The sequence below is a fragment of the Lipophrys pholis genome, assembly GCF_963383615.2.
Source record: "Lipophrys pholis genome assembly, chromosome: 17".
In the NCBI taxonomy this organism is placed as follows: Eukaryota; Metazoa; Chordata; class Actinopteri; order Blenniiformes; family Blenniidae; genus Lipophrys; species Lipophrys pholis.
In genome coordinates, this window is record NC_137643.1 from 19580220 (window position 1) to 19724398 (window position 144179).

Consider the following 144179-nt stretch of genomic DNA (forward strand, 5'->3'; position numbering starts at 1 on the left):
GTGTTGGCCCTCCGATACGTTTCCATTCCCACCAAGTGCTGCCATTGTCAAAGGAACAACTAATAAAATCTTTTTTTCCCCCCGGAGATCACTGATAGTTGTCCCCGATATGCTTTATGTTCCCGTGGTACTGGAGAGGGACACCTCCGCGCTCGCCGCTGAACTCTACATGATGACGATGTTGGAACACGACAGTTGATGAGTTCCTCGGCTCTAACGGCTCTGGAAGTGAAATGGCAGTCCTCCGCCGTCTCTGTTGAGCCGAAGCCTCGGACCAATCCACTGCACGGATGGAAAATCGATACTCAATCACACAGCTGAGGCATGAATGGGCGTAGTTATGTACTTAACCCTCGAGGACAAATGTTTCCAATCAGGTTAAAATCACAAAATACCACCCGTATCGTGCAGCGCTTCTTTTATTATTATTTTTTTTTTTTTTATCATCTGTGCGTGGGTGTGTATTGTCCTGCACGTTTTCAAAGAAAGTGCAGTGCCCATGAGACGGACCCGAGGCGGCGGCGGCAGTGGAAAATCGCAGGGCTCCGTGAACACAGGACCATGATCAATGGTTTCTTTTACTTTTATGTCAGCTGTACGAAAGCGCGGGCCTCCTTATTGCTGTCGGCCTCTCTTTGAAAGACTTAGGTTAGTGCAGGCAGACAAGTCGGGGAGAAAACCAAAACAAAAAGGCGAGCTGGTAACTATTGATACACGCCCCCAGCCCGACTCATCCTGTGCTGAGCAGTTTTCCCCCCATTTTTCTAGATATGGTTTGTATAATTCTAGTCCTGAAATTGAATCTTTAAAATAAAAGAAGTATAAAATGCCAAGAAATTAGATTTATGGAGTCCTATGTTTGGTCCTATGTGAAGTAATCCTGGGGAACTTTCATTATTACACAAGTTTCTGTTCAATAGATTCTCATTACAGCAAACACCCACAATTCTTAGCGTTCGTTTGGATTTCCTTTTCAAGCGATTGTTAAAGCTGTTCTTTCACTGCTTCAGAAGAAAAACAAACATATATAGCAAACATATATATTTGTAGATATGAAATGGTCTCGTTGACCATGTCATCGGTTCATCCGGGAAAAGGGTGAGGAGGCGTCAGACGAGCTCATGACAAAGGCTGAAGGTCGCCAGTGAGAACAAACACCAGGGGAACGTAAACCTCACACACTAATAGGTTGTTTGTATGTCAAATGTATGTTTTTGGTCCAAGAGAAGAAACCAGAGTCCATCAGTCTTTCTTGTGTATATATATCTAATATAGGGACACTAGTTCATGTCAAAAACAATAGGCGAAGGGAGGAGGCTCATTCAAGAGTTGCGTGAGGACAATTTTATCAGGAATAATTATGTATACATAAAGTTTTATTGTAGAGAAATGGCCTTATTACAGAGCTACTGTAAAGTGTGACTTGTGCATGCTGGTGGAGAGTCGTGTATATTCATGTTTGCACGTGCAAATGCATGTTTTAGACTGAAGGACCAGAGTATCGCGGGAGAACCTACACACGGGAGAACATGCAAAATGCACACGGAATGGAACTCTTCTTCTTCTTCTTCTTTTGGGTTTAACGACAGTTTGCATCCATGACGTTGCACTACCGCCATCTGTTGGTTCTGCCTCTCTACATTGTTTCCCACTGCTCCCTTCGTCCCTCATGACTGTTTCCTTTTCTCTTTTAAGAGTAGCTTTTTTGTCCATGATGACTGTTTCCCTTCTTTTTCTTCTTATTCTTCACTTGGGTTCAACGGCAGTTGGCATTCGTGATGTTGCGCTTCCGCCATCTGCTGGTTCCAGTTAGTCCATACTATTCCCACCAAAGCCCCTAACCCCCCCCAAAGAAAGAAAAAGAAAGAAACTCTCTCACTAGAACACTTCCGCTGAAAGCATGTAAATGTCCATCATTTGTGAATGCTACTTGGTCGAATCCTCTTTGGACTCATTCAGAACAACTTGCTAATAATCAACAAAACCAAAAGTTTTAAACTGGATGTGGCGGAGAAAAAGCTGAAGTTGGAGGCACGGAGCCGCAGAGTTAATCAGGTAACCTGAGATGTTTGCTCTTTCATGCATACAAACAGAGTCTCTGGCAAACCTGCGATTACTCGGTCAGCACACCTTGCTGCTGCTTTAATCAGAATTAAAGCCAATTGTAGCTTTCGAGCACTTTGTCCACTATGAAAGCAGAAAAGCCAAGAAACAAAAATAAGAGCTTTCTCCGCGGTGAGTTCAGCTCGAGGGCGGCCACATCATGTCGTCAGCTCAGGATGAGCTCCAATTTTGTCATGACACACACACACACACACACACACACACACACACACACACACACACACACACACACACACACACACACACACACACACACACACACACACACACACACACACACAAAAGAATTAGACCTGGGAGTTTCCAACAAAATGTACTTTTTAACATTTTATTACAGAATCTTTACTCTGTACGCGTATCTTAGAGAGTAACGGTCTTTTGCAACCTCATGATTATGAGGTAAACATACAAATTAATGTCAATCATTCAAGAGTTTTGGTGGAACGTCTGCAGGACTCCTTGTTCTTCTTTCACTACCTTTTGTTTGGCACTGAGGCTTCAAATAATAGAGATTCAGACAGGAAATGAAGTAAGAGTGTGAGAGAATCTGGATGACCGTGTGCTTCTGTGGATGTTCTGTTCCTCTCGTGGCTAAAAGTGATGACACTGCAACTTGTTGTGCGTTTCAGTTTGTTTACTATGCGCGGAGATTTTGGGACGAGTGAGAGTCTGATTTGTACGACAAAGTTTTGCGTGAAGACGTTTAGTTTTAGTGTTTCCGTTTCAGGAAAAAAAAAAATGCGTGTAGCAAAAGGCAACAAAAGTTTCAAATGCTGGTTCTTGTTTGCAGTGGTCACATCGAGGATCAATATCTTTCTTAATCTGGGTTTATCGTTCTTTGGTCCAGTGACGCTTATTGTATACCGAACCGCAGGAGGAGTAAATTCTTTGTATAATTTAAAGGATTTTTTTTCCCATCTGCGTCGTTCCTTGTCCAACGAAAGACAATGATTTATTCATGCCTTATCCAATCGCTCCCAGAAAGTCCTGACAAATACGATTTGCCACCAAATCAGAGTTTTACGCGATTCAGGTATTTCAGTGTCGTAAATAATGCAGTACTGCACAGATATGACCACTTTGAAATCTCCTATCAAGACCCACCTGGTTTTTTATTGATTGATAAAATATATTTTCAGGCCTTACAGGAGCCAATGGGATTTTTCTGTTAGTTTTGTCGTATTTTGTAGCTTTAACTAAACATAAACCGTGTCATTTTTGAAGATGTTGATCTTTGTAGATACTTAAACCGAAGACATGACGACAACATTGAATGCATTGAAAGGCAATACACATAGAAATGCATTCAGATATCATTTTCCAGGAAACATAACAGTTTACCCAAAATAAAGGAATGGATTATAACTGTGCATGGCGAAAAAAGGAATGGACATTAAATTGTCAACGAGTGATTAACGTTGCGTGAGAAAACACTGGGAACCCTTGTTATAAAGGAGTAAATCCACCCTTTTAATATTGCTCTTTTATTAAATCTAAACGGCAATGCTGGAGGAGCTGAGGGCAAATAAATGCCAATCACTGACACATTTCCTCATCATGCATGAGAATACAGCCACTCTGGGACGGGGTTATTTACACTGTTGAAGATGTTTTATGTTACGAGGCACCGACGGACAAGTTGAATGTTGGAGCTTGGATTAACTGCTTCAAGAATGAATTGGACCTCTTTGAAATACTTAGCAGTTAAAAAAAACGACTGTCATTAGTGAAACCGTCAGGTGGACGTACTGTAGAAGAAGAGGAAAAAGAATGATTTCTCACTCAATAGTTAAAGCAACCAAGAAAATGCTGGATTAAAGTGACTACCGTAATTTCCAGACTATAGAGTGTAGCTGAATATAAGCCACACCCACCAAATAAAAAAATTAGATTGTACATTTATAGACTGCAGGTGTCGTCGTAACAGGGCATGAATTTCACTGCGGGATTGTGCATATTCTCATCAATTCCCGCAAATCTCTTTCATCGTCTCGTCATTTTAACCATCATTTGCTGCTTTTAAACTGCAGGAGCTGAAAGCCCTGGGTGATGCGTTCAGGTGCATCACGTAATCCCGACCTGCCCTCCGTGGTGAACCAGTCATCCTCCTCAGATTCACAATTGGCAAATAACTAATAAAATACTTTATCAACAGAGATGGAACCCTCAGAATGTGTTTTATTTTACTGTTGCTGGCTGTTTGTAGTCTGGGTTTTGTTAAATCATCGCTGTTAGTGGATACAATGTGCTTAGAACACTCGTCAATTTATTATAATCCACTGAAATCGTTCAAGCACTTGCAACCAAAAGTAACTTTTTCCATCTCAGCATGTTTTAAAAGATGCTCGGCAGCCATGCCAACTTCTGACGGAGAAGGCAACAGGAGGAGACTCCAGGTCTCTCCCTGTTGCAAGACCAAAAACTGTTCTGACTCCGAAGGCTCTCAATCACATCATATTGTTGGCCCAAGCTGCCGAACAGGACAAGGGCAAAAAGAAAAAAAAGAAAAAAAAAATAAAAAAAAAAAAAAATAAAAAAGATGCTCAGTGTAAGTCTACAGATGGTCCAGTCATTTGTAGTCGTGGGTTATTCAGGAATTGATGTAAAGGTTTGGTTAAAATTGCCTTTTTTCTTAATGTTATATATTTAAAACTACAAAATGCACCAATTTAAAAAATGAGGAAAACTCAGTTTGGAGGTGAATCAGATAGCGTAAGAAATGGAGCAAAGCCGCTTGAGCTGATCTCAGGTGGAGTCACTGCGCCCTGCCTGTCGTCCATCGTTGACCGCCGCTTTCGGGAGCCGTCATGTGGTTCAGCGGCAACGCCTGGAGTGTCGCCGAGTGCAGGCCAGTGTATTTATTTTTGGTTTGTCTACGACTGCTTCAGTTGGTCATCGGCTTTGACACTTTTTTGGAGGAATTTGCCACTTTCACCCCCCAGAAACACACAGAGCTCCGTCAGGAAGCCACAGGCTGCATTACCAGAAGTGTCGAGCTCAGAGTCTTTCTCCTCCCTGCAGAGGAACAGATGGATTGAAAAGGCAGATAAGACAGACCCCGAACAGGGGAGAGTTGGAGATTAAGGGTTTTATCACAGAGGGGGGGGGGGGGGGTTGTGCGTCTTCACCTAAAACACTGGTAGATCCCAGAATGCCTTTCTAGTTGAGCCAGCCTCCAGGACTCCTCTTCAACACGGGGCGGCCGGATGCTCTAATTCAACGGGATCGGGCTTTTTGGTGTTGAGCCTTGAATGAAAGGAAACTCTCGCTCCGTCAGTCAGGCCACATTTTATTAGGGTCATGTGAGGCAAATATAAAAGTTTATTTCTCAGGACAGAAGCCTGGGAGAATACTGAATTAAACTGAAAGATAATTGAAGGTGTTGAGGGCCTTTAAAGTGACGATAAATCCACCTCCATGATAATCAACCACTTCCTGGAGGTCCAAAAGCATTAAATTTCATATAATAGAAAATAAAAAAAATTCTGAACTGGGCTTAATCAACATTTTAACCCAGAGGAAGAGGTAAGAGGGTTTTTTTTTTTTGGTTTTTTTTTTGTTATTAATAAAATAGTCCTGCTCCTATCTGAAGTTTTTCTTTTTTTTAATAGTAAGTAATACGATTTATACTGTCTGACTTTTGTCGTTCTCATTAATATTGAAGAATCTCTCCTCTTGTCTACCTGTTGCAGACGGATGACGTCACGACACTCGCCGGGTTATATCGCAGAGCTTTTTGGCGACTGCTTAGTATATACCCTATACTGGTATCACTTCATCCCTAACAGAAACTTAAACTATAGCTGGGAGAATATATACCAACTACAGAAGCGCCTCAATTTTGGAAAAAAAAAAAGAAAAACTGTCAATTTCCACTCAAATGGTCGATACTGGCGAGACTAAAACTAAAAAAGTAAAGGACAGAGTTCCATAACAAAGTTCTCCTGAATGACCGTTAATTAGCAGCAGCCTCAGTTGACCAGTGAACTTAATTCTTATATGCCGACAGAAAGTAAATCCCCACCATGGAAGCAGTTTCAGCTCCGACGGACTGAAAGCAGGGAATAATACGGCCTCCACTTGAGGTGCTCTCGGTTACTTGATTGCCTATTCTTTGTACAATCACAGCTTGAAGAAGAGGAGGTGCAGCTTAGTGTAAAGAATGGAAAAAAAAAAAGAAGAAAAAAACGGGGCAAAGATTGATTTATTAGATTTTCTCAGATAAGGAGTCGATAATTATGATCTTTCATTGAAACATTTGAGGGTACATTTAAGTAAAGTGATTCCATGATATTTCTTATTTTTGCGTTTGCCCAAGTCTTTATGTAAATTCCAGCACTTTCAAACTTTAAAGTCACTTTGAATGATTCAAGCTTCTTTTGGGGTGAATGAGGTTAACAGCAATTTTAACTAAGAAAGGAGAGTTTTCGTCGAATTCTTTTTACACTCGACTTTCCCTTCATGGGACTTATTGTCCACCAATCCAAGTCGAGCCACATCGGCTTGAAACGGTAATTTTAAGACTAAATAAGTCTTAACCTTTCAAACTGAATTTGAACTTGCATATTGTTTCGGAGTTTCTATTCGTAATATACATGTAACAAGTCTGATCATTCATGCGTACGTAGAAATGTCTTTTTCATGATGAAACGTTGAGCTGAGAATCAAAATCTGGGTCATTACAGGGAAAGTGGCCGAACACAGATGCACAATTAAGTCAATTTTATCTAAAGCACCAAATACCAGACTCTGAGCCCGTTTCTGCAGAAACTCTCCACCTCTGCCAGTGAAAGTGGATCGAAAGCATCCTTTGTCTAATATCTATTAAACTTTGAGTTTAAAGTTTGACCTCACGTGAACCTCCACCTACATTTAACTTTCTTCTGCTCATCCTTAGAAATGAATAAGTCATCAACATACAGTTTTTGTGATAATACTAACATGAGCTAGAATAAAAATGAAAAGCGAGAATAAAGTGCTCCAAGTATAACCCCGATGTTGGAAACAACTCGTGTTGCTAATCGGGAACCCAAGTCCTTATTGGCTTTCCTATTAGCAGGTTGCTAATTGACGTTCTCATCCAATTGTGTCGTTGGTCACATTCATGTAATTGCATTGGATCGTGCAGGAGAGTGGAGTAATATTGTGGTGGAGAGTCGATTACACCGGATATGTTTAGAAGTCCTACTACTAAAGGTACCAGCAGCCGAGAGGGAGTGCTGATCGAGGACACTGCTGTGTATGGCGCCGTTTCCATGACGTTTCAGAGAGAATTCCAGTTTCCATGGCAACGTTTAAAAAAAGATGTCTGGCAGAAACGATGAAAAAGAAAAAAAAGAATTAGTGACCATGCCAGGCCACTAGTGGGTGCTGTTGGTTGTTTTTGCAAAGAAACCACAAAGTCATGCTCGCAGAGAACAATACGCAACAGACACATGGGACATTCTAGTGGACAGACGACAAATTGAATGTCACTATACTGACTGTAAACTATAAAAAAAATGAAAGTCCCTGGAGAGTGTGGACACGGAGTCATGACACAATTATTTTCCACCCACTCATGCGTGTGCAGAACAACTGCTTCCTACTGTTTCCAGTGGCTCCGTGAACTGTAAAGTGACAAGTCAAAAACATGCCTTCAGGCCAAGGGCTCTGAAAGTTGTTGACGCACAACTTGACGTGCAACTTTTTGAAAATGGCTCTCCAGGGGGCACTTTTTGAAAATGCTCTGCCTCTGTGTAAATGAAGAAAAACGCTAGTAAATAGTTCTTTTGCACATGCGTGAGTAAATGGACAACAACAATGTTATCCTCCAGAGTGTCATGACTCTCAGTCCATATTCTCCTGGGACTTAATAGTTTTATTTTGACAGTCACCGTAATAAGAATCCAACTTGCTCGTCTGTCCACTAGAATGTCTATGTACTTTGTTGATAGCATATTTTTCTTAATAGCATATTGCATGTGTGTGTGTGTGTGTGTGTGTGTGGTTTCATCACAAAAACAAACAGCCCCCACTAGTGGCTCAACATGAAAACTACATTTCTTTTCAACACTTCTGCTGCTTCCGGACATCTTTTAAACAAATCATAAAAACTGCATTTTGAAAAGTTGTGTAAATGGGGTCTTGGATATGGTTGCAGAAGAAATTTTGCCTGTGAAACCGCTCAGCCACACATTTTGGAAATACAAAACACTTTAGTCTTACATTTCGGTGTTATCCAAGTGTGAACAGTGAGATCATTTTTTTTGGGGGGGTGATTGGAGTGGAAGTGTCAGTCCAGAGAGACTTCCATTTTTGTTCCACCGCTCCTTTGCGATCGCACTCGGCACGGAATAATTTCCAAATCATGATTTCACCTAGTTCCCATTGGCTTTGTTGACAGACGGGAGCATTTCCCCAAAATGTGTTTGCTTTGACTCGTCATGCACACCGACGTCGTCGTTGTCAATTCCATCAACGTTAAAGAGACTGACCCAGTGACATTTAACTAGAGGACATTTTCTGGCCTGTCCGGAAATGAGGTTTGCGGATTGGGGAGGAAAAAAATCAATGTCGGCGTGTTCAATCTGAAGTAATATCCAGTCTACCATGGTTTCTTGGTGGGATCAAAGCTCTGCTGCTGTTCCTTGGCAGTCGCTGCAGCAACCGCTGACAGAATGTTGACGTGGGAACCCGCTGATGACTGCGGAGCAAATAGCTCTGGGACATGCACCAGCACAGCATGATAAAAGATAACCGTCAGAGGTGGGGTATATGTAGCCGATGGATAATGCCTCAATATTTCCTAAACCTCTTTCAAGTGTTTTCTTGCCATAAATCCTTTTAAAGGGTGCATCATTATTTGGTTACCCTGAGCGGTGGCGGTATTTGAAGAGAAAGTTGGCTTTTGATTTTGCAGTCTCCTTTGGATGTTTTCACCTTAACCTGAACTAAAACTTCTCTGCCTCCTCTCACCTTTTTAAAGATACCGATTCTCTTAAAAAAAGAAAAAAAAAAAAAAAAAAAAGCTAAAGTGCCACCGGAAAGCACTCGCCAGCTTTTCACCCCGACTCTTGGGGACCCAGCTTGTCAGACTATAAAGCAGACTAATGCACCGGGGCGCCGGGTCATTGTCCTGCACTCCAAATCATGCACCGCGCCGGTTCGTTAAAACTAAACTTAATGAGTCATACGCGACGGACATGCCCTCGGAAACACCAATTAGTTTGTGCTTTGGTGCCAGTCTCTGGCTGGTTAAAGTCGTCCTGAAGGAGCCAAACATGTGAAGCTTTGAGCTCACGGAGGAACAATAAGCAGGAGTTCTGCACTCTGCAACGCTCTTTGTTCCACTATCCCCATTTCATAAATATATTCAAATTCTACTTTTTTTTTTTTTTTACTAATGTGACACATATGACAGCACAGTGTCGGTCAGTGTAATGTAGAGGTGTCAAACATAAGACCTGTAGGCTAAAACTGGCCACCAGGGGGCTCTAGTCTCTAGCCTAGTCCAAACCGCCAAGCAAATAGTAAAAATGTACACTTTTCAAAGAAAAAAATTATTTTCTGAAGAGTTGCAGTTGCAACACTGAGACTTAAGCTGAGATCGGCGGTGCTGCCATGAAAGCTTGATAACTCATTACTGTCAAAACTGGCCTCGACGCTGTGCTGTCAGGATGAGTGTGTAAAGACATGCACAATGCAACCACTAGAGGAAGAGGTTTTTATTTTTATTTTGTTATTTCATTTTATTTTGCACCAGAAGGTTTTCTGTGGTGGTAGTTTGTCTATATTTTCACAAAACCATTCTCATCACTTACACTCTGTATTGTTTTATACATTTAAACGTTTGAATTCAAAGGTTATTATAACACTATTTTACCACTCTCAGGATGAAATGGAGCTTTATGTAGCCCCTGGACTGAAATTTGTTTGACACCACTGGTCTGTTCGGTTTATTCAGCAAGGTACATAGTTCAATTGAAGGAAGATGCTCTAAAATCAGGTTGCAAGTCATTCTTAAAGAGACACCTCAGCTAATCCATTGTCATATTACCTCTGTCTAAATTTTCTGAAAAAAACCCCACAATTCACTTGCGAGGAATACAGCTTCTGGGAGAGGGAGCTCATGTCTATAACTGCAAATGTTCAGTTTAGGATTTCTGGATACCAATTGATGATTTATGTTTCGTATTGTGGGAGCTTCTATATGTTTCTCCTCAGCTCCCCACATGTCATCTTGTTGGACCAGAAGATATTCCAGATTATGAACGACATTAACTTTTCTCACATCTCCTTTTGTTCCTCTCCAGCTCTCAGAGCCAAAAGAACACCTGTGGTTTTAAGGTGGGCCCTGATGTCTTTATGCACACTTTTGTCACTTATAAGGCTTCTTGGACTCCTGTTCCTCTCCATCGACGATGATTGGGGCGGTTGGGGGCGATGATGATAAATCACCAGTCTTTTTCTGGTTGATTCACTTTGCGGAATTGCTTAGCCGGTCGCATTAACGAAGAAAGTAACTGTTAATATAATAGCGCTGCAGTTAATGGTTGGCACAGTGAGACATCAGATGTACCACTGTTTCGGTCGTTTTATAATCATTAATGACATTAGTTGTGCGTCTTTCCAAGAGCGGCAGTGTTTACAGTGACGTCCAACATTGTCGTGAGCGTCTCACTACACAGGAAGTGACGTTTGTCACAACAGCCTTTTCCATATAGTGCAGATCTTTGTTCTGTACAACTGAATGCCTCTGAGTTACTGCCACTACTTTGACTTCTTAGTACACCTGACTTTCTCCGAGCGGCTTCTCCACTGATGAAATGTCACAGCACTAATCCTACACGAGCGTCGAACCCAGTATTTTTCTGGGAAATTCAAAAAAAAAAAAAAAAGCTCAGTTCCTGTATATAGTCTGGATCCTGTAGCCAATAAAAATGGCCATTTGATCTTGATCAAATTCAGTTCAAGTCAATTAGATTTTTGGTGTTAAAGCATCAAATAGTCATTTCAAGACTCTTTTTCCAGAGATAAACCAAAACTTCCACTGGAGCAAGCAGAGGAAAAAACTGGAATAACAGGAGGAAGCCTGAAGAACGAGACACAGAGGTGGAGACTTTCTGCTTCCCCGGGTGAGGTTGTGGGATAGAGGGAGAGAAAAGGAAAGGACAGAGATGGAAAGCAACCCGCAGACGAAACCGTGACCTCTTTTCTTCCTCTGCTGTGGTCTGAATCAGAGAAAACCCACTACTGCAACTATAGACCTGCTATACCACCACACTCATACCTCTATGTGCGCTGAGCCCACTTCAATATCCTAGTGACGTTAATAACCAGGGCTACACAAAGTATTATAGTTGCATTAATACGCAGAATAAAATCCACCACAAGTTGTAGTTGTGATACAGAACTATCAGAGTGTATTCCTTCCATGTCCAACGCGCATGAGAAACACGCAGTATTCCACATTAAGGCGTTCATCCACATTTTTTGTTTGTTTGTCATTAAGATATTTCCCAAAAGTGACACTAAATGCCCCGCAGGTTTAATCTGGCACTCTGAGAAAAGTAGTACGAGCGTTTGTCTATTTTTCAGCTGCAGCGAATTCACTGTATATTCACAGTTCAGCCGTGAGCGACTCCGCACTCCCACTCCAAACGGCTTCACAGTCGGCAGAAAACAGCTTCCAGGAACGACGTCGATACTTATTACATTTCACCAAGCGTGCACAGTAGTATCCTGCTGGAAAACCACTGTTATTTCAATGGCATACCAACGAGGGGGGTAAAGCTGGTGTTTTCAAAAATATTTATGTTTGTGTTGCGTAATTGAGCCAGCCGAAATTATAAAAAAGAAAAAGAAAAAAAGTTGTTTACGACCATGCAGGCTTGAAGCCCGGCAAGTGTGAATAACCGCAGTAGAATAGCAGCAGAAAACATTTCTAATTAATATTCCATCGGCGTAAGAATCCAGTTATGCCATACAGGGACTGTTGTTTTGTAAATATAGACATCTTCCATCTCTGCAGCGAAAGTGCCTGTCGCCGAGCTCACCGTGCGTTTTAAATTAGAACCTGCGAGGCTGCGCTCATTATATCTGCTCCAGATTCTCTGTAAACAGACAAATCTATTTTAAAGTAAACGGTACTTTCCAAATATCGTCACGTTAGAAAGGAAAATATTGATCAGGCCTTTGTGCTCACGGCGAGAAGGAAGCGTCTCATCGGCGGGGGCTCCAGAAATGCAAAAGTTGCGTGAGCCAGGGAAAGTTATTTTTAATGTCGGGAAGTATTTGGGTGAGCGGGTGAAAGCCAGGAAACGGAAGACGTGGAACCACTAAAGCCCCGTTTCCACAGTGCCCCTTGGTGCCGGTACGGGTCAGGTCGGAACCGGTTGTTGTGCGTTTCCACCGACTCAGAACCGTTACCAACCGGTACCATTGGTAACCATTTCTCGCTACCCCTCCACTTGGGGTACCAGGCACAATGTGCCGGATATGAGGGGGAGGAGCTTCAACACTGCCGTCTGCTCATTGGTCCGTGACAACCGCTGTTCTCCCAGCAAGCAGCCATTTCCAATCAGTTCTTCTGCAGCAATCAAGTAACTTTTTTGAAAATGTCCTCCCGTTATGGCGTCACATCCTGCATGATTACGCAACCGTTCATAACCCCGCCGACATTTCAAACCGAACCCCGCGTAATGGAAACGCGGCACTGATATGGGTCTGGTTACGGATAGCCGACCCCACCCGACCGGCACCGGCACCAAGGGGCACTGTGGAAACGAGGCTTTAGTCCGTGTCGATGACTGGCCTTGATGGCCAGATCAGCAGGAGAAAGTCAGAGATGAAGAGTGACTGGATAGAGTCCAATGAAGGTCATTAGGGTCCCGTTTATCCCCGACAAGGTTTTCAAGAGAAAACGCAAAATGTTTGTTGTTTTTTCGGGCGTCCATTAACACGACGAGGACGCTCGGAGCCACTGAAAAAGCAACTTTTTGAAAACTCCTCGACCCTGTAAACACGAGTTTTCTGAAATGCTGCCCCTACGCATGAGCGCCACGGTCGCGGTAAATAGCTCTTCTGCAGATGCGCGAAGTAGATGGAAAATAACAACCATGGCTGCTTCGAGAGTGTCCCGACCCGTCGTCCATACTCTCCTGGGACTGGGTATTTTTTTTCAAGTCGACAGTCGCCCGTTTAAACAATCCAACTTCTCTGTCCGTCCATACAAATGTCATAACATACAGTATTGTTCTCTGCTGCATGTGTGTGTGTGGTTTTATTCTAAAATACAAACAACAGCACCCACTAGTGGCCCAACATGAAAACTACACTTTTGGCCGTTTTTCCATGGAAACGGCGTAAATGGAAAACTTTTCTGAAACAGAAATGCACAAACCACGTACTTTTAAACAAAATCGTGTACATTAGGAAGTAGAGAAAGCACATGGGTTGATGGTCAAACTGCTGTAAATAACTAAAAGATCAACTCCACCAACTCCTCCATCCCTCTCATCTTTTCTGACTTGGACAATTTTTACAAAAAAGTGTAACGCAGTTGTGTGGGTTGATTTTTTTTTTTTTTTTTTTTATACTTTCACTGCCTGAGTTTGTTTCCTCTTTTGACTCGAGCTTAAAAAGGGGAGGAGGCGACAGAGGAGAGAAGGGAAGTAGCAGGAGCCGCCATCCACCTCACCATCCTCCATCTCACATACCATAATGCAAAACTGTGCAATATCTAATTGTCTATTCACTGCGAATGATCAATAATTCTTTCTGTAACCACAGTGCAATTTAACGTTCGGCCACTTTCACTCCTATATTTTGTCAGGAGTCTTACTCTTTTTTGCCGTTTCTATATTTAATTAAGTTAAGGTTAGTTAAGAGTCTATATTATTTTCTGTACTAAATTTGAGTTTTATTTACTCTTTTTGCCATTTCTATATCTAGCTAAGTTAAGGTTGGTTAAGAGTTTATATTATTTTATATTTTTTGTACTATATTTTGCTAGGAGTCTCATTCTTTTTGCCACTTCTATATTTAGTTAAGTTAAGGTGAATTACCTTTTTTTTTTTTTTTTTCTGTAACTCATCTTTGTTATCCTCTGTGTGCTGCTCCTCTTCGATTAAGCTGCCGGAACTCAAATTTCCCTGACGGAGTCATCCCAAGGGATTAATAAAGCAAAGTCTAAAGTCTGAAAAAAAAAACCAATCCAAACACATGTTCGTGTGGACATTGTCTTCCTGTGATGGCCTGTCGACGGTGAAGGGTGTGGTACACCCAGCTCTGGTTGTGTTTTTCCAGTGTTCACATTGTTTCTATAATGAATGTAAACCTCGTTACACAAATCTTTCGGAATTCATTGGCATGTAGAACTTCTCACACTACTTTCCCGTGACTGTCGGTTTTTGTTGCTCGAAGCGTTCTCAGCCGCTGAAGTTGAAAATGTATTTTCTTCCAGCGTATCGATGGCCGCAGCATATGAAAACGGGTCTTTGTCTTTAAATCAAGACGGATTTGACCTATTCGTGCCCATGGCGCAAAGCCATTCAATTAATTATGAATTATTACTCGCGTTGTGACAGTGATGCAGTGGATCACGGCAACAAAGTGGAGGATTGAATCGGGGCTGGAGCCGTTGTGCCGGGAGTTTTCTTTGAGACTTTACCAGCTCGCGAGGGAGTTCGTTAGAAAAAAAGAAAACACAAAAAAACCCCCAGGAGGAATTCACTGAAATAGACCGTACCTGAGAAAACACTCAAGATCGGACATAATTGAAATTAAACAATCAACTTAAAGGAACCTTAGTTTCAAATGAGAAAATCCAAAGACGACTGAAATAAAATATACTAAACCCCAGAAAGAGAATCACTTTTGTGGTTAATGTGTTTTTATATTTTTTATTTTGGGCTAAATTAAAACTGTACACATAAATTGATGTTTTTTCTGCCCACCGTTCCAGATTTATAAAGAAAGCCGGTGATTGATTGATGTTTCATTTCGATTGGTCTGTTATCTTTATTACTTTTTGCTGCTCATCATGGATCGAGTACCGAGTCCTGGTCCCTAAGTGGCTGCTCGCACATAGAGCGCCGCACATTCCTTTTAAGAAAACTAATCCTGTTTCTTTCTTTTTTTTTTTAAGTCAAATCATTTTCACAAACGAGATGCGGAAACGTGACAATTTTGAAGTCGGCAGCGTTCTCGCCGACTCGGGCTTTGACCAGACAAATATAATGCGTGGTCGCTGCGATTATTGTCACGAGGCAGTGGCTTTTATTCTCTCGAATCCCATTCTGCTTCATATCCCATCTTTTAAACGTTTCAATTGCCTCACAGAACAACTTGAAGTGGAACCAAAACACGTCACAGACTTCTCACTCTCAAAACAAACAAAGAAATGAAAATAATGACTGTGAGTCATCGTTTGAGGGTGAACTGTCTCACACGCCTGTCTTTGCTTCTGCGTGTTGTTTTGACACATGTTTTATTATCAGTGATGCTCTTTAGATTTTGGGGCTTCCCAAAGTACTTGGCCAAGTTGTCTTCTAATATAGTCAGTTTGAAAATGTGATTCCAGACGCTGGAACGTTGGAACGTCCCCTACTTTTGGTGCGAGGGATCCCTTTACGTCTTGATGTAATGTGGACATTGACAATAAAATGGTGACGGGGGACACCTGCAGTTATGTGAAGCTCAGTGTTGTGAGGAACATTTTCTGTATTATTGGAATCGAACTGTAGGTTCTTATCTGGAACTGTTAATGATTAATAACGCTGACTATCGGCCCCATTCGACTGGACTCGCCTCGCCTGTGACACTTTTCCGCTCTTGTTTGTCATGTTAAGGTGATATAAAGGACCCTTGTCAGCGTTTTTTTGTTCTTTTGTCAAGATATTTCATTAATTCAGAATGCTAAGTACTCATTTTCTAAAAAAAAGGGATGAAACGATTCACCTCCAGTTTCTTTTTCCTTTCCACGATTGCTTATGCTTGCTCAAATGGAATTCTTGGGTTTTCTATGTAAAACTGCCTTGAGATGACTGCGTTGTGTTTGGCGCCTTCTAAATAGAGTTGAATCGTATAGAATTTTACCAAAACAAAACACCTAAAAAAAAAAATAAAAAATACTGCAAATGCATAGCAACATAAAGGCCCAGTATAGGTCCGTCTGAAGGTGTGTGAAGTCCTCAGTTAGTTTGAGAAGAACAATTTATCATCGCTCAACAGTTTAAGGAAGAAATTCAATTGTGTTTAAATTGACGAACGAAACACTTCTCACTCAAAAAAAAAAATAATAAAATCCATTTATTGATGGGTAATCCAACAGTGGCCATAAAACCAGCTCGCCCTGCTCATGCCGCCACAGCAGTTAATCATCGTTCAACACGCCCGTAATTATCTGTCAAACAGATTGAGTTCAAAGAGCGTATTTGCTCGGATTAATAATTCTGACAAATGATGGAGATGGTTCGTTAGTGTCTCACTGCGGCGGCGCGCCGTCGGTGTCCACCACGTTCAAACACCCAATTTCCAGCTTTCGAGAGATCGCTTCGGTTCGCCGAGGGATTGCTTGAACTTTACCCCACGTGATTCTGATAAGATAATGCAAACGATTCGCTGAAGGCGTCCGTTCTGGGATAAATCGTGCCGCTGCTGCATTTATTAGTCATCTTTTGGAGACGTGTGTGGCACTGCTGGAGTCAAACGTGTTGGAATCACATTGGAACCGTGAGGCACTCCGTCAGGAGCGCCACCTTTCAAAGCGGCGGTCCCCGACCTCCCTTCAGAATTAGAACCGAAAGTGTTCAGTCTGTTAAAAAAGCAACAGAACTTTTCTTGTCCTCAGAACCTCCTCCTTTCAGTTTGTCAGTCACAGTTTGATTCACAGGTGGAGGAAAAAAAACAACAACCCCCGACTAAATTCCCATGTGACACATTGTGAAAGTCCAGAAACGGCAGATTTCTGTGGTTTCAGCAGCTGTTACTTGAAAAAGGGCCACAAAAAAAAAGTGCAAAAAAGGAATGTGGTTAACAAATAACAAAAGTACGGCTCGTGGAAGATGAAGAAGTTTTCTCCTTTCTGTCTTTAGTGGTTCCCTCTAATGTGTCTCAGGCTTTGGAGATACTTCAAATGCTTCAGGCTTTATGATTACTCATTGTCGCTCTGAGAAGAAAAGTATTTTGGCCTCGGGATGTTGTGTGAATGATGCCTTAGATCCCGGAATTCAAGCGTCCCTTGGCGTAAATGTGATGGAGACAATATGAGTCGTCGGCTCCGGCTGAGACGTAATCGAGTCCAAATTACATCAAGCTGTTTTCACGGCGGAACGACGAGCGCTGTAATTAGCTCCTTGTCCAGCGGGTACTTATGCAACACCTTGTTGATCGTGAGTTTTGGTGACGGCGACCAGCAACCTGACCTCAGATTGTACAATGTTCTCCCATTGTTAATGTTTATTAGAGCATCATTTTCTGCACGCATCTTTGTGGTTTCAATTTCAAAACAAACAGCCCCCACTAGTGGCCCTACCTGATAATTACATCGTTTCTCACCCGAACCACCGGAGATCTCGCCTCCAATCTGAGGAAAGAATCAGCCCTGAAAGAGCAGGAAGTGAGACGGTCAGTGCCTCTGCCTCTCTGTAGGGGGCAGCACTGAGCACAGGAGTTTACGCTTGTTGTGCTGGTGCGTTTCTTCTAAAAGGAAACCAGATGGATTCGTTTTGAGTAGAAACAAAAAACAACTATTTAGTCAGAATTTTTTCCTTATCTTTGTAAAAGTATGAAAGACTTGCCTATAATAAACTTGATTTTGGTGAAAAGACCCGATTCAACTTTATTTTCTAATGTGTAAATGAAGGAATGTGGCACACTTTGGTCACAGTAGAATCAAATAAATAAAAATATGGATGATAGGCGTTGTGCCAGAGCCACAAACATTTGGATGATAATCACCATAAATCACTTCTATAAATAAATCTTTAAATCCAGTGCGTTCATAAATCATATTACAACAATCTTGCCTTTTTTTTGGGATTGAGAGAGTCTCCAGCAATGAAAATGATTGTTCTTTTAAACAGCTAGAGACTAGAGAGCACTTATTAAGACTCTTTTATTAACATACTTGTAAAGAAATACAAGCAGACGCTTCATTAGCCCCTTTTAGAAAATGTCTTTGCTTTGGGGCCGGTCTACTGGAAATGACAGTTCGTCTGAGTTTAGGGAAAACGGAGTGAATATCAGGTTTATTTTCAAACAACAAATCAATTCATCTTTTAAAGAATTTTAGATTTGGCATTTTAGACACCTCAAACAAAAAAGAAATTGCAAAATATACCGCGTGCCTTTTGAAGCGCTTAGATTTTCAGTCGTTAATAAATATGAGCACATCTAAACATTTATAATCATTAACGAACCTGGACACGTTCGCTAAATCCTGAACCCATTTCGGGGGGGGGGGGCTCTATTGACCGGCTGCCACTGCATTTAATCAGCATATTCCGCCGAGTGTATACTTTACTGTAGTGCGAGGAGAATACTGAAACATGTGCAAACTGGCAATTAAATGACAAATTGAAGCTTTTGTCTATTGGGTTCATGTTTCTGTAAATCGGAGTCTGCGCCTCACCTGCCACGAAGCTCGTCACACCTCACTGACACACACCTCGCATTCCGTGCGACAAGTTACAGCTGCTTCTCCAGCCATGGACCCTGAATTAAACAGATGTTCCCTCAGCGAGTCACTTGAACGCTGCAGGTAGAAGCGGCGCTATACCGACGTGGGAGTCATCAGTATGCGCTGTGGTTTAGCGAGCCTCCCTGCACACCTGGTGCCGGCTATTGTTAGACTCAAAGGTTTGTTTGAGGGAACATCTGTAAATTGTAGCAGCCACCATTATATCCAATAATCCCTGGCATCTGTCCAATCAGCCACCATAATGCAGCGATCTCCCCAGAGCAACTTCCCCTTCAAGTTACTAGTAGATTCTCGCACCAAAGGCAAACAACACAAACGATTTTTGGCTCTAGAGGAGTGACATAAGGTGCTTTAATGTGAGATCGACTACAGATTAAGGAATGCTGCTCGGTATGTTGTGCGGGATTTAGACGACGCGACAAATCAGAACGCTGCTGAGCACGAACCAGTTTTATTACGCTGATTTTTCACTAACTTCTGCTTTGACACTTTGCAGAATTCTTTGCTGGGAGGCTCTAAGATGCTGAGGTCGGCGTTATTTTCTCTCCGTTGTTTGTGTCTCCTGCTGGAAACACACTGCGGGCACTGTCGAGGGCGTACATTAATGATATGCTGCCCGTCCAGCTTTTTTGGGCAACGTGTTTACATTGGGGATTGTGAAGATAATAACGATAACAATAATAAAAATGATGATTATACTAATGCATTTAATTTGTATTTGTAAATCTCACAATGCTAATAAAACAACATGGGCTAAAGCCACAATGTAAAAACACTTAAAATATCAGCAATAACAATCAATAGTAGGAAATATAAGACACTTAAAAAACAGCAATAAACGTTCCAGTCGACTAGTAGTTATTGGTTAAATGCTGGACGGCCTGATATTTTTTTTGCATAATAAGATATTTTCCTTACCGGCTGTTGGGTTGGTTCTATTTGAATCACAATGTGTTTCACCTGTTGCCGTCGCTCCACTTCTGCTTAGTTTAAGTTTCTGCTTGTGATCGCTTTTAAAATATTTCAAGAAAGAAATCACGCAGGGGAAAAGCCTCCCCCCGACCCCTGAGATTTCTCCTTTTGCCGTACCTCCGCTAAAGCGTTCATGCAATTTACACGGAAACGACAGAAGCCATGGGAAGGAAGAAGTTAACGCGCCCGGCCACAAGTTGGTCTTTCCATGCGAATGTCCATGTACTCACCGTTTATATATTTAGGGCATATTTTTGCTCTGCATGTATGCGTGCGGTTTTATTACACGTACAAACAACAGCTCCACCTAGTGGCCTGGCATGCTCGCTACCCCATTTTCAGTGTCTCTGCCATATCCATATAAATGGACATTGCTTTCATAACATTTCCATGGAAACAAGAAACAGAAATGCAAAATCAATGTGTTTTCACTTGAAATGTCGTCGTCTAAATGGGGATAAAATAATCCCTGTTTGAGAGAAAGAAACCGGACCAACTGAGTGGCTGTTTACGAGATTTTCAGCCATCGAAGCAGGATCAAAATGATATTTTCTTGAAATATATCATAAACACGGAAAAACATTTGTTGTGATTGTGTTTTTTATTTGCAGTAGTGAAGACAGTAAATTTGCATGTGGGCTGCACGATATCATTTTTGTGGAATAAATCGTGATTAGTCTGAATTTTCTTTCATGTTAATAAAAGGAAAAAAAAAAAGGATTTCACATTTAAAGGTCAGTATAAGCAATCATTCATTTAGAATCTAATGTAAAATAGTGAAGTACGCCAATGATTGTTACCTCTCGAAAATACTCAAATATTTTTATTGAGCCGACTTCATTTGGCGTCCGTTTGAACTCAAATGACTGCGTTCATGTCTAAAGTCCACTTTACGACCTTCTTCTGATGTTCTGACTGAGGCAAAATGATTCAAAGTCAAACGCATTATTTCTACCATTTTCACACTGGAACCGAGCCTTGAAGCTGATTTCTGAAATGAGTCGGACTCTGCGATGCGTTGGCCTTTGATAAGTTTGACCTTATCCGCTGAATCGCAGACGCACGCCTGTGGCAGAAGGACGAGCATCATCAGCATCAAAAGATCAATACTTTCCGTAGTATGTCTGTCGACTGGGTTGGTTCTCATGTTAAAACCAGTCAGTACTTGAGCTGAGAGTTCAGTTGAGTTCATTATCTCTTCAACTTGTTTCTAAGTATTTTCTCTTTCTACCCTTCAGACCTTTGACATGTTTGATTGAATTCTCAGATGAGAAAATACTAATGGTGAAATGTCGGACTTCACACTATGCCGCAGCTGTGGTTCTATTTGCTATAGAATTAAAAAAGAAACTTTTACACATAACTAGGAAAGATAGACTCGACTGCACCCAGTTGGCATCTCGATTGTCAAACAATGTCACATATTACGATCTATTATAGCTTATTACAGCACTAATGTTTACTGAGGCCACATAAAGCCCGTTTCATCTTGAGTGGGCGGGAATGGGGAAAAAGTGGCATAATAACCTTTAAATTTAAAATGTAAAGATTTTTGTTGTGGTGCAGAATATACGCAAAAAAAATGTTCTCACAAAATCAAACAATTTCGCCAGAAAATGATTACACGTTCAACATAAAGTCGATTTTAATGAAAAAAACACAGTGAACTATCCAAAACACATCTTCTATAGCTGTTGCACTGTGCTGGTTTTTTCACCCCGACAGCTTGGCTTTGGGGCTAGTTTGACGGTTTCGAGGTGCAGGAGCCTTTTAATCCAGTTTTCATGGTGGCATCACCGATATCTCAGCTCAGGTCTCAGTGCTATGTTGTGTCCGCGACTCTTAACTTTATTTATTTATTTTTTTTAAATCCATATTTTAACAATTAGCTTGTGTTGGTGGTCCAGATTGGAGCCTCATGCTGACCGGTTTTGGCCCATGAGCCTTATGTTTGACACTCCCTTATGATAAACTTATGATACTTTATCGAAATCCCTTTTGACTAATCCTTTTTCAGGGATGTGCCGGGAATCAAACCCGGGAACTCCCAATCCCAAGTCGATACCGTCCGTCAGGTGATGCCGCAGGACCGACTTCCCTCAAGCCTTTTCATCACGTCTTTGTTATTCCCGTTGTTCCCATTAATTCCTTCACAATCTGATCTACAAGCTCTGCCGACTTGTGGGCCGGAGGATTTGCCGGCTTCGCCCTCTTTCCAAATTGCAGGAGTCCCTCACCCCGCCTCGCTTTCTTTCCACCCCGAGACTCGGAGCTCTCCGAACCCGACAGGATCACCCCTCTTGATTGTAAAACCAAGAGTCCGTGCAGAAAACCGGCTCCCGACTTTTTAAAAAAACTTTTTTCTAAAGCTAATTGGGGAATATTGAGCCGCCCTCTCTCGCTCTCCCCGTCCTGTGATCTCCCCACACGACCTCTCTTTTCCCCGTGGAGCCACCAAGTGAAAGGAAGTGGAGGAGAGTGGAGGCCCGGGTGTCTGTGAGTTTAAAAAAAAAAAAGAAAAGAAAAGAAAAAAATCCTTTTCTCTGTCTTTCCAGCCGTATGTCATCTCTCGATGGCGCTATAGGCAACTCTCCAGCCTCATTCTGTCAAACAGCGTTTGGCAATTTGGTCACACTGGCATGATGGAGGAAAGTGAATCTTCTTTCCCCCACAAACACCAGCGCTTGTTTGGTCTGGTGGAGAGCGATGGAGGCTCATATCGGCTTCAGCGAGAGATGAGCTCGGTCCGCAAAGATGGTAGATAAACGCTCCGCTTGTTTCCGTGGAAACGGAACGATTGTGGCGCAATTTTCAGCGAGTCACCCGCAGCGGACTAGTTTTTCATCTTCTTGGTACAAAAAATAAATAAATAAATAAATAAATACGTCGAAGCCGAACAAACCTTCCTTCGTCACCGTCTGGTGAACCGATGTGATCTTTTACCTTCGATATTCATCAAGGCTGCATGAGCGCCGTCCACAGACAAACCCCCCCCCCCCCCCCCCTCCATCCACCCTCCACGCTCTGCATCGCTCCATCAAAGCGCCGGAGCTGCTGGCAGGACCGAGAGCATGAAACGCTCGCCTCGGGGCGCCATTCTGGACTCGTCTCGCCGGGCGAGTGTTTGTTGGGAGCCTGCAGCGAAGGCGAGGCACATCTGTGAAAAACGCCGGGGCTTCGGGTTGCGTCTTGACTTTTGTCGGGTGGCGCGGTCGATGCAACTTGGAGTATTTACTCACACCGATCGTGAGGGACAATTCGCAGTGTTCCACTTTGGCAGATAGACTCTGATTGCGTGACGTGAAATTCACCAATATTTGCCGCAGTAACAAAAACAAAGGACTGTTGTCAGTGTTTCTGCCATCGCCGTGTAAACTGACGGCATTTTTAAAACATTGCCTTGTAAAAACGGAACTTTGCTGAAACAATAACGACGCATTTTCACGTAAGTCGCCACGTAAACTCGGCCATCTTTAAGAGAGGACGCTGCAATTTATTGACGTTACTGGCCTCCAATGCAACTCTAATGCCTTCCACGTTGCTCCTTCATATACAGATCGACAGACAAGCCAACCTTCCCGAGGGAATTCTTTAATTTATAGATACCTAAATTATCATTGATGCTGTGATCTATAGATGTTCCCTAAACACAAGCCGAAGCAGGACATTGATCCATTGCTGTGATGTTTGGATATATTCCCTGAGCGCCTCGGCCGCGTTTTCGCTCTTTTAATGCTTCACATGAAGATTATCAGCCGATTCTTCGATTTACAGATGTTTTATTGTTCCACTGATCCGCTCTCCACTTCATTTCCCTCCTTCTGACAGTTTTTCATGCTTCCCGTCTCTGGGCTGGCTCTGTATTGTGTGTATAAATATGCAGATTTTTTTTTTAATCTCTGAAAGTGTTTTCTCTGGTTCAGAACTATCTCAGTGTATACCTAATTAAGTCAGTTAAACCTTAAATTATTTTAATGGAACAAGAAAAATACCGTGTAGCGATTTGATCTACTAAACCAAGAGATTTGCTATTAAAGCACCTTTGAGGTTAGATACTTTATTGATCTGCTTTAGGAAATTGTAGTAGATTGAAGTAATTCTCTGTTTAACTGCACATGCTGGAGGGCTGCAAATCACTGTACACGTTTACAATCTTGGCCTCCACATGTTTAATAAATAGTAGTTCAATCTACTTTCATACGCACATTTACAACACAATTTGACTATGTATTGAGTTTAAAAGGAATTAAAAATGTGGCATTTTTGTATAAAAGGGGTCAATTTATGGGCATGGAATCAAAAGAATCAAGTTCGCACATGTTTCAAAAAGTAATTGAAACCAGTATTATTCAGATATAAAGAAATGAAGTAGCAGAATGGTTTCATCAGGGTAGAAAAACTCTGATATAAGTCAGAGTGGCTGTGGAGGCATTTGGTCTGTTTGTATGTTTCTATTTGCTTGTAGGATTTAAAGGGGCAGATTATATAAGTTCATACTTCCATCTGCTCCCCGTAGTTTATGACTTTGGAAACTTTTGTTTTATGTATTATTTTTTTTTCTTTTCTCTTGTCGATGAATGAAATATACAGAATGAAACAGAAACTAAAATATTTAGTTCTTTATATTCCATCAATAAAATTTTAGATATTCATTTTGCTGTTTTCATAAAGTTTCGAAAGTTTTCTTCCTTACCTTTTTGTAAATTGGCAATAATTTTCAACAGAGAAATGATTGTCCTTAAAGGCCATGTGTATTGCATGTGTCTGACTGAACCGTTTTATTAAGAAAAAAACAACACAGATGATGCAGAAGTCTCAGAAATGTAATGATCTAAATTCATATTCATATTCATGACGTGGACGCTTTCAGGCCCCGTTCACACGACAACGTTTCAGGTGAAAGTGCATCGTGCAGAACTATTTACTACGGCTGTGGTGTGCAGTAGCAGCCATTCAGAAAAGTCGCGTTTTCGCCCATTTTCCCATGGAGTCGGCGCCGGAGTGTTTTCATTGAAAAACTTCTACCTTTGGAGCCATTTTCAAAAAGTTGTGTTTTCAGCGACACTGAGTAACGCCGTCAAGTAAACAGGGCTTCAGACTTCTCTTATTTGTTAGTTTTTTTTTTTTTTTAATATAACCATGTTTGCCGATTTTCCCAAAAGGTCTAACATGCAGGATATAGATCTGTAGAATCTAGAATTTGGCGGCGTTTCCTACCTCGCTCTTTTCAACAGTCCGTGTGTTTGTCTGTGTTTGATGTCGGTCTGTATTGGTAGCCCTTTCAGTCCACAGATGCTCTCTCACGTTGAACCGAGCTGAACTCGTACCTTCAATATTTATCAGCCTGCAGACGTCCCCGGGCGGCGCGTCGCTCCATCAAAGCGCTCGGTCGGAGCAGCCGGCAGTCATCTGGCGAGGGCAGGTTTGAGTTAGCACATGAAAAGCTCGCCCGGAGGCGCGAGTCTGGACTCGCCGGCCCGTCGCCGTCCTCGCCGGGGCACATTGTTTGTCGGAGGCCGCGGCGACGGTGAGGCATCTCGGCGGAGAACGCCGGCGTTCGTGACGCGAGCCCGCCAGTAGCCAGTAGTTTGACTCCCGAGAGCGAAGCCGAGGCCGACTGCCAGCCGATGAAGGGAGGGTGTAAAATTGCAGTGAAACATTAGGACTGAGAGTGACCGAGGAGTGAATTAGGCTGCGGTGAATCATTTTCTGCCTCCTCCAGCTCAGACCCACTCATCTGTCCCTTATCATTTCATTCTGCTGAGGGTGCCTTGTGTTGTTCCGAACAGTTCGAAAAAAGGAGAAAAAGAGAATTTCCTGGGGCGTATCAACATGTATTTCATGTGCTTCCATCAGCACTTCTTTTTCAACTTGTAAGCGCAACGTGAATGGATTTGATAGTGTGACACCGAGGCTCCAAAATACTAAATATGTGCTTTTTGCACTTTTGTTTTTTTTTGTGTCGTCACACTGTGCCCACGTTATTAGTCAGGTAAGAAGCACTGGGCACGATCCTAGAGGGTTGTTATTGTTGTAGAAAAATACTTGGCAACAAGCCTCAAACTGCTATGTATTTCATAATGATGTTACGTAATTTAAAGAGTTAATTGCAGATCCTGGGACTAAATCACACCACAAGTTACACAGATGACTGAAGCTATACTATGTTAATGGAACACTTATAGTGCCAGCACTATTATTTCTGATATATTGTTGTGCTACTATTTAAGCCCCTTGAGATGCTGCCATTTAACTAAAGAGTCGCATTAAAAACCCAAGAATGCAACACCTCGACAAGCTGATCTTCACCCGGAATACGTGATGTTTCATGCGAACAGGCGAAGTCACTGCCTTCATGAGACGGTTTAACCTGAGGCCTCGTTTACCAGACATGGGACCAAGTCACACGTGACTGGTGTCAAACCAATGATATGATTGATATCAATATCACTTCTAACCTGTCTCGTATTGTTTTTTTATGTGAAAGACGCCTGTAAATAAAAGTTATTATTATTATTATTATTATTATTATTATTATTATTATTATTATTATCATTATGTAGTCAGGATAGGGACTTGAAAACCGAACATTTTGGCCCTTGTTTGACATCAGTCGGATTAAAACTGGCCGCGTTGTGATAGAAATACATTTTTGACCGTTCTGTGACCTTTGACCAAATCGCTGTCAAAACTTAATGGAATCATCCTTGTATATTTACAATTCAAGTGAATTGTCTTTATTGGTTTGTATGTATATGTTTTACAAACTTTTTGTAAATAAATACACGCAGACAAAAACGTTCTCCCCAAACTTTCGTTGGCAAAGGTTATAACTATATGTTAAAAATGAAAATAAGTTGACTTGACCTGACTTGCCAGAGGATAAAAAAGACTTCAGACTTGCAGGTGTGACTTGGTCTCATGTTTTCTGTTGTTTTTAATTTAAAACTTTGGGGGTTCCATTTACATGACAATGATGCAAAATGCCCAAAATGCAACTTTGTGAAAGTTCCACCTTGGAAGACCAACCGGGCGACGTAGCTCACGTGAGTAGATATAACCACAGGATGACATTGGGACTCAATTTTGTCTTACTCTGATTAGGATTTCAGGTTATATGATTAGAATTAATATAAATGAATACTGGAAGAATAATTCTCGTAACTTGTCCGATGGCAGTGAGTCAACAGAATATCGAGGGTGACCTCTACGGACTCCATACTGTCGTCCTTGCATGACTTTGCGGAGTAGTGAATCCAGTTTGTGTGTGCAGCCGGCGTTTCTCCCCAACGGTTGCTTCCCGTGTTTCCTGATCCATAAACAGAGACGGACCGAGGCGCCGTTGAGAGACGACAAAATAAAGTTTAACTGTTGTCCTCCGATGACGCCACGGGGTTGGTTTGAAGTCGGCCTGCCAGAAGCGATTGCGGGAGAAACGGCGAATGAGTCAGTTGGGAAGACGTCATTCGGCGGCGCCGACCTCCCCTGAGAGGTGCGGTGACTCACTTTGGGTTAAAACTTCGCGGTGGGACGGCGCATGTTGGATAACAAAAGATCAATCCCTGACCGGGGTCTGACGGCGGAAACAGCTGAAAGTCCTGCTGATAAAAAACCCGATCAGCTGGTTGCTATGTCGCTGTTGAAATCCTTGTGTCCAGATCATCAGTAGTTTGTGATATAAGAGTGAAGGAATCTGCCACATCATGTAATTTGCATAGGACTCCTTTCACCTGTACGATTCTTTGCTGATTCCTGCCACCGACGCAAATAATAGAGATTTGGGATGATGCTGAGTCACACCTGGAGCCAGAAACGGTGAAGAGAAGCAGCCGGGAACAAATTCAGGAGATTCTAAACGGTGTTCCGCTTTTTCGAGCAGGGCCTCAAGAAGCCTGCAGGGATTAAGAAGAATGTCACTTCTAAAGCCGCTTTAGGGAAGATTTTCATGAAGAGGCACACAAGTCTAATGTCTAACTCTCTTTGGACCGCGGAGTCTTTCTTAGCCAGCTATCAGTGTGAGGCCAACATCAGCGGAGGCCATTTTTTTTCTAATCTCACGTTTCCTGATAACAGTGTTGGTCAAGTGACTTGGAAATCGTATTTCGTAACTGATTACTTCCCTGAGAAAGTAATCCAGTTACTTCACTGATTACTTTATTTTAGTTACTTTTAGATTTCTTTTCAAAAACAGGATGCTCAGCCCGAATACACTACGAAGCAATAGACTTTTCAGCTGCATTCTATTGGTTCTGCAGATTCCATCATATGAAACGGAATCAAGTGAAACTGTCTTTTATTTTGAAATAAACCCTGCTTTGTTCGTTTGAATCTTTGAACTTCCTGCATGTCGCATCAAGCAGAAGTTACACTGACTACAACAGTCACTCACTTTAAGGAAATCGTTGAACATCCAAACTGAGTTTCAGTTTTTTGCCCGCTCAGATTTGAGGTGGAATTTTTTCGCTGTAGATAAAAGTTTTCTTCTCATTTTGCATCTACAGGTTTCGAAATCAATGTCCGTTTACACAGAAATGGCAGGAATATCTAAAACAATGTAGTTTTCATGTGTGGCCACTAGTGGGCATGCAGTTTCCCTCCATTTCCATGGAGATGGACATTTTTCGAAAAGTTGCACAGACTCCGAGTGTCAAAATGTTCCGCCTGAGGGGCGGTTTTCAAAAAGTTGCATTTTCAGTGTGTGTGTGTGTGTGTGTGTGTGTGTGTGTGTGTGTGTGTGTGTGTGTGTACACACCAAATCAAGCTTCTTCTTTTTTTTTAATGCAGCATCAAAGACTTACAATCCTTAAAAATGCACAAACGAATTCCACCTTCAATTATGACTCGTTTTATTTTCCTAAAGTAAAAGACAAAGTGATTTCAGAGCAGCAATAAAGCGAGAGAAAGGCAAACCAACCAACCTTAGCATTATACCTACCTCCCCCTGACATTTCATTTCAGAGTAATTCAGCTAAAAGCTTTGGGTTTATTCTTGCCATCATGTGAGACAAACATCCACTCTGTCGCAACGGAGCAAAACAAGAAAAACATCCACCTAGGTCAAGAGTGCTGGAGACGGTATCCAAGGAGACTTTCGAATCCGCCGGCGAAGCCGAGACAGACGCTTTGGGCGAAGGAAATTGGACAATTTGCCTCTCTTTCAGCAATATTTTGCATTTTGTTCTCCGCTTTTCTGAAGTGCTGCTCGTGTTTGAAACCTGCCATCGAAGCTCTCTATTTGCTTCCTGCTGGTGTTGTCGTGAACCCCGAAATTCTACCCAAACACTCCTGACACAATGGCTTTGTATTTGCTTTGACTGCCTCTCGGGTGCATGTGAAACCTCATCGCGTCACGTAACGTCATTCTAAAAGGAAATCAAATACTTAGAGCTGATCTGACTCAAAGTTTGCAAATTGTCATAACGAGTTTCGGAGCGTCGCAAACTTTTCGCCTGGATTGTGAACGCAATAAAACTTTTTTCTCACTTCTGGTGTGAAGCCCCCCCCCCCTTCCCGCCCCCTGATGCATCAGCAGCCGTGACTGACTAGGCACAGTGGCAGATGTGCAGTTTGGCCGGTACACCTGTCGAACAAATGCAGATGTCCTGAGGTGAGGTCAGGGAGGAGAGAAGCCTCCCGCAGAGCAGAAGGGCAAACGCTCGCTTCATCTTGATTCTTCGGTCCGAATGGAGACCATGCAAGCGAGGAATGGGCGTCTTTCTGACTTCAGCGGGAGGCGTCTGATAACCGGCAAAGAATTCATAGCAGTGTTGCTTTATGATCCTTCGTTGTTGGTCTTATTCGTATCTCGATTCTGTGTTCAACCCTTTGAATTAATTATGGCATTGTGTTCTTTATGACCTTTTTCGTTCTTTTTGGTGCTGGTTTTGTTTTGGGGTTTTGTTTGTAGGTTGTATATATTCCAAGTTATTCCTTAAAATCTATAGTATAGCCATGAATAAGCCACTTCTTGGTCATTTAAAGTGATGTGACTTTGTCAAGCCATGACCAGAAATAAACAATTCGTTCAAAATCTTGAGTGATTATCAGCTGAAAGTCACGCAGTCACTATGACATGCAGGGAAACGACAGACGCTTTTTGACCCGAGTTGTCTTGGGAGGTTCACTAATGCCACATTCATGTAACATGTGGAAAATGGATTTTCAAAGTGATTCCAAGAGCAAAATATCCTTAATATGTGAATTTAGCATGTTGCCAGGTACCAACTGTGATTTAGCATAATTAGCGTTTTTGGGACCACCATTTGATTTCTGACTCTGGAGATTGTTATATCAATATTTTGCAACTCGAAGTCATTGTCTGTATATCATTTATAATCTACACTATTGCATTGTACTCCTTTATGTTTATGTCTGTTCTCATTCGTCCAGGTCAGAGGCATCTCCAATCAAAGGACTCAGGTCAACTGGACTTGAATATTTAATTCAGTCTTATTTCTATGACGCAAACTACAACACAGTCATTTCGAGGTACTTTTTCAGAGAAACACCCAACAATTTCACACGAGCAAGCAGAGGAGACTGTGGAAAAGAAAACAAGAGGAGAATTTCTGCTGTTCCGGTTTAGGTTAGAAAAGCAAAGGAGAAAAAGATGGACAGGGATTCAAACCCTGGTTCGGGTAGGGAGGTAGGCATTGGAAGAAGTTTTGCCCCAAGTTACTTCATCAGTTGAAGCCGTTCCTTTGACTCGTCTGCCTTTACGCACTTCTGATGTCTGTCCAGGATAAATCTTTGTGTAAGTCTCTGTGGCGGCTTCAGAACAAAACCATTATCATTTTCCTGTCTGGTGCTCGTGCTGCTCAAATAGCTTGTCTGAGCACATATTGGTTTCTCGTTCTTAATGCGAGATGTGATCAAATGCAATACCATCTTGAGACGAGCGAAAGTGGTTCGGCAAGTGTTCCACAAAAATACAGATCTCAAGTATGTTTCCTACCTGTTGAGGTGAGTTCGGTTCCTGCTCTTTGCGCTCCGTGTCTCTAAACAGATCGTACATACACACATGCACAGGCCTCGCTTTTTTTTTTTTTTTTTGCTTTTGCTTCAGAAAAGTTTCAAATTCAAAAGAACTATTTACCCCGGCCCTGGTGCACATGGGTGGGGACAGCGTTTTCGCAGTCTACAAGGAAACGGAACCCCCGAATGTTTTCCAGAAAGTCTCACTTTCACCCGTTGGCATGGCGACGGTCCCCGAGCATTTTCGAAGAGTTTCACCTCTTGAGCAATTTGCTAGCGGTTGAGTTGTAACACAGATGTGGTGATATGATCCACACAGCAGTGCAGAAGTTCTGCCTCAATATATATTCTTACTATAAGCAAGGCAATATATTTAGATCAGTCTTACAGCAAAATAAACATATGCATGATTATTGGTGCAAATTAAATTGCGAAATCTGCTTTTTATTTCCCAATAATGCTCAAATATCCAAAATTAAATTAACACTTTTGCGCAATTATATATATATATTTTTTTCAATTTTGACAAGCTGTTCCCCTTTTTGTCCACTAGTTGGCAGCATAATATTCCGTCTATGTCCATTTCTTCCATAGTAAAAGTCAGTGAGAGTAGAATGCATGCAGAGACGACTTGTCTGGAGTTAGTATTCATGACTCCCAATTGATGATCATCATAAATCCAGGAATCCAGTTGAAATCTATTGCTATACTGCTGTAAACAAAACAAGAAGCATAGAAGAAGAAAGTAGCTGGATGCTCATCAGTGGTGCACTTCCTGCCTGTGGTTTAGTAACAGCATTTATACCCACGTGGGACTTGGCGATCACCTCACCCAGAATCAATAAATCCCACAAATAATGATTCATTCACAAAGGAAAAATTCCTGTTTCCTCCACATTAGGATTCCATTACTCGAATGAAACACAGTCGAGTGCTGTCCCGTCATGTGCTGCGGCGCATGATGTAAAGCCCATGTGACAATGCATGGCAAACATTTGCCCAGAATAAATGGGGGAGAATGAGCAATGAAGGGATCCCACATTTTCAGCGGGCGGATAATTGCATTCAGCCTTCCCCTGTTTGGCAGAGAACAAATGTTTGTATATTTGCGTGGCTTTAGGACACACACACACAAAAAAAGAAAAAAAAAAAGAACATACTGTCACGCCAACCTCCAGCAACACGACTGGAGACAGGCCCATGCAAATGAATGCTATCAGAGACAAAGTGTGATAAATGTGCTGTCAATAGAGATAGCGCGCCGCCACATCACGCTCCCCATCGCCTGCACTGCCGAGCCAGAGGGAAATCTGCGAGGCGCTCATCAGCCAAAGCAGCGCATGAAATGCCGCGCTGCTGCTGCAGCTTCCTGATAAACTGCATCATTTGTACGTTTTGCCTGTTATACTCCGCAATGGGTTTTTCCATGCCTCCGAGATTTCGCAGGTCAATCCGCTGTCGTGCCGAGCTTTCAAGACTCGCTTTTAAACCTCGCTCCCGGTCTTAAATACACGGCGTTGCTCAGGCATCTGCTCTAAAATCACAAAGTACAAAAGGCCCCGCGGCAGACTCCTAAATTATCAGTGAAATAGTCTGTCATCTTTTCTGAATAGGGCCGTGATGGCAGACAATGGCGTACCTACCGCTCAAGTGCTGCAATGTGCTATTAATTTTCGTGCCAAATCGATCCCACTTAAACCGGCATAATGTCCCATTCTGAGCCACGGACCAGGGAGAGGGAGGGAAAATGAGACGGCAGCTGCACAGGCACGCTTCTCCGTGCTTCATCGTCATGCTGGATGCACCAAATCCAGCAAATGCTCCAGACGTGCAGAGCTGCGAAGATCCCCCGATGACCAGGATTTTTCTTTTGTTTCACTTTCATGACGCAGAGTGTGATTCGTGGCTTGTTTGACAGTCGATTGGCAGTTTAGGGTGTTATTGTTTGTTCTCAAGAAATACACAGCCCCCTGTAGGATGGACACAGTATTACACTGTGCAGACCATACCGCACAGGGGTGTAGTTGGTGAACACTCCAGACTCGAAACAATAAGGAAGGGTTCATTTTCAGGCCAGCCCTTCCTATGCTGACTTTGCATGTACCTCCCTGTGCAGGTGTAATAATAATAATAACTTCATTTATATAGCACTTTTCAGAACACATGTTGCACAAAGTGCTTTACAGAAAAATCACAAGGAAAAAAGTCAGGCGAGACAGAGGAGGCGAGCAGTCAAACAGATGGACAAGCAGTCATCAAACAGATGGAAAATTATAGACTAAAATTATTATTATTATTGGCGACAAAACACCACTGGCCCAGGTGGCATAAAGAGAGAGCATATAAAAAGACAAAAGGGGCAGAATTTTAATAAAAATGGAGGTTTCAATTAAACGCGAGCCTATAAAAGTGGGTCGGTGTCGGGTTTCTCCTCATGATCTGATCTAAGGACAGTCCAAAAACATGAATGTCTGGTCAATTTGTTGGCCGTAGACATGGCTGGGTCTATTCCCGCCGTCATCCGGCAGTGGTCGGCGCCACTTCTTGAAAATGGCTTCCCACCGTGGAGCTTTCTGAGAACGTTCTGATGCCGAAAATGCAACTTTCAGAAATCGCTCAGTTGTCGGTGTGGAAACAAAGTCGCTGCGCATGCGCACCATAGCATTATCAAATAGTTCTTCTGCTCCTGCGCAAGTAAATGGACAAGAACAACAATGGCGGCTCCAGAGTGTCATGACTCCCATATTCTCCTGGGGCTGAGTCGTTTTAGAGTTCAGTCACGGTAAAAAAAACAAAACAATCCAACTCGGTCGTCTGTCCAAATGAATCTCTGTGTACTCGTCACTGTTAATGCTTATAGTGTATCGTTCTCTTCATACTTGTGTGTGTAGATTGGACAAAGTTATATAGAAGATGGATGCCTGGATGTTATAAAGTTCAGATCAGGCACCGATAGTTATCTAGTTTTTGGTAGGATGCCTTGTTTAATGCAAACATACAAAATTTTTCAAACTGAAAATGAGTTGCAGATTAGAACTAGTCTCTTTGATGAAGATCCTCTCCTCCCGTCTGCTCCACGTTCCTCCTCTTGGCTCACTTATATGCTTCTCGAATGTCTTCGACTTTCTTTCTTTGTAAGTTGATTGTGCAGACAGATTTCAGAACCTTGTCACTTAGTTGAACCACAGGACGTAAATCTCCACCAAATCAGAGGTCATTGCAGTCAGTTCTGAAGAGACATGTCGTCATTCCAGATCAAAAGACAGGAAGAAGAAGCAACCGTATAATCAGACAATTGGTTCTTGTCGTATTTAATGCACGGTGAATGTTAAAGCAGTCTCATGTTTAGCAATCCGACTATTTACTTTGGCCATGGTGTTCAACCTGTTCGCAGGTTTATTTTGTATTTTTGATAACCTTTTGTTTCACGCTGCATTTCTCGGCATGCTAACTGTAGAACGGTAGGACGTTTTTAAAAAAAAAAAAAAAATCTTGAATTTCCTTTGTTTGAATTGTGAGAAAGACTATCCAGATACACACTTTATTGCACCCCCAGTGTTCAAAAACTCCACAGGAATGTCTTTCAGCCTTTGTTTGCTTCCTCTGGAGCCAACAATATTAAAGACAGCGCTTTCACTTTGGGAAAAAAAAAAAAAAAAAAAAGACTTCCAGTAGAACTTTAATGTTGTCATTTCAGGGTGCAATCTATTTATTCAAAAGCTGTTTGTGTCTCTTTTAAGATAATTGAAAAAGCCTCTGAAGCTGAATTGGTAGCACTCGTGGAGTCCGGTCATAAGTCACGATTACACACCGGTAAGACAAACAAAACAAATAGCGAGTTCAAAGAGAAGAAGACAAAAAAGTGTGAAAGACGCGATTGGCGAACGATTAAAGGATCTGCCGCGTCTTTGTACCTCACGAAATGAGCCCCTCGATTAGACTTTAGCATTGGATTCCTCACTCGCTCTGACAACAGACGAGCGACGCCGAAAGTATTGCAATCTATAAACATAACGGCGCATCTTCTCGCTCTGCATATTGAGGCCGAGGGTTTAATGAAAGGCGCACAAAGGCTGGGGGGAAAGAACGCGCCGAAGGAAACTTTAGCGGAAGAGATTTTAGCTTGAAAATGTGCTAAACCTTAAGTCCAAATAAAGCCTGGCTAAACAATCAAATGTACATCAACGGTATCGTTTACAGCGACAGTAATGGATGCTATTGTGAGTCAGGACTTTACTGCAAAACATTCTTCAGTGAAAAATATCGTGAATTGGACATTTCAAGGTTATATTTAGCCGCTAGTGGTTGTAGATTGCAAGGTTGTTTTCTTTTTTTTTTTTTTTTTTTGCATCTATAGTGGCTGCACAACTCGCAATGATTCATTCGTAAATTAGCAGGAGCTCTGTGGCGTCTGCACGAGCGTGTGACCTGGAGCCAATCCGACCTGTAGGTTGGCTCCGTAAATTACACTGAGAAGTCTTTTAAAAGCTGCTTAAGAAGATTTAAAATGGAATAAAAAGGGCTAAAGGGTTTACAAGTCCAGTAACGTCGCCAAGGAAATGACAGGACTCACAAAGGCTGCAGGTTCATTGGAATTTAGAGGTGGCCTGAAAAAAAGAAGAAGAAAAAAAACACAAGAATAAATGTTATTTCATTCTAAAATGTTAGTTAAAGGGGTCATATTATGCTAAATTTCTCCCCTGTTCTCCCATTATTAATGTCTATAGTGTACTGTTCTCTCCGTGTGTGTGTTGGGTTTTTCGTTTTCAGCTTGTTCGCTCCCACAGAAACGGACATCCTTTTCAAAACATCGGCGCGCAAGCGCAAAACTTTTCGAAAGCGAGAATGCAAAAATGATGTGCTTTTCAATTGAAATGTGGCGTGGCGTTAGTGTGCTTTTGTTACCTTATTACTTTACTTATCAATTAATATTAAAGAATAAATGAGGAGGCGACAACAACACACCCAGCTGCCTTTAGCTGTGAGTTAGCGACTCGTGTCTGAATTTTATAGAGATCTCAAGAGTAAATGCTTTGACGACTTCACTTATTAGATTAAATCTGTAATTTAGCAATGAAAAAAGTCCACCCAACACTACATCAGGTTCTTCTTCTTCAGGTCGTAGACTTAAATCAGCTTGGAGGCTAAACTCCTTCGGCTTATTGACGGAATTTTTCATTGAACTGTGAATATTTTGTGATTCCTGGCTGGAGTCACTCATTCTCCCTGTCTTTTCAGCGACTGATTTCTCGAGGAGAGTCGTAGTCGCTGACCTTGTTCGCGTTCCGAATGAAAAGTACGACTAAAAGCAGCTTGGTATGTTTCTGCTATTGACTAGTAAGTAATGGAACAAAATAATCTCGCTCCACAACAATAACAGGGAGGTCCAAACTATTATTAACCGACGGCGACAAACAGAAAGGGCATGGACGCTCACTCAATTCCCACAGAAATATTTGGAAATATTCTGCACTCGCTTGCAATCTTTCATTTTGTTTGGCGCTGCCATTTTAATTAGCTCGCGGCAACATTTTTGTTTCAGTTTGTTTTGTTGAGAAGTTAACTTGTTAAAGTCCCATCCATTCGTCCGATGCGTCAAACCATCCCAGGGGCAAACCGAAATAGAGACAACCAAACACACTCTTGGAAAAAATCGAGTCACCAAACGCATCTTTTTTGTACTTGTCGGGCGGAATACGTGTACAAAAACCCACACGTGTACCTGGAAGAACATGCAAACATGAAGACGGGGATTTAAACCCACAGCCTTCTTGTCATGGGGCAGGAGTGCTAACCACCGCAGCACAACAAAGTACTGAAGTACAGATATCTGAAGTGTAGATGTCAATATTCCATTTTATTTGTATATAGATTCAAGAGTGAACACACCGCCAAAAGGCAGGGCAACGGATTTCTGGTTGCAATATGGCCGACACCGCGCAGGAGGCCGGCTCGTAGCACGGCTCGTAGCACGCCGCTACAGTCTGCTGACTTGCACCCGAAGCTATAAAATTCTCAGCATCACAGACGATCTTTCTGCCAAATTGCCCTTTAGGACCGGAAAATAAACACTCCTGAGTTTCATGCGGTTTCACAACTGATCCTACTGCACCCCCTAGAGTTAAGGCGGCGAACATACAACCCCGACGCAGACCTTCCAGGGACTGTGTAGAGTCACCTGAAAGTCCATACAGTACTGACTTTACCAGCCTGAGGATACGGCTCTAAACTCTAAATTGGCTAAAAATAAAAGTAACTTCATATGTTAGGTGATATATATGTTGCCTTTTAATATTAGTCACTTGTATGTATCTGTAAGTGTATAAAAGTACTTTATGTCTCGATAGGCATGTGTACATTGGGTATGTTTTTTTAATATATTCAAGTGAATGTGTGCGTAGTACATTATTTTGCGTGTATGTGTTAGTATTTTGTTTCATACTAGGGTTTTGACATATCTGGAAACCAATAATCATGTGTCTCCGGGGTTCTTTTCGAAGGTCACCAATATTATCTCTGACACGAAGAAACCCCTTGCTCAGTAAATATGTGCAGCTGATCTGTCCAAGTAGGTTCGGCATGACTTGTTTGACTTATCAGGCTCTTTTGAACACTGCAACGTCTCGACCAAAATACCAAATGAGGTTGCCAGTGACAACAACCTCGTGGCCTCGCAAGGCGCATTAGTATCGACAGCCTCAGCAGTTGGTCTTGGTGGGGTTGAAGAGTTTAAAGCAGCTTCACTTTAAAAAAAGAAAAAAAAAACCCAATGAGCCTTCTTTTAGCAAACAGAACCTTCCTCGGAGGGAATTTAAACCAAAGTGACGCCATCAGGACTCAGCGGGATGGAAGCAGGTGCTCTCGAAACCCCCCCCCCCCCCCCCCCCGTCTGAAACTGCTTCTATAAAGTAAGACCCTTTCCAAAAGTATTAAAAAAACAGATTCTTTAAGAGAGTTTCACATGATAAAGAGCATTTGTGCTTTTACGAGCAATTTGCCGAAAACACACAGCCCTTAAATGTAGATATACAGAGAACATAAAGGCGACATATGCTGGAGTTTATTACCCCAATCCTTTACTAGGTCGGATCTTTAAAGCTTGGAGAGTTTTAAGGTTTACCTCCGAGGAATAAAACGAGCCATTTCTGTAAAATACACAGCCGAGTTGGAAGGAAACACTGATGGCCACTCGCTGAGTAAAAGGTGCACAGCTATGAGAGCTATGAATTATAGAACCGCGCAGTGACAAATTCAATATGTGTGGGGAAATGGAAGTCTGCTTGATAATTAAGTGCTGGTAAATTATTCACTCAAAAAAAAGGGGGGAAAAAAACTGCAGACATCTGTGCCTGGGTTGATCCAGAAGTTTGTGTTGTTGTTTGGATGCTGGATTGCTTGAGCGCAGAGTCATCCCTACCCAATATGGCGCCTTAGATGAGGTTTGGTGCCCCAATTTATGTGTGATTTCCATCCGCTGACAAAAGAAATCGATTGTTTTACCGTTGTCTTTCATTTATGGGATAAGTCACCCAATTTGCATGATTAACTAATTGCAAATGAATACAAAAAAAATCTGAAATACACTATACAGGTCAAGATCTGTCATGTATGGAACGCCCCAAAAATCAAAGTGTCCCTGGAGACAGGAGTCTCCTCTTCAGAGGTCATGAGGACAAATTGTAGGACCAGTTGATATGGAATGAACCAAAGACCAAATATGTTATGGAAGAAACACACAACTGAACCAAAACAAAGAAATGTATACAAAATAAAATACATTTGAACAATGATATATTAAAAAATTATACAAGCCAATTATAACAGTAAATCCAAACAGTTGTCTAATTTATTGACAGGATTGATCATACACAAGATAATGGGCAGTGATCTTGAATGCATTTATGGTGGATTTGCACATATTCAAAGTTATCATGGTATCAAGTAATATTAGCCCCAGTATGCATGATCTATTGAGGATTGATATTCAGTTGCCTCAGTAGAATCGGCAGTAGTATCCTCGATACTGTATTTTGCTACAGAAATAAAAAAATTGTGAACAACGATGTACTGGAATCAGATTCAACACTTTCTGTATTTGTTCAGTAATTGTGTATTGGGCAAAAAACAAAACAAGTATCTGATTGCTCCCTGCATGCAGTTGACAGCCAGGCAGAGAAATCCAAGATGGCGGACACCAGGAAGACGTACATTGAAACTTGTATTTTGTTTGACTGCTTTCGTGTCTGTTCAGCTTGAAATTTGCCAGGAAAGCCTGTCCGTTGTCCGTGTCTGGCATGCTGTCCGCTCGTTTAGGTGTTAACCGTTAGAACCGTCTGTGGAGGCCAAGTCGTCTGCTCAGCACTCGTCAGAGATTGTGCTGAAAATATCGTGACCACAAAATAAAATTCCTGCAAATAAGTGAATAATAGTAATAAATTATAGCTGCAACAATTTGCATTGAACAATTTAAATAAGCACACAGTTTGTACACAATAACTCTATGCATAAGCTACATTTACAATATGCAATAATTACTTTAAAAAACGAATAAAAAAATATTGAAAAACTATTCAGAGAAAATGTAAATGTGAACTTTTCAACTTTATGAGTTAAAAGTAATTATTTTTAATAAAATTATAATGAAGGTGAATTTTGTATTCTTTCATTTATTTGTGGCGCCCCCTGGAGTCCACAGCACCACTCACAGTTGCCTATATTGCCCGATAGGCCAGCCGGCTATCATCAGGATGTATTTGCACAAATTTGCACATGCAGCAGTGCTTAAAACTTCGTGCCAATATGGAGACCGTCTCATGGCAGCTATCTCGCAAGGTAGCTGCGAGATAATGAGGTGATGAAACAACTTCTGATGATGAAACATTACTGTGAAGTCAAATGCTGGTGGACACACTCACCGTCGCCAACACACAAAATCATAGAAAGTGTCTCATCCTGCTTTTCTTTGACGTGTGCAAATGTGTTCTTTAACAACCTTTTGAGAAGGTGTTGCCTCAGGCTCGCCTTTTGTGATCTCTGGTGCCCCCAGGTGATCCAGGACCCGGGTTTAAGGATCACAGGTGTATCACCATGGAATTCACTTTATCACGAATCAAGTCGAAGCCCGTGACCTTTGTAGATTCTGTCCCTGCCATGATTGGATTTCCCCCCCAATAAATGAGAGAAGGCTGTGATGGGATTTCCCCCTTTAGTTGAGACGAGGAGGTTGGTGATTTTTCATGGATTTTTGCTGCTGCCACCATCTGCAGGGCCGAGGCGCAGCGGAAGATGACTCATCGGCCAAAAATTGTTTATCTGACCACTGGAAAAAAATGCAACGGTATTTAAACCAAACTCCTCTTCGTTCAGGGGCCACATGGAGCCTGGTTTCGTCTTGAATCTGCCGGACCGGTATAATAGTGCAGTCAAAAACCTCAACGTTTTTCTTTGTTGTGGCGCCGAATATATGTGATGAAAATGCCAAAAAAAAAGACATTCACTCAAAAAAATGGAAAACCCTTTTAAATCATATATCATCAGGAAGCATAAGAAAGAAAAGCAACAATTTGACCTACAGCAATAATATATAATATGTATATAATGTCATGAAAGATATTAATACTTTGTAAACATAATAAAAAGCATATATTGTGACAGAGAATATTATTAATTGAAATATTGCGTCTTTAAAATGTAACTGACATTTAAATAGTACATTAGCATTATTTTTTGTAAATGTTCTTGTTCAATGTTATTAATGTTATGTACATTCATGTACGTATATGTGTGTATGTATGTATGTATGTATGTATGTATGTATGTATGTATGTATGTATGTATGTATGTATGTATGTATGTATGTATGTATGTTTGATGTGCATGTATAAACTGTATATATAAAACTTGCGTATAGTATATATTGAATGTGTATTGTAAAAATAGTAATATTAGTTCAAATCAAAAAGGAAGCCCGTCAAAGGCACGTTGATAAAACCTACTTGCCGGAAGAGAAGAAAACCAAAATACCAAGCCCAATGAGTGGCAGCTGCCGTTTTCCCTTTAATGAAATGGGGTGTTTTAAGATGAGTATTATGCAATCGGAGGCATCAAGGAAAGAACTATCCTTTTTAGTGGCAGCTCTTCACTTCTGTCTGCACTCACTGATTTTTTTTTAAAAACGTTTCTCAAATATATATCCCGTACTTTGGGCTGGACTGTTAATCCAGCCCACCATTCATCAGATTGAAGGTCTGCTCCCGCAGATCTCGGTTCGACTGATGAGATCAGTGTTGACTATCTATTACAATCTGCGATGAACACTTTTCACAATTCTTGTTCTGATGCGATGAGATTTATTGTGTTTATTGAAAGTAACTTTTATCCATAAATCCCAGCGTTGTCCACTTGGCCTTTACAGTTGTGAAACTTTTACTGAATGAATTCTCTGTTGTTATTTTGTCTTGCAGGTGGAAGTTGGGGAAAATAGCCGGGGGGTGGAGGGGGGGCGTGGGCGCGGGGAGTTAAACATTGCAGTCGGTTGCATATGACGTCTTGGCTGACCACAGCTTGAAGGCTGAGAGTTATGACTGAGCTGGAGGTGAGTCTCGGTAGCTCGGATGGTGGAGCTGGATTTTTTTTTGGGGGTGGGTGTTCACAGAATAATTCTTTATTTAAGTGAGAGGACAGCCGTCTTAAAATACTGAGAATACTTAAGAATTCCATGTCTGGGACTGGGGGACCTGATGAAAGAGCTCACTGCTGGCCAGTCGAGGTGAGAGAGGCCGGTCAGGAGTGTGTGTGGGCTTAGTGGATTCATTCAGTCTGTAGAGGGTTTTTTTCAGGACACGAGATGGAGACGACTTATAACCTACAAGATGGTGATTAAATGGGACTCCGATTTAAAATTATGTGTAACACGGCGAGGGCGCTCGAGCAATCAGGCCGATCCCGAATAGCCAAAACCTGGCACACAGTTCAAAGTGATTATCCAGAGAGAAAACACAAGTTATCCAAGGCCTGTTTTGGGGGTGGGGGGGTGGGGTGCTAAAATGGCCTGGGAAAGTTTTTTTTTGAAAATACTCTGACTTTCTCTCTATGTACAGCAAATGGCAGAAAATGTAACTTTTCGAAAACGCTGAGGCTCTGTGTAGATGGCAAAAAACGTATTCTGATTGGACAACAACAACAAAGTTTCCTCTGTGGTTTCATGACTCCCAGTCCATATTCTCCCGGGTTTTATTTTGACAGTCACCGTAATAACAATCCAACTTGGTCGCCCGTCCACCAGAATGTACGTGTAGTCCCATCGTTAAGGTCGACAGCGTGTTTTTCTCTGTGTGCATGTGTGTGTGTGTGGTTTGATTACAAAAACAACCAACAGCACCAACTAGTGGATGAAAACAACATTGTTTTCAGCGTTTCTGCTGTTTCCGTGTAAACGGACATCATTTTCAGAACATTGCTGTGAAAATGTGATGTTTTGTTGAAGCGAAAGCCCCAAAACAACGCGTTTTCCTTGAAATACTTCCGTGTGTGCAGCGTCTGAAAGACGAGCGGCAAAATTAGTAAATGCAGTGAAATCAAAATAATAAAATGGACATTAATTAAATATGTTGGTCTTGAGCCTGTTTCTAACTCTCTCCGTGGCCCTCAGCTCCTCTGGCAGGCTGTTCCATGGACGTGGGGCACAATGCTGGAACGCTGCCACAACATGGGCTTTTTCTCTGAACTTGTAGAATAACTACCGGTGCCAGAGGACCTCGGGGGCTCGTGAGCGGTCATAAGATAAAAGCAGGTCTGACGGATGAGAAGGCATAAGACCATTAAGACATTTAAAAATGATTAAAAAGACCTTGACATCAATCCTGAAACACGCGAGGAGACAAACGGTTGTAATAGAAAAAAACCCTTCCTCTGGTTCTCATCGGGGCATGTGCAGCTGAATTCTGGGGTAATTGAAGGTGAGATACTGGCTTCCAGACATACATTTCCTCCCAGACTTCTGGCCTCCAGAGCCGGCTGGTCTTCCCACTCCCACATCAAATCCCTGTTCTTTCTCTCGACCAGAAAATGTAATTCACCTGCCAATTCAGTTCAGAACGGGTTCAACATTTTCAAGTAAACCTTAACTAATTCAATTGAAGTATCTCTTCCTTACGCATCAATACAGATAACTCACTATTGAAGAAATAAAATACCATTTGTGTTGGTAATTCAAATAAAGAAATGATAAAAAAAAAGAAGTACTTAATGTTGAGAGATAGGGGCAGCTGGTAGGGAGCGAGTGCTTCCTAACAAACACACATATTTGTTATCAACAGTATAAATCTCTTTGTGCCGGCATTATGTCATTTTTCTTCCGGGGCCACACTCCTTGTTTTCATAAAAGTTCACGCGTCTGGATAGTGTATATTATATTTAGTAAACGACGACCAAATTAGATTAATCCAGAAATGTCAAGGAGTCGATAAGGCAGATGGAGTTTTCTTCTCTGAATATAGAAGAAAACTCCTGGTCACCAGTGAAGCTGCCTCACGTATTCACGCCGCTTCAGAACGGTGGTTTTCTAAAACAGCCGCATCAGTTTCCTACCGCCATTCGATCTGCAACGCGGAGAGCGCCCCGCCATTCACCTTCGGTTTGGATTGCCGAGTGGCCTTGACGGATGGCTAACCCCGCCTTTTCTTTCTCTTTTATTCCATTTGTGATCACTTTACCGATAGCTGCGAGAGCCGCCACTTTAGCGGCCCCGCAATGTTATTGTTATAGATAGTTCGCCATGTGTTTTCCTTCTTCCTCTTTCACCACGACATTTCACTTTGCTCCAAATGGTGATAAAGCCGGGGGATTGCCAGAAACAGTGAATGTGGGGTGTGTGGGTGTGTGTGTGTGTGTGTGGGGGGGGGGTATTGAAGCCCTGAAGCCGCATGCCACAAAATGAAAATGTCACAGTGAAGAGAAAAATGGCTCAGAGTGTTGTAAAGCCGGGAGTCCGAGTGAAAATGGCTTCAAATGCAAGTGTGAGCGTGTCTGTGAGTGTGTGTGTGTGTGTGTGTGTGTGTGTGTGTGTGTGTCTGTGTGTGTGTGTGTGTGCGCACTCAGCTGCAGCATCCATGGGGAGTCTTTACTCATCTAATCACTCCACTCCCCTGAGTCGTCATGCTAATTAGGTCTAAAATATACATCATAGTTTCCCTCGTCTCTTTAATTAAAACTTGATGGTAGTTATTCAGCTATCATGCGCCGTGACACTTTTTTCACGCTTGGAAAAAGTGTCCAAAACAATCTCAGCCGAAAGTGCCAGAATGAAGGTGAGAAATATCCGGGTTTTTTTTTGGTTTGTTTGTTTGTTTTTGTTTTTTTTTAACGGGAAAATAGGACGCTGCTCGCTTCTTTATGTCCCCCATAAATGGGCACCGATGCCTTTTCAACTGTGCATATGAATAAGGAGGAGTCGTTAGAAAACCTCAAATCATTCGGAGAAGAAAAGTAGTCCTGGCACGGGTGGGGGGGTAATTATCTCCAGCACTGAAATACATGTTTCTGTATTCCGCTGTGCATTCAAATAGGGAAGGTGGGGAGCTTCTTATCTCCTCTCGCCTATACGGGTAAACCAGGTGACGGGAGCGATGTGAGGACGCGCTGGGGAGGATGTTTCCGAGGCGTTCAGCCGCTCCCGACGTGACGGATGAAACAGGTGGGTGAGCGGAGTTAGTATTCATCAGCATCCTCTTAAGCTGAGGATCATTTTTCAGCTCGTGCAACAAAAAAAAGACTCCAGATCTCACTTCCTCTCCGCCTGAACTCCAACATAAATGAGCTTCCAATCAGAGCTTGATATGGGTGCAAAGTTTCCTTTTCAGTTGCTCTGATGGTTTTGACTTAATCGAAAAATCCGTGTGAACCTTCTGAGGTGTTCATCCGAGCAATGGCTCTTTCACAGATCGCAATTTTAGATTCTTGGGGAAAGTCAATGGCGGGCCTGCATGTTGGCGCCGAGCACGCCGAGGGTTCAGTGCAGGTTCTTTCTCGTGCCGAGTTGGCGTGTTCTCACACGGGCGCGAGCGGCCGAAAACTTGTGTGGCGTTTTGGGTTTCAGAGTCAGGGAAAACGCAGTCAGGGAAAACGCAGTCAGGGAAAACACAACTGTTCAGCGTTTTTGCCGTTTTTGTGGAAACGGACGTTCTGAAATGCCAAACCGATGTATTTTCACTTAAAAAGGTTTTTTTGTGTGTAAACCGAGCCTTTGACTAACATTTCCAGCAGATTGACATTTTTTTTTGGCCAAAGAGTTAAAAAAAAAAAACTAACATTGCGATTTAATTTTCAGTGTTTCATCGAAACTTCGATCCAAAATGACACCTGCATCATAGTTATTGGTGTTGTTGCGTTGCTGGTGCCGTGCGTCCGCCGCAGGTTTGGGTCATGCGAGGTTTGCTGACCGGTCGAGAAACAGAGGAGCCACGATCAGTAAGTCGGAACGTTTCGAAAACGTTTTCACTTTGTTGTGGAAATGTGAGGAATTGGAACGGTGGAGTTTTTCTCAAAGCAGAACTTTTTTGCCGACTTTTGTCACTTACTAAAGAAATGATTCAACTCTAACCCTCATAAAATGTGTTTTATTTTGAACTCTTTGGCAGCTTTCATTCAATTGTCATCGCTCTAAACTTGGAGCCCTTTCAAAGTATGGGTATCACAGACGGAGAAACATCTTCTCGTGGTGTGGCTGTAAAGTATTTTTTTCAACCACACAAACAGTACACTGTTAAAAAAATACACATATTTATCCTCCGGATGGTTCAACCCAGTAGGGAGTTGTCATGCTTTGGAGAAGAAGACGAGCCTCTGCAGGGTGGAAGTCTGGATCGAAATATCAAGCTGAAGATGCTGATGTTTGATCTTGGGATCTGAGTAAAAAAAAACAAAAAACAAAAAAAAACAATCACCACTTATTAACATATCAGCATCCCGGCAATTACACCATCTGCTCCGCGGCTGTCGGCGACACATTTCAGGGAAATATGAGTCGGACTCCCTCGCTTTCGACAGATGTACGTTCATCTGCATTTCAGATGGAACAGCACTGTGAGAAAGATGGGCCTTGATCGCACCACGTAATGAGACGACAATCATTCAGCATGTGCATAAGACGTACATGTTATTTATTCTTTAACGTTGATATTTTACTTGAGTAAAATACGTATTAACCCGATGCTGCAAATCCGAGGGCTACTTCTTTACGCATGTATTTACAACCTGGCTCCACTACAAGTGTGTTTGTAGGGGGTAACAATAACCAGTTCATAAACGCTCCTTGACAGTTCGTTTTGCAGCATTGCATAGCCTCCACGTATGCGTTTGCAGTATAAATTAGGCTTAATGGCATTTAATAAGTACTCGTATCAGTACTCTGTATCGGCAAGTAGCTAAAGGGTAGAACGTGTACTCATCTTTAAAAAAGGCAGTATCTGTGCAGCCCTAATTACTTCTCTCAAGTCATTCCCAACAAGAGCAAACCTTTTACATCTTAATTAATGAAAATATTCAGAAGTGTGTTAGAAGGTATGTTTCTGGTGATTTAATGCTTTGGATTGGACTGAATGCATCTGTCTATCTGATGAGAAATCAATTTTTTTGGCATTGCAGTTTTCATCCAATCTCCCAGAGGATCACCTTCTTTTCCCTGGTTTTTTTCCCCCCTCCATGTTTGGGGATGTTTTGCGAGCAGACTGGAGAAACAACACAGTTGTTAGCTCAGGCTGTGAGGTCGAATGCAGACGCTGCTCGTCGCGCCCGCGGCGACAGCAGCTTGGAAGGGTGGAGGAGGCCCTCGCTGCGCTCCATCCGCCCGGATTCCATCAGGGCCTCGCCTGCTTCGCATTAACACTCCCGGAGGCCCTCTTCGCGCTCGCACTCGGCAACCCCGAACACTTGACCCAGCCGTGATTGATGGGACTACAGCGGCGCGGGGGCGGCCAATCACTTTACACTTCATCAGATGGATGCACAGGCAATACGGGGATTACAGTGAGGACGGCTGACGCATGGTTGTCGCATGCACACGCGCCCGCGCTCCCTGGCCCGGCACGCGTTTCTGATCGCGATCAATTCATTACCCGCCGTCATTCATCACGGCCGGGACAGTTCCAATCAACTCTAAATCACTTAGAGGTACTTGAAGTGTTTGTCCCGCGTGGATCTATGGAGCTCGCATGCAGGCAATTTAAAAACTCATTTGCTGCATGCTGTTCATCCACAACTTCTTCGCTCGTTTGTCCTGGGCGCGTTGGCCCCGCTCAATCCGGGATTCGAAGCAAAATGCGGGGAAATGCGGCACGTACTGGTGTGGCGCGGCGTAATCTTGTCCACTGGGCTAAGGAATTAAGTGGCACCGATTGCTTGCTTGCAACTATAATTTTCTGCGGTTCTGCCTTGCAGATATGATTAAAAAACAATCCTGGACGGACGAGGACTGTAGCCTTATGTTTCGAAATGGACTGGCTGGATAGCATGAGGAAATGTCTCCCCCGATGGCAACAGGGTGGTCCTGCATTGACCCTCTGAAGAGTCTAAGGAGATTTGACATTATAGATTGGCAGGTCGTTTAAATTTAGACGTTGAGGACTTTGATTTATTTCTTTGGTTGAGTCTCGGTTATTCTACAAGACAGTGGGCTCATTCCCTTAGGGTTCTGCGTCACATCACGTTGGTAGATCCACGGATCTCTTGTTCTACCGCTTCCTAAAGCGGTTTCATTGACTCTGGCGTCCACTGAAATCACTGTCTTGTTCCTGGAGCCAGTACTACTTTGTCTCCTGATGCATTGTCCTCTTGGAAGTTGTCATGGTTTGTCCATCCATCTCCTGCACCTGATTCTTCCGGACCGGAGTCGAGTGCAGCTGGAGGCACTTCCAGCTAACGCAGAGATAGCGGAGGGGTGAACCCTGATATGAGCTTCGCCATTAGTAAATGGTAATCTCCTTTCAGTAACAATCCAGTGGTGCTTTGGTGTGTTGATGCTCGGTCAGATAGAGGCATTGATTTATGTTCTTGATTAGAGCAAGGAATTAAAAATATGAGTGTATTTAATCGTGTTTTATTTTGAAACTTCATGGCAAAACATTTTGCATTACATATGAGATAACCAGTTCCAGGTGCCAGCATAGCGATCATAATGATAATAACACCCGGTGGGGGTTTTGTGTGTGTGTGTGTGTGTGTGAGTGACTGAAAACGCATTCATTATACAAGCCTAATTGTCTACCCCACTGAGCCAAAACTGGACAAAAATTCACAATTCAAGTTTTTTGTCAATGTCAATAAAAAAACAACAAACAAACAGGGAATCAAATCCACATTAACATGCACAAAATAACCTCTGAAATGCGTTAACACGCATCAACAAACCCATAATTGACACCAAACATGCATGACCATCAGAATTGGAAAAGAAATGGTCCAGACTACAAGAGATCCAGTCCTCAGCAACATCATATAAAACACAATATTGAATAACAATAATACAGTTTATGGACATTACCTTCAGACAGACGCCTCCACAGACCTGGATCAGCTTCCTGTTGCTGCTCCTCACAGTCCCCCAGCTTATTTTTCAGAGGAAATCCCAAATGTACGAGGTTTCCTTGTTTGAAATTGAGCGGCTTTCTGATTTAAAGTGATGTTTAAGACTAGCGCCCCCACACTTCAATGGCGAGGACAAGAACTGCATGCAGGCCGGCAACTTAAATAAAGCGAAAGAGTGATGAGTCACCTTCATGCACGAATAAAAATAAATACAAATAGCCTAATTTTACACATGATCATGACAAAACTGAAAAAAAGGAAATGGATAGGAAAAAACAGAATTTTACCAATATTTTAAAGACACCCCCCCCCAAAATTTCCCAAATCATGTTTTAAGGGGGGCTCCTGTCTCATTAAAGGGAGGACAATCATCATTCAGGATGTACGATTCCCAGTTCAGAACTCGCTGATTGACCGTAGACGTATTCCATTCCCAATAGGGCTCATCTTATTACCTTTACTGCTCAGCCCTGGTAGCTGTATATTGGTCATTCTTTGAACACAGTTTGAACCCTTGTCTTTGTTGGTAGCTCCCTCTCCATTTTTGTGTTTGTTTGCTTATTAGCGAGGGAGTGTCTGTTTACGTGACACCGGCGCTTGAAGCCTGTCGACGACTGTCACCTCACAGATTTGTATGATTGAACCAACTGGCTGCGAGACTGACGTTTTGTGTGAAAATTTCACTGTCGCCTCTACCTGAGTTTTCTTCAAGTACTGTGTTTTGGAATAGATTCCATCCCACCTCATCTGTATTAGTTGAGTAGAAAAGATGAATGGACTTGTTTCAGACACCCTGACTGACTGCAGAAGAATCACTTCTAACCTTGTCTACGAGAAATCCTTCCTCAGTAAACGTAACACTTTATTGTTTAATCCCGTTTGTTCAATCCAATATTATTTCTATAGCCCCAGATACAACACAGTCATGTCAGAGCATTTTTTTATAGAGAAAAACCAACAACTCCACATGAGGAAGAAGAGGAGACGATAGGAAGGAAAAGTTCCCTTTCAGCAGGAAGTAACCGGCAGAACCAGTTGGGGGTGAGGGAACCGAAGAAGAGAAAAAGATGTGATTTGAAGTGTTTGAAGCCCTCCCAACAATCTCTCCCCTAAAGTTCATTTCTATTTGGGGGAACTGCAAGATCATGGGCAGTTGCAGAAGAAACATCCATCTTCAGTAGAAAAGTATTGCCACCACTGTATGAAAAAACTTAATCTGCCTGGAGGCCTCCCCTGATAATTAACTGAAGCCAGCAATCTATAAAGAGAAAATCCTCTTCTGATTGAACTCCACCATTATGCATGCCTCGATGGGACTTTGCGGAGAAAAAAAAAAAAAAGAAAAAGCATTGCTTCATTTAGGGAGTTCACAAGCCATAAAGTTTGTGAAGCACTGCCTTATGCTGCCGCAATCATTTCACAATAAACTCAAATTGTCATCCAGGGCTGTGATGCTCGCCGTCAGACGACTTGTACGACGTTCCCACCTCGTCTCGTACCACCCCGAGTGTTGAGACGCCCGAGCACACCGAGGTAGTAGGCATCGCGTTAACTCAAAGACTGATTTGAGGGTGTAGACGGTGTAATCAGCCGGAGAGGCAGGAGATTAAGCTTTTCATTTAGACAAGTGGGGGGGGTTTTTTAAGAGGAGAAAATGAGATGCTGAGGAGCATCGAGAAGAATTTTCTAAGACTTTGATGAACATGGACAGATATTCATCTCTAACTTTTAAGAAAGATGGGCAGACCAATCAGAAAACCTCTGACATGAGAGAGACCATGTTAATATTTATCATGGTGAGAAGACATTTGTTGCCGGTAGACGGAATAGCTCGTCGTCTGATACTCTGAATTGACAAATGTGACTAATTTTTCTCTCCTGAACAGCGGCTGGGAGAGTCGCAGGAATATTGTTGTTAATTTAGCAGAGGTGGTTTTGGGATGCGCCCCCTTGTCGGCACTTCTGGTTTGCACAATCTCCAGATTTTCCAGCAAGTTTCAACTGAGGTCCAAAACAAAAGAGTTTTAATTTCCGGGTGACGGTTTTAATTTCCGGGTGACGGCTCCTTTAATTGATCCTTGATGACTAGTTTTAAAGAAAGAAAATCCTCCGTCGGGACCTCGAGTTAGAGGCTTGGAGGTCCCCTTTATTCGACAATGAAAACGAGTCCACTCCGTCTCTGTGAAGACGGTGGAAACGCTGCTACTGCGCAGCCGCACCACAGCCGCAGGAAATAGTTATAGACAATTTACACCCTTTTCTTGGGTTGCAGCTGCATTTTCTGTCTTTACTTGATTGGCTCACTTTTTTTCTCTCTTTTTTAAAATGTTTTCATCGTCTTAGGCAGAAAATAATCAAGTTTCTTTCTCGCCTCTTGGAGTTATATTAATACATCAACTCCAAAGTTTGAAATTGTCTTCAGAACTCTTTTGTGCATGGTTGGTATCTTGTACGTGTCAGTCATTTCTTCTGCATTTTATAAACCACATTCCTGTGCCCACAGGCGTAAATGGCAAAAACGACGCTGCATTGTGTTGCAGCGGAGGAAAAAAATAAAAACCCTCTGAAAGGATTACCGAGTGAAAGGCTTTTCATTGGTTGCCAGTTTCCTGAATACAGTCAATGTCAACCAGCTTTTTCAGGTAGAAGGGTCCAGACTGTAAAACCACATGAAAAGTAATAACAAAACAACACAAAGGCATTCTCTGAATGCTCAAATTCGAAAGGTCAGCGAGGACAGTCGGCATCTTCAGCATCGGGTGCTGAGGGAAACGTATTGCTCGCATACGCCGGTGCTCCGCCCATGTGCTTCCAAACTGGTTGGCAGGAATGTTTAATGTGACCAAAGACTCTCTTTTGAAAGAAAGACAAGAACAACATCTCAATGATGTATGGTTCTACGTTTTTTTTTTTTTTTTAAATCTAATCAGAGCCACAGGGACATGTTTGCTTTCTCCACTGAGATACCATCCCAAGGAGAAGCAATATTAAATCTGCAAGGATAAACTCTACCTGAACCCAGATGGGAGTAGCTGTTCAGCGGAGGCCCATAATGTTAAGGCTGGGCTATGCTCTTGAGACGGCTTAATGAGAAAATATGCATCCAGTGCAGGGCAGGTCCCTCGGGGTTGTCCAGAAAATGAAGCTCTGTGTTGTTTGTGATTGCATTATAGATGTTCCTCCGCCCGGCTCTTTATTGTTCCGTCTCCTCCCCTTCCTGGCTCGCCGGTGCTGCCGGGCCCGCAGGATGGAAGTGTCAATTTAGCCCGTTATTATATTCTTGTGAATATTCCCTGAAATATTCATAGATGCCTGTCCAGGTCATTATATATGAAGTTGTGCCGCCATTCCGACGTCGGGAAGACGCGGCGTTAGGATAGGGCATCGGAGGGCGTTGGAGTTGTTGATGATGACTTTTGAGGCTTTTACAAACTTCTGATTGCCTCATTTTCCCTTTTATGTCCGTCTATTTTTCACTTAGTGACTCTTGGTGGTTGCCCTGGTCCTTTGTGGACCCGTCCAGCCATCGTCTATACTGCCGTATCCTGTTCAGGGTTGCGGGAGACAATCCCAGCTGACTTGTGTTCGAGGTTCGCCAGTCCATCACATGGTAAACACAGACGCTCGTAGACTGCGGCAGAAAACCTGCTCCCACACGGAGAGAACATACCAACTCCACACTGAAAGGCCTGTCGGCACTTGAACCCAGACGTCCTCGCTGTGAGGCACTTATCGCAGCTCTGCTGTGCCTCCCGTTACGGAGAGAAATCTTTTGACAATAGCGGCATAAATATGAGTTTCTGTCTGTTCAATACACAACATCATTGGTTGGGATCAATGCTATGGATGTCCAGCAGATTAAAAAACATTTTCACATAATTTTGTACTGATTCCAATATGCATTTTATATAAAATTCCCCCACAGGGATTGCGGACGTCACAATACTGGACTTTCTCACATGCTAGATCAGCATCTGACCTAATAGAATGCAATTCTTCTGCAGTCCTGACATTTCTCCAACACTACCAACACCATGTGTGACAATGTTGAGTGTTATGAAGCTCTGACTAATTTCACAGGGTCTGTTCACACCTGGCGTCTCCGGTGCTCCAGTCACGAGTGGACGCCTGAAGCACAAACGCTCCCGCCTGCTGCTGGAAAAGCTTCTCCCACATATGTTACAAGTGGCCACTTGTCCTTCTGCTTTAGGCGCAAGCAAACATGTAAATAAACAAGGAAATGAAAGTCTAGCGGTGCATGGGGAGAGCCGCGTAAAAGCAATGGGAATTCTGAGAGTCACTCGAGGCTGTTTTCTAAAGTGAAGAGAAAATAATTCAGGAAGACAAAATTCTGACTTTGGTGTTTTTAACTCCTGCAATGACAGGCTCCGTCATGGATCCAAACATTCTTATTAAACAAACAATGAGGCAAACTGTATTCTTTGTCAATCTTTATCTCAGCTCCCCTCACATTCACCTGAAGAAATATTAGCCTTTGTCATGCTCGTCCTGAGCTGCAGCATGGACTGGGCATTTCTGGGTTTAAAGCATCATTAATCAGTAGCAGAAGATATGGTAAGGGCAACTAGCACTTCATAGGACATAAATAGCATATTAATTATTCAAGCACACATTTTAAATGTTATTTTAGTTTGCGAATCAATCCAAAAACAGACCTAGATGGTGGTATTGCACCTTATATATATAGAGCTTGTGTTTGACACCTCAGCTCCAGACACTTTGCCAATGTTGCATCGCCACGACTACTTAGCATTGGATGGAACACAAGCAGGAGCCCTACCTGAAAGACACTTTACTAATAGAAGCACCTGAAAATGTTCGTATTTCTTCGGCTTTAAGAGCATATTGTCAATGGTTTTTCATGTACAGTGAATAAGATAACTCCACCATGTGTGGTTTATCAGAGCAAGTCATTGAGTGACTTGGGTTAACATTTCCAACTGACTTGATGATTCGTTCACATTTCCTGCCATGAAAAAAAAGTACAAAAACTGATGGGATTTCTGGGAGAATTCGGTCCAAACTTACAGGTCTTTTGGTCATTTCTGTGTAAATGGAGCTAATTTTCAAAATGTTGCTGCGTCTGGTGTCTCACATTTCCTTGATCCACGATCCATGAATCCGGTGTTTGGAAATTTTGCAGTGTGGGCATGCCACGTGTCCTGCTGTAAAATGAAATCTGCTTTTCATTCAAGCTGGTCAGCAGAAGAAAACAATGTAGTGAACGTCCTTGTAGACGGTCGGACTGCACGCTATTATCAGTCGGCGAAGCGGTTAAACGTCCACCCACTAACTAGAAATATTAACGAGTCATTTACTGTTTTATCAACATACAAGGTGCTGCATAACCGTCATGCACAAGCCTTTAATTGGAATTAAAGTGCCATCAGACGGCAGTCTGCCTTCCCACATCAGTGCTCAGGTAAACAGCAAAGGAATAATATTCATTTAGAGTATGAAAACAAAATAGCTGTGTCATTAAGAAAACAACACCCTCCATAGGAGCGCTGCACATCCGCATTCACATCAGAATCTGTAGAGTAACCTTCACTAAACGAAAGACTGCTGCCGGCTCTCCATGCTCATGCTAATTTGATATCGTTTACATTCTTATTTCACCCAATCCGACAATGACCCTGCGAGTTCTGCTTCTGCTTCGTTGATGGAATTTGATCAGATAATAAATAAATTGAGCTGAGATGCTAAATGCTAAGATCCAGAGGGCTACATAAAGCAACGCGTCTTGTGATTTAGCAGCATTTAAAATCAAATATAATTATTGCGGATTGGGATTGACGTCTTCAAATAACTCTTACTAAACATGAAAAAAAAGTGTTTTAAATCATATATCATTAGTAAGTATAAGAAAGAAAAGCAACAATTTTACCTAGGACAGCAATAATATATATGTATAAAATGGTATACAATATATTAATACTTAATAAACATAATAATATATTGTGATATAGAATATTATTAATTATATATATTGACACCCTATATTTTGTATTTAAAATATAATTGATGAAATTTAAATCGTATTTTATTATTATTATTATGTACATGTCATGTACAAACATGTGTAAGTATGTATATATGTTTGATGTGCATGCATAAACTGTATATATAAAACTTGTTTATAGTATATATTGAATGTGTATTGTAAAAATAGTAATAGTATTTCAAAAAATAAATCAATTTGTGTGACATTATCTAGAGAGTCTTGTTTATCTGTGATGGGGCAGGTGTGAAAAGCTTTTGCTTCAACCAACACTCTTCCGGCAGATTAGTTGGACAACTGAATGTTGTTTGTTCTGTTTTGTTTTCTGAAGAAGAAAAAAAAATCGAATTATGTAAAGCCACTGCTCTATGATTGGCCCGACAGCTCGAGAGTGTTCAGGTCTTTCACTTTGGCCCGCTCCACATTTACGCAGAAGAAGCGAATGGGGTGGATGTGACCCACGAGCGGATCCCTGCGTGTCGTTGGTGCGATCTTACTCATCGTCTCATTGGACGAGACACGTTTTGATACCAGCTGCTAAAAGGCTTTGATGATGGTTTCACGCTGCACGACTTCCCGCTACTTTGGAGTCAAAATCCTCCCAAAAAGCCCTTTAGCGCCACTTCTGCTCTCAGCCCTTGGTAATGATGATGCCGTGAGCTTGTCATCGCTCAGCGGGCGCGACGCCTCGCGTTTCTAAACGTTTGAAGCGTATTTAAATTCAGAGCAAGCCGTGTGACAGCCGGGTAAACAGAGCAATGGTAAACAATTACCATTTATTAACTCTCTTGAAGGTGTCCTGGGTGACAGCTGAGAAGACAGAGAGGAGATGGGAGGTGCTCGCCGACCGCTGGTATTCTGAGGACGCCGACAGCACACATGGAGCATCCTGTCATCGACGATGGCAACCGCTTAAAAAAATACAATTTAAAAAAATACAATTATGGGAAAAGTGAGATTTGGAGGGCAGATTTCAGCACTTTGCATGTATGCCTGTCCCGACTTTGCCTCCTGTCTGTATTTTTCTGTACAAGGACATCAAAGAATATCCCTCGAGAGGAAGAAACAAAAAATTGCATATCATTGTAGGCAAAAAAAAATAAAATAAAGGTTTGCAAAACAAACCACCGGGTGAGTGAAACAGAGAGCTCTCAAAATGTCAGAACAAAGTCACTCCTTTGACATTTATTCAAACGGCAAATCCACTTGCTTTCATGGGATTTCGGGGGAACAGCATGAAGTGAAGTGGCCTCACAAGCTGGTTCACACCGACTGCGCTGTCCTGGACTGCTGTCGACACGGAAACACAACAACAACAAAAAAGACCCTCTGTTCTCCATTCCAATTGTGCTTATTGGATCAATTGAATGAAATAAATACAATTGGTATTGGTGAATGGAAGATCACCTGAGTGTAGTGGCTGCGGTATAAAGGTACATTTTGGTTTGAGGGTCCCTTTAGCTGCCGTCGAATCGTCGCACTAGTGTTCTCTATGCTTGTGTGTGTGGTTTCATTACAAACATAAACAGCAGCACCTACTAGTGGCCCAACATGGAAATAAACTTCAAAGTTTCATAAACTTCAAAGTTTCATAAACTTTGTTGAAAGGTTCTTGAAAAGCAAAATGTCATGCAATGGATTCAAACTTTTCTTCTCTTAGTGTTTTGTTAAATCCATCATTGAACTGTGGAAAGACATAAGGTCAATCAAGAGCAACCAAGCAAGAAGACATGAGGTCTACTCAATAAATCATCTCTGTATTGGGAAGGAGTCCAAAGCTTCTGCAGACAGTAACTGTTGCTCAGGTTCTTGATTGAGACAGATGCAGCAGAGTGACCAGGACAAAGTTGGGATTAAATTAGGATTAGAGTTTGTACAATGGCATTTGTGAGCCTAACTGGTAATTAGAACCAGGCACGGCAGTGTGGTAGTTTTGGATTACTAGCGTCACAGAAACAGCGATTACTTAAAGGAGTCGTATTATCCAGCTTTTCAACTCTTCCACATGGTTTTGTTGGTCCAAAAACCTTATGTTCAAAGTTTATTGCTTTTCCTTGATTTCCCGATCATAGGAGCTGCATTCAGAATCTGCTGTGTCTGTGTGAGCTGGACTGGCTCCGCCCACACATGCCAATCTTGGGAAGAAGAGGAAGTACTTCCTCTCGTGGTGCCATGTGCCAGAGAAGGGGTAAATCTGAATAGTCCCGCCTATCTCCTTTCCTATCCACATTTCCTTCAACCCCCAGAAGCGTTTAAGTGTCAGCCATGATAAGGAACGTTCAAATCCTCAAGAAGCATTGGAAAGGAGGCTCAATGCTTCCGTTACCAAAGGAGAACAGATCATGCTACCTCACAATTCCTTGGGGCGACAACATTTAAAGGGACCCGCTCATCTGAGCGTTGAGGGAAACTCATGATGACTGAAAAGGGAGCAGATCATGTAAGTTACCAAAGCAATAATCTGCCTTGAACAACTTTAAATAATCTAAAACCCCTGATCCCAACTGGGAATGTTATGCAGATGTTGTAAAAAGAACACAGTAAAGGAAAGGAAAGGAAAGGTGGATAGGCAAGGAGAGACTATTTGGCTGTACACCAGAGCTGCTAAATTGTGGAAGAGTCAAAGGGAGGGCCTACCTTGATTGGGATTGGCTGAACCCCCGATGACACTATATAGGGTTTGATTTCTGATTGGCTCGTTGGCGCAACACACTTTTTAAAAACTGAAACAAGCGAGGGAGAGAGAGGACAGACTTTCTTCACTTCTGGGGCGTCATTCCCGGTATGGGGACGATTATTACTGTTGGAAAACAATTCTAAAGTGAATTTTGCATAATATGACCAGTCTAAAACCATTGTATTTTTGTGCCTTTGATTTCTGTCCTCATGCCACCTCGTATGACACGGCTGATGAAGTTTATTATAGTTTCTCATCAGCAAAACACAAATTTGAGGGCTTTCTATCGGGATCAATCCCCTCTATATAGCAACCTGCTGCACGCTGCCTGGTGCTGCTAATGGGCTGCAACTGAAATGCTGCTTGATTGAAATTTGAGGCTATTCCAGGATTGCTGCGGTTCACCATGAGAACCATATTAGCACTGCAGCTTGATGCTCAACCCTTCAATTAACTTCATTATAGCTTTGGTGTGTTTCAAAGTATTGTCTCTTTATTGTCGTCAGGCGAGGAGGTTATAACAACATATTCATGCCATCAGTTCCACAGCCTTAAATCTAAGTCTGTGTATCTGCAGGAATCGGAACAATCCGCTTTTCAGTTTCACGTTTCAGTTCCGTGTTACATCACCAACTCTTCCTAAAGCTTTCATTCTCGTTTAACACCATGTCGAGGCTGATTTTTGGACCGTGAGACAAATGATTTCCACCCCTGGTCAACAGGATAAATGCATATCAACACATATAAACGCCATACCCAGCATGAAGCATGGTGGTTGCAGCATCATGCTACGTGGATGCCCATCTGATCCTCAAGAGAAATGCCATTCTCTGGCTCACAAGTCTCGACTTTGAATCAATGGAGAATTTGTGGCTGTGCATGAAGAAGGTAGATATTTTTTCCCCATCTCTGTGCAACCTGGGAAGAACAGAGGAAAACTTTGTGTTTAAAGACTCTGCTGTAAGTACTGGCTTCAAGGGGTGACTATTTATGCTCACTATTGTTTCACATACAAATCTTCCACTTGTTTGCATTACTTAAGTGAAATCGGCCTTATTCTGACAGTAACAAGCTTACCCCCCCCCCACACACACACACAAATTCATGTGATAAAAACACATCTTCCATTGATAAAAGCAGACTTACATCTTCGGGGGTGAATACTTTTAACCGGTTGACATTAAATGGTATAAACTGAATGAAGATCACACATGTTCAGACAAAGAAGAACAAAACAGGAAATTCTATTTTCTGTGAGCTGCAAAGCTCTTTGTTTTTCTTCCTTTTAGATTGTTGCACAATGTCAGCGGGAGCAGCTGAAATCATTTTCCACGCGCACGCTCGGTTAACACGCCAACCCACACGTGCATGCATCTCCAGTATAAAGCGGAGATAACAATGCAGTGCCGCGTTTTCCTGGCAGCCATAGCAAAAATATCAATTTCCCACTATGTGTTTTCTTCAGATTAATTTAATAACCGTTGGTGTTAGAAGAGGAGCACCACGTACGTTCTAATGCCGAGGTCGGCAGTTCACCGTTAAGACTCTCGCTGCACCGCGGTTCATAATTGCGAGTGTTTTCATTAGTGGTTTTGCAGTAGCTGCTGCTTGTGTCGACCGGTGTTTGATGGATGTCCCCCGTGTTAATTGAGACATTGGGACTCGGGGTGATGGTGCCCCTGAGGCTCTGCGGGTCAAAAGTTGAACTTTATTTTCAGGCTGGGGGAAAAAAAAACAAAACAAAAAAAAAAACCTAATAGCTCTTGCAAATGATCTCTTGGACTTTCTCTGCTACCAAATGTTAATTAAAGAGAACGCGGCTCTACGACGTCTCCTCTCAGAAAGGACCCGATGTGTGCCCAGCGAGGAGGCGGCGAGTCGATGCCAGACGGAGGCGCTTCCATCGACCTCAGCGCCGTGTTTAATATTCACTCCCGACTTTGTTGTACAGATTCTGTGTGTCGTCGGCGTATATTTCATGGCTGCACGCTCTGCGACCACGACTCGGATATACGACCTTCATACATATTCATCCTCCTCCTGAGCGTGGGGGTACAGAAGGGAAAATATTCATATGAAAAAGGATCCAGACAAAAAATAAATAAATCTTTATCGTAACCCCTGTACATACTGATGAAGTGATCAAAGCAGAGAGCAGCATAACAATCACATTTACTGGACTTTCATAGCAGCTTTTGTATCGCAGCCGTTTATAAAGAGCCTTTCAAACATCCAGACTATGAACGGAAATAATAAATACTAGTTGAACAAAGGTAATTGAAAATAACATGCTGGATTTTGCTCCTTTATAAATTAATCCAACAAACTTTTTTAACTTTTTTTTTTTTTAAAAGAACTATGCTTGGGATATTCAAACTGAAATGTACTAACTTTGCGAAGTGTTGGGGCTGCATCCTTGCAGGGGCGCCAGACAGCTGTCATCAGGAAGCCTTTACCAAGCATGAAAAAAGAAATAGGTGCAGGGATGAATTATTAAATATCAGAACAAACTGTTTAAGAACTGACTTTATTACTAGTCAGCTCTTTGTATAGCTTTTATATTGTGTTTTGTATTCGTTTATAGATTGTGTTGATTGTGTGACCTGCCTCAGGACTACAGATGTACTATAAGTTAGCAGTTTTTCTATAATCTGGCACATCTACAATTTGTGTACAATTTGTATATGATTGTTCATTAATGTGCGCTGTCCTGATGAAATAAAATAAATAAATGAAATAAATAAATAAGTGCAACAGAGACGAATCAGGCTGTAATGCAAAACCAGAAGTATAACGGTTACTTTGAAGACTAAACAGGAAGTTTTTCCAGATATTTAAAATTTCAAAAGATGTACCTTTTTTTCTTCTTCTGTTGTCCTGACTCAGTTTTTTGTTTATTTTGTTTTGGCCTCTTCAGAAATGATGACTTACCCATGTCCCGGGAGTCGTCGTGATGTCGGTTTCACGGAGGGCGGGTTTGGCCGGTGGATGAATGAGCAAAGCCAACTCCTTGTATAAAGCAAAGCCCACTACTTGTAATCGTATACACTGAGCAAAAATATAAACACGACACTTTTGTTTTTGCTCCCATTTTTCATGAGCTGAACTCAAAGACCCAAGACTTTTTCTATGTATGCAAAGGGCCTAGTTCTCTCAAATGTCGTTGACAGATTTGTCTAAATCTCTGTTAGTCAGCACTTCTCCTTTGCCGAGATAATCCATCCCACCTCACAGGTGTGGCATATCAAGTTGCTGATTAGACAGCATGACTATTGCACAGGTGTGCTTTAGGCCACAATAAAAGGCCACTCTGAAATGTGCAGTTTTGCTTTATTGGGGGGGTCGGGGGGTCTGCCCATACCACAACCCCACCGCGGGCCACAAGTTTTGAGGGAGCGTGAAATTGGCATGCTGGCGTATGTTATGGACAACGAACACAGGTGCATTTTATTGATGGCATTTTGAATGCACGGAGATACCGTGACGAGATCCCGAGGCCCATCGTTGTACCATTCACCCACGACCATCACCTCATGTTGCAGCATGATGATGCACGGCCCCTCGTTGCAAGGATCTGTACACAATTCCTGGAAGCTGAAAACATCTCAGTTCTTGCATGGCCAGCGTACTCACCGGACACGTCACCCAATTGAGCATGTTTGGGATGCTCTAGATCGGCGTATACGACAGCGCGTTCCACTCCCTTGCCAATATCCACTCAACTTGGCACAGCCGTTGAAGAGGAGTGAACCAACATTCCACAGGCCACAATCAACAACCTGATCAACTCTATGCGAAGGTGATGTGTTGCACTGTTCCAAATATGATGGTATTTTTGTGTTGTTGTTTTGTTTAGGTATGTGTTTTAATTTATATATCAATAAAATAGTTGAAATAGCTGAAATTTCAAAAGAAGAGTAAGGCGTTGTTTACACATCATTTTGAAAAGTTTCACGTTTACACAGCAACGTTATACTGTGCAATTTAAAAAAAAAAAAAAAAAAAAAAAAAAAAAAAGTGCTCGCTTGAATACTTTCAACTGGATGAAGTGTTATGGTGATCAATGTTCTTCTCACTGTATGAATGAATTGAGTACTACCAAACAAACGTCTCTTCTCGTTTTCCAACGTAACACCGGATTTCGACTGAAGATGTGTACTTTAAGTTTGTGCGGATCAAAACATAATAACTTATGTCAGATCTGACCATGTGAAGCTTCCAGCCGCCAGCAGAGTCACTCATCCATCAGAGACACAGTGCCGCGGCGCTCTGACAACTTCTCCACTTTTACTCAGGCAGGTGCAGTAATTAATAACTGATGTATTTGTCAGATCATCTATAATTCAGGTTCCAACACCCGAAACGAAATGAGGAGTTAGCGACGCCTTTGAAATTGCATCACAAAATCATTTAACTGTGACACATTTTGAGGCATCGCCTGAAAAATACCTGTCAAAGCGCTGGAGGTGCTGGAGCTAGAAGAGCTCCATCTGTAGAGGAAATAATATGAATAGTTTAGACCAGGCCTACGGCATCCCGCGTTCCGTTTTGTTAACCCTCCTCACTGAAGCAGGGGGCTTCCACAAAAATATACCACTCTGAATGATCCTGAGCGTGGCAACCTTTTGCCAGTTTGACCCTGTTTGACCCATTTCCTGTCCAGCTCCGTTTCCTCTTCCAAGAATTTCAAGTTAATTCTCAGATAAAGAAGGATCAAAGCACATTTGTGTTGAACATGAAGGTTTAACTTGAAATGGAAAGGGTAACAGTTACAATTAAATACGAATTACTGATAGTGTTGATACAGTAAACCAGATATGTACATTAGGGAATCTTAAATATGAACCAAACCAAGTCAGCAACAGGTTTGAGTGGAAACTTCTTCAGCAGATTTAAAGGGGTCATAGTATCCAGCTTTTTAACTCTTCCACATGGTCTCGTTGGTCAAAAAACCTTGTATTCAAAATGTCTTGTTTTTCCTTGATTTTCCCACACTTGAATATTGGATCATCGCAGCTGCATTCAGAATCTGCTGTGTCTGTGTGAGCTGGACTGGCTCCGCCCACACATGCCCATCTTGAGAAGAGGAGGAAGTACTTCCTCTCGTGGTGCCATGTGCCAGAGCAGAGCTGCCTAATTGTGGGAGGAGTCAAAGGGAGGGCCTACCTTGATTGGGATTGGCTAAACCCCCAATGACACTATATAGGGTTTGATTTCTGATTGGCTCTTTGGAGCAACACACTTTTTAAAAACTAAAACAAGCCAGGGAGAGAGAGGACAGACGGGGGATGGGATGATTATTACTGTTGGAAAATCTTTAGAAACTGAACTTTGCACAATATGACCCCTTTTATGTTAAGCCAATGAAGAAATACACACACACAAAGACATAACCTTCGCCCAAACTATCATTGGCGAAGGTAAAAAGTGACTGCATGACTTTAACTCGTCTCAGGTTCAAGCTTCTTCCCCCACAAACTCCACCTGCCGCTCAGGTAAAGGTGGCCCGAGCCTCTTGTGGCTTTAATTACAGAGAAACTCTGCTGCAGTCGATGTACATAAAACTGCTGTTGACTTTTGGCGTGGGGTCTGTTGCAGTCTGCAGTCTCCTGCGCCGAAGTCAAACGCTTTGCACAGTCATCCATCACCGCCAGTCCGTTCTGAAAACACTCCTGCAGCTTTGAAACGATTCCACTCTCCTCGGGTCTCTGCTTATTTTAGTTCAGCATTTCAACTGATGCATCACACTGTTGGTTTATTTTACCTTTTATTTGCTCTTCTGGAGAGGCGGGAGTATGTTCTACTCGTCTCCTTTGTACACTAATCTTCCCTGCTTTTTCATCCCGAAACAAGACAAACAACATCATGTGTTTGCGGAGAGTTTATTATCATTTTTTATTATCTCCTGATAAGATATGAAAATGCGTTTCTTGATGTGTTGCTGCAGGCTCTGGCGACTCCCCCCGCCCTGCCGTTCCTCGTTTGGCTCGCTTTCGCTGACGGATTCCAATTTTCTTTTTCGGTTGTATCGCACGTCTGTGAAGCTGCTCCAGCACAAGTTCTCAGCACAATTAACGACTGATAAGCGATAATTAATGTTGCCACTGTTTGTGCAAAACATCGCCAGGCTGCGAACAAAATATCCATGTCTCTTCATTTATCTTCCACCAACAGTTGATTACATTTTGTTAGTGTTGTTGGTGTTTGGGATGTATAACTAATTCACAAGCGGTGATAAAATAGAGTTCGTCCTTTTGTTTTCTGCAGTATGTGTGGAACGCAACAGTATGGAGCTCCTGAAGCCACAACTTGGGAGTTGTTCTGAAAAGTTGGCAACATTTTGAAAACGCTCCGACTCCGTCATCATGTCAATGGACAAAAACGCAACTTTCTGGAAACGCTGCTATAACACATATATAACAACCACGGCCATAGTAAATAGTTCTCCTGCACATGCTCAGTGGAATGGTGTGTGGTGTCACGAATCCCAGTCCATATTCTCCTCGGACTTGGTAGTTTTATTTTGACAGCCACCGTAACACCGTAATAACAATTCCAACTGTTGGTGGTCTGTCCACTAGAATGTCCGTGTACAAAGAGCAATTTGTCCTTCAGAAATGCAAAAGTTTTGTGCTGTAAACTTGGGTTCAATGACTTGAAAGGATGCACCATTTGTTTAGGTATTGGGACTAAATTAGTCTGGGTAGGCAGTAGCTTGGGGATCTCAAGCTGCTGACATTGGACCAATGTCAATGAAAATGTGATGGAAACACCTGGAATGAGGCCTCAATTCATCGTATGACTAGAAAGTTGGACGGACATGTTGAAAGATTAAGCATACCTCTCCAATCGGGGCACGTGAAAGCACAAAAATAACGAATAAATAAAAAGTAAAACAAAATAAAAGTAGTAATGTTACCTTGTCTTGAGTGGAAATTAATATTTGTTTCAGAAAAAGTTTTCATATTCGGCCACTAGTCGGTGCTGTTGTTAATTTTTGCAATGAAACCACACACACGTGGGCAGAGAACAATAGGCTCGAAACATGAATGAGAGTACACGGATATTCGTATGGAAAGACGACTACGTTGGATTGTTATTACGAAAACTGTCAACAATAATACGATCAAGTCCCAGGAGAATACTGACTGGGAGTCATGACACCACGGAGGAAAGATTGTTCTGATTGGCAATCCAAAAGTGTTAGTTTTTACAATTAGGGCAGTTTATATTCAGTTTTTCTTGCTTGGAATGGTGGGCAACGAGATAATTGACTGTTTCACGGAGGGTAAACGGGTTAATGTGCTCACCGGAGTCAGTAAGGCGTTTCGAAAGTTTCTTCCCCTCCGCAGACAAACAAATCAAATGAAGCAAACCGTGAGTTTGTGTTGGTAAACTTGGATCCGAAGGCTTGGAGCAATATACGGTTTATTCCTGCTCAATATTTAATTTGGAGGCACTTTTGGGACGGAGGTTGGGACAAACAAGCGCTGGAAAAGGTGGCGCTGCATTTTAACAGAGTGCCTCCTTAATTTATGCTCGAGTGAAGGAACTGATGAGGGACGTGTTATTCAGCGGCGATGCTGCGCCATCGATTCAAGTCCACGGAAGGATTGAAAGGGAGGACGACTCCGTCACCAGCTCACAGTGGCGACTTCATAAAACCTCATCTGTTCCTTCATGAACAGAAGTCATCCGATGTTATTTATACGGATATTTCCCACAGTAACGGCCCACATATTGGCCTTCTTATTAGTTTATCTCGGATTCAGTAATGAACCAGCAAAGATTCCCATCATGAGTTCATCAACACGCCAGCGAGGCACACCATTCTAGATAAGTCTTCGTTCCGTCTTTGGAGAACAACGCCGTATTGATCTAAGGCAAATAAAGGCAGACGGTCTTTCAAGGCTTTCTGCAGAAACAAATTCCTGCGACCATTGTGAGGTTTCTGCAAAACACTACGAGTGAAATTGCAGTCCAAAGTGGGAAAATAAAACTTGTTTTTCTTTTCTTGTGAATACTCTGCACAAATAGTTTTCTACAAATTAGCGGCTTCCTTGCGGGACACTGCCTTGAGAATCTGTTCAATGGCTTTTGACAGACTTAGTGTGCTTCACCTGAAATCACACGTCTAGTGGTGTATGTATTCAACAGAAACACCAAATACACTCTCACTTACTTTTTGCTGGAAAAGTGAACTAACTAAACAAAACAGCTCACAAATTGTTTTGCTGCACTGCTTTGCTTTGTTAAATACTGTGCTAAATCTTATCCTTTGTGATTCATGTTTATTATCTATACGTCTAATTCCATATTTTCTGAGGCGCCATATATTCATTATTTTCCAATTGTCTTCTGGATTCAAAGTCGACCACATCCACCTTTAAATGATTTTTTATCAGAACAGACTTTTAAAGCTTGGATTACCACCCTGACAGATAGTGCTCACCTGGAGAGGATTCACTACATCCTAATGGTAGATTTGTGGAATTTGAGAGGATTTGAGGAGCTCTGATATCCTTTTTATAAAAGATGGACAGCAGAGATTTACCCAGCAGGAAGTGGTTCTCATCATTCCAAAGTAGCACGGAATCACAATAAGAAGGATCAGGTTTTTCACTCATTCTTGTGTTTGTATTTTCTGTGATTTGCTTCATTCTTTGTGAGAAATAATTCATCATGAAAAAAACCTTTTTGAGACTTTTTCATCAGTCATCTGTTGATCTCTGTTCTTATCTAATCACCAGCTGGATGTTGTGGCTGTTTTTCTGAGTGTTGTGATCAGAAAATATAGATTTTTACAAACCGTTTGAAAGAAACAAAAGTTCTTTTTTTTTTGTATTTCTATGCCAAAAACTCTGTGAGTGATAGTTTATCAGGGGAAAAAGATCTGACTTGATGAGAAACTGGATGTTAAAAATGAGTCATACCATAAAAAAACAGTTTTTGTCTTTTCTCTCTGAGAACCAGCATAGCTGCAGTTTAATACAATCTAAAGCAGAGGCATCAAATATAAGATCCTGCCTAGAGGCTCCAATCCAACCTGTCAACTCACCAAGCAAATTGTAAAAATTTCGAAGAAAACATAAGTTATGTTTTAAACAAATGTCTTAAGCGTAGTTGACACAACACTACACTGAGAGACATGAGGCAAAACTTTTTCTCGTTGTAGTTCTTATATAATTTCCCGTCCACACGACATCAGTGCAGGAACCATCACAATGAAAATGACTTTAAACAATGCTGTACTTTTGCCAGGCCTTTAGGTGGGGCTACAACTGCCACAGATATACAATTGAAGTAAAGAAGAAGAAACAGAGCCTGTAAAAAGGCAGAAATGGAATCGACAAATCCGGCGTATCGGATTATTAAACTCAATAGCATCAGTAGCTTCTGCAGCACAGTCTGGAGCATGTAGTACGCCATTGTGGTTGACAACGCATAGCTTTCATTTATCATTTGGTGATGGAGGTTAAATTAGACTTAAGGCGTAAAGCCTTAGATGCAGATTCTATAAACGAGCACCGACTGGACACCAGTATAAAATACTTTTCTCACATTTCAGTTCAAAATGTTGTCAAATAAAGTTTTCAAACTTGACACATTAAAGAAAACCAGCCACATCTTTGGGCTTTGTACCTGTTTTATTCATTATGTAAACACAAAATTAGACTTCCAGATTGTTTTTTGTTTTTTTTTAGGAAATAATATTTCATCTGTGTAATTATGCAAGAAGACATTGACACTTTGTGAAGCTGCTCTCCTGCAGTGCTGTGAAGCCTTGTTTATATATTTACGTCATTAATGTGGAACTTAACCTCCTTAATTCAAAACCTGGCAGATAAAATTGTTGTTTTATGTTGATTAAACGAGTGCCTGAAAAAAAAAAGCAGTTCAATAATTCAGTTTCTCATTGCTGATGGTGTCAGACTAACTCCAGCTGAACAAAAACATCCCGGCTTGCTCATTGTGACTCGACTCAATTATAAAGGTAGGGTTTGAATTGAGCACAAACATTCACCATGCTTTAAATCGTTGTCATTACTCTGAAAACAAACAATCAGGAGCCGACAGGAAATACAGGTAAACAAGCAAGACTGTAACTCATTGGAAACCCAATTTGTTTGTGCTAGCCGTTCATTACAACAACCAACAATTTGCCATTTTTTCCACTTTACTTTGCTTTTTTTTGTTCTTCGGTAATGTCTTTTGCTTAACATTATTAAGGCAGACTAAAATTAAGCTCAGTAGGTGTTTATGTGTTATTCAGTGTAAAAAAAAAACGATTTTTTAAAAAAATTCAACAAGGTCCTTTATGCCAAACACAAGCTCAATCGATTGTGTCTTTGTTGTGTTTCCACTTGAGTTATTGTCATCACGAGCAATTATTTCAGCAATTTCATTTTTTTTTTTTGTGCCTAATCCGCCTAATAATTCTGCACACCTTGACATAAGGTGTTGATCTCCTGAGGATACACTCTCTCTCATGCTATGATATGCTTAAGTAAGCACTCAGCTTGGAGTTCGAAAATATGCAAGAAAATTATGATCTGGTCAAAATACTGTTTCCAGCATTTCTGCACACAGTGTAAAAGTAGCTGCTATTTTGGGGTCATTTTCTTGTAACTTTAGTTTTTTGAGGGCGGCAGAGATCGAGTGTCTGCGGAAGCATCCGGCTGAAAAGAAAAATAGTCACAGAAAAGAATGCGGTTCCTTTTGTAGATTTCAAAATCCTAAAACCAACAGATGTGTGTCATTTGTTCCACTTTCTTTGCAACACAGAAGTAATACTTAATAGAAGAGAGGGTTTATTGACATCTAGACCGGGAGGCGTTGTTAAGATGGGATTCTATTGAAATTGATTATACTTGTCTTGTAAAAATATATAAAAAACAAAAGTTCATGCGCTCATACTTCTTTGCACTGAAAAAAAAAGGGAAACTTTTTGTGTTGTGGTTTGTGCTGGAGCTGCTTGTGGCTCTGACAATAAAGAACAAAAAAAAAAATTACATTTTTTTTACTGCATGTTCTTTCTTTCTAATGACTATAAACAGAGAGCTCAGACATCTTTATGGTCACTGGGCTCCAAGCAAGTGTCGGTTGTGTGCGCAATACTGTAGTTCTCTTTAATTGTATCGTCATCAAATATTCATACGGACAAAAGTTACTGAAACGCGCACGCTTTCACTCTCTGCGTTTGTTGACAAGAGGCAGATGATGCCATTTCCAAGGAGAGCAAGTCTTTAATATAATGTCCAGCAGCCTCAACGCATCAGCAAACCCGGAGATGTGTGTGTTGGGGTGGGGGTGGGGGGGGGGGGGGGGGGGAGTAGAGGACAGAAAGTCAGAAAAACAGAGAGAAAAGAGAGACGGAGGGAGCATCTCAGCATTCAGGGCTGGCTGTCACCACCATTAGACTGAGACCGACCGAACTTGCCTTCCCTGCAGTGCGGCATTGAAGGTTGCAGTCACCGACATGCTCTCGCAACTTTTCCCCTCAAACCTCATCCCCCCACCCCGAAAATGACAAAAAAAGAACGAAAAAAGCTCCCACAGGCCGTATCCTAATACTATGTTGTGCCTTTTACCCCCCCCCCCGCCCCTCTCCCCACCCCCTACCCCCAATTGCTGTTCCCATTCCGTCGACTGCGACCTCCTCGCTCCTCCGCCTGCGTTTTACTGTGAAATGGAGCCCTTCTCAATCACACAGCACTGTTGGCCCACTCTTTATTTCACTCCTCTTTTTTTTTTTTTTCCCCCACTGTTGTTGTTGCTCCCTCTCTTTCGCTCTGGCTTGAAGCTTATCTGAGAGGCTCAGCTGCTGGTCGACTGTCCACAGAGAACCCGGGGCCACAACAACAACAACAGCAGCTCCTAAAAAAAAATATATAATAATAATAATACTCGTACCAAATATAGCTGCTCTTTGCTGTGGCTTTATTCATGTTAAATATGCAGACACTTCAACTGTTTACCGTAACCTCAACTTGAAATGTGGAAAACGATAAGCTCCAGTGTATTCTTCTGCATCACTGAGTGGAGTAAGAGGTGAAAGCTGCTTGGCTAGAGGAAGAAAACAATGCATCTGTGTGGCCTCATGAACACAACCCATTCACATGAAGTCACTTGTTCAACCCAAAGGATGAGAAACTATTGAAACCAAAATGATGAATAAGCACTAACATTATGACCGTTAACACTGATTACCTTGTAATCATCGGGGTGGGATGTGATCGGCAGCAAGTGAACATTTAGTCCTCGAGGTCGATGAGTTAGGAGCAGAAAGATGTGGTATATGGCGAATACACATGTATTTCTCAGTTAGCATTGCATACACCCTGTAGCGCCGCATTATGTAATAATCTGGCAATATGTAATAAACGTTTTGGTTTTTATGCTTTGTATCATATGTAATTATAACATAACATAATGTAGATTGCATGTGTTTATGTCTTGGACGCGAAATTCTTGTGTCAGTAATAATTAATTATTGTAGCTTTTGTTTCTAGCTTGTGAACACATTATAATGAAAACAGTTACATTTGATTTAGGCTTGAGCAATAAAACATCCTACTTGGTTTTTCTATATAAATATAAATCCTAATTAAGCTTGAAAGCTTATTGTTTTTCTGATGCTGTGATGGCTTTTCTAATTAAGGCCTGCATTTTGATGATTTATTACATAATGCACCAAATTATTAAATGTTCTTTAAAAAAAAAAGGAGAGCACCCACATCTTGTAATAACTGTTGCAAAATGTAACTAGTTATTAAAAAAATGCAACAATGTTTATTAAAAAATGCAGCAGATTATTACAAAATGCAGTGTTATTACATAATGACTTGAAAATGTATTACATTATTACATATTGCACCGTTATTACATAATGTGCCTCTACACACCCACAGTTCGTAATAACTGTTGCAATATGTAACAAGCTATTTCAAAATTTATTCCATAATGCATTCAAGCATTTTATTACAAAATGCAGCAGGTTATTACGAAATTAGTTGATAATTTATTACATTATTACATAATGCGGCGCTACCCACCCTCTTCCAAATCCCCCATGATGCAACACTCAGCAGTACCCACGAGAACAGTTTGATTATTTATTTCTCTAGCATGATGAAGCCATGACCCGCCCTACTCTGCCTTCAATTGGTCAGTACTCGTTTACCATGTGGCTTGAGGATTTAGCCAGTCAGAGGAAGAGTAGGGCGGGTTCAGTGGGGCAAATATTGCTAATCAATAAATAATATAGAAATTATGTAACAATGAGAAAATATCATGGAAGGATTTTCACTAATTGGTCGTCTTACATGCCACTGTTTCTGAAAAATGGCAATTCTTGGCTGCTTTGAAAGGAGGCAAAAATTGAGAGTATACACACTACTCCAGGGATCAATACATCGCTGGTTACCGACATACGACTGGGTCAGAGCTTGTCCAAAAATACAGTTCTTGAGGGATTTAGTGGTCGGTATCTTGCTAAAGTGGTCCCAGGAAGGAAACACATTAAAGGCTTATCCAGCATTTAAAAAACAAACAGAAGATAATGCTGGCTGTGATAGATATGTGTCGCAGTACTGCACAGTGTGACGTGTATTTGTTGGGTGTTCTTGGTGTAAATAAACCTCATACAGAAATGTCATTACTTTACTATCTGTAAAGGCTTCAGTCTGATCCCTCAAATGGGAAGAATTCACACACATGATAAAGAAACTGTGCAAATAGTGTTGATACAGGTATCGTGGTAATATACAAGTTTCTGAAAACACTCTGTCTCCACGGAAACGGCAGGAAAGCAAAGGATTTCTGAAAGGCTGTTAAAGCACATGAGCACCAAGGCTGTAGTATCAATAATACATAATGTTTGTGGCTTCATCACAAGAACAACCAACAGCACCCACTAGTGGCCCTGCATACTAACTACGTACTTTTCTGAATTTCTGCTGTTTCCATGTAAATCATTTTCTCAATGCCGTTTCATAAACTTCAAACTTCTGAAACGAAAACGCAAAAACGAGATACGCTTTCAATTGAAACATCGCCGTGTAAAGGAATGCATATTAGAGGAAGCCCGACACACAGACTGCTCCTACTTCTGGAATATACACCAAAAGCTTAAAACTATTTCAGTATAAGTACAACACATTAGTGCTTAGTGTGATAGTGTCTCTAATTACGTTTCAGCTCCCTCTAATTATAACTCCCAAAAGCTTTCATGGCATCTTGAACTTTAAATAAGTTCTTTCCCAATGCGTAAACTTCCTTGAACAAAGTAAGCTGCGCCTGCGTAAGGTTTGCTTTCCCCTCTCTGGAGTGTTTGCTGAAAAACTGCTGTGTCAGCCTTTTTTTTTTTTACCTGATGACTGCTCTGATTTGACTCTGTTTTGTTTTCGACTGATTTCTCTGGTGGATGGTACTTGATTCATGTAAATAGACTGCTGACTTGTGGAGAGAAAGGGGATTTCAGTTCAGTGGACACCTCCATGTATCACCGGAATGACTTCTAAAGTGATTCCGACATGTGACACAGGTGATTATCGTAATCATTCCTGGAATAGAAGAGAGGTTTTTACGCATATGCTTCCCGGTTCTGTTACAATGCGGCAGTGTGGATGTCAGAGGAGTCGGCCTCGGAACCTGCGAGCTCTGCTCTGTTGTATTCCTCAGTGAGTGGCTGTGATCAAACAAAGCCGCTGTCCTATTCCTGGCCTCATCCGCCGCTCTATTCGGTAAAGCAAAGTGGCAATAGAGGTGTAAAATAAGATATTTGACGTGCGAGTAGAATTTTGCCCCGCAGCTGAGAGATAAAAAAAAAACAAAAAAACTCATCTGCGCAGCTGCTTGGCTGATGTTCCAATTCACATGCTGCATTGCGGATCCTGTCGACAGCGTGACTCCCACCTCCGAGAGTCGGGCTCCATCTTAATTGCCGCCTTGCCTGGCCGTGGCGCTTGAAGCCTGTGGCAAGTCATTTGAACATGTAATAGCTCCAATCAACATCTATTGCAGTCGTACTGTATGACGCTCTGGTCCCTCTCGTCAAAAAGACATCCGCTCTATTCTTAATCGCACGGTACTTTGGCTTTCATCTCAACCAGGTTTCTCCGAACAAATATATGAAATGACATAAAACTACACAATCATGTCCAAGATGTATTTTATGATTCATATATTTTCTTTCAATACTGTGAGCTGTAACTTTTATGCATTTCAAACGGTGACGATAGTTTGAATATTTAGAACTTTACGCTTTTTACATGCGACCCTAGAAATATGAATATAGAATTCCATGGTGTATCACAGTTTATGCAGTGTCACCAGTAACATTTGGATAATAGACATGTTTAGACCCATGTGGACGCCCTATAGCCGGCATCACATTTGCATCTTGTGGTTCTAATTCTACAAATGTCCTGAGCAAACCAGGACGTCTGGTTCAGAGTGCAATGACGGGTGTTGTATTTTGTTACGTTCCCTGAACAAGTTCAGTAGGCCGATGACACCCTACTGTTTTAAACATGAAAGGTCCAACAAAACAAACCATTCCGTTCCAGATTGCAGAATTTGCTATTGCTTAAAATCAGTCACTTTTCTTCTCCTTCAGATCGTTTTAATTGTCAATCCAAAGATACTGCTTATGATGTACAACTTAAGAAAAAAAGAAATAAAACTTCTGACAAATCAGTAATTCGGTGTTGTGCCTCACAACCTCATGGTTCAGTAAAAGCTCGTCTTCCACAATGCTCTGGTGATTAATTAAAATGTAGCATGGAGGCTGTTCACGACTTTTGCACACCTGAGGCGGCTCACATCTGTGACACATGCGACTACGGATTCGGTTCCACTTTTATTAAAGGTCAAGCAATCCTCTGTGGCGAGCGTCCGCGCAGACAAAGAGTGGAAAAGGTCAAGACACACGAGCGCCGTAATGACAATGTGAGACGAAACGGAATCTTGCATTTAACAGGGAATAATTAGACGCGGGGATGTATTACACAATGTGACGAATAGTCGAGAGGTCTTGTAAACATGTGATGAAAAACCAAAGGCAAACGACATTTAAATCCTCGATTTTGTGAATCACAGTTCGTTAAATGACTCATGATTAAAGTCCGTCCCAATGAGACAGCTGCTTGTCCCGTTTATGTGACAGTGGGATTAAAAAGCTTTACCTTCACTGAGGACATGGTCCCATTCAGTCGGGCAGTGTGCTAAAGCACCATTTACAAAAAAAAAAAAATGTTTGAAGTCAAAACGGAAAAATCTTTGGTTTTTTGAAGTTCCGGTTACATGACAACGATGCTCGGAGCCACTGAAAATGCAAGTTTTTGAAAATGGCTCAGACTCCATCTCCGTGGAAACCGGGGGGTAAAAAGAACTGTAACTTTTCCATAGTGCTCTGATGATAAACGCAACTTTTTGAAACTGCTTAATGTAGTTAGCATCCCGGGCCAAAAGTTGACGTTGTTCTTTGTTTTTTTGTATTTAAACCACACACAAATGCGAGCAGTTCAAAGACTTATAAATAGACAAATGATGGAGTTTGATTGTTATTTCCCGGTAAATCTCAACAATTAAACTCCCAAGAGGAGCAAAATGGACACTCTGGAGGAAACATTGTTATTGTCCATCTCCTCTGAGCAGAAGAATGATTTACTACGGCTGTGTTGCACGTGTAGTGGAAGCTTTTTTGAAAAAAGTTACGTTTTTCCCATTTCTGTCGTAGGTAGGAACGTTTTGAAAAACGTTGCGTTTTCAGTGGCTACGACCTCTGTTGTCGTGTAAACAGTGTTATTATTAGTTCAAAAAGTGGCTCAGTGCACCGTTGTCGAGTAAACCGACACACAAAGTGCAACAAGGGTTTTCCAGTGTTGTGTAACTGGGGGCCTCTGTCAGAAAGAAAGAAATGGCTGATATGCCCTTAAAAATGAAGTGTCACAAAAGAACGTGTGGGTGAACCCAGCAGAGAGTAAAAAAACAGAGGTGGCGACATTCTCTTCACCAAGACCAAAGGAGGTGTAGACGCCGTGGACCTTCGCCCAGCGCGCTGCGGTACAACATGCTTGACATTGCCATCCTGAATGTCTGCACATTCTTCAAGGCTGAATTCATGACTAGTATCACCAGAGCGAGACAGCTCTTTCTCATAAAGCTCTCCAAAGCGCCTGTCACATCGCACATAATAAGTCGACCGGACGTTTGCCCCCAACTGCAAAGCATTGAAGCAATGGGAAGGTGTGAGGGATGACAAGAACCAGAAATCAGCCACAGGAAGAAGCAGACAAGGCCAAGTGGAAAAAAAAAAGAATGAATATTTGTCAGATATACAGTAGGTACCAAATATCCAAGAGTTAATGTGGGAAATGCAATGTACCTTTGTGCATCTCTCTCTCTCTCGCTCTCTCTCTCTCTCGCTCTCTCTCTCTGGGTGTCACCATTACTCTTAAGTGTTAAGTGTTCCTCAAAATGTTAACAATGTCATATCATCTATTTTCTATACCGTTTTTATCTAAGGCCCGGTTTACATGACAATGTCTTCAACTGAAAACGCAAAACTTTTGTTGTTTTCAGCATTACCAATGATGCAACGTTTTGAAAAAAGGGGTCAAACCTTTTGCAAGGTTGAAACGGAGGGAAACACAGCTTTTCTGGAACGCTGCTACGGTACATGCACAACCCCCCCCCCCCCCCCCCCGACTGTAGTAAATAATTCTTCTGTACATGTGAGTGGATGGACAATAACAAACATGGCGGCCTCCAGAGTGTCATGACTACCAGTCCATAATCTCCTGGGACTTGGTAGTTTTAAAGTTGACAGTCGCCGTAATAACAATGCAACTTGGTCGTCTGTCCCTTAGAATGTCGGTGTTCTCCAATTGCTTTAGAGTGTTTTCTGCACGCATGGCTGTGGTTTCTTTTAAAAAGATAACAGTGCTTCAAGCCTGGCAACATCGTTTTCAGCTTTCCTGCCATTGCCGTGTAAATTGATATTGTTTTCAAAATGTTGACCTGTAAACATGACCTTTCTTTTTCACTTGAAATGTTTTCGTGAACTGGGCTTAGAATCTGGACATAATCTCATGCACATGTACATCCTGGACGGGTCAGCAGTTTATCATGGACCTTAAGTAGATTGAAAAAAATGTAAGTTTTAGCCCAACAAACGACAGAGTCAAAAAAAAAAAAAGGTTCAAGAGTTCATTTCTCGTCTCCTTATCGAGAATGTGTAGAATCGATTTAATTTAGGTGCCTAAAACACTAAATTTATCAAAGAATAGTTGCTGTTCCCCGTGAGTGTGGCTCTAATACTCTCCTCCTGGTCATCCGAGCCAATGACCCTGGCGTCTGTGACACACCGGAGCCTCCCCTTTAATAGCGTGCACCCTGTGACCTCATTTATTGTCAACACAACGCTCAGTGCGACGGAGATCTACGCCCAGCGCTCCGTTTATTGACGGAGACTGAAAGAAAATAAAAACATCAGCATAACGCCTTTTGGATCTTTTGACCCTGTAATTTCCTTCCTCCGGCCTCCCTCGGCGCCAATCGATCTTATCGACGGTCCCGACGGTCGATGTGGTGGTGGGGGGGGGGAACGACATCAATACCTCCTGGTTCCCAGACGTTGAGCAAATACTTTTTCCGAGACGTGATCAACTGCTGGCCAGAGTCTTCATTGTGACGTGTCGGCAGAAGCCTCATTTACCAACGGTGGCACCAACGCGGGGATTTTGATTAACACGTGTTAATGAGCAACGCCCCCGATGTTCGACACAATGGAGACGCCTGATCCAGAGCCTTATTGTTTTCAATCAGCCTCCCCCGGCGTCTATGTGGAAGTGTTTTGGAGTGGGAGTAATTACCAGAGGGCGTGTAGTTGTGATTTTTACAGATTATATTAACGCCGGTGAAGCGACGCCTGCAGAAGGGGGCGGCGGTGTTGCGGAGAGGGGAACGTGTTGAAACTCACACATTAAAGCTGACTAATCATACACTTTCGCCAAAGACATATTGAATAGATGTATAGATATATAGAATAATGTCATATACTCATGGTTCAACTTGAGAATCTTGCAAAAATTGTTCTGGTTTTCGTTGTAGATTTTCAAAACTGTTTCAAAATCTCATCGTTGTGTACATTAAACTGGAAATTAATGAACAACAATTTCAAGTGAAAACGCAAAACCGTAGCATTTTGGGTGTCCGTTGACATGGCAATGATGTTCAGAGCCACTGAGATTGCAACTTTTTGAAAATAGCTCCCAAGTTGGACTTTTCAAAATCAGACACTTGGGCTCCATCCCGAATGGACAATTGAAGCGTTGCTATAACGGATGTGCTGTAGGAAATACTGTAGTTTTTGTCTGCTCATGAGTGAATCGATGGACATTAACAACAATGACACACACAATGTTGTGGAAACAGTTCCCTAACTATCTGTCTAAGATCAGTTATTGCAGCTTTCTACTTTTTTTAGTCGTTTTTGCATAATTTCTGAGTAAATATTCACTTTAATTACTTCGAACTGACCATCCTCCATGGTATTGGCGTTGGTTTGTGTTGCTTCAGGTTCTATGCTCCACTCTTATTATATACCAGAATTCTTGCCCGTTTTGCATGAAAATGAACCTTGTCTTCACTTGTGTGATCTTCGCCTGCCTGCCGCCTCACCTGTCATACACCTGTCAAACTGGAAATGTGTTTGTGATCTATCAAAAAAAAAAAAAAAATCATTTGTCACCGTGTGTTTGATTGCATCGCTCTGTGGCCATTTTTTTTAAAATTGTATTTTAGCTCCAATTGACATTCTTTCTGTCTCTTTTCAAATACTATTACTGTAAAAGTCACTAAAATGAGCGTATGAGTCAGAATTTGACGTATGATTGTCACAAATGATGCACGTCAATACAATAACTGCTCTAAAGAAAATGCAATGAGGCCTGCTACTTAATGAGACATCAATATTTTGACTATAGAATGCTTTTTTCTTAGTTTTGTTGGACAAGTTTTCCAAAATATATTTTGTCAATCAACACGAGCTCATCTGTTGAAAGCGGTCCACTGCTTTTCTCCCTTAGCGACACTATTTAAAAAAGGTACTGAACTCGCTCCCATTTAAACTCCATTCTCTCGTCGAGGCTGGAGTGTTTATTCAACTTGACACGCCTTTATTGCAGGCTCATTAGCCTGCGTTACACACAGTCATGTGATCCCGGGTTAACTTGTTGATAGAGCAGCTTTACAGGAGCGATGAACAGTAAGTCGGCTCAAAACCAAGGCACATGGCAACCGGAGCGAAAAGAGGAGCCCGACGAAACCTTCACAGTTGGAATATTGGTGGTCGTTAGATTACATGTTACAATAAAAACTCCATATCGAAGGAAAACACCAGATAATGTCTTTTAATCCCGTCGACACTCAACGAAAAGGGGGAGGTCAATGATTTTTCTGATGCTTTGCAATAAAGAGTTTGGGCGAAGCGGTTTTTCAAAAGTTTCGAGCAGCAGTGTTGTGTAAAACGACACCCGCAATGCAATTGAAGTTTGGTCCTATATTTTAAATACCGCGCCTTTAAACCAAACCATGTTGGTTTTATATATCATCTTCTAAGTTCATGTGGCAGCCGCAGCTTTCGTTTCGTATAATTGTTGACACAGATACAAATGAAAACCTTGTTCAACCCAGCTTATATTAGAATACTTCCTTTTTTTTTTTTTAGCAGGAATGCTATTTATGTGACTGCAGTCTGGCTTTTGTTCATCATTTGTGTTTGCTTAGTTTCATGAAACCTTTGTCTCTACTCTTAATAACATCAAACATGTTTGTCTCCTGCCGTCTTGCTCTGATGGTGAAATTAACTTCTAAAAAATGTCTTTTCTTCTATTTGCATTCTTCTTCTTGCTCCCTGCAGGTCAAAAGGGGATATTTTTTTTCTATTTTTCAGTACTCTGGTGTGTATAGGAAGAGACCACTGTGATGCTGGTGCTCTCTGTCATCAGTATGCCGTTTGAGAGCCTCTGCAACATCATGCTTCTCCCCTTTCCCCTCCATTCATCAGCACCCCAAAGACCTCCGCCTTGCAAAATGAGATTGATGCCGGCAGATTGTGTGAAAATCCTCACGTAAGAAGCTTGCCGGGCCTGCCTTTCAAACGCAACTTTTTTTTCTTCTGTCAGGCGAGCAGATGAATGTGCGCGCCTTCCGGAAGCCGATAAAACACCTGAGATCCGCCCGGTCTCGTGATTGCGTTCGGCTGCGATCATTCAATCTGTCGCGAGCCGTCACTTGGCATTTAGGCTGGTGTTTAGTATTCTACAGCGGCGCGCCGCTTGTTTCACTCGCACATCTTGGAGTCGCTCCGTCTCTCATTTTGTGGCCAACTTGTGAATTGTTGTGCCATTTCACGATACTTTCATGTCTTTTTGGATTCACTTTGTTCAAGAGATGTTTGTATGCCATCGTGGTCACTTTGTACATTTAGATTTGAGTCGCTTTTTGAAAATATTGCATCTCTTCAGAGTCTATCTATTGTGTCGATGTGCATCAATCTTAGAGTAAATTTTTTGATATTTTAGCTTTTTTTCTTCTTTTACTTTTCCAGATGAAGAACCCAGGTGCGGTTCCGTGTGATAATTATATTGTTGATCTTTCAGGATGTGATTGCGGCCGTTGGTCCATTTATCTAATCTAGGCTTATTTTGCAATCTGAAGGTTAAAACACTGATCTCACACTGTCAAAACGTACAAAGATTCCATTCACAGAAGAATAAAATCATCCAAGGGAGTGTAAAACCTTGGGGGGGAAAAGCTTGTCGGCTGCTTAGCGGGACTCAATCTGGTGCTCCAGTTGAAGAAAAATTAAAGCGACGCGCCAGTTAGAGCCTTTTTGTGTTTGTGTTTTTGGATCAATTTAAGCATGGCGGTCGATGCAACAGTTGATCATTCATCCTAAATGGTTGGGATAAAAGCCGCGTCCTCCCTGTGCCGATTTAATTAATAAAAGTCTTGCATCTTTTGGAAAAGTTTCTCACGGCTAATCTGGATTAATAACCCAAACTGATAGTGCAAACAAAGTAGAGGGCCTCAGCTTTGTATTTCCCCAAGACGCGGCCCGCCAGACGGGGAGCGGCGGGTATCGACTGATGTGCCTGCAGCCGGATACAAAGGACTTTTTTAAGAGCTCGCCGGCTTCATTCGAGGAATCCTACCACTTGCTCCTGCGTGCGCCGCGTTCCATTGTCTGCGAGACGAATCCAAATAAACAACTGTCTTCAGAGCCTCGTCTCGCTTAATCCCACGGATCACCACACGAGGTGTCGGTAAATGAGACTTAATTCCGACAAGACGGGAGACGAGGCCTAATGCCAGGCTGCTATAAGCTGATGTTGCAACAAAGTTTGGACCGACGCAAAAAAGTAAATCCAACTGATATGAGCAGCGAGAGAGACGTGCACTTGTGGTAATGAATAAAGCCCGGGCAATAAGTATTAAATAGGAAGACTTAGCGCAGTCATGGGAATCGTTTTGTCTTGGTATTTACTTTTCCGCCTTCGGAAATGCCTCCTCTAAGCTCCGTCTGCATCCATCTCGTCCAATTAAGTCCGAGTCCTGCCGAAATATGACTTGCCGCTGCCTCCCCCCTCTGCCGCGATGCTCGATCTCGGGATTTGGTTCCGAGCGGAGAGATTTTAATGAGTTAGTTTGTCATTAAATTAGGGGGGCCGGAATGCGTTCATCCATGCCATTTGCCATTCGCCGCATGGCTGCGACTCGGGCCCGCAGGACTCCGCCCCGGCCTCTGTGGAGAAACGTTGACTGTGTGGCTAGAGGGGCAATTCTTTTCATCTGTGACTCGGGGTCATGAAGATTCCTGTGATTACCTTCCTGTTGGGCTCATCTGATCCTCTGGAAAGTTTTACCGTGATGAGAAATGTATGTGTGTGTACTATTTGGGAATACCGTTGGACTCAGGTAATTACATACTTTGTAATCAAAAATGAACCCATGCACCAAAATAAAGACTTTTTCATTTATATGTATACATATGTACCAATTTGCAGTATTTGCACACTTCAATGTGTGCAATGTGTACTTTATGGACACACACACACACACACACACACACACACACACACACACACACACACACACACACACACACACACACACACACACACACACACACACACGTGCACAGTAATAAGAGTACGTACTGTAGATCCACCTAAGATTTACAGGAACAACATTTATGCTTCTGTATTTATTGACTTGTTGTTTTTGTGGGCAAATATTGAGGAAATAAATGCAACAAAAATATAAATCTTGATCCTTGCCAGCATGAAAATAATTACTAGTCTTGTTAAAAATAGGTCAATCTGACCTGGGATGACTAATTCTTATTCTCGTTCCGCCGTTTCAGTGAACACACCAGGAGGGTTAAAGTCCATCTCTTGACTTCTCTTTCTAATCAGCACTTTGATTCTGTGGTAAATCAGCATTATTACGTGCTTTCATCTGGATTTGCTTTTTCAGCTCAGAGCCGAGGAAAATGAAATGTCAGAACTGATGAGGGCTGTTGTCGTTGTGACACGAAGACCGGAGGCACAATCAGTAAATTAAGGTACTTTTTTTCTTTCTTTTTTTCCCCCCCAAGTCTACATTTAGTTTGTGAACTTCCTGAAAGTGATTGAAGAGACTTTGTGACTGACTTTCTGAAGACTTTTCCTTTGGGTTTCCTGATGTCGAAGTACTGATATCGGTGGCGGCATGTTAAAATTACAGGATAGACATGGGGGAGGGGCATGTTAATGATGTGGTTTTTTACCGGGAGGCGTGAACTGGGTGCATTTGACTCCTCATCCGACTTAGACCGTGAAACCGCATCGCTTTTGTTGTAGAAAAGTTTTACGCAGAAATGCTGAAAATGAAGTAGTTTTCATGTGCGGCCACTAGAGGGTGCTGTTGTTTGTTGTTGTAATGAAGCCAGAGAGGCTCCAAAGATGGAATTTTTACTGAAAAAGGTTCTGATTCTGTCTCCGTTGTAACGCCGGGAAAACCCTGCTCCTGTGCATGTACATCACGGTCGTCTTCCGCACATGTACAGGGTTTAGCAAAATAATTTTATGTCCAGCCTAAACCCTTCGGTCTTCCTCTGTTTGTTTTTTCTCTTTTCTTTGTTGTTGCATTGCGTATTTGGTTGACCGAATAAACTATTACTATTACTACCACTACTATGCTTCGTTGATAAGAACAATGTTTCTGCCAGTGTCATGACGCCCAGTCCATATTCTTCTGAGACTTGGTAATTTTATTGTGACAGTCACCGTAATAACAAGCCATCTTGGTCATCTGTCCACTAAAATACCTGTTTACTCACCAATGAACTCATGACCTGGGAACTACTGTAATTTGCAGACTATTGAGCTGCACCGGACTATAAGGCGCACCCCAATAGATTTAAAAAGGAAAAAAAGAAAGGTCGAAGTTACCTGATGCACCTGAACGCATCACCCGTGTAGCAGCGGCATGAAGCTCGTCAACCCGTTAAAATCCAGAAATTAGCCACAGGATTCAAAGCGTGTGCAAAAAAAATAGCTGCTTATAGTCCGGAAATTACGGCACATCATTGTCATTTGAAGCTTTTCCCTCCAGAAAGCTGCTTTCCTCGATGTAACTGTACTGGAACAGCAATCCTCAGGGATTGATATCAGCCTGTTGGCTGACATTGTTTGGGGAATATAATAAAACACGCTCACGTAATCAAACATCCGAGTTATAAATGCCTCTGAGAGAACATCTTTTTCAATAAATTTGCAACAGGAATTTGATGAGTCATGTGGACTTTCTGTCTTTTCAGCAGAGATAAGCCGCCAGGAGACTTTATTAATGTAGACGTTACACCGCGGCCCTGACTGGAAGGAAAAACCAAGAAGTCATTCAGCAGCTTCAGAGCGTGTGTCAAGATACTCGTGAGAAGTCCAGCCAGGTGGGAATGTGAACTCCGTCTCTCAGGGGAAGACTGAAGTCGCAGCACGTTCAGGCCGCTGCTGGGATCCGCGATCACCCGCCGCCGGCGTGACGTCAATGTCAATATTAGCCTCGTTTTATTGTAATGCTTGAAATACCTTCAACACGATATCTCATCAGCTTTCACAGTGATTACACATTTTCCAGATAATAGATCTCATTACAAGTTGGAGGCTTCAGCAGCATTTCCAGGCAGTAGGAGGTATTAACACCGCGGCGCGGCGTGGATGGAACACTATTTCACTTCGGGAGGTCAGGAAATGTAATTTTCTGCAGCGTAATTTCCTTGTAGTGGTTCGAGCCCGAAGGCCTGAAATTGCGCTGTTGTTGCCTTCATTTCGTCTTTCGTTTTCGACTTTCTCTTTGGAATGGAGCTCACATTTGTGATGAAATGGAAGCGAGAGGTGCGACCGCAGCGCGCCCATGACAGAGCAGCTTAAGAGTAAAAGCTAAACTTTTGAAGCTTTGGTCGGCAGGAAACCCAGACGACGGAGACTCTCAGGTTCACTTTCAACCCGTGATTCTCCAGCTGATGACTTCTGGTGCAAAACTGAAAACATGCAAATGGGTTAGCTCTCTGTCGGATTTTTGTCTTTTTATCCTTTTTCATTTGTCACTTTCTGTAACCCCAAACTCAAATCTAAAAATGTTATCCTACCTTTTTTTAACCAATAATCTAATCTAGGGATAATATTGGTGATTTTTGAGTGATCCGGGATCGGCAAATCCAGCCGATCACCCCGCCGATCTGAAAAACCCCCCCAAAAAAACACGCGGTCGAGCTGCAGAAGCTAGAAGCAGGCGGAGCGGGGCCATAGACCTATAAAACTAGAGTTATATACAGTGGTTTATGTGTTTATGTGCAGAAGTCTACTTCTAAATTTCTATGTGGTCTGTCTTCTTCTGCTTTTTTATTGTGTTTGGTGAGTCACAGTGCCCCTAAAGGCCTGGCATGTGTACTACATGCCCTGAAGCCTCGTGTTGAGCCGTGTTCATAGTGAGGTGTGGACGGTTTGTTGGGAGAAGGCCAGGGACGAAAAAGATCGTTTTTTTTGTTGTGTGGATGTACCCTCAGTTTACAACAACTAAAGAGAAAGAGAAGAATTTTGATTCAAAGAGTGAGTTTTACAATAATGTCTAGCTAAACGAAGCTTCTGCCAATAGTGCTTTTAGCTTCAGACATCCTAGTTGCTCCAAAAATAGACTATTGAGTATATTTGCAATAGCAATGTGAGTATCGGATCGGGAAAGTATCAGTATCTGTAGATATATACAGTAATTCTGAAAAATCAGATCGGTATCGGGGGCAAAAAAGTGTGGGGACATCCCTAATCTAATCTAGTCTAGTCTCGGTACTATGAATCAAACTGTCAAATTCTACTTAGTCAATAAATTCAAGAATTTTCCTCTGGAATTTAATTTAATTTAATTTTATAAAATGTTTTATTTTTTAATTTATTTTATTGCTTACATAAGTTTCACCACTTTGACCTAGAATAACTCAGACTTCTGTTATAACACCAGACTAAATATGAAGTTTTTTTTTTTTTCAGACCTCGACTCTCTGTGGATAAATCTCTCCTGTGCGGTTGAAGTTTGAGGCACTTTACTTCCCACTGTTTCATTTTAATAGAAACAGTTGCCCGTTGCTCCTTCGCTCCCCTGCACATAATCCTGTCATGGCTGGAAATCACGCCCGCTACTTGTTATGCTCTGAGCACATTATTTGCATTTTTAAGGTAGCGCTTTTATTCCGGCTGCATTTCAGGTAGCCAGAGTGCGTGCAAAAAAAGAGTGGCTGTTTTAAGTGTGTGATTACACAAATGCAAATTCTGTTCTGTGAAAATACTACATGACACCAGCCATTTTCATACACGGTACATGCAAGAACTAGACACAGGAAACTGAGTGAAAGTGCACTTTTTGTCTGATGTGTTCACACGATCAGGTGCATGTAGCCACTGAGAATGCAATTTTTTTTTTTGTAAATGGCCCCCCGAGGTGGAACTTTTCGAAAACACTCCATCTTGATTTTTAATGTTGATAGCGTATTGTTCTCTGCGTGCATGTGTGTGTGTGTGTGTGTGCTTTCACACAAAAACTGTGTAGATTATTTGGCAACTGCCAATATTTAAATCGTGGTTTTAGCCGTTATAGATACACTGAATAAAGAACATAGTTGGAAATAGTTGGACCAACTTAACTCAACTGCTTCAATCGGTTACATCTAAATGAATCTTCTTCTGAAATGAAATGAAAGTTCTTCCAACTTTAGTTAATGAATTAGATTTAGCTCACAGAACAACAGAAGCCATTTCCAACTATTTCCTTTTTCTCTGTAATTTAGCTTGTTTTAAAAGTTTTGCCATTCCTAGTCCTTGGTTTTACAGTATAACCTTAAACTTACATTTTAAAATGTTATTTCAAGATTTAATATCAAGTGAAGTGTACTTGCTTTGTGAACAGATAATGTCACTAGTTTTAAATAGTATTTTCATTCAAAAATGAAGTGTTTATCGCTCATATTTGGAATACCTTTTTTTAGTAGTGCAAACAGCACACACTAGTGGCCGGACATGAAAACTACATCATTTTCAGTGTTTCTGCCGTGTCAACGGGAAACTTCCCAGAAACAAAAATATCAAAACAATGCGTTTTCACTTGAAACGATATCCGGTAAAAAGGGGCCTAAGTTGTATAGTTTAGACCGGAAATGAATAAAACGAGTACAAATGCCAGCGAAACTAGACCATCAAAGAGTCAGATGTATTCTTGTGCCTCTGTGATTCTGGCGTGATGATAAACGTGTGCATTTCTTACCTCGTTTTGTGTTTGGAGTGCTCCGACACAATGTGCGTAATGAGGAGACGTTGCGGGGCAGCCCCACATTTCACATCAATTCATCCCCTCCGACTGGATGCAGAGTGCCGGGCCACCTCCGGTCCAAATCACCTCCGCTGTCATTCCAGGACCCCTAATCAGTGACCGGCAGAGCGGCGTTACCACAGAGCACATCCGCCAACGGAAAGCTCAACGGCCTGCATTCAAGGGCGAGAAGACGTGAAAATGAAGCCGACGTATCAGATGATTGCAATTACTGGCCTTTGTTATAATACCCCTATATATATTGACGCATTCATAATTTGATCTCATCTATACCTATAGAGTCACAGCAAGCATCCTGGTTTGTTTAGTAGGACTTTATCATTATTACTTGTATAAAAGCCAAAAGAAAAAATGACCACCAACTAAAGGACAATAATTATCACACTGAAACACGTCAGTTTGTGTAAGATATGCTGCTTTCCTTTTGCCACATATAGTAATTTAAAAAAAACTGATGTCGTGGAGTGAACGAAATAATAGACTGGCCCCCGTTGAGTTCAGTTTTTAACACGGCCACGTACAAGTCAGGTTTCACTTCAGAATGGACTGTAATGGATTTATTGATTCTGTGTGCGATCCGGTGCAAAGGTAATGTTTTATACTGTTTACTGACGTTCGACATTGTAATCAACTGGGACCTTTTGTCCTTTTTATTTATTTCCAAGGAAGCGATGTCGTCCCACATTAGGAAATCCAAACTTTGCGGGCGCCACGCTCGCACACTGTCGGTTGCTGAAGTTAAAGGTAATAGTGAGGATATGACAGGAGACTGACAGGAGCCACATTTTGCTTTTTTGAGTCTTGTAAACTGTAGCTTTTCTAAATTGTACCTCGTCTGTTGTGGATCCAGTGGCTTTGTCCCAGATTGCATAATGAGTAAACCTCGTATCACAAGGTTGTTCATTCGCTCCTGATCTCCACCAAAGTCTTTTAGGACCAGACACAAAATATTTATTTAGTCAGACCACACACTTTCAGTTTGAGCATTTTGCTTTTTGTTTGTTACCTCCCACCTGAACCAGGGTTTCAATCTCTCCCCGTCAGTCTGTCTGGACTCTCCTTTTCTCTCTTTCTATCCCCTCACACAGACTTGAACAGCAGAAATTCTCCACATCTGAGTCCGGTGCTGCAGAAAAGTGTCGACTTGGTCTATGAATCTCCAACGTATCAACCCAGTTAAGCATTTGTGGGATAATGCTTGAAAATCATTTTGTCTTCACAGACAATCTGACAGCTTCCAGGCTTTGGAGGATTTTGCAATGAAAAACTACTATTTTTGGCCCCAAACAATTTTTTTTTATATATATCATTTGAATGAATAATTGTTTGAAACAAGACTCAAATCAATTCTCCGGAATGACGTTTCTCCCTAACGTGTCTCTGACGTGGATTTTCTCTGCTTGGCCACAAACCCTCTGCCTCCAGTGGATATTGTCTGAGCTCTCGTACCCAGTATCGGTGGTTCGGATGAAAGCACTGCAAGCCCTTCCTATGGCCGGATAACATTTTAATGTGGGCGTAAAACCGAGATCATAGCCACAATAGGACAGGATTAATAATACGTTGCAAGGCAGGGGATTACATATTCCCTGTGGCTGTAAAGTCTGAGGAGTAGGTTCCACAAATAGGCCTGGAAAATATCTTTTTCTCCTCAGTGTTTAGATAAGCATTTACCCCCCCCCCCCCCCCACCCAATTGTTTTTTTTTTGGGGGGGGGTTGTGAGATTTGCTTGACATGTAGATTATGTTTACGTCTCATTTTATAAAAAAAATAAATGGGCATTTGAAATATTCGTGTACCATTTTCTCTTGTCAGTGCATAGTCCCATAAGTGAAAAATAATTTGATGTGAGTCACCACAGGCACTCAAAAGTCCTGTTACTGCAGGCCATCGAGCAGAGTGCCTCAGCTCACGTTGGAAGAACCATGTTTGTTCAACTATTGTTATCAAAGGAGTACGAAGGACCTGAAAATCATGTTCAGCTGTGGAGTGTCATTTCTTGGCTGCTTCTCAAGAATAAAAATTTCGTAATGTGGAGGACATCCCCTGCTCGGCTCAATTAATCCCTGTTTATGTGCTTCGAGTGAAGACTGGTAATGGATAACATGCGCTGCAAATTACGTTGTGAGTTGTACGATAAAAGCCAAAATACTGGAAGAGCTCATCTTTTTTTTTTATACATGGATGATGACTCAAACACTTGCTTTGGACCCGATGGAAGGTTAACGTTAGGTTGTGATGAAAAATATGATGAAAGATCAAAAAACTAGAAAGAAAACACTGGGCAAGTGACACTTGTGTAATTGTAACTATACTACAAGTATTCTCCCAAAAAAATAGAGTTCATTACTGAAACAGTATTTGCTCAGAGATGGTTTTTCTATAAAAGAGGTATTAAAAAAAAAATTAAGTAGTACATTTCCGTGTTTGTTCACGAGAAGCAAGTTGTCGAGACGCTTGAAGATCAAATGAGTAGAAGTTCAAATGTTTGGTGAGCGCTCATCTGTGCTACATTCTAACCCGAGCAGAGGAAGTAATGGCAAGACAGGAAGACATAGGAAATCTGTTTTTTGTTATTTTTAATTAAGGCGGTACAGAGACGTGAGAAGTCTGACAGGCAGGTGAAAAGTGGACTCAGCCCAATAGATTGGAGTTTGAAGAGAAATGTCAATTTTTTTTATTTATTTTCTAAATCGGCTTCAAATCTAAAAAGAAAGTAGTTAAACAAAAACCAACGTTTGACAATGAAAGCCACAAAGGAATGTATTTGTTTTTTCTTCAGTGATGAAAATATAACGTGAAGGACGTGAAACACGAACAGGAACTAATTGCTGGAACAACCTGTGAAATCACACAGTGTGCTTTGCTGACTCCCTGTGTACTTCTCGAGTTATTTACAGAAGATGATATATGTGAAACTGGGTTGCTCTACTGTAGCTTCTTACGTTTGAAGGAGTGATGAGCAGTGTGTTGGATTTTACCTTCATTTTGAATGGAATTTCACGTGTAGCAGGTTGAGTGCATGGTCGTCTGTCCACATGAATGCCGGTGTATTTCATTGTTAATGTTTACAGCGTATTGTTCTCCGTCCTACTAATTACCGTATTATCTGGAGTATGCGTCGCACAAGTAAAGAAAAATGCATTATGAAGAGGGAAAAAAAACATATATAAGACCAGCCAAACTGAAAATACGGTACATTAATGTCAGTGTTTCCGCCATTTTTGTTTAGACGGACATCGTTTTTAAAACGTTGCCGTGGAAATGTGAAACTTTTCCGAAACAAAACGAAAGCGGGGGATTGATGCCAGCTGTGAAATCTTCCGTGAGAACATTAATGGACGTTTTCATAGTCAGAATTTGGGATGACTGCTGTGTTTTGCAGGGAAAAGCAATCAGTAAAGTGTCCTTCACATGGATAGTGTGACAGTCCGTCACAAATGATCGACAAAAAACAGCTGCACTCCCGATAAGTGTGCCCAGAATTACAATGCCAACACCTGGAACATTTCCACACTTTAAATGCATTAACACCTCACCAAAACTCAAAACACTGAGTCAAAATTGAGTGCTAATGGGACGTATTGCACATCTCAGTTGGCATAAATTGTGAGGTTGTGGAGAAAGCAGAGGGGAAGAGGCTTGTGTGTAACTAAACCACACAGTATTGGACCATTCGGTCTGATTTATCGCCGGTATTAATGTTTTATTCACTTCTCAAAATTATTTTCATTTAACTATGCCCTTGAAACCATTTACCGACAAACAAACCCTCAGTATTTAGTTGAGCTTCAGATTATTCCTTGCACATTTATTCTAAATCCAACCCTATAAATCACCTGATTAGTTTCTTTAATCCCCAGTTTATAACCGAACCAGGGTTCGAATTCCAACTGTGGGATAATTTTCTCTCCTTCTGTCACCAAACCCAACGCAACCTCAGGAAGCCATAACCTCTGAGTCTGGTTCTGCAGGTTTCTTCCTGTTTTAATGGAGTTTTTCCCTTTTCACAGTTTTCTTTACTTGCTCATGTGGAATTATTATTATTTTTTTGGTTTTTCTGTGATGATTGTGTTGCATTTGGAGCAAATAAAGAAGTTGAATTTACTAAACTTCTATTAAAACCAATTACAAGACTCTGAGCTAAACATATGGCCACGCCTGGCTTCTTCTTCTTCTTTCTTTTTCTTTTTTTCTTTTTTCTTTTACAGTGATTGTCACTGTACATAATTTGCTGTTAAATGAGTGAAGTCAATGTTCCAGGGTGAGAAACTCAACAAAACTCCCTTGTTCACTTGTGTTTTATGAAGTAAAGACACGGCCCTGTAGGAGTATTGAATAGTGCTAACACACCTACCTATTTTAAGCCATTTATGAAAGTGTTTGTGCAAAGCACATCAGTACCTTGCAAGCTTCAACTGGAAACGGATGTGTTCCCTCCCAAAGCCTCTCCGGCTCTCCGACATGTGTTTTGCTGGCATGTGTGAATTGGAAGTCAGTCATTGATGATGTTTTTGCATCCAGCTGTGTGTTGACTGTTAATTTAATTTAAAATGCTTGCTGTGAACAAAATGGAATAATTCTCTTTTGTGTGAGCAGAAGCGACTGAGCACTGGGTATTATGGTATATAAATCATGAGCAGTAAACCTCAAAAAGGGCATAAACATTAATTTGAAATGGGCTGTTGCTTGAAAAAAAAAGGAGCGGGACTCATTGTGGGAAATCAGAAAGCAGTACAAGAGTCCTGCAGGTTTGGGTTAAGACTTTTATATTTAATAAAGCTTAAAGTTATGGCTGATTCAGGACACCCCGGGCACCATATTAGACAATACATACTTTTTTTTTTTTTCATACCAATTCAAAAACATTCATACAAGTTAGCAGTTGCTTAACCTCGTACATTATTTTACACCGCAGAATATTTTCCTCACAGTCGAATCATGTGAAGCTCTGTTATTATCGCCCCAAAAAGTCATCCACAACCATTTCTTTTCAAGGCCTTGAGGAGCTTTTTAGATGTTGGCATGATGACAGCACATATTTAAATAGCTCAGAAAACTGCAGACCTAAGTGTCAGAGATTTGAATTAGACAGAAATAACTAATGGCACTCTTTTCAAACCACTTTGGCAAATATTTTTTTACAGGACAAATCTCAAGCTTACTGCCTATTATTGAGAAGTTTTGTGGGAATCTGGATTTAATGGCCCTCGAAGGTTAAAGTTTGGGAATCATTCAACAATCAAAAACCTGGTCGGTGTCCTTGAACAAAGCAGAGCCCTTTTACTGAAACGAGATCATGTAACATTTTGAAAACGACATCTGTTTACGAGGAAACAGCAGAAACACTGAAACCGACGTAGTTAGCACGTTGAGCCTTGAGTTGACACTGTTGGTTGTTTTTCCAATGAAACCACAGAGAACAATGCGCTATGACTATTAACAATTGCGGTAACAACTGTCCGTAAGGACCTCCATATGGACAGGTGACTAAGTTATATTGCTATTACGTGTGACTCAACTAGAAATGTTCCATTTTGGCCGGTTTCCATGGAGACGGTGTCGGAGCATTTTCAAAAAGTTCGACCTTGGTAGCTGTTTTTTAAACATTCTGTTTTAAGGGACTTTAAGCACCACTTCCTGGAAACAGACACCAAAAGAGGCTACAGAAGTCTTTAAGGGGTGCTAGTACTTGGCACGGCGGCCATATTGACATCAGAACTTTGTCACCACAGTCTTTAACATTGGCATAATTCAGACATGCTGATTGCTTTATTACATATAAAGTGTGTGACACTTATCTAGGTAAGTGGATTATCATTGCATTTTCTAGCACAGCCTCTAAAGACTCTGAGGTTTGCATGGATCCATTTGACTAAATGAGTGCGTGCATGTGATTCTCTTCAAGCAGTAGTAAATTTAGCAGTAGTACCTAGTAAAGTTTGGATATTATTTCTTCTTTGTCCGACTTAGTCCTGCATGAGATCATGGTCTGAGACACGGGACTTTGACCTCTCTTAGCTTGTTTCTTCTCAGGGATTGACCCACAAAGTCGAAAACCTTGATTCAAGATTTTTTCAAATCAACTTTTGCTGTTTTTTTGCTAAGTATTGAACCTTGGCTGCCAATGTCACAGTGCACATTTTCTTGTCTTGACGGTTTCCTGTTTTATTTCAAAGTCTCACACTGTCTCTGGTATCAGTCCCTTTCACTGCCTAATTGCTGCTCCCTGCCCTGATGCATTTCAACTGTGCCTGAGTGTGTGATTGTCTGCACCTGGTGACTGCACTATAAGTTGGGCGTCGGTTTCCAGCCATTCCCATGCTTCTCTTTCTTTCTGACAAAGATTCCCTTCCAGCCCTCAACTGACATGCAAGATTTTGTTACCCTCACCTGCATGACCACGGCTCAGATGAAACGTCTTCCTCTACCTGGGGTAAGCTCTCTATTCCTCATCTTATGATGAAGCATGATGATATTGCTAATTGGGCCGCTGTGACTTGTTTGGAAGATTCTCAATCGGGATTGTGTCCCCATCTCCCCCATGTCCACATGTTGAAGTGTCTCTGAGCAAATGTTTTCCAATGGGTGGATTGAGTCTTGCATGGCAGCTTTCTCCATTGGTGTGTGAATGGGTGAATATGATTGACAGTGTAAAAATGCTTTACTGAAATAAAAATTGAAGTGAAATTTACCATTCAGTGCCTCAGAGGCTCTTCTATCACCATCATGGGGCCGTCCATGTGACTACCTGTTGCATTTTATAATAAAAGTAAGGTCAGCTCTGCCCACGCATGCTCTGTCTCACTGTTAAAGTGAAGGTGGCAGAGATGTGGGGGCGAGCAAAGAGCAGATTCCATCGCCCGCTATACATTCTCTGCGCAGCACGCTCGGCAAAGGGCAGCTCCACCCAGAGTGGGTGAAAGGGCCCTGCTGTCATTCGGCATTACTACACCCAGCAGCCCTTAACTGCCATGAACTGATCCGCCACCATGTACAGCAAATGGAGACCTTTTCTCTGTACATTCCTGTGATCTTACACCTCATCTTTTAACCTTGCATCCTAAGCCTTCGCCATTCCCCATGGGTTACTTCCTCTTGTGCTCGCTGCTAAATTAGCATTCCAAACTGCGATGTCGAATAAAGCAAACGTTGTACCAGCCTTTGCACAACTCGCGTCTTAATTCAGCTGCAGCAAAGAGAGGGATGAAAAAAACAGAAGTGTCCACAAAATAATAAGATACCAGAACAAAACTTCTAACGAACAGTTTTCCCACTCGAGAAGAGAACATTGTCTTTATAATGAGATTCTTCTTTTTTGCTGTAAGAAATGGGTGCAAACTTGGGCCACAAAAAAGAACCTTAGGATTGCTGAGCCTTTTCTTTGTTTTCTGTACTTTTTGTGTGATGCATTGAAGGACATAAAGGCAGTATCACTCAAGGCCTGAGGGATGGCAGTCATGAGCAGGAGCAACAATATTTTTATTTGCTGAACTCAAGGATATGGAGTGTTTTCTCACAGTTACATCTTTCACGATTAAATGGTTTATTAAATAGATTACCAATCAAAACGGTGCTCAAAACCTTGAATTGTACATTTCCCCTCATAAAGAAAAGTCCTGGTTTATTAAACTTTTCTTATGGAAAAAAAAACAAAAAACACAGAGATAAAAGATCTGAAGGATTTAAGGATTCTTTATTGTCATGAATGTGACATGGTACGAAATCCTGTACTCAGGGTTATGAATAAAGAATAAAATAAAAAAGTAAATTGAAAGCAATATAAAATAGGCACAATAAACACAGTACAGTGTTTACAATCGTAAACACACAAACTCGGCGTGTGTTATCAGTGCAAAAGCGTACAAATTGAGATAAACTGAGCCCAATAACCCTGTGTGTTATAAAACCAGTTGATTGACTAGAAACATGATTGTTTGCACATGTGATTGTTGTTTCTCCAGAGTTGGATTGGTGACCTCTACAGGGTATATCCTGCCCCGACTCAGAGACCTGTGGGGTCAGCTCCAGGCCCCTCTGACCCTAGAGTGAAACAGACAATGTATAGATGAATAGACGTCCTCATGAACACTTGCGTTGGTTGCTCCAGTCGTTCCAATGACATGTATATTGGAAGAGAATAGTCAACATTTGGCAGAAATTATTGTGGGGTATTTTTTTTTAACATAATCTCCTTCACTCATTCTTCATGAACTCATTTGAATCGCAATTCATATCTTACTTGAATTGTTCTTGAAGTTGGAGGCACTTTGTGCCACATATTAATACTGTCATTTATAATGTCATGTCCCAGCTTGTTGTGTTCAACTTATCTCATTAACTTCCTGAAGCTGTTACCTTCAACTAAGTCTTTTACGTGTTGACACCTAATCCGTAAAACCACTGCGGCAGCAGACACACTGACGACGATATAGTTAGTCTGCCGGGCCACAAGAGGGCGTGGTCGCTGTTTTTTGTACTGAAACCACACAGACGTGTGCCGAGAACAATACGCAAGAAACGTGAGCAAAATGGAGAGAACCCGACATTCGTCTGGACTGGTGAGGAATCGGATGCTATCAGGGGAGAGATGAACTATTAAACTGCTGATATGAACGATAAATCTAGAATACGGATCGGGATTCAACCCACTACGGGTCGGCCATGTTTGTTTACAGGCGCATTTTCATTTATTTGGATGCGTGTTTATTTGGCCTTGTGCCAGACTTAGCACAAGGCTAATTTCCATCCGTTGTCCCACAAAAAGAGCAGAAGGAACTATTTACAAAAGGAGGGGAGGGGGTAGAGAGGCACAGTAACAGCACTCCGTCGCCTCTGGCATTCTCTGGAGGAGGGAAGCGCAACGGTGAAAGAAGCTGTCCACTTTGCTTATACAGTTGATCCAGACACTGGTGTCGTGTAAACGAACCCCCCCCCCCCCCCCCCCCCAAAAAAAAAGAAGAAAGATTTGCAGATACACTGTTTGTTCTGATAAATCTCACTGTGTAACTCCAAGGAGGAAAACTGTATTCTATGACTGTCATTAGATTGAATGTGGGGCCTGATTGGTGTCTGCGCAGTACATCATTTCCAGGCGACGGTGATGAAGAAAGTCTTTGCATATGACATTCACAGTTTTATTCATATGCATAACCATATCCAACTGAGGTCGACTAAAAGAGAGAGAGTGAGAGAGAACCATGTGATTGTGACTAAATTGGCCTCAGTCGGAAATGTTCTTTTTTCATCTGGCATCAGCACCTTGATGGAACATTATCATCCCATCATTACGATGTGGTAATCTTGTAACACAAATTACATTGTAATGGCTTGATTCACGCCTTAATGCTGTCATTCTCCAAACACTCCATCACACACCGTAGCCCCGTATTACAAAGAAGCAAGACTTCACAAGAGCGGAGTGTGCAGTAAACTTCCTTCCCGGATTTACTGTTGGGTTTTTACTACTGCTGGCTAATGCTTTGACCTTCTTTAATCACACCAATTACTTTCCCATTAAGGTTCACATTCAACCCCACAATGACCACCTTTGTCCTGCAATTATTAACCTCTTATGAGAAGGAAAAAATAGAGCAGCCCAACAGGGTAGAATCGTAATGTTTCATGTGTCTGAGGAGCATTCAGCTGTGGCCCAACATCTGGCTTTTACAGGTGAAAGGGGCTCAACGGTAATGTGTGGGGCTGGTGATAAGAGCTTTAAGAATTATTTGTGAGTGTCACTGATGGAATGTTGCTTTGGTGGAAACACTGTTGTGTGAATAGAAATTGACCATCAACAGTCGCCACAGAGCACAGCCTTCAGTAAAGATGCATTAGAATTCACAGAGAAGTGCAGACATACATTCCAGGAGCACTTACCTTCAAACTCCTTCGGTTTTACTTCCTAAGACCAGGTGCTTGATGTCAGCCACGTAGGCCAGTATATTGCCCTGAAACTCAAATTCACATTAAAGCAGCACGGCTTGATTGCCAAAAAGCAGCTATTGTAAAGCATCTTTCCCAGCAAGTCCAATCCGACATGCTGCCAATAGCATCTGTCTATCCATTAATTTTCTCACTTCATCCATGTTATTACTGCCAGGTGCTGAAGTCAAGTGAAAATCCATAGTTTTCATGTGTGCTTCCGAGGAAATGGCAGATATGCTGAAAATGATGGCGTTAGCATGCCAGGCCACAAGTTGACACTGTTGGTTGTTTTTATAATGAAACCACACGCACACACGTGTGCAGAGAATAATAGGTTTTGAACATTACCAATGGACAGACAACCAACAACAATTCTGGGTGACTCTCACCTATAAAGTTACCAAGTCCCAAGAGAATATGAACTCGGAGTCATGACACTCTGGATTTGTCCATCGACTTGCGCTTTTCAAGAACTATTTACCATGGCCATGAAGCGCATGCGCAATAGAGTTTTTGAAAAGTTGCTTTTCCCCGTTTTCACAGAGAGTTTTCAAAAATTGTGTTTACCTAGAGATGGGAGTCGGAGCATTTTTGAAAAGTTCCACCTTGGGAGCCATTCTCAAAATGTTCTCTGTAAACACCTAAAGCACAATGAACGTTTTCTGTTTTCACTTTAAGATGTTCTCATGTAAACTAGTCCTCAGCAAAACAATACTGAATAACTGTGAAAAAAGGGAGAATTCAAAACCATTCATCAAGACTGTCACTCGCTCTCCCAATTTGGCCACCTCTGAACCTGGATCTGCAGGTTTCTCCTCTGAGCCTGGATCTGCACATACAACAACTATAAAAAAAATCCCATGAAGAGGCATTTTTCTCTACCACAGTCGTTTATGCTTGCTCATGTAGATTTGTCTTGAGATGACTGTGTTGTGTTTGGCGCTATATAAATAAAGTTGAGTTGAATGAAATTGAATTTCACCACGACAAACGCCTAAAAAAACACTGCAACTTTCGCCGCAATTTTCTGGAAAAGCTGCCGCAAAATCTGGGATTTTGTCCACAACAATCACAAAAAAGGCCTCCAAATTCCTGGAGGGACTGAATGACGACACAATTTCAACAACTTTATCTGGGCTTTATTTGGACCACATTGGATGGTCCAATTACAACCTATTTTCAACGACTATGTTTGGGCTATGACAGATTGACCAGATTCAGCCCCAAAAACCAACGTCTAAATCACGTGGGCTGTTTGGTGGGGTGGAATCGCTCCTCTATTGAGCCCCGAAACGCTTTAGCACAGCTTGGGGCGAAGTCCTCCTGGATCCACTGAGCAGTTAAACTTCGAACGACGACCTGAAACGATGACGGACTCTGTGCTGCCTGCTGCTGCGACGAATTTCTGCCCAACTCTAGCAGTTCAGAGGTGTTTCACACTTTCCCAGGCAAGATATTTGACAGGTTGGAGTTATTAACATTCTGGTACTCGAACCATTTTTAATGACTGCATGGCCTTGATTGTGTGATTGCTATTCAGTACATCCAGCCAAGCGGTCGTTCGCTGCCGGTCCGGGCCTGCAGAAGCTGAATGTGGAATGTGACCCTGAATCGACTAATGGGTATCAATATTCCAAACCGAAATTCTGCTGGGCGCCCCATTACTCTGCTGCATTAGCTCTGGGGCTCTGTGCAGCGTCACGAAACAATCAATTAGTCATCTTATTTTCTTTGATAGGATAAAAATGAGGCAGGACGCTGGGAGAGAGGGAACTATCAGTTTTGTCTTTGAAGGCTCCCTTGGGTATATTTTTTGATTCTCCTAATGTCTACAACTGCTTCTTCTTCTTTTTTTTTTTTTTTTAATTTCAAGCTCTGAACAAACCTTTTTTTTTCCAACAGACTTTGAAAACTGAAGTAAATTTGTTGGGTCAAACGCACTGATGTTCCATCTTTGTTCCTTTTGTCCTATTTTTTACAAGAGAACATGTCTGCTGAAATACCACCTGGAACGATTCAGAGATAAGACACCCTTCTTTTGACAGTTACTTGATAAGCTATGACAACTTTGCTTATCTCGCCTTCTTATTGGCCAAGGCCGAGGCTATTTCCTAAACTGATTGATGTCATAAACTCACAGCGGAGCAATCTGCTACTTGCAGGTGTATTTCAAAGCAATGGTAATTAGAAGTTGAAGGGTCAGAAAGCCTATTTGACAACTTGATCGGAGATAACTGTCCTGAAATATGGAGACGATTTTGTGTTGGAGCTCACTTGTGATTAGAAATTGGGAAAGTTGTTTGAGACTTCCGCAACTGGGATTATTAAAGGTGTAAGGCCTGCCTCGATATGTCAGTCACTTTCCAGACGTTGGTGATTACAATCACCGAATCGCCTTCGTTACATTGATCCCAAACTTCCCCAGTTTCCTTCCATAAGAAAAGTTGTGCTACAGTCATTCAGTGTGGAGATTCACAGATGCCACCTCTTTTAAGGACAAATACAAGTACGAGTACCAACCTTTTAGCTACTTGCCAATACTGCTACTACTGCACACGCACGCCACGGCCGTAGTACATAGTTGTTCTGCACATGCTCAGTAGCTGGACAATAAAAACAATGGTTGCCTCCAGAGTGTCATTTAAAAAAAAAAAAAAAATTTAAATTTCTTTTTTTTGCCCTTGTCCTGTTCGGCAGCTTGGGCCAACAATATGTTGTGATTGAGAGCCTTCGGAGTCAGAACAGTTTTTGGTCTTGCAACAGGGAGAGACCTGGAGTCTCCGCCTGTTGCCTCCTCCGTCAGAAGTTGGCATGGCTGCCGTACACGACCGGGGGGGACCGCACAAAGAGAGAGAGGAGAGAGAAGAGAAGTTGAGGGGGGGGGGGAATAACATACAATATCCTGGTTGTGCTACATATATTATTTGCAGTTATCACACTGATCCAAATACTTTCCAACTGCTTTTGGATTAAACCAGTCTGAGCAGCAGAGTGTCATGACTCCCAGTCCATAGCCCCCTGAGACTTTTATAGTTGAACATCCTTTTCAAAACTTTATCGCGTAAACACGGAGGTTTTCTGAATTTTCACGAGAAACATTGTCGTGCAACATGGCCGAAGTGAGTTAATTTCCGAGTGGCTTTTCTATCCTGGCAATGCATTGTTTCTACTCTTTCTTCTGTTGCGCTTTGTCATTGATTTGCTTTTCATTTTAGGTTGATGCCACACAATTATCTTTCGTTTTTCTCTTCTCTTTTTGCCTTTATCAACCTCTTTCTCATCACTTTTGGTTCCTTTCTTCCAGGTGTGCTGGTGAGGTTCTCTCTGGTCTATTCAAGATGCCTTTTGTTATGGTGACTGGACCATTTTTTTCCACTTTGTTTACATATGAAAAAATCTATTCTATTCTACATGCTATATTCAAAATGAAGGATGCCTTGTAAGAGCTGTTAGAATTGCCAATGTAAAACCTCTACATAAAGAATCTCTTGTAAAGTGCAATGAAGAGTGAGTAAATACTTGTGTGGATGGCTAACAGGAAAAAAACTAAACAAAAAAACCCAGCACTATGTCTGAGCAGTGGCTGCAGCTGTAAAATATTGGCTCTCTGTCAAAGGGGTGAATAAATGTGAGGTCGCTGATTCTATCGGTCTGTTGCTCTTATTTGCTCCACGAGGGATGAGGGGAGAGAGCGCCATGGACACTTAATAGAGCAGAGGTGGAACAAGTCTATAATAAAATCCTTCCTGCCTGCAAAGTTACACTTCTGTTTTGAGTTGGAATGTAAGGTGACCACAGGTATGCCGTCAGAAGGATTCACAGAGATCAATGTTCGAGGTTAACGTTACTGCAGGTCATCATTCGGAAGAATAAAGCTCACTAATGTTCCCTGACATCTTCCAGAATCGTTTACCTCCATCCGTCCATTTGTTTCCAGGAGGAGGAGTGAAGAGCCGGACGCCGGCCTGAGCCCCGCAGATGATTTTCACGCTCTGTCCGCATGGCACTAACACATCTCGGTAACCTTTCCTGACTGCGGCGTCTAATGAATACATTTTCACATTGGTGTCCGAGAGACCTTAGCCATGGCACCTTGGGAAACACAAGAAATGCAATGAGTTGGTCACCTTGGGACAGTGCAGCAACCTGGAGAAGACGGTGGTATTATTGCTGCACTTTTTTTTTTTTTTAATGGAATATTCAAAACCTCACCTTCAGCTATATAATGTCCGATGTGACGTCGTGTGCAGCTTCCTCTGGGACTTATTTACATTTCTGTATGTTGTGTCACATATTCAAGGTTTTAATCAAATGAATCAAAGATTTTGTGAGGCTGATGTCAAATTACAGACACGCTACTGTAACTGGACGGAGTTGTCAAAACCTTTCACACGTTTATGCTCTAGGAACACTTGCAAGTGGCAAGACGATCAGGCTGGTGTCAAATTACAAGAACTTATTTGTTCACTGGTCCAGTTTGCCTGAAATCCACTACGTGTCTCTTTACACAGCCATGTGATCTGGTTCCAAATACGCTTTTCTCTCCTCTTATACTTTAGCAGCAGGAAGTCATTACCTCTCAGTCTGGTTCAGCAGAAATCTTCACCTCCGAGTCTGGTTTTGCAGGTTTCCTCCAGTTTTAAAGGGAGTTTTTCCTTTCAACCGTCTCCCCTGCTTGCTCAGATAGAGTTAATAGCTGGGTGTTTATCTGTAAAAGTGGGCCAACCCAGAAGCAGATTCATACACGAGTATAAAGTTCAAAAGTTTATTGAAAAGTTTGAACCTCGGCGACGCTTTTTCCTGAGGGAAAATCCAAAAGAGCAATCTGACACACAAGCGAAAAATCCAAAATTATGAGGATGTCCGAATACGAAAGGGGACAAAAGAGAACAAGGACAGTTGCGGGATGTCTCGACAAGAAGGTGCGAAGGCGATCTGGCGCCAAAACTTGTGGGGGGAGTTTTTATATACACCTGAGAGGAAGACGCAGGCAAAGCACTCGTTTGTACCCAAAATCTGATTTCAACAATGAGTGAGTTTGGACGTTGCTCTACAATTACAATCCAAGTTCTTTAGGAAAAAGCAGTAACCAGCAATTAAATGAGGCTGGTGTTGAAGATTGAGCATCTCTGTGTTACAGGACCAGGCTTGTACGCCCTTCTGTTCTGGGAATCGCAGTAACTGCCAAGATAGTGAGACTGGCGTCACGTTATGAGTTGTTTGCTATGGTGCAAAGCTTCAATTTGTTGTGAGTTTCGTTCCACAGTCATGTTCTTGATGAACAGCAGCTGGCAGGACAATGAGGCTGTTGTCAAAATAAAATGATTTGTGTAATCAGGAGATTTGTTCCGGTAAAGCAAACTACATATTTCTTTGGACAGTCATAGGATGCCAGAAACCTGGAAACCAGTGAGGCTGGTGTCAGATTACTGCCACTTGATGCATCTTGCAGGTCTCCACAAAAAGAGGCTTCCTGGGACATGATGATTTAAAGCAAATGGGCTTGAATGGAATGGGTTCAAAAGGGACCGGAGCGTAAAGACTTGTTCAAGACCCAGTTTACACGACAGGCTTTCAAGGGAAAACGCATCGTTTTTTGCATTTTCGTTTCAGAGTTTTGAAAACAAGGTTTGTTCACACAGAAACAAAGAAACACAATGTGGTTTTCATGTTGAGCCACTAGTGGGTGCTGTTGTTGAAACCACACAAACAAGCACACACAGCAACACATTGTAAATATTAACGATCGGAGAAAACGGACATTCTAGTGGACAGACGACCAAGTTGGATTGATATTTTGGTGACTATCAGAAGTCCTGACACTCTCGAGGAAACGTTGTTATTGTGCAGTGGCAGTGTTTCCACGTTCTCGAGCTCATGAGCCAGACGAGTGGCCACATTACATCTACACTCACAAAAATGTTTATGTTTTGAAATATTGTTAAGTTCCCTGTATGTAGAATACTGTCCCTTTAAAAGTTTTAGGAATTTCAGTTTTTTTTTAAGGCTGCTGTCCACACTCCAAAATCACAGATTGATTTCTGACTTGACCCTTTAATGCTACAATGCATATGGATCGATCTCCTGAACAAAAACAGGAAAACTTTTACAAAAGTTTTCAAAAGAAATTTTTTTTGGGCTACAAGCCACATTTTTCGTTCCTTCTCATGTATTCACAAGACTTTCCTCCTTATCTAGCAATGTTCTTTTTTTTAAAGAAAATAAAACAATGACTTAGTTTCACAGGTAAAAAGACATTGATATATCGAGATGACTCCTAATTAATTCAAAAGAGCAACGACTCTGGGCCTGCCTGGAGATTTCATGCTCTAATTTGGTATCGGATTAGCAGCCACAACATTAAAAGCAGCTACCTGATGTTGTTTGGATTCTCAGTTTGTTATTCCGATGAAGGCATTTATTCTGTAAAATATGCCCTGTGATGTCAAGAATCCTAGAAGTCATGAGGTGCGGCCCCATGATCGGGACTTGCTTCGCAAAGTTTTGTCTGCACATTTTTTTCAAAGCCACCATCAGTCAAAATCTCACAGCCTGTATCGGTACAGGTATCATCCAGACATTGTTTGCATTCTTTCCTGGTTGAAAATCTCCAATGCATCTTCATCACATATTACCAAAGGCCATCAGATGGAACGCAGGCACCGGTTAAATTTAAACAATTCTCCATATGCAAGAGTGCCACGTTCTTCAATGGGTTCTCTGTGCAGTTTAAAACAAACAAAAAAAACCCCTCCATAATCCTCAGATTACCAATCTATTTTTGCTCTTCTTAATAGTGTAAACACTTTCTAAAATGTGTTTATACTTGCGTACAAATGCCATAGATTAACCGTGAACAAACGAGAACATTTGCACCAAGTGCATTTTTAAAATGTGAAATTAAGTCACGTTGTTCCCAGAAGTGATTTAAAAAAACAAAAAAAAAAAAAACAAACGCCCGGGTCTTTCTGCACGATGACGCAATGACATGATTCCCAGCTCGTGGTATTTGTTGTTACCGCCTTCCTCCGTCACCGTCACCAGAGATGCATTAAAATTGCTGGAGTACAACGGGATCTCATTATCACATTGAGACGAGCGCCAAACAAATTAGAATGTGATTCTTTTTCATCTTGATACAAACTCATTTTCATACCATAAACAAGAGAAATTGCAATCTTGGGGAAAATAAATTGACTTTCTACACCCGTATACCGAGAGGGTAAAATGTGGGTGATGAGCCACAAAGTGATTCACAGATGAGACAAAGCGCTCTGCACAACCAATTGCTGAGGAAAAGCCAGCTGCTATTGTTTGCCGTTGGAAAAATAAAAAGGAAAACCTGGGATCAGGCAAAAACTACCCTTGACTTTGGTTTGACGCACACCTGCGACTTCTTGACTTTCCCATAGCGTTGCATCAGCAGTCCAAGTCGTTTGTCATTCCGAGTGCTGGCTGTTTGTGTCCGTGCATTCGTACATCTTCTTCCTCTGGCGCCTGCTTAAGCTACATCTGGGTAATTACATTTGCGGGACACACTGATCACCAGCACTTTGTCAAGCCAGAGGAAGTCCCATTACATGAACTTTTGTCACTTTTGACACTATGAAATATGAGTTTCCATCCAATGTAAATGTAAAAAAAAATCCAAAGCTTTCTCTTTTGTTGTAAAACAGATGCTCATATTTCTCTCTCTCTCTCTCTCTCTCTTTCTCTTGCTCTCTCTTTCAACTCGGCAGAATAAATGAGCACTTGGTAATCCGAAAAGAATAAGAGTCAGTTTATGATTCTGTCACTCATTGAGCCCACTATGTAATTAAACATCTGACGGTAATACCAAACTGTGGCAAGTCCTAGAATGCGATCTTAGAATAAGACCGAACATTTACACAAAGTTAACTTGACTTATAGATTTGAAGGGTATTTTTATTTTTTATTTTTTTACGACTTATTTATTATTTCTATGAGAAGCTAATGTCGGGACTTCCCTAGTTTCTCTTCAGCATTGAGAGTCATAACCGTCTCACATTTGGATAATTACTGCTTGGTCTCCTTTTTACAGGCGATAAGAGTTTACAGAATGGGCAGATGATCTTTATTCCTCCATTTCTACTCCTCAATAAATCGAATAGAAAAGTTTTAAGTCTAACCTGTGTCGGCCCGACTAACTGAAACTAGAAACTGGTTCCACATGAGAGGAGCCTGACGGCTGAAAGCCCCGCCTCCAAAATCAACTTTTAAAAAAAAACAAGGAACCTCCAGCGAGCAGCACTATGAGAACCATTTGCTTCTTCTGGGGTAATGTGTTTGGAATCTACTCTCAAGGTGGAACTTTTTGAAACTGCTCTGACTCAGTCTCCATGGAAATGGTGGGCGGAAACAAAACTTTTCTGGAATGCTGATACGGCATGCTCCAGTAAATCCAGTAAATTGTTCTACACATACACAAGTTTCGATGTTTACAGCGTAATGTACTCTGTTTGCATACAGAGCATTTATTCTATAAAAAAAACAGCACCCACTAGTGGCCCATCATGCTCACTATGGTTTTCAGCTTTACTGCCATTTGTGTGTAGACGATCCAATTTTTATTTTAAATGTTGTCATGTATAGGGCCTAATTGAGGCTCCAACAAGACACTAAATTATCTGTGATTAAATTCCAGTCAATACCAACAGAAGACAAGCGTATGCGTGAGTTTCAATCACTGAGGTCAATCGAAGGCAACATGCGTATCGATTAATTTCACTCTTGCGGTTGGGTCGTCAAAAGACAAGACAGTTTTATTTATTTATTTATTTATGTATTTGTTTATTTTCTAACTAGGTTCAATCATGCCTGAAGAAAGGACCAACAAAAGACAACTTGCTTTCAGTTTGACTCCAAGAAGAGAAAAGACAGTAATCATAGCAGGCTGAACAATGAGGCAGTTATCTGGTCGTTTTAATCAGGCTCAAACAAAAGAAAACATTTGTTTACAAAGGCGAAAAAGAAAAAGTTCTCATTCATTATGAAAACTTTATGATTCTATCTATCACGTGCTAAAGATACAGCCATTGAAAAAAGAATATGTTTAGAATTCTGTCTTTAATTTGTAGCGCTTGTTTTCGGGGCAGGTTGTTTTCTTGCCGGATGAATTAATATAAAAGGAGCTATTCCTTTGTTCTTTTTAAAAAAATTTTTTAAGTGAAATTACCGTCATACGTTTTACGCAGCACATTGATTATTCCTTGATTGTCATTGGAAAGGTTGAGATGGTATTACGTCGGACAGAAAAAATATAGATGTGTGTGTGTGTGTGTGTGTGTGTGTGTGTGTGTGTGTGTGTGTGTGTGTGTGTGTGTGTGTGTGTGTGTGTGTGTGTGTGTGTGTGTGTGTGTGTGTGTGTGTGTGTGTGTGTGTGTGTGTGTGTGTGTGTGAACCACATGCATTTGAATTGGTTGTCACAACAATTAATTTTGCCGATATTGGTGATTTGTGAGTGATCGGGATCGACAAATCCAGCCGATCACCCCCGCCGATCAAAAAAAAAACAAAACGAGCTGCAGAAGCTAGAAGCAGGTGGAGCGAGGCCATAGACCTATAAAACTAGAGTTATAACAGTGGTTTATGTGGTTCTGTGCAGAAGTCTACTTCTACATTTCTATGTGGTCTGTCTTCTTCTGGTTTTTTTGTTGTTTGGTGAGTCACAGCGCCCCTAAAGGCGAGGCATGTGTACTACATGCCCTGAAGCCTCGTGTTGAGCCGTGTTCATCATGAGGTGTGGATGGGAGTTTTTTGGGAGAAGGCCAGGGAGAAAAAAGATCATATTCTGATTAACTTTTTGAGAGAACTATGATCAGACTACTTTTTTCAAACAGGTTTTACCAATTTGAAGCGGAATTAAGTGTTTATAATTCATTGAAATGTAAATGTTTTGGGACAATTCAGGTCAAACCTCTCATACTGCTTTAAGGGAAACTGAAATTTAATACACAAAGAAGTTACATTAGAGCCTAAGAGCATTTATGTTTGAGATTTATTTATTTATTTTTATTATTGTATTTGCACTTTTTTAAGGACTTATTTTCAACCCAACCAGCCAAAGACACTTTGAAGTGGAATTGGGTTTTTCTGATTGGTTTTGCTGAATACTGTTTATGTTGTAGTTTTTTTTTAATAGTTTTTATGTTAGTCAAACTGATTCACTGGGTTTCATTTTAAAAAAAAAAATTTGCCACAAAATCCAGGTGAAGTTGTTTAAGTTAACATAAATAAGAGATAAAAGACTGCAGAGTGTAATTGGTTGTTTTTTGTTGTTGTTATGACTGAATAAAGTTTAAATAAGTTCTTAAGTCATTCTGAGAAGTATTTTGATTCAATAAGTGAGTTTTACAATAAGTTCTAGCTAAACGAAGCTTCTGCCAATAGTGCTTTTAGCTACAGACATCTTAGTAGCGCCAAAAATAGACAGAGTATATTTGCAATAGCAATGTAAGTATCGGATCGGGAAAGTATCGGTATCGGCCGATACTCAATTCTGAAAAATCGGATCTGTATCGGGGGCCAAAATGTGTGATCGGGACATCCCTAATTGTGATATTGCACAGCAGTATGTACGCCGAAGTTAAAAACCACAAAGTGTCACTATGAAAAAAAAAAAAAAAAAAAATACATATATATATTTGTGTTTTTCAATAAAAGAAAATCCACACGAGGCATGATTTTATTATTAATCTCCTTCAACAGAGACCAACCCTGCTGCTGTTCAGTTGTTTCCAACCTGTAGACAGTCGATGTTCATTTCCATCACAGAAACAGGCTAAACTGCTGAACCAAAGTGTCGTTACCTCTAAAGTCGTTATGTTATACAAGAAACTCACTCCAAATCTCACAATGTACAAAACAAACGTCTTGGTAGTTTTCTCAAGTGTGCAACAGAAATAGCAACTGAGCTCAGCCTGTGCGAGAACAACGGGAAGACAAACACTTCTCCGTAAAGGAGATGCAGCTCTTTCTTAGACTGACAAACTGCAGATTTATCAGCCACAGTCTGTACTTATGTTTGTACACAACAAGTCTTTCCGATAGCTGGCCCTTTTCTAGATTGGTTTATATCGGATTCTTTAATTTGGAGGTATCGGAAGCTTGTTTAACCTTAGTGATTCTACACAATAAGCTGCTTGAGAACAATTTTAAGTTAATGCTTGGGATTGTTGCAAAATATCGTATTGACTGAACACTTAAGTAATCAGTGGAGTGGTTCTTTGTTTTAATGCAGTTAATTTCTGCCGTTGTGGGACTTGAGCTGCATTTTCAAAGTGAAACAACAAGCACTTTAAATTAATTTGTGTTTATTACTGTTAAAATGGTTCAATTTGGGTTTATAATGAAACTGTTATCAACTCGGTGCGTCCCTACTAAATATCATATCAAAATAAAAATAGTAATATTCTAGACCAGGTAAAAGGGGACATTAGTTAAAAGCCTGAATAAAAAAGTTCTCGAGCCTGCTTTTTAAAACACGGACGTCCTCTGCAGCCCTCAGGTTCTCCGGCAGGCTGTTCCATAAGCGCGGTGAGTGGCGCTGGAAAGCAGCATCACAGTAGGTTCTTGTGTTAATGGTGGGGATTATTAAAGGGCCGGTGCCAGATGACCTGAGGGTTCGCAGTGGTTCATCAGATAAAAGTAAATCTGTCAGATAAGAAGGCGCAAGATCATTGAGACTTTTAAGAACCATTTAATGAAGATCCTTAAAGACACAAGGAGCCTTTAAAGGTGTCATATTATGCTAAATTGAATTTCTACTGGTTTTCCAACAGTAATAATCGTCCTCATACCTGGAATGACGCCCCAGAAGTGAAGAATGTCTGTCATCTCTCTCCCTGGCTTGTTTCAGTTTTTAAAAAGTGTGTTGCTCCAACCAGCCAATCAGAAATCAAACCATACATAGTGTCATCAGGGGTTTAGCCAATCCCAATAAAGGTAGGGCCTCCCTTTGATCATCCCACAATTAGGCAGCTCTGCTCTGGCACATGGTACCATGAGAGGAAGTACTTCCTCTTCTTCCCAATATGGGCGTGTGCTGGCGGAGCCAGTCCAGCTCACACATGACACAGCAGATTCTGAATGCAGCTCCTATGATCCAATATTCAGACCATGTGAAAGTGCTGAACAGCTGAATAATATGACCTCTTTAAAAATGGTGTAGCAGGTTCTTTACTTGATCCAACATATTTTGAAGAACTATAAAGAACACATAAAACGTTCACAAATGTTTTTCCCTTTGACTCAGGACTAACAAAAACTTCAGTTTTTCTTCTCATTGAGTTCTAACAGATTTTCTGCCATCCATGATTTGATATCTAAAATATAATAAAAAGTTCATCAATTGGCCACATGTCTTCAGGAGACATGGCAATGTACCGCGGTGCGTCTTCAGCATAACTGAAAATCGATGATGACGTCACCAAGCGGGAGCATGTACAAGTTAAAAAGAACCGGGCCTAAAGTCGAGCCTCGGGGCGCACCACATTTGTTTTCACGATACCCTGAGGAGCATGTTATAATGCTTATCAGAAGTCTTCTATGAGGTGAATCGGTTAGAAACAGTGCCAGAGAGGCCCACCAGGTGCCCAGGTCTTCAACAGGATTGGGGTTCTACAGCGGAACTGCACTTGATCCTGCAACACCCGTATCTGTGAGGCGAGGAGTCAAGAGGCGTAACTTTCTGTACACAATAGATTCTGTAAGTGAGGCAGAGCTTGGATCACTGATTTTTGACTTTGTGACCTCAACTGATGGAAACTACATTTTTCAGTGCGTCCAGCAGGTCAGTCTGTACGTCCCCTCGCAGTCAATCCCCTTTGGCATGTGGATATATTAGCAAAACCGTAGACAATTGGTCTGAAAAGTCTGAACTGACACAACTTCCAGGTCACGATTTCAAACATTTTTCTTTCTCCCTTTTTCCCCTTTGAGGCACACACCTTCACACCGCCGGACTTTCATCTATATAAATGGATTGCTGTCACATGGCATGAGTTATCCGGTGAATTGAAGGTCACAGAATTTCAGACAGATTCTAGCATACCTCTATTCCCTCCTTCTTCTCCTGCTGTGGGGGATATTGATTTGTTCTGAGTCAATTAATCATGACAAGAATGTTGCACTCAGGAAATTTGTCTCCAAATGTGACCTCGCTGAGGGAAAGATTCCGGTAAAAAGAAAAAAGAAGTTTAGTTGTATTAACATTACAGGGGTAGAGTCATAATTCAATGTCTCTTCACATCGAGGCTTGTTAAGAAAGCGAATAACTCGAAGAAACACAAGGTTTGTTTCCTTGATGTGGAACAATTCAGATTAGTTTTAGACGAGAGTGCTCGCAAATACTCATCATTTCATTAAAAATGGACTGAATTACATTCCAAGCACACAATCTGATGGAACCTTTTAATATTCATCTCTTCTGAGAAGTTGCACCCTGGGAACTTGATTTAGACACCGTAATGCTTTGACAATCATTTTAAGATACAGAGTATGGTGAGCTGAGTGGTTCTGATAACCCTAACCATCATGCTCAAGAAACCTGTCTCGTCATTTTCAATTTCAGTTTCATAGAGAAATAAAGACCCGCAAGACCATTAAAAGTTTTATTCTATTGTCCCCTTTTTGGTGAATCTGTGTGAACCGTAGTCTCATGCCCCATTTACACAACAATGTTTTTGAAGTGAAAACGGAAAAAATGTTGCATTCTGGGTGTTTGTTTACACAACGGTGCTCAGAGCCACTGGTAACTCAACTCCCATGGTGGAACTTTTAATCCGGTCCAACTGTGTCTCCGGGGAAACGGGAGTATTTTATTTTTCATATAATATCTTTTTACAGTTTTGGTAAAGTGGCCACTTTCTTCTATGCACATAGTATTCTCTTTTCAAAATAAAAGAAAACACTGGATAATTTCTGACAAGGCCAGTATTACATCATCACATCTCCATATCCGAACAACATATCTATAGTTGGCACTGGATCAGAAACTAACCGTATTAGTTTGATGCCTTGTACCACACAGGCCTTTACCAAAGGGCAACAAAAACATTTCCCCTTTGTGCTTCCTGGTGATGTCGTGAATCTATCCTTAGCCATTTCTTGGAAGAGAGTAATTATTTGGGTCAGAAAGTCTGACCAAGTGATGGCTGGTTTGGTGGAAGTCAATGAATCTCTCTCAATGTCTTCCATCAACATCTACACTGGAAGTACTGCCAAGGACAAAGGAAGCCTGCAGCACACCATATGTTGTACAGAGAAGGTTATGAAGAAGGATAAGTCCTCCCATCCTATAGGAAGCTTCCGTCCATAAGGGCCAAAACTGTCCCATCTGCAACAGAAGGTTAGATAGTCCCAGTCACACCACCGAGGTTTAGGATCCAGTGCTTTAGTTGTGTTTCCTGCGAGGGATTCATACCTGGCAACAATGATCCTTCTGATCCTAAAAGATCATTTCTAATTATAAAACACGGCTATCAATTTGAAAGTGTTACCCTATAGACACATCTAATATCACAATATTTAAGTACATTGATTTTTTTTTTAATTCGCCTTGAGCAACCAGGCAGAATGAATTGCCCATTAACTTCTCTGACTCTCTAATGAATGTCTCGACTGATGCTGCTGGACTAACGCCATCACTGTTTTTCACTTCACCTCTCAGCAGTCTTCATGTTGAGATCCGATCGCTATGCAGAAGGAGGCGGAAATGAATCCCTGTGGGAACGAGGTGCGATCAGAGGTCATTATCTGGAGACGACATCCAGACAGAGATATCGCATTAATCCCAGGTGTAAATAGAGTGTAAAAAGTCTATTTTCACGTTTGCTTTTGGGCTGCCACAGAACAATCACACGGATTAAAGCAAATCGGGATGGACAGGGATTTAAAAGAAACAGCTTTATTTTATTGATACTCTAAAGATTAAAAGAATTAACAGATATTTTCTTCTGTAATGTAATGCAAATCGCATCGGGATTTTAGAGATAATACATGCGGAGGAGGACTCACCTGTTTTTATCGTTATGTTTTCCTGCTTCTGCCTTGTAGTTTTCCTGCACATTGAGCTCTAATGACCCTGTAATATATGTTCCTCTCATCTTGCTTTCTGGGGATTTATTTTAGGAACATATGCTAATCCCTTTTTCCTTACTGAAAGTGTCAGGGCTTTAAACTAGTCTGACGTGTTATTTATTCCTTTTGTCACATCCCTGACTAAACCCTGTACAGGTGACTTTGGACCAGATCTCTATATAAAGGTTTCATCATTTTATCTGTGAGGAAAAACTGTGAACTGAGAGGCTCAAAAGTAAGATAAGCACCTCCAGCTCCATGGAAACAGAGAACATGGACTGGGAGTCATTTTCCCCTAAGTCCCAGAACGGCAATCCAACGTTGTCGTATGTCTACTCCCATTGCTGATGTTCATAGCGTATTGTTCTCTGTGTGCAAGTGTGTGGTTTCATTGCAAAAAGAACCAACAGTGCCACCTCGTGGACCAACATAAGAACTACATCGTTTTCGACATTTCTGCTTTTTCTGTGGAAAACAGGACATGGTTTTCAAAACGGTCCCGTGTAAATGGGACACTTTTCCGAAACGAAAGAGCAAAAACGATGTGTTGTGGTGATACAAACATGTGAGACAATATGGAAATAACTAAATGTGCGTGAAGTTTGCATTTGTGTGGTAAAACACCTGCTGGACATTTGCTCCGTACTCGCATGAGATTCGCACGACTTTTTAGTATTCACAAAAATATGCAATAATCACAGTTATGCAAGACAGTTGAGAATTTAAATGGACTTGGTTATAAAGAAACCCAACACATGTTTCAGAAAGTCCTTCACAAATTCAGATCACAATTTGTCATCATAAAACCCAGAATAGTTATAATTAAAGTATTTTTCCTGAAAAATAAATGAAAGCACTGTGATGGACAGAAATACTTGACAATGTCCTAACAACCTGAAGTCCATTCACACAAATCTCCCTTTAGAAATGATAAAATATGGGTGATTTAATAAGTTTCAAGTGACTTTGAGGATATTTGATCATCTTATAATGTATAGTTATATAATATACACTGCTCAAACTGGCAACCCGTCCACGGTGTACCCTAGGGCTCCAGCACCCCTTGACTCTGCACGGGATGAAATGGTAGAATAATAACTTTAGTTGTATGGCACTTTTATAAACATGGTTAGTGCTTTTTACATTAAAAAACCACAGTAACATTTACAATAATAAAATACAGAGATCAGATAAAGAACAACAACAAAAGAACTTTAGTTTATAAAAGCCAAGCGATATAAATGAGTTTTGAGACCGGACTTAAAACAGGATAGTGAGTTTGCCTGTCTGTGCATAGTACAGAAGACTGCCCATGACTCTTTTTCTCCTGCACGTTTCTTTTACCATGATTCTACAAATCATTCTTGTCAAGCCATCAAGCAGCCTTAGACTAGTTAATTCAAGGTCTTTAATCATTGGGGCGTGTTAAGGTTCTGTGAAAGAAGATGGTTGGCAGCGTAGTCACTGTGACTAAAGATGGATGGATGGACACCGCTCACAAACAGTTCAGGATTAGTTGTCATTGTATACTACAGTGATACTCAATCACAGTGGAGGGTATACCAAAACAAAAACGGTAAATGTCTCAATAATGTGTCCTTGAGCATCAATTACAGCTTGACAACGTCTCCTGCTGTTCACAAGTGGACTCATTGTCAGCTGAGGCATCACATCCCACTGCTCTTGAAGGGTCCTCAGGTCATTGAGGGTTCGAGGTAGAGACTTACGTGCCTCTACTCACTCAGCTGACGTTTTCTATGGGATTCAAGTCTGGCGAAAGTGCAGGTCCATTTGAGGACGACTGGCCTTAAACGATGTTGTGGTAATAAAAGCAGAGTTAAAAGATTTTGTTTTCTCTGCGTCATTTTGTGGTTTATGTCATTGAAACCGGCGTGAGACTTGTCATTGCGAGCAGATTTCAGCTCCTTGTTTCGTCTGGAGTTGTCACACCCCTTGCAAGAACAGTAAAACTTTTGTGGCTGTGAAGAAAGCCCAAAGGATGTAGTTAATTTCATTGGCTGGAGTAACCTTTAAATCCTGGTGGAGCTCATTCGGTTATCCCCAGGAAAGAGTGCACAGATGTAGAAAAATGAAATCATGGGAAGATTTGAAGAATGAAACCCTTCATATTTACAGAATGCAATCCAATTCGGGATTCCTGTGTGCTACCGAGTCCATGCTAATGCTAATATTTCCAAGACAAGGATTTAGAACAAACGGTAACACAGTAATACCAAAGGCATGACGCCGATGTTGATTAGTTTGAGTAGTTTTACAATATACCCCCCATTAAACCCACCGACAAGCAATGCAAGCCATCTGGTTGAAATCATACACTCACGACAGTTTGCCTAAAAGCTGGCATCAGATCGCTCAAGTTAATTGGGGTCATATTAGGGTCACGTGTCATGGATGCTAGTTTTTAATCGTATGCAACCAGCGTAGCTAGTTATTTAACGTATCTCGTTTTCTTTTTATCTCTCTCGGCTTTAATGACGATGATTAAAAAGATGGTAATTTGCGAGGCGACCCTGGTCGGGTCACGTCGGTCTCGAGTTTGCAGGTGTGCCGCGTAACTCAGCCGGATGAAAGCAAAGATGGTTGCTTTCTTTCCTCCTCCCCCCCTCATCCGACTCTGCAGCGCTCTCGAGCTTCAGGAGGAAAACTTTGCAGAGAGGAAATGTTATTTTGCTAAGCACTCCGTAGCAAAGCCGAGGGAAAATACATGTATTGAATTTTCGGTGAGTGTCTGGAATTGAATGGAGCTGAGCGGTCTCTGTGTGTGGGTGCACAGTGTGCACTGATGGGACTGGTACAAACGGAGCACACTGACAGAACTTTACCAACAGAGCGCTTCCGGACTGTGTCGGGCGGCACTCATGGCAAAAACACATTGCAGACGAATTCGATTGACAGCGTGCCGGCGAAAACCTCTTTAAAAAAAGACTTGTCCCTGTTTTGGTGTTTGCTTGGAAGTTGTAAAAAACATTTTCCAAACATTGCATTTGCTTTTAAAGGTAACCCATTTAAAATGCATGCATGCACGCACGCACGCACGCACACACACACACACACACACATACAGTAGAACCTCTGAGGCGCGGACACCCTGTACAGGACGGACACGTCACTGTGCACGGACACATATTCAACTGTTAACACACCTTAATGAGCGGACAACCTGCCAAACAACGAAGAGGTTTTCCTCCCAAATTTCAAGCTGAGTGACACTGAAACGGCCAAAATACTTGGGCTGGACCCGATTATTGGACTATTCAGGGAGCGGGTGCTACACGATTGCATCCGCACTCCACTCCTGGTTCACTTCCACGACGCGTTCCATAACGTAACGTAACGATCCCCAAAATATCTCCACTTCTGCTGCCCGGCGTTCTCCACCTTTCCTCAAGTAGTTAATGTTTCACTTCAGGAGTTCTGAGCCCTCTGCCTCTTTATTTGCTTTTAAATTGTGATTGTTCAGACGGGGAGACTGAGGATCTCCTCGCACAAACGCCCAGTAAGGTCTGCGCGCACAGATCGCGTGGTCGACCCCAGAGGGTTGGAGCCTAGCGCACAGGGTGGATGACGAATTTGACATAATGCGTACTCTGTGTATTGTCGTGGTCTTCTTGGTGGAACGCTGTCCTGGGCCAGATGCGTAGGTGGAAGACCAATCGAACATAGTAACACTAATGGTTGTAACTATACTGGTACTCAGCTAGTCTACTCGTACAAAACAGACAGGGAGAGCGGAGCAGGACGCAAAAATAGAGTTTTATTGCTAAAACCCGGTGCTCAGATCAGTCCCCAGACAGATGCCAACGATCAGACACTTCGCTAGGCACGATCGAACACAAAAATAACTTGCTTGGGCTTGGTCTTTATATACACTGCAGAGGGTCCTCCTTCCAAACATGTACTTCCCATTTTCCTCGAAGGGGGGGGGTCCCCCTTTGCACAACAGGTGCTGCCCATATCTCTTTTTGCTACTTCAGCATTGGTGCGGAAATAACCGTATCTTACTCGGGTATGTTTTGGGACCCTTCCCGTCATAAATTCATTCTCTTGATGACACTAATGGTGTCTTCCGTCTGGCCCTGTCTGGTCTATCTTGGGCTTCGTCTAGCACCTTTCAGCGGACACAGTTATAATCGTCCATGGTTGCATTCCAATTTTTAAAAAACCTTTAAGAGTTCAATACATTGCTCTGGTATAGTTTACATACATAATATGTGTTGGTGCTTCTCAAGATACATGAATAATTATTCAACAGTATATAGGTTTGTACATTTCCTGTTGTAAAAAAGGGGTTTTGCATTTTTGGGATGAATATAAGGACCTGGTTGATTTAGTTTCTTCCTCCTGTTTTTTAAAAGGAGCTTGCAGCGTTCCGGTTGCTCATAGGGGGAGACAGATGTCAATCAAGAAAGGAAAATGTTGGTGACATTCTGACTTTTAACCTATCGGGAGAGTGTTAGGGTCAGAGAGAGACGTGCGAGAACTACGAGAGAGAAAACGAGGAGGAAGAAAAGTTTTATTCGCCGCCAATTAGGAGAAAAAGGGACAGATTTTTACCCTGTTGACGCAGAGGGAGTTTTGTGAGGACTGTCACCTGCCAGCTCACTTCGTTCAGCGTGAGGTGAGACTGTTGCTGCAGAGCAAGTTTCAGTTAAACTCGACCGGAGCGGGAGCTAGCTCGCTGGTTAGCTAGCTCGCTGGTTAGCTCGCTGGTTAGTGTGGTTGTCATGGGTGGAGCGTGGTGCTCACAACCACAACCGGGAGCACAGAGGAGGACATCGCAGGTTGCTGAGACTGGGACGTGGACGTCATCCCGGCAGCCGCGAGTGCGTGTGAGAGGTGGTCTCGGACGGAGGCACACAGCAGGTGTCACTGCTGGTGTGAGGTTAAATCTGTTTCAACGCCACGGAGGTACAGGTGTTCTTTACGCTTTCTTTTGAGCTCCAACAAGCGCGACAACTGGTACCAACAAACTAATCTGTAAAATCCCAGGTGTTTAACGGAGGAAATTTCAGTGGAAACTGTTCAGAGTTCCGTTAATTGAGGCTCCAATCTGGTCCCACCAAGCAAGGTGGTGTATACAAGTTTGTTTTTTGACATTTCATTGTATTTTGCACCAGATTGTTTCATTAAAATTGACTTTATGTTGAGATTGTAATCATTTTCAGTACTAACTGGTGGAGCTTGCAAAAATAGAGACAATTTCATCACGTACACTGTGACCACAGCAAAGAAAAACTTTGAAGTGTAAAATTAAAGGTTATTATAGCAATATTTTACCAGTCTGGTGCACTCAAGATGAAACTGGACTGTATGTGGGCCCTGTAGTGAATTAAATCTTATTTAATAATTATTTTCTATACATCTTATATATGTATTCAAATTGTGTATATCTTGTATTGGTTCAGTTATATGGTTTTAAATCACCATAACATATTTGGTGTTTGGTTCATTCAATATCAACTGGTCCTACAATTTGTCTTCGTGACCTGTCTGTCCCTCTGAAGAGAGGACACTTGCCTTTGGATTTTAGGGCGACCCTACATCAGAGGTATATCAGAGGTAAAAATTCTCATGCACTTTAAGAAAAAATGTGACTTTTTTTTTTTCAAAAACAGAAACGGGAAACGGCCGTCTCCTCTGGTTCATCCCTCATCTTTTGCCCGTGAAATAAATTTGTAACTGCATTCATCACAAACGATGCTGCTGGATCCTAGTAGAAGCAGTTTATCTATACCAGCAAAAGGTAACATCTTATCTGAGTTTGCCGATACAATCCAACACCAACTCAACACCCACTGCTGCGTCCTCAGAACTTTTTCACACCTGAAACAGTTCAAATGTGAACTGTTATACATTTCAATAAAAACATGAGCTACCGCTGAAGAAAGGCCTTTACAGAATGAAGGATGAATTCTTCCATAATCACTCAGGCCCGAAAACTGGAAAGGTCAGCCTGATGAATCAGAACAGAACTGACAGACATGGAGAACAAGAGGAAATCCTCAAGAAGATTAAGTGCCATGATCACCTTTTCGTTCGCCTGCATTACAGGAAAATAAGCCACTCGGCGGCCGTGTGAGCAGATGAGGGATTATCATGTAGGTCATAAAACGGGCCGAGACCTTGAAGCTGGGATGTTCTTTAAAGGTGAAGAGTAATTCCGGTGTTATTCCTGAGCTTGTTGCTACTCCTGTGCCGTGATGCGGATTGATTAGTATACCGCGTGTGAGTTTTCTGAAGTGGTAATGGAAAGCGGCGGGGGAAGAAGGCTCTACAACGACTGCAACAACTGCCGTACCCGCAGGGAGTACGACCTCCTTTTACTGTTGCATCACCTTTTGGACTAATCCCACCTGGAACCGCTCGGTCCATAAACAAACACAAAACAATGTCCTGACTAAATTACCAGCAACAGTTGCAAGAAGATGTCCCGGTGCATGAATCATACCGTAAGAAGACTCCGGGGCCGAGGTAAATTCATGTTTTACACATTTTGAATTGGTAGAGTTGAGACTTTCTCCTGGAATGCCGTCTTTCTCGTATCTCTGCAACAAGTGCTATAATACACTGTACCAGTCAATCAGGCCTCAGGGCTCCAAAAGCTGGGTTATAAATATTGCTGTTATGACAGTGTGAACACAAAACTGTTAAAAAGGAAGTTAAATGGAATAAGCCTTGATGCTCGAGGAATTTAAATTCATGCCGATGTTTCCTGACCGCATTATTGAGGGCGTTGCAGTCAAGGTCGCAATGTAGAAAAAAATGCTTGTCAATGTTTTCAAACTAAGAAAGGCCCGCAGCCCAGTCCTCACCACACTTTTGATATATGGCCACTTTAGGGAAGACTTTATCTTCCTCTACAAGTCTGAAGCCAATGCCAGCTTGGAGGCTAACTACTTTAACGTCCTCAGTTTGGTAGCTAAACACAAGAATCGATTTATGACTTGAAGCGATGCCACATATATTTTCCTGTAACTCCTCCACTTCATATCTCTTATTTACTTTAGTGTTTTCCCATCCCTGACTACTTTCTTTATGACTACTTTAACGTCTCTTATGTACTCAATGAAGAAAACACAGGTAGCAAGGAAGCCAACTTCAGACCACAATGTTTCTGGTGAAAAGGCAAGGGTTTTTGCGTTTTGGTTTCACAAAAGTTGCCTGTTCACACAGGGATGGCAGAAATCCGGAAACAACATAGTTAGCATGCTGGGCCACTAGTGCTGTTGTTTGTTTTTGTAATAAAACCACACACACATGCACTCAGAGAATAATACCTTGTAAGTATCAAAAATGAGAGAAAATGGACATTCGTAAGGACAGACGACCATGTTGGATTGTTACTATGGTGAGTGTCAAAATAAAACTACCAAGTCCCAGAAGAAAATGGACTGGGAGTGATGACACGACGGAGGAATACTTTGTAGTAATTGTTCACCTACTTACCGCGTGTGCAGAAGAACTAACTTCGACAGCTGTTGTGAGCGGTAGCAGCATTTCCATGGAAACAGACTTGGACCACTTTTTTAAAAAAAAAAAAGGGTTTTCATCCATTTTCATAGAGACGGAGTCCGAGCGTATACACAAAGTTCCACCTTTGGAGCAGCTTTTAAAAACATGGTTTTTCACGGACTCTGACTACTATTGTCATGTAAAGAGACAGCCAAAACACAACCTTAAGGCGCGGTTCCACCGGGGCGGGGCGGGTTTTCGCGTGGTCCGACTGAAAAGTTATCGATGGTACGGAGAGAAACTGCGACCGCTGGCGACGATTTTCCGCTACCCCTCCGTTGAAGTTCCGGGGACCGAGGAACGGGTCTGTGAGGTGGAGCTGCAACGCAGCCGTCTGCTGATTGGTAGTAACGATCGTCACTCTCGACTTGCCCACAATATTAAATTATTTCATCAGACGTAAACCCTCCTGTCGTTGTTTACATACAGCACTTTGTGCTCACTGGTTGATTTGTCAACTGGGTTTATTGAAAAGTCGGCGCGCGACACAACATTGAGTCTTTTACTGAGATACAGACACTCCTCTGTCAGGAACAGGAGGAGGAAATTCATCAGGAGCTGGACGCTGCTGTTTACAGTGGAAAAACGTTTAACCTGAGTCACAGAAAACAAACTCGGATGGCCGCCGGCTGCTTCCGTGTTCTTCGCTGGACGTTCACAACCCGACCTACATTTTTAGCGTGGGACCGCGCGACAGAGTAGATCCTGGTTGCGCTTTGCCGTACCGTAACCTCCCGCTCCACAACGTACTGCGCGGTGGAACAGCGGCTAAAGTTGTATGCTTTCACTTGAACTATTGTCATGTAAATGAGGCTTTACCTTGAAAATCTCTCCCCCATAACGGAAGCAGGGTTTGAATCCCTACCTGCAATCTGTGCCTGTCATTCCCATCCTTTTCTCTCTTTCTATCCCCTAAATCCAACCAGAACAGCAGGAAGATTCCACCTCTGAGGCTGTTTCTGCAGGGTTTTTTTCCTTAGAAAGGGGACTTATTTTTTTCCACTGTCACTTATGTTTGCTCATCAGGAATTATTGAGTTTTTTCTCTCTAAAAATTGCCTTATAATGACGGTAAAGTTTAATTGAAAAAGCTGTTGAACACTAAAACCCTGACCTAGTTGCCATCAGACGGGCTCTTGATATTTTCTCTACTATTAAGCAAAAGGTAAAACCAGTAAAAAGTGATATTTAGAGATTAGTTATCCTATTCCATCAATTTCAGGTTAAATATTGCTTTGAATAAGAGAACAGAGCTCAGGAAATACATTTGTATACTAGCTCACGGTGGGTGGAATTTTTTATTTTTTTTCTACTTTAGTATTCTTCTCAGAAGTTTGTCTTCGTCACAGATCCGGAGGCTTCAGGAAGCCAAACCCAGTCAAAATCTCACGTAACCACCTGTGAGCCGAGGTGAAGTTTATTTCCTCGGAGATCCAGGAGTGGCATTGCACCATACACAAATTGAACAACACAGCCACCCCGTCATTTCACGCAACCCAAGTGTGTCTTACCCTTGTACTGCTTTGTCTTCCGTGGCTTTAATGGTACACGCTTTTATTATGCACATTTCATTCGCACATTTCATGCCTTTCACTCTTATATGTGTGCATAATCCGTTCTTGTGTCTGACCTAATTTCCCAACGGGGGATCATTTGAGTTTCATATTATCATTCATCTGCGTCTTATCTTAATAGGCTATGGCTTTTTTTTTTTTTTTTCCTTTCTGATTGCAATACCCAGAAATATGTTCCCTCTAATGTCACTAGCTGGAGCCGCATGTGTGGGAGGATCATTTAGCCACTTGCAGATGAGCAAATCACGCCCGGGCCGACAAGGAGATTTATACACCTGATGATGATCAAAGCGTACCAATTACAAAGGATTTATAGACGTTAATGTAGAGTGATGAGGATGCGGAGACAAAGGAGAGATAAAGCTATCAGTCAATTTGTGTCTTAAGAAAAAAAATCGAATATTTGGAGAGACCTCAGTTTTGTATATCACAAGTTCTTTTATAGAAAGTTGAGTTAAAACTACAGTTTCAAGGAAACTTATTCTGCAGGTAAACGAAACAAAATGTAAAAAAAACGAAAGAAAAAAAGAAACGACCCCGTTTGTTGTGTCCTGCTAGCGATTTAAAGTGTCAAATTATTGAAATGTGTTTCCCACCAAGCACCAGCAGAGTCACATTCCCGATATGAGGGGAGAAGCTTTACAGGAGGGATATGTTTAATACATCTAAAAGCCCCAACACACGAAGTTTATTCCAGCAGCCAATTTTTTTTCTTATTATTTTTTTCCATCTGCCTGCCAGTTAATATTTATTGCCTTATGAGAGTCTCTTCACTTGGTGAAAGGCGGATAAGCAGAAATTAAGGGGAGCACATATCGAGAAAATACACTTGGGTTTGGTTTGTTTATCCACCTGTGAGTTCTGACACCTCGCTGAGTGACACCATTTTTATTTTTTATTTTTTTTTCAGAAACAGGTGCAAAAGTGTGAAAAGGGAGACATCAGATAGCATCATCCAAGAGAAACCGCATGTGTTCTGATGATAATTAGGTATAGTAGCAAAAACAGTGCTATTTTAATGTGTTGCAGCCTTTTGTTTACACGTAAACAAAGCCACAAAATGATTCGAGCTGAAAACTCAGAGATTTGGAAAAAAACTCCATTTGAGTCCGACGTCACAGTATGCGACAGAATCGTCGTCTGCAACGTATGTGTGCTTTTACAATCATAAATACTATATTATGTTGAGGAGCAGAGGCTTGTCGCTACACTGCCCCCTATAGGTTTGGCATGCTCATAGTAGCTCTTAACCAGGTTTTTTTTGCAGGTTTGTGTAAAAAAAAGAAATGATACAAATTAATAAGATGCTATGAATAATGTTATTTTTGAAAAAGTAGAAATATACCAACTACGTGTGTACGTGGCCATATTCACCAGCAACACGACAACTATGACCTACATCAAAGTCTGTTGGTATAATTTTGTTTATCCCCCTTGTGGCTGTTAAAAAAAACCATCACATTATGTACTCCATAAGTGGCTCCGACCTAAACAAGGCCTTAGTGGTATTAAATATGTTAGCAGCACACCTTTTATCTTTAACGTAGAGTTATCGTGGAACAGATATGTAAATCCTGCATTTCCCACAGATTTTGCTTGATTGGGAATTTGGATCTTAAATCAGCCCCTCAAACTGGTTTTATTCCTCCAAACCATTCCTGAAGTACTTTTGCACGATGGTGGGGTAAATTAGCCGACTGAAAACTGCCACAGCAAGCAGGGAATACTCTTCAGTAGGGGTTTCAAACCCATTTTAGTTTGGAGGCTGCATACAGGCCATTTTACGCCGATCGGACTGGACCGGTACAATATACCATCATAATACCCCACACCTGTAAGATTTTGGCTTTGTCCATGTCTGTATGTGCAAAGAAGTACAACTATAGTCTCAAGATCTTCCCTTTGAATGCGAAATATATCATGGGTGACATGAAATTTCTTGCACAATAGAGGCAACTGAAAGCCTCAGTTTTGTGTTTTTTCCAGCAAATTTTACTAAACAGTGTAATTCCCAGTGAAACAGCAGTTATGTGAATTTGGGGTATATATGTAAGGTGTCTAACATATATTAGGCTCTGTTTACACAAGAAAGATCTGCTGGAAACTAGATGTTTTAATAAAAATAGCCATACAGAGGAATGCCAGAATCATTGAAAACAATGCCAGGCCGGGAGTCGGTGGTGTTCAATTTCAGTTTGTCGGTTTGTTCACAGGATAACTCAAAAACTTGTTCATAGAGTTTGATAGAACTTGTCAGACTAGCAGATATTATGGAAAGGGGGAAGTGATTTCAAATTAGTTGTGATCTGAAAGAAAATTATCTTTTCTTTGTGTCCTAGACAAGTGAAAATATACATATGTATATTGTTAATATATAATATATAGAAATAAATTCTAATACATTGTACATAGACATTTTCCAATGAATCTAGAATCCAATAGGCTGATTGGGTACGTATGTGCCGAGGCTTACAGGATCATATTCTGGACAAAGAATCCATACGTAAATATCAAGATCCATATTGCCATCCAGATCGAGACGTGTACATACATACAGTATGTACCATGAGTAGGAGACAGCTGGAAGATGAAAATGGTCGTGCCAGAAAGGTTTGTGTTCTCTGAGCGCCTCCTTGTTTGTGATGCAGCCACACATCCAGAGAGCAGAATGATGTAAACGTCCAAGCTCCTCTCAGCCGTCCTCCATCGTGTCTCTGCCGATCCAGACGACGGTGTGGTAAACGGTGAGAAGTCTGCACTTTGCTGCAGGAGCACAAACAGTACTCTGCAATCCTCCACTGTTATTGTTGCCAATCAACTTGTGCATGTGCAAAAAGGAAGTGTTATAGTGCAAAAAAAAAAAGAAGAAAGATTTTGTTCCCCTTTATCTCACTTTAGAAAGGGATGGAGGGAAAATGTTGCCGTGCGGATTCAGTTTTCACAAAGTGCCTTGTTCAGAGACTTCAAACTCCATTGTTGTGTTAATGAACGGCCAAAAGGCAATGGAAGTTTGCTGTTATTACTTGAAAAAGTTGTGTAAACAACACCTCAGGTAGGCGATATGTGACAAAGTAACATCAACATGCATGGCAGGACCCAAGGTCAGCCCAAAGTATTTCCGTTCCCCTGGTACTTAGTGATGTGAGGCATTCCTCACAAGAACTGATGCATATGCACCAGCTCATCCGCATGATTTGAAAGTGACATAATTCACCAGAAAAAGACCATTCCTTTCCACCGATTCATTACTGAATTGGTGGTTTGCCGAACTATATAAAGAACTACTAGAGTGATTGGTTTAAAATTCGCTGAGGATATGCAGTACATCCAGAGGTAAAAGTAATAATCTCTCTTGACAACACGTGCAAACGCCAAAGACGCGTTGTCGTTTGTGATTTTAAGGCTCAGTTTACATGACAATGTTTACAAGTGAAAGCGGAAAAATGTCATTTTGGATCCTCGGAGCCACTGAAAACTGACATTTTTTGAAAAAGCTTGGACTCCGTTTCCATGGGAATGAGGAAAACACAACTTTTTGAAAAATCCATCTCCTCGAAACAGGGGAAAAACTCCACTTTTCTAAAACGCTGCACTTGCACACGAGTGGCGTAGTAAATCATTCTGTGCGGGAGGGAGAAGGATTCATTCATTCATACCAATGAATGCAGCGTGTGACGTTCACTCTTGGATTCAACAGCACTTCTTTACCACAGAAGATCCCATGTGGACACCGTCTTTCAATTTCACAGATTTCTCACTGGATTTTCTGGAAAAGTTTGAATAAATACAAGAGAATACCACTGTCCTATTAACATATTAATGAAAAAGAATGAGAACTTTTACGTTTCAAATGTTCAAACCCAGCTTTTCCATAGTTGAAACAACATATAAGTATATAGGACAATATATTAATGTTTTGTGGAGGCTGGGAAAGATGAGACGGACGAAGGAGTCGAGTCGGCTTTCTTTATTGCCTCCAGCCACATGACAGTTCACCTGTCAAACATCTCTACCTGTGTGTCACAGCACTTCCTCTTTTGACCCTTCCCATCACCAACACGCCCCCGCACGTCACCGACACACCCACTTCATTCTGCTTGGGAGAACCTCCCTCAAGGTGCACACCACAGTTTAACAATTAAATCAAATATTATGACTGTCTCAAACTAATAACTGTACATTGATATCAAATGGGAAGAAATCAACAGTGTCCAGATAAGGTCAGACGCCCAATAAAGAACTCCTAGATCTCGATAAACCAACAAATCCTCCACCCCTGTCCCCTTTAAACGCGCTATAGGAGTAGAAACAAACAACTTGGAGTCTGGTTTAAAACTAAGTGCATTCATTGCCGTTGTTACAATAAAACCCGTGCAATTAAAGTTAGGGTCTGGTCGTTGTTAAAAGGAGCTGCGACCTTCGGTTGACTTGCAGATTCCCTTGAGTCAAAGCTTATGTCCAATGAAAGGCAAGCGTTTGGTCATAACATGCTGTGTGCACAGTCGGGTTGTTATGGGGTTGTGTTTTTTAATGGGAGGACACTCTCAGACAAATATTTCCCATCTGCCCCGGGCTGTGGAGTAGAGGTGTATAATAGCACTTAACATGCTAACCTCCAAACCAAGCTGTCTCGGCGGTCGGGTCAATACGATACTTTGCAAAACAGCGACTTGATTTATGTCTGTTTGCTTGTTGCGCTCCGTCTCTTTTCCTGTCCTGTCCTCTCCTTCTGTCAACTCACGTCTCCACCTCTGAGTCGAGTTCTGCAGGTTCCGTCCTGTTAGAATTGCTCATGTTGAATTGTTGGTTTTGAAATGACTGTGTTCGGGACTGCATGAATCAAATCGAATTGAGTCGCCTGGTCTGTGCATTTTGTTTTGAGCTCTCACATCTGGGCCATCGGTTAAAAAAAAAGGTTAAAAGGCTCCAGAGAAGCCCCGGGATGGTCTAAAACTGACAACATTTCACATTATTCATGTATTGACTTTCCGTCAATACATGTTTGCACTTTTATATCAGATAACGTCCATAGTGGAAGCCTCCATTCACGCAGTGCAAACGAAACAAGAAGAAAAGGACAGGTTTTTCATGGAAGTGAGACCTTCTCTTTTTACCCCTTGTGGCGCTCGTCCGTCTCTGGCAGTGTCCTTCAGAGATGCACATCATCAAACAGTTGTGACTGATTTCCATGTTTACAAGGTGAAACAGCCCCTTGCCTTGACAGACGAATGAAGCAGCCTTGCAACCCCCCCCACCACCACCCACCCACCCCCAAACAAACAAAAGAAGGCTGTAGCAGATTTTTCGGTCGCGCTCGTGAGCAAATTGCACCCGAGATGAAGCACAAAGCGCCACGAGCCGGCGTTTGTTAATTCTCACCCTTGAACTGGCAAACCGAGCCGCCCGCATGCGAGCGGTGCAATGAGGCAAATCAGGCAGATTAAATTTTACAGCGCGGGCCCTCCCGTCAGTAGTTATCAGCAGGGAGAGCAGCTGTAGCCCTTCATTCAAATGCAGCTTTGGATTTATTTTTGAAGACAAATTCAAGGGAGCCCAGAGCGTTATGGCAGCTCCCGGCTCTGATGATGACATTTGAAGAAATGATTGAGCTACCTCGGAGAGATGAGATCATCGTGACTGGCATGAACGGTTCGCCGGGAGTTTTTTATTTATTTATTTATTTATTGTCTTCTAAACCCCTCCCCCCACCATTATTTATTGATGTTTATCATGTATGACGCTCTGAAGGCAATTGCTTTTGGCGGTGGAAGATGCCCGTGGATGACAAGGCGCCCATCTGCGTGAAAAAAACCGTACATGAATCAACATCGTTTCAAAGCCAATTAGTCGTGACATTAACTAATTCTGTAGCCGGCAGGCAGCGACTGTGGAAGCAGGTAGGAATGCGGCAGCTTTGCAGTCGTGTGCGTCTGAGAGACTTTTTCGTGTGTCGCTGTGATGACAACGTCACAAATTAGGAGGTAATTCCCTCTGATGGCCATTAGGATTCTCGAATGACATGTTCATTTCTCAGCCCACCAAAATATTTCACACATCTCCATTAGTAGCGGTTACTGTGGAATATCTCGTCGCCTGATAAGTTCAAACGGTTTGTTTACCGGGAAAATTGAGTCGACGCCAGAAACACGCCGACAGATACGACCCACTTTTAGTTTTTTGGTTCGCTTTATATGTCAGAAGTACATTAAAAAAGAACATTTAAATGACATGATATCAACATGTTTAGCTCACGGGAGACATTTTCTGACTTCACTCTAACGGAATGAAATGTGTTCATTCGTCAAATTGAAGAAAATACAGTAATTCAAATTTTGCATTCATGAGAAACCCGAAGTTGGGAACCTGCCGCTTGTGGAAAGTCGGACGTTTTGGAAAGATCAGAGAAGCTCGTGTGACGCCCCGTTTACGCAACGTTCTAATGTAATCACTACTGTTTTTTATTCCCGCAAACCATAGATACACTATTGTGATGCTTGAAAGGCTTTGATTTAATTAGTGCACGAGACAGAAGATAATCTTTAGTGGCAAGAATAATTACTGCACCTTTAAACTTTTTTATAAACTTGCTCTCATATACAGAATGTGTGAAAATTAACTGAGGCCACAATATTTTCAAGTGAGACACTTTCGTAGCATTTTGGGTGTCTGTTTATGTGAGTGCAGTGCTTATAGTTTTTGAAAACAGAACTTTTTGAAAACGCTCCAACTCCGTCTCCATGGAAACAGGTAAAAACACAACTTTTTGAAAATGCTCCTAATAGTTAAGACTCACCTGTGATCATCCAATGTGTTCATAATAATATCCTCCCATTGTTAATGCTTATGGAATATTCTTGTCTGACCGTGTGTGTGGTTTCATTACAAGAACAAACAACAGCGCCCACCAGTGGCCCGACATGAAAACTAACTTGATTTAGTGTTTCTGACATTTTCTGTGTAAATGTACATCGTTTACAAAAGGTTGTAGCCTAAATACGAAACTTTTCTGAAATGAAAACGCAAAAATTTGGCATTCTCACTTGAAATGTTGCGTAAACGGAGCCTTAACAGCAAATGAGGCACTTTTCCTTTGTAGCTGGTCAGTTGTCATGATTTCATCCCTGTGTTGGTTTACATGAGCGATGGCCTTGCTTCTTATCATCTTCTGCAGAATTCTTTGTGGTTGGCATGTGTCATCAATCACAACTTGAACTTCCAACTGGTCGTTTTCTGAATTCCCAGCTGTATGAATATTGTAGTTATTCAGAGGGGATCTTCTTCAGGTTGAGGAAAAAAAAAAACCCAACCACATGTCTTTTTGGCTAAATGACATCACATCACATCAACATTTAGTAATGCTCAATTTGGACCTTGATTACAAAGCTCTTAACCTTTTATACCATCTTTCGGTGAGATGTGAACAGTTGTATCCTGAGAGGTTAATAACAATTACAGCAAACCAAAAAAAAAAAAAAAAAAAAGACTTTGTCACCTTTCATACTTTTGAATTTCTCCATACGGAACCACACCGAAGCGCCACCAATTTAATTAATGCCTTCACGACTAACTACTTTCAACTTTTAACTTGTTTACAGTTTGTGTGAATGTACAATGACAACGTTTTATTTATTCATTTTTCTCTCGTCGAGATGAGGCCTGGGTATTTCTGGCTCTTCAGATCGGAAAATGTTCCCAGTTGGGATTTTTTTTTTCTTCCTTTTCACATCTCGCATTCGAGAGATTCAAGCAAGGAAGGGATGTAAGTAATGTGAGAAATTTGTGCTTAGAACCGTGTTTGCAAAATAATTATCCTCAGCCTGTGATGTGGGTAATTATGCAAGGTAGGCTGACATTATTCAAATGAAAAGCAGTTTAGCAAAGTAGTTTTGTTTATCTCTTGTTTGTGTGTCTGCTGCTCTTCCGACAAGGGAGTAAAACTAACTGAAGTAAAAGGGAGGGGAAACAGAGGATGTTGGAGTTGTGTGTGTGTGTGTGTCTGTGAAATGAGGGCTCTCGAGAATATTGTGCTTTAAATGAGTTTGACGGAGAAGACGGAGAGTCTCTTGGTGTGAAGTAAAACTTATCATAACAGAGTTCCTGAAGTGATTTTCTCGCAACACTGTGTCTAAAATAGTCTTAGTTAAGAGTGAATTTCATTGGATTTTCATCCCATATGTCCTAAAACACACATTAAATGCGACCAATAATGTTACCATTCAATAAAAAAAAAAAATTGTCTATTTTCATCAAAAGTGCCGAGTTGTCGGAATGAGTTTTGCAGTTAAATGGGCTTCAACTCACAGTTAGAAACTATTGCATCGTTTTGGACCGTACTATATTAGAATTTCATGCCAGATAACACATTCACACTTAGGAGGCACTGAAGTTCTGGAAAACACTGGAAAATAGTTCCATATAGAGTTAATATTGAATATTGAGGGAGGGCCGTGTGGTGATTTAGTGGTTTGTGTTCTCGCGTCATATCAAGCATTTGTGATGGGCTCGACTTCCTGTGTGGACTTTACATAATCCCGGTGGCACTTTTACATAGAAAAAACCCCAACAATTCCATATGAGCAAGCAGAGGAGACGGTGGTTAGGACAAATTTAACAGTAATAAACCTGTAGAACTAGACTCAGAGGTGGACACTTTATTTTTTCTTTCAATTATCTTTTTATTCGTCTTTTATTATTGTTTTTTCCCCAAAGGAAAATTACAAAAAAAAGTTAAAACAAAAATCAACAAAGGACAAAAAAACCACAGTAAAACAAGCAACAACAATAAAGAGGTACAAGCCATCGTCACAATATGTGTCCTTTTTTTATAAAATGAAATTAAGATTAAAGTTTGCTTCCTTATTTTCCATAAGGGTGAAGACATCGCCCTTATTTTATTTTTTTTTACAGTGTATATCGGTTGTTCCAGACTTAGTTTCATTCAGGAGACTCGTGGAGACTTTCGGTAGAACCAGATTCCGCTGTTCCGGTTGGGATTAGAGGGTAGAAGGACAGTACCCGTTTGGACGGGACAGACAAGATTGTTTGGGGGATGGTTCAGGTCGGGAGTGACACAAGCAAAATGCAAAAAAAATCCTCTCAAGCGTCTTTCGTTTTTAAATAAATGTTGCTCTTTCTTGAGCAAAGACTAGAAAACTGATCAAGCCCGAACTGCCTTCCAATGGGAGGCTAAAAATGTCAGGAAAAGGCTGGATACAGATTGAATAAAGATTAGCCGAACAGCCTTTAAAGGTTAACAGAACCTAAACAAGCACATGCAGACACGGAGGCCCCGGGAGTGGATTTACGAGTGTTTATATCGGCGTTAGCGTTGTGCTGCATAACGAGATCCCCCAAACCTCTCACACAGGTTAGAGGAAGAGAGAAAGAGGGACTGTTTACATCCTCATAAATATTCATGTCATCGGGAGACACATGTAAAGTCCCTCACCCTTCTTGATATTAGATGCGATAAGCCTCCAGCAAGAAATCCTTTCTATTAGCAGCATGAGAGAACAGTAATCCTGTTGAGGCGACTCGCGAAGTGGAAAACACTGTGGAAAAACAAACTTCTACATTACTTTGACAAAGTTCACATAAGGACACAAACACGCATATTTCCGGGGTCAATACGGAGACCGGTATCACCTCAAAGAAAAGACGGGTTCTTTTGCCGGCACTGACTTCAAATGCTAATCATTTAAATGTTAATAATTGCTCTTTGGTTCTCAGAGTATATGACCCGGGGTGATGTTGTTCGAAATGAAAGAAGAACAGTCCGACCGAGCCGTGCAATTTTAATTAATGTGTAATCCACTAAAATCTCATAATCCTGCCCTTTTAATTTGTCTTTTTTTTAATTTTCAATTACTCCTTTGCTCAGCAGTTGAATGTATTCAGGGTCGCTGACAGGCAAAACTGTTGAGGGGGAATTAGACATTTGCTAGTGTTCCTCAATTGTCCCTTTCACCTTCTTGACAGAGGTAATTTATCCAGTTACACCGACGTGACTTTGTACCCTCGAAAGGTATTCACCGCCTTTCACCTCTCGTCACTCCACTGCATTGAATCAAAGTCGATTAAGCAGTAAAAGACAATTTAATATCAGTGATTTACAGGAGAATTAATCGAGTTTTGTGCAAAAGTTTTGAGGAACTCAATGTGAGTATATTTAATTTCGCCATAACGCCATGACTACCCCTTGCAAGTAGACTTCAAGGGTTTTCGATGTATTGCTTCGGGTGGCAGGAACAGGCTCTTTCATGGCTCTGCCTCTATGATTGACCTCAAAGTGTAGAAAGCGGAACCCAAATCAGTGTATTAACCACATTGTAGTGCTTCCTGATCTTACCTGAATGAAGATCTGCAGAAAAGTCTCCTTAATTTAATTTCCTCGATACGATCTGACAAGTTCTCACCGAGTGAAAACCCTTAATCTGATCTTCAGAAAAGATTTAAAGAGGTCATATTATACAGCTTTTCAACACTTTCCCATGGTCTAATTGGTCAGAAAATTTTGTACTTTACAGCTTGTCGTCCATTTGAATATTGGATCACAGGAGCTGCATTCAGAATCTGCTGTGTCTGTGTGAGCTGGACTGGCTCCGCCCACACATGCCCATCTTGGGAAGAGGAGGAAGTACTTCCTCTCGTGGTGCCATGTGCCAGAGCAGAGCTGCCTGATCGTGGGAGGAGTCAAAGGGAGGGCCTACCTTCATTGGGATTGGCTAAACCCCCGATGACGCTGTATAGGGTTTGATTTTTGATTGGCTGGTTGGAGCAACACACTTTTTAAAAACTGAGTTATGTAGTTTGCAACTTTGAATGAAATTATAAAAGCTTATTTTGGACAGGTGGGAGCAAATTATTCCAAGCAACAACAAAACACAATCAAAACACAACAAAACAAACATAACAGAGCAAGGCCTTATACAAGTGTATAAATGATGACCCAACATATCCGAAAAGGACTAGGACGAAGCCTTGGCTTATTTATTTTGAGCCCTTCTCCTCAACAGTCAGTCAACAGTCCAGTACTTGTAGACACTCCACATACAGTATTGAAAGACAAAATGACTTCAGTGTTTGTGCTAAATCTACCATTTTACTTTTAAATCCCCTCTCCAGTTATAACCCCCATCTCTGTTAACCCCCCCCCCCCCCCCCCCCCCCCCCCCCAAAAAAAAAAAAACAAGTTCTGAATATCTGTAGGAAGTTTGTTGTTTATTGCTTCGTACATACTGCAGTTGGTGTTTGAAAATCTACTATGTCAGTGAATTTTTGTATTTTTGACTTTCTTTGGAAAGTCAAAAATAAGAAACTATGGAAAAGGACATGAATGTGAAACTATGGAAAAGGACATGAATGTCCATGCATGGGGGGTCTTGGACAGAGGATACAGTCCATGGATGACTCATACCGTAACCGGGCCATTTAGTAAAAATGATTTCGATGTTAGTACAAACTCAAGAGGGTAGCCCAAAACGCATGAAGTGTAAACAGTCATGTGATCTCATCACCTGAAACGCATGTCAACGCCACGCCTAAACCCCCCCCCCCGACACACACATACACATTCTCCTGCAGACTCATAGCAGACACACAGTATCTTAAGTATACGGGGGACTTTCCGCTACCCTGGACATTCCACTCTGCTCGCACCTTGTACAATGTGTATACTAGAGTATTTTGAATGTTTAGATTTTGTCTGAGTTCATGTGTTCACACTCTCTGAAAAGTGTCTTATTATATGCCTTTTTGCTCAAAGCCGGGACTTCTACCTGCAATTTCATGGACGCATAATGACAACCAAACGATTCTATTTCTGAATGTAAGAGCAGCGTTTCGCTGATATCCCTGCTCCTATTTTGACACCACGTATAAGAGCAGCACCCCCCCGGTGAAGCCAGGTCATCACTTCGCCCTGCTGCTATTATTTAAAATAAACTGATGGAAGGAAGAAAAATACAGTCACATCTTGAGGACCCCGAGGTCTGAAAGTTCAGTAGAATCACTCAACCCCCCCCCACCCCCCCCCCCTTCTGTGACCTGGAGGTCCTGGTGACTGAATGAGCACAGATCTCTCGTGAAGCCCTTTTGGCACCATTCTTCAAGGTTACCACTCTTAGTATTTGTCTCGCCTTCCTTTATGTTGTGTCATGTTGGGTTGAGCTTCAGCTGAGAACTTTTTGAAAAGGTTCCGTCGCGCCACTGACTCATTGCTGGAGCTGTTATTTACTCTCAAAGTTACACAATTTATTTGCCGGAAAGGAAAAGAAAATGCACCGTTGTTACAGACGTTCAATCCTGACCCTGGAACGGTGACACAGGCAAGAAGACTTATAGTGTTGGAGGATTCTGTGCTTATCGGCTTGTAATCCTTTGAAAACGGGTTAACTTCAGACTCGGGTATCTTCTTAGCAAGCTGCAACCGCAAACTGACAGCACTGGGAGAACACAGACAAACATACTGTATACCCAGATTGATATGCATTTTAGCAGAACTGCGGCTCTGCACACAACGTTTTCAAGTAAAAATGAAAAACTTTCCTTTTCTCTCAACTGAAGCTCAGGTTTCTATTTCCATATTAGGCTTTTCCACCAATTGGTAATGTATTGGATTGGTTTCTGTGGCAGCCTGTGATATATGCAAGATAATACCCCGCCTTCCTTTGCTTTAAAACCCTGATACCCCCCTCAAAAATAGCTGGGATAGGCTCCATTCCAATATGGGCACACTGTTTTTGACTTTAACAGCTTTACCTTTGTAATTGTTTTCGCGTGTCATATTGAGTTTATCTGGAAACCTCTCTAGGTTCTACACTTTCAAACATCAGGCCTGGACGTGTTCACCTCGCTGCAACCAGAACCTGACTCAAGCTGAAGGCTTGACGGAGAGATTTGTTTTCACTGGTGGATCTATATTTAAGAGACAGTTAAGAGCACACGTTCCATCGAGCCTCTCCACCTTTGCCTTTAACCTGATGTAGTTAGAGTGCCAGACCGCAAATTGCCGCTGTTGGTTGCCATTGTAAGAACACCACACACTCTAAACAGAACAAAAGGCTCTGAACATTAACAATGGGAGCACACTGGACAATTATGGCTATGGTTAAATCTTGACTCGTGTCACTGTCTTTCTGACAAGAGTAGAAAAGTGAATCCTAATTTTGCTTCTGCCTTTCGCATGACTGCATGGGACAGTTTCTCCCGGAGGGATTCACACATCTGGAAAGCCACAAATATGAGTTTTGGCAGAATTTGATGTGTGACAAACACTGTACATGAGGCGTAAACATCAAAAATAGCTGATGCCAAAGATAAAAATGAAGTCATCCATGGAAAGACGAGTGAAAACTCAATAACTGTCTCCTTAATTCACTTTTGAGAATTACTGTTTGACTTGTATATTCACCTTTTTACACAGTCATTGTTTTGTTCACCTCTGCATGCCTGTTTCATTCATCCCGACTTATTCTTTTTTAATTTATTGGCACGGATATTTGGTTCTAGTTTGTTGTTCATTTGGTTTATAGATTTTTTTTATTTATTTATTTATTTTGCTCATTCTCCGTTCCCAGCTGCAGTTTAAAACCTCTTCATCCCCCACTGGCAGATTAAGTCTTGAAACAAAGGGAAGATAGAGACAAATGAGTCTGCTGATGTGGATTTCAAGTTGTATTTGCCAGCTGAAGAAACCGCACGAGGGTTAAGAACTGTTCCTCCAGATAAAAGGCTTTCCCCGCTTTCTGCTCACTGTTCACTGGGTCTGCACTGAACATTGAGAAGGCGACCATGTTTGCCTGAATTATGTCAAAAACCCTACAATTAGTATTTCTGTAAACGTAAACGAGGCTGTTAGACTTTTGTGCTCCACTGATTTCAATCATACGTTGATTCATTGTTCCTTCTGATACTGTTGCATGGGACCGAGCCGATCATTCAGCACCATTATCACTACATGAGGCACATCAATACGTTCCTGGATCCACAAATATTGGGTTGTAATTTGGCACGAGCCTCGCTATATTTTCACTCGGCGCACTAATGACCGGTACACGGACATTCTAGTGGACAGACGATGAAGTTGGATTGTTATTCCGGTGACTTTCACTCACTTGATGTTTGTTGTGTTTTGTTTGTCTACAACGGTGACCAGAGTCAATGGAATTGAAAGTTTTTGAAAACGGCTTCCAAAATGGAACTTTTTCAAAATGCTCCGACTCGGTCTATGGAAACGGGGGAAATCACCGGGGTTTAGGGTTTAATGTTGCTTTATCTGTACCTGTGGGTAAATTTGTTTTGCAGGTTTTGTGATGCATCTGGCAAAAAAAAACACCCCAAAAAACACACAATGACCCAGACAGGCCTTGGGAACGGTTTTCAAAAAGTTGTGTTTTCAGCGGCCGTGGTGCACATGGTGCAGTAGCATTGTTTAAAGTTACTCTACCAGAAAAAAAAAAACATTTAAAATATCCTTCCCGTAAAAGGAGAATAAGAGACCAACAAGACCATTATCACTCATTTCCGCAAATGTCCAACCCGAGTTGCCGAAATCCATCACAACAAAGTGGATTTGTTTTCAAACAAACCTGAATCTGTAGCCATCAAACTGTTTATGTTTCTGGAAGACAAGTTGCTGTGGGAGGGAGGTGATGAGGCTGATTGTCTGCCTCCCCTCTCCCACGGCAACACGGGAGATAAAAAAGGAGGACCCAGAGAGAGACAGATTGGGACAAGCAGCAGAAGGACTGTGGTGTCTTCTAAGGACTGCAGATCCTGAGTCGGGGCATTTTCAAAAAGTTGCGTTGACCTCCGTCCGCACGTAGAATGGGTTGTTCCCCTATTTTCACAAAGTTTTCCGTGGCTTCAAGTGTCATTGGCGTGTAAACAGACACGGAGGATCCGAGGAAAGTTTTCCATTTTTACGTGGAAATGGGGCCTCAGCATAACGACACAATAACCGACACCGTCTCTCGCCATCGTCCCCAAGCAAAAGCTCTGCTTCCTCCTCAATACCCTGCTTCAGTATTGTGTGAGCCGTCTCACTGAATACATTCCTCAGTCATGCTTTCTCTCCATTATATCAGTGAATACAGCTCTTCATATTCGACTCTCAATCAATGTCTTATTTCCTCTCTTACTCCGCCAAGGCAGGCTCTTTGCCATTAAAAGTCATTCCCATTAAAAGTCATTGAGGGTGTAATTTAGCGGGATTGTATTGAAGTGGCGGTGTGAAATTTCCAAACTGACGAAATTCTTCCAGGGACCTGATGGCGATGGCGTTGTTATCTGCTGCGTAGCAGCTCTCAGTGATTTAAGATTGATTTTCCTGCTGTACTTTGAGTGTGAACCCTGGATCTGCCATAAATTGCCCATAAGTGCAGAAATGGGAGTTAGTCACAAAGAAGAAGGCATTGAGAGTGGGTTCTTTCAGCTATGCGGGATAATAAGTAAGTCGATGTTCAGTGGGGAGAGCAACCAGCGTTAAAACTGATGGGGCACAAATCAAAGTGATGGCATTTGGAGCCATTTCCTTGAACCTAAAGGTTACTGGTTTACTGCCCTGAGTCATTCATCAAATCAAATAAAAGTAGTGTCTTAGAGCAAACGTATGTACCGGCGTTCTTGATCCGCTGAAGAGTTTTTACACAACATCAGAGAAGGAACAAAACCTGCACTCATGCATTTATGCAGGAAGGGAATAAAACAAAATGCCACAGGATCACAGCTGGGAACTTATTTTTTTGTTTTTGTCTTGTAGATGCAAATGATATTTCTATAAAAAAAAAAAAAGAAAGAAAAAAAAAACAACAACCCAGCTTCGACCGACATTCATTTACAGTGGAACTCAGGGAAATAACTGAAACTGTATTCATCGTCTTTGCGAACCCACTTTCTATTGCTAAATATAATGATGGGAAGAAAAGTACCTGACTGTCTGTTTAGTAAAGCTGCACACTCAGACCTGTTAGAGCCAGCTATGTACGACCCAAAATGTTATAAAATATAATGGAATAAAACCGGAAACGTAATAAACTGGTTGATGATACAAAAACATTCAACATGAATTTAAATGTGATTTTAATGTATTTCGTACTGATGATTGGAGAAATAGATGACATATTATAGAGAACACAACACTATAGATGACTTGGGCAACAGCAATCACACATAAAAACCATAAACTGTATAAAGAAATATGCATAAACAAATAGTCCAAACTTTTAGAACTCAAACCCTTTTATTCCGTTTTACTTTATAACAATTTGGTTCGTTGTTACATTCCGGGCTCTAACAAGGCACCATTTACACGACAACATTTCATGTGAGAACACACAGTTTTTGCTTTTTCCTTTATGGCAGCGACGCCGAAAACGCTGCGGTTAGAGCCACTAAATAAAATGAACAAAAAGCCCTGCCATCCCTCCTCGGCTCTGACTACCGTTCTACTGGGACGTGGGTGAAGGCAGTGTGGGAAGAGCATCCACCTGCTGTCACTTAAGCGAGTTCCCCCTCACCCTGATGATTGCTGTTTGTTCAGATACTGCTCATTAGCGCTGCCTGTTTGCTAATTGCACCATAGGAAGTTTTCATTGAGTTTCTATAAGGAAACACACTCAGTGGTAGCTGCGTATGCCTCAGCATGAGGATGTGTCTTTTCTGTTTTTTTTCTTCTTCTTTTTAAATAGATAAATATTCACCCGGGGAGAAGGAAGGCTTTTCCACAAGAAAAGAGGAAAATTCAGTAGTTTTCATGTTGGGCCACTAGTGGGTGCCGATGGTTGTTTTTGTAGTGGAATCACACACAAACATGCACGCAGAGAACAGTACGCCATAAACATTAACAGTGGGAGTACGCGGACATTCGTACTGACAGGCGACTAAGTTGGATTGTTACTACATGAAAAGAATATAAATGTACTGGCGCGTGTGCCGAACTGGTGTTTTCAAAAACGTTACTTTTCAGTGGCTCCAAGTACCATCTTCGTTTAAACGGATTTCCAAAATGCAACAAAATGTTCTGTATTCATTTGAAAATGTCGTGTAAATGAGTCATTAATAAACAACAAAACAAGTCTGCAGTCGACATACAGGCGACTTAAACTTCTATTGCAATACGAACAATAGCAACTTGGCAAAATGAGCGAGTGAAAAGGAAAACTGTGTTTAGGAATTCTGGAATATTAGATTTTTGTATTGTTCTTCGCAGAAACACCTCACTGACACTCGATAAAGTATTATGGCTTTAGTACAGTGTTTAAATATGACAGTATATTATTAAAAGACCTCTGGCTTTATAATGCTATCGGCCTCATAGGCTACATTCAAAAACGACATAAACATTTATCATTTATGTTCGGGTTCAGGACATTTATGAAAACCCCTAAAGGAGCAGTATTTGTAATGTAAGAGATGAAAACATTATATGGCAATAGTGAGTCACTGTAAAACCCATTATTATTTACCAACAGCTCCGGCTTTTGTTGTTTGCTGGATCAAGGACAGATGAGAAGCTGGATTTCCACTACTAGATACAGTATAAAGAAGCAAACCATAAACTGTCCTACCTTCATGACCTGGCAGGACGTAGACGTAAACAACCTATGTGCTGATGAAACCAGGGGAATTCTCTCCATCTGCTCTCAAATAAAGCAAATCCACATAACGGGAGTGAAATTAGCCTGTAACCTCGTCGCATTTCCTCAAGTCAGTAATATGATGACTTCACTGGAAAGTTCCCATTATGTGCTGCAATAGACGCAACCTGACCGAAGGAAATTAAACATTGAATCTATTTCAGGAGGCTAAGGCACCTAAAGCATATTACAACCCACACAACTAAAAAAAAAAAAAAATACAAAAAAAAGGGCTTCATTTAAAAATTCATCAGACTCAAGTACTTTGTAGAATATATTGAAATGATGGCTGTTTGAGACTTAACGTCCCAGTATGAGAACGCCGCCCTCCATAGAGGATCAGGACTCAATAAATACTTGCCGATTAAGCAATTTTAAAGCTGCAAAACAATTGCTGGTACTACAGTGTAATCACAGCCAGTCAGGTTGTTTTGTGGTTAATCGAGTAAATGTATGTCAGAGGATGCAGGAAGACTGGGAATTCTGACCACTTTATAAAACAAATCATTTTATTTTGTTGTTGTTGATGTTTTTTTCTCTTTCTATCTCCTAACCCCAACTGGTCCTGTAGAAAGTCTGTGTCTGCAACCTGTTAAAAGGGAGTTTTTCCTCTCCACCATCTCCTCTCCTTGGTCAGGTGGAATTGTTCGCTCTTCTCCGAAAATGTACCTGGACATGTTGTATTTGGCACTACAGGAATAAAATTCAATTCAACTGAATTTCAATGCAGCACACTTGACTCTCACTTATCCATGACCCCATTTCTTTATAATTGGCTACTGAAACAGCTTGATCCCTTATTCAGCAGTGCCTTTATTGAAAACATCTCGGTGGCCAAAAAATATTGGGGCTGGAATAAAAATAATGAAAACAAATATATAAAATCTACTTTTAAATCAGACTCCAATAGCAAGTTTAAATTCAAACGTTTTTGTTCAGCTTATTTTCTTTATTTGACTTCGGTGCTGTAGAAGAAACTGTTATGGAGAAGAAACGACATTGACTCCGGCGACTTGTTATTTCTTTATCTATTCTTTATTGTGAAATTATTCCAGACATGTCAGAACCATGGGATGAAAGAAAATATTAAAAAAATCTTTTTCATGAATATGAAATTACACACATAACATAAAGATGTACAGAGAGACTATCTATCTATCTATCTATCTATCTATCTATCTATCTATCTATCTATCTATCTATCTATCTATCTATCTATCTATCTATCTATCTATCTATCTATCTATCTATCTATCTATCTATACATACTCCCTATACATACACATATGAGACTTTAACATGTCTGTAAAGGGAAACTTGTATAGCTTCTTTTGAAAATTGGAACTATTTATTTCTTAACGTGACGATCGACAAACAAAATATATTGATATACCAATAAACACAACCGTGATCGTGATCAGGTGCTTTGGAGTGGAGAAAAGAATCGGTGTTGTGTCTCTCACATGAGAAATAAAAAAAAAAAGAAAGAAAGAAGAAGAAGCAGAAGCTCCGTCATCCTGACACGTGTTCCATCTGATGGTACAAGTACAAGAATCAAAGTGTCCCCTTTGCTCCTTCGCTCATTTTCCCAACATGCAGTCTGACACAGTGATGACAATCTGTTAGCGACGGCTGAGAGCCCACTCAAGCTTTTTCTCGCGGAGGATTTCCCCACAGCGTTTCCGTGCAGCTTGTTCTGGCGTTCATCCGCACCTCCGCTTGCCTCACGATCCCTGTTATGTTTTTTTTCTTTTTTAAAATTTTTTCTTATATATCTATATATATAGTCCCTCTACTCTTTGTTAGCAAACTACAGCGGGCGCTGGCTGCCGCTGTTTTTAGGCTCCGGCACACTAATCAAGTCTGATGCATAATCCTGATTGGACTTAATGGAAATCTCTGTGGAAACAACGTGAGCTGCCCCGTGAAGCCCAGAGATCTACCAAGCTTAAAAAAAAAAAAAAAAAAAACCCTAAACCTCTGAAGTTGGATGCCATATTTTGCTCTCTCCCTTTCTGATGCTGTGATCAGAGCTTTTCTGTTGCATATAGAGGCTTTGCATTTTTCCACTGGGATGACGGCAGGTGGGTTGAAGCACATGCTGGGATATAAAAACCGTGGCAGTGGAAAACCTTGACGACCATTAATTACCAGGCAGAATGGAGCTCCAGCATCATTAGACAATGGTATAATGGCTCAGCAGGCCGAGATTAAACTGACCATTAATGTGAACTAATACCGCGATATCTCTCTTCAGTTGGAGTCCATTAGATACCCAATGAGGTTAGCATGTTTCAGCTCATTTGTAGCACTCTCAGTGTATTAAGACTGAAAGAAAATCCAATTTTCTGCTGAAAAATCAACTGCGAACTCACATAATTCAAGTTTATTTCCCGTTTTTTAAATGACAATGACTGGCGCTTACTGTTAGGTTACACCACTATTACCTAGACAAAATAATAAAAAGGTCTAATTTTCCCTTTTTTTATTTCTTCCAACTGCTACGCTTAAGTGTTTACATTTAATTTATATGTAATTTACGTCAACACACTTCAAAAAATACTATATCAACATTTTAAAGTACAGTACATGGGCATGTTGAATGTATGCAGTATATGCAAAGGTAAGCTCGCAAAGTAAGCAGAGGGAAAAATAAAAGGCAGCGCAGACGGGAAACGAGAAAGATCAATCAATCTCAAGAAAAAAAATACATCGAATATGGACTCATAGAAGCAATGAATAGAACGAGAGCGGAATGCTTCTTTTGTGGTGAAAAACTGGCGGATGAAAGTTTGAAACTGTCCAAGCTGAATTAGCATCAATCCACCACCCCCCCCCCACCCCCGAGACGGTGTGTAAATATAACAAAGAAACTGTATTTCACATACAGTGTGCTATGAGCTTCATTAAAAGTTATTTTGTAGTTGTACAGGGGTCGTCTAACTTTACAATTGTAAAGATTTGGCTCCCTCAAAAAGAACCCAAAAAACAAGGCTGCCAATAAAGTTTGGAAAACTTCAGAGACTGTACTTGTACTGGAGAAGGTTTCCATGCACATAACGACACGACCTTGCTTCTTAAGCATGCTAAAAAGAGATGGAGACTCAGAGACCACTGGCGACACCCCCGGGGTCGATCTCATCAAAGCCTTGATTTAAGTACAAAGACATGCTGGGAGGCTGAGAACACACTGGATGTCTTTATTGTCGCCATTAATAGGTCTGACAAGAACTCGGCTGGCCTTGACTGGGTTGCCTGGACCGTAGGATTACTGTAAATGTGACGCGCTGTCAGAGATATGCAGAGAGCATTTTATTTTGTTCAATTAATTGGATTTGCAGTCTGAGCGTGCGGGGATAAGGCAGCGGGGGGAAGCTAATAGCAGGCAAACATGCTTCAGGCACGTCGCGATATACAACTAGGTACACCGATGCAGAGGACGAATACGGTTCATGCCCGTGATCTCCGCCATCTGCATTGCCGAAGTGGCTGTAAATTAAGTAGGATGTAAATTAAATCAACACACACACACACACACACACACACACACACACACACACACACACACACACACACACACACACACACACACACACACACATTTCCAAACACATACATCTTGTTATCCAAGTTTCCTCCAGCGTCTCAATGTTGTGTCGGCTCGCCAGTCAATCCGATTTTTTTATTTTTTTTTAATTTCCCTGCATTGGAAGGAGTATTTACAGTTCATTAATGAGGCAGCAGGGGAGGGGGATGCTGGGACGGAGAACTCCTGGGACAAACCAGACATTTGAAGGAGAACCAGACGAGCAGCAAAGTTACAAAATGTGCATCTGAGAAAGGGCATGTTGGGGAGGCGCAACGAAAATCCGAAAGCTGAACGGAGCTGAAGCTTTAAGCTTCTTGGCAGCGTTAATGTCAGCGAGCAGACAGGCCTGGAACCGTTGATGGGGCACATTTTCACTGTACTGACCTGTGATGATTAGCTCAGCTGTCTGTTTTCCACAAGACACAAAGAGTCTTTACAGACTTTAGCAGCTAAGTCCTTGTTTACACAACATTTCAAGTCAAAACTCATTGTTGTCGTGTTTTGGTTTTCGGGCAAGTTTTGCGATTACACACCAATATGTTAGAGAATGGTGAGTACACGACACACGTTGGATTGTTATTACAGTGACTGTCAACGCATATGTAGTCGCAAAGTTTCTGAGTGGGAGCATTTTCAAAAAGTTGCTTCCCCCCACGTTTCCATTGAGTCAGAGCATTTTATAAACGTTCTACCTCGGGGGGCGTTTTCACAAAGTTCCGAGGTTCCGACCACTGTTGTCGTCTAAACGTACCCCCAGAAACGGGAAGAGATGCTTGTGATGTCCATTTTGCAAAGTGAGTACTTGTCAGTATCTACTTGCTAGTACTGTTTACTTTTATAGTCTTTCTGAATTATAATGGCATATTGTCTTTGGACCGTGACAACGGCCGTCCTTCAACCCGTCTCGCAGTGCGACATAGAACCACCGATTTAGAGCCAAGACCCGAGACATCGCCACAACTCTCCCACGATTGCTAATCTTTCATCAGATGTGTATCGGCCTTCAGAGTTTCAGTCAGTATGGGGACCGCTTCAGTCTCCCTTCTTGAAGGTAGAGTACATGGTAGCTCATAAGAAATGTTCTCCATCATCTCACAGAACCACCCAGCAGTCAATAAGGAGTTGTCATCTTGCCCCTCCAGATATAAGCCAAACCTGCCGGAACCAATATGAGGCCTCATCAATTTAAATATCCTCGGTGTTTTGAGTTGAGCCAACAGCGGGGGGGGGGGGGGGGAGTAGGAGCTTGGCTACAGCTATCTGTGCGTTGGCTCTGGACATTAGTTATTTAAAGATTAATTAGATTTAGCCACTGACAAGAAAGCCTGGAAGAGAAGGCGGGTCCAAGGGTGCAGTTGGTGGCTTGAGGGGGTCATAACAGATTAATAACCGTAATTGACAAGTGGCTGAGCAGGAGAGCCGGCGGCCACTTGATGGATGTCATTTATCAGTGCAGTAATCGAGTCAAGCCTTGACCAGGCCGGGGCGAGGTGCAGCCACAGCGGCGACCCTCTTTTGTTTGGGGTCTTCAATCGAAGCGCGAGTGCAGAGGAAACGGCCGCCGCCACTCGCATCTATCAAGAGGCTGCAGCCCTCAAAGTCACTCATCCAGTCCGTCCCCACTAAGAGGCCGTTGATCCGTCTCTGGCTCCTCTCAAGGTGTTATGAATCAGGTGGGAGTGCGGCGTACACAGGAGGTTCTTTATCAAATCAAGCTTGACACTTGTCGGTGCAAATAAGACCGTAACCATGGAAACAAGCCGTTCATCACTTTTTTGTAGACATGAGTTTTTGAAAGACCGCGAGCTGGGAAAGCATACGGAGACAAAGATCCAGCCACCAGGTGGAGGATCTGCTGGCAGCATTCGGTCCCGGAGTTTTGGCACCCGGCTCGATGTGTGGGCGCGCTCAGCTCAGCTCCTGTGAGTTGCTCCGGATGTTTATTTTTTTGTATCATCGCTCGGTGAACGCACATGTTAAGTCCTTGTAATAAACTGTACCTTCTTCCAGTGTTCGTATTTATCTGAAAAGTAATGAAATAGTGTTGTGAACCCAAATGAAGCTGTCTATGACACAAGTGAAGCGCGGACTCAAAACCCGGACGCAGCAAGTTGTGAGGTCTCTTTATTGGACCTTAAGGGGAAAAGAGAAGGTGGAAATCGCTGTGCAGGCAAGGGTCAAAATCTTGAAAGTCAGGAGGAGAGCTGGGCTGGAATCTCGGATAAAGAAAAGGATTAAAAAAAAACCACCATGAGACCTGGAACAGGGAAATAGCTGGAACGACTGAAACAACAAAGACAACCTGGCAACAAGACACAGAACTGAAGCCCAACTTTGGCCTTGTTCACACCGCAGGAAAATGGGACCCCATTCTGAATTTTCACACCGGAACTAGGCCTCGATCGGATGTGGTATCAATTCAGATATTTTTTAACTGTATATATTTTTGTCATTGATGTGTGACTGAGGGGTAGAGATTCACTATTTTATTCTTAATGATCTATAGGATCAAGCGCATCAGCTGTTGTGATATCTATCCAGAATAAGTGAGAGCAATTTAAAAAAGAAGCAAAGCTAAGGATCAAGTCAAAAGAAATAATTATAAATCTCACTTTAAACTTTGAATGAAGGCCATTCATTTGATATCTTTCAGTATTTGAGATTAATGATATACTAGATGAACTCCTCATTCCAGTGGGCACCGACACAAAGATTTCACAATATCAGACAGATAGAAATGCGGATGACACTGCCTCCCAGTACTCATTCCAAAGCTCTCTATAGTCCTTTGTGCTGCCCACAGGTCTCATAGACAAAGAAACACAAGTTAGAAAGGCTAAAACATACAGTTTGAGTTTGAAATGACCAGTAGATTGCTTTGCTCCAGGGTTGAGGAGTGTATTAATAATGTATCGTGGACTGGTTTATTACATTATACTGAAGAAAATAATGCTTGTGAAGGCGAAGTGAGGCTCAGAAATGGAATCATCATAAAATGCCATGATACTCATTGTTTATCCCTGGAGACCATAAACTGTACCCATTCATGCGATTAAGTTTCAGTACCAATTTGTCAAAGACGGCAAATGCTTTTTTTTTTTTTTGCCAAATGCTCTATGTCAAAGAGCAAATGGTGAACTGAGGCAACCGGTTTCATCCATAAGACATCAGTTACAATCATACAAAATTCCCCAGAGGTCTGTTCATTAGTCGTCAAGTTGTCATCTTTACCATTACGGGGTAATCCGATTGACCTTACAATGAAAGATAGTTAGAGATATCACTCAATTATTTATCCTCAGATGTCACATTGCATTCATACCAAAGTCCAGTGCACTCTGGTTGATAACTGTGAAGACGTTCAGTACGAGCCACTGTCTGACAAAATACTGAACACAAAGGCATGAGACCAGTCGTACATTCACAATTTCTGCCCCGGAGCCAGAGAATTGGATAGAATCATGGCTGTGTGTGTGGGCCAGACAGTGGTGGACTTGGCAGGTTCTTGATAGATTTGGACCAATTCTTGATGGGGTGATCAATGTTTTTCAATTCAAGCTGAAGCTAAATATTTTGGAAGGAAAATGGTCACACATCAAATCACATCAAATTTTGAAGCATCTTGCCTTTGTATTTAACTCTAATTCTTTGTATTTTACCCCATGAGGTTCAAACCTTTTCTGACACATGAATCACATTGTGATACAACCGATTGAAAGACGACGTTTTTAAGTGAAAATGTTGTGTCGTTGCGTTTTGGGTGCCTGTTTGCACGACAATGATGCTTGGAGTCATTGACATGCAATATTCAATATACTTGATTGTTTCTGTTTTCCTCATTTTGTATTCATGACAATATTT